General features: G+C 40.5%; 1 protein-coding gene across 3 annotated transcripts; it reads right to left on the bottom strand.

The window, feature by feature from the left end:
- Window positions 1-18,591: 18,591 nt before the first annotated feature.
- itfg2 (integrin alpha FG-GAP repeat containing 2) lies at window positions 18,592-94,389 on the bottom strand. 3 transcript variants are annotated; one of them, XM_059978136.1, is made up of 12 exons: window positions 94,205-94,389; window positions 90,807-90,902; window positions 88,173-88,214; window positions 85,142-85,316; window positions 76,855-76,985; window positions 76,117-76,265; window positions 70,028-70,122; window positions 56,575-56,628; window positions 45,667-45,758; window positions 43,118-43,235; window positions 38,350-38,520; window positions 18,592-20,260 (listed from the first exon to the last, which is right to left on the bottom strand). In XM_059978136.1, the coding sequence occupies exons 1-12, from the start codon at window positions 94,298-94,300 to the stop codon at window positions 20,127-20,129; spliced, it is 1,353 nt and encodes a 450-aa protein (XP_059834119.1). In that variant the 5' UTR covers window positions 94,301-94,389; the 3' UTR covers window positions 18,592-20,126. The 3 variants fall into 3 exon arrangements, with proteins under 3 accessions (XP_059834119.1, XP_059834121.1, XP_059834120.1); XM_059978138.1 differs by having other exon boundaries at window positions 94,189-94,324; XM_059978137.1 differs by lacking the exon at window positions 38,350-38,520.
- Between the last annotated feature and the right edge of the window lie 8,358 nt (window positions 94,390-102,747).

Here is a 102,747-nt window from a genome sequence, read left to right as displayed (position 1 = left end):
TATGGCAGTAAGCAATCAGTTGCATTTTCAGATTCTGTATGTATTCACTCATGCCAGATTAACAAGCATTGAGTTGTGCATCGCCTAAGGGAGGAAGCTGTTTACTCAATCACAGTGTATTTTGTGTACACAACATCTCTTTCACCCTTGGGTATTATCAGTCTAGGATGCACAGCTTCGATCCCTGTGAAGTTTTCCCGAGCTATTTGGATGCAGATGCATAAGTGTGAATTGTCACTGACATTTTTCACAACTAATAGATACAAATATTTTCTTACTCAATGTAAACCTGTATGGTTCTGTCTCTCAATCTCATTTGTAAGTAATTGCTTCTGAAGTTAGGTGTGCCAAGAGACTCATTTGTTCACTTGAAGATAAATTCACAATGTCAGTACATATAAAGGCTTTAAGGTGACTGGCTTTAAAACAGATCAGTTGAATAGAAAAAGATTAAAGGAAATTCAAAGTTCAACATAAATTGATTATGAAAATACAGAAATGTTATATTACCTTGAGATTCATTTTCTAGCAGACATTTACATGATAAAAAATAGAATTTTAAGAACAGCCATACATACAAAGACGAACAATAATGAGCAAGACAAGCTGCGCAAATACTAATTACTGAGAATGTGAGTTGTAAAGAGCCTTAGAAAGGGAGTCCGTAGATGATGAAAACAGTTCAGAGTAGTGGTGAGTGAAATTATCCAGGTCAGTTCAGGAGCCTGAAGGTTGTAGGCCCGTAACTGTTTCTGACCTAATGATTCTGTACTTCCACCAGCCAGGCCTCGCCCTCTTCACACTCCCAGAAGGATGCTGTTTTCCTGTGGCAGCACTCCATATGGAAATGCGCTCGATGGTGGGGAGGGCTTCACCTGTGATGGACTGAGCTGTATCTACCATTTTCTGAATTCTGCATCAAGCGATGATTAGAAACTGATTCACAGACTTGGCTAGAGTCCAGAGGGTAAACACCTTTCACTGGGGGCCTCTGGGATTGAATTCCAGGCAATGGCTGAAGCTGTCATTCCAGATTTTGCAAAGGTTGTAGACTATGTGTTATCAGTGGCAGCTAAATCCAATACAAGGTCGCAGGATAGCAAACTCATCAGAAAATCTGAGATATATAAATGTCAGGCATGAGTTTGCCTTATTCAAGATTAATAGTGCTTATGTAATTTGTGAGAGAGAAGACAAGATTATTGTGGAGGGACTTATGATTATAAAGTTTTGGGTTTGGTAAGATTCTATGCATAGGAATCCCTGACTGTGTGCAATGCATGAATTTCTTACTTACCTAACACGCTGTAGGATGCGTATTTTCTTCCATTTGGTTATAAATGACATCTGATGCTAGTGCAATTTCAGTAAACAGCCTTAATACTATGTAACTTATAATAGCAGAGCCTTGTGCAAACTGACTTCCCAACCTGGTCTGCCATTAGGTGGAAATGCTGGATTTTGTCCACAAAGAGAAAATGGAAATGACCCAAAACACCTTGATGCACCTCACGTTGTAATGGAAGAAGCATGAATACAGGCTACATTCTAGACCAGAAAGTGCACAGGTAGGACAAATGAGAAATGCCACAAGAAGTTGGGGTACCCTAAGAAACATTCTGTTTGGGATGGAGAAGAGTCTACACGTCAAATTGTTCCCAACTAAGAGCACTAGATCTATGCTGCTTCATTATTCTCTTTCTAATTCCTGCTGCTGCCGTCAGCCACTGTATTTGATAGCGATCTGCGTTCTGAGCTGATTAATGTATAGGCTCGTCAATGAGATAGTCCATCAAGGTAAACCACCATCTGAAGTATACGTCTATGTGTTAAACGGCTGCATTGACCCCATTGACCCCACACCCACCAACCCCATACACGCTTTGGGTTTTAATTTCAATATCTTAGTTGGAGTGGTGAACAGGAGGCATAACTCTGGAAACCATAGAGCAGAACTAATGGATAAGTGGCCACAAAGATCACCTCCAGAAATGATTTCCCCTGACTAGGGAGCAGTGTCACAAAAAAAATCCATGACTTCAAAAACGTCACATTTGATGGTCTGACACAGTGAACAGGTTCAATAGTTCTCCAGACATACACATACAAACATAAACACATCCTTGGAGGACATACAGTTAGGGTAAGTGGGGTGAGGGAGAGAGGGGAGGGGAGAAACATTTAGAAGATATGTGAAAGGGGACATTTTGCACCCAGACAGTGGTAAGTACCTGGAATGCATTGCCAGAGAGAATGGTTGAATATGGATGGATTGCTGGCAGCATTAAAGTATTAGATGAGCACTTGAATCATCTAGGGATAGAAGGCCATGAACCAAGTGCTGGGAGAAGGGTGCCCACTGATCGAATCGGGCAGAATGGATTGTTTCCATGCTGTACAATTCTATGACTCTTTTATGACACGGGCACACATACTCACACACAGCTCATTATGGCAGCCATGTTCCAAGTTCCCTTCTTAGTCTCTTCATTGTTTGGTGCTCCTTTTCATTCATAATATACATGAAACACATATGCTCACAACAATTCAACCACCATAACCATCTCTTCCTTACTTTGAATATGAGTAAGAAACTCATGCTGCAGGTGAATAAAACTTCAGTCAGACTGCACTTGGAGTATTGTGTGCAGTTTTGATTACCCCATTACATCAGTAGAAACTGTGGAGAGGGTGCAGAAGAGGTTTCCCGGGATGTTGCCTGGACTGGAGTGTATGAGCTACAATGAGTAGGTGTACAAACTTGGGATGTTCTCCCTACAGTACTGGAGGCTGAGTGGACACCTGAGACAGATTTTTTAAATTAAAGGATATATAGATTGGATAGATAATCAGAATCTTTTTCCCTAAGGTAGAAATGTCAAATACCAGAGCACATATATTTAAGGTTAAATAGAGAATTTGGTAGTCTAAGAGGCTTTTGAATAGAAATAGGTGTCAAGTCTACACAAGCAGGTGCCTCCCAGTTGCCACTCAGCCAATAAGAGTCACCTGTCACTCATTTCTAACTCATCACCTGCAGCCTATCTAACCCCAGATCTCATCTACAGTCCTTATTCACTCAGCGGGACTGAGCAAATACCTTGTTTGCCTGTTGTGTTTAGTATCTGTTCTCTCTTGTTCTCTGACCCTTCGTGGCTTGTTATTTTGCAGTCTATCACTACACTTATCTCTCATTGCTAAATTGTCTCTGCTGCTCTGCTTTTGGGTCAAGCCTTCTCTACATTTCCTGACAATAGGAAAATGAAGGGAAGGGTATGGAAGATACACAGGAGGATATTTAGTATAAATTGACATCACAACTGGCACAACAGAATGAACTGTCCAGTGCTGTATTGCTCTTTGTCCTAGAATATCATTATAGCACTTGAAACCAACTTGAGTCTCCCTAAGTAAACACGAGGAAATCTGCAGATGTTGGAAATTCAAACAACACACACAAAACGCTGGTAGAACACAGCAGGCTAGGCAGCATCTATAGGGAGAAGCGCTGTCGACATTTCAGGCCAAGACCCTTCGCCAGGATGAAGTGTCTTGGCCCGAAACGTCGACAGCGCTTCTCCCTATAGATGCTGCCTAGCCTGCTGTGTTCTATCAGCGTTTTGTGTGTGTTGTTGTTTGAGTCTCCCTGAATATAGTCTACCACAGATGGCTGGCACAACATAATAAACGGGGATTACTTTAGTTACAGAGCTCTTCATTCAGTAAGAAATGATGCTACTTCTGAGTATGAAACAAGTATCAAAAGCATCCAAGTGTTCAAAGAACTTTTACTCCCTCCTTCCATCACACAACAAACGTTCTGTCTATGCATTTCTACATGCCATTATCTGTTCTCTCAATAACATTAAGCACTCACAATCAGCATTTGTGTCATTGTCTGCCAATTCTTCATATGATACTGCCAAACCAATTTACCCTCTGTCGGGCAGTGGGAAGAAGTTTGTTTGTTCTGGCACCATCAAATTGCAACTTAAATACTAGGATCAGCAGGGTTAAAAGGATTAAGTTAAATTCATGCACTTAACAGAGGGACAACGTAGCACTAGCAACCCACAATTATGTTAGTGGCTTAGGAAGGCAAATATGCTAGCTTTCTGGAGGAAGAGTATTGTCCTGAGGAGTTGGATGAGGACTACAAGAGTGGAGCATATATGGGAAGATTGATGGGAATCCTTGACATATTGTCATTCAGTTGCTTGAATGTAACAGATGTCAAGTTGCAGGTGGAAATTCTTCTCCAGCCTCTCTCAGAAAGTTGTGTGGAGTATGAAGCACATTTTTTATCAGTCTTGATATGCTATATATGCAGTGTCAGTCAGCTTTCTGCTGTTAGTGAGCAGAGATGGAGGCGATTCAGCCTTTCGGGCTCAGTGGAATCTTAGACCACTCCAATCAGAACTCTCCTTGCTGTCACAGTCCTTGATGTTCCAACGTTGATTTGCAAAGTTGAGGATTAGTAATGTCAATATATTGCTGATTCCCAAGGTAGTTCTCTTGGTTCGTGCTCCATCATGTTAGGTAGTCCAATAGCTTAGTAACGCAGCTGCAGAGTCTGAAGTGATTTACTTGAAACAGTGACAGACATAAATGATTGCCTGCTTAGCTAGTCCAGAGAAAGGGTAAATTCAAATCTCATTACTTCTTTATAAGTATTTTTAATGCAAAATACTTCAATTGAATTGAATGATTCCTCTGAACACGACAGATCCTCATAAGTACTGCTGCAACAATATCTCTACAAGTCTCTTTCATTAAATCAGAAGCTCTTGGACTGACTGTTTGCTTTAGGCATAAAATTATTTTGTAGATAGAGAAGTAGCTACTTTCTCTCCATATCTTTGTCTCTGTTGCCCAACAATCTGACAAATATTCCATGCTTCAGTCAGCTCCTTTGATTCAGCTTGTTACAAATTCCACTGTTAACATATAATGTTAAAAGAAGTGGTCCCAACACCAACCCCTGCAAACATCTCTAGTCACCAGCAGCCAACCAGAAAAGGCCTCCTTTATTCCCACTCTTTGCCTCCTGCCAGTCAGTCTGTCTTCTACGCATGCTAGTATCTTTCCCGTAATACCATAGGCTTTTATCTTGTTTAGCAGCCTCATGTGCAGCGCCAGCACCTCATCAAAGGCCTTCTAAAAATCCAAGTAAACAACATTCACTGACTCCTTTGAAAATCCTGCTTGTTACTTTGTTAAAGAATTTGCCAGGCAAGATTTCCCCTAAAGGAAACCATTCTGATTTTGGCCTATTTTATCACTGCCTCCAAGTACCCTGAACCTTCATCCTTAGTAATAGTCTTGAACTTCCACCCAACACCAAGGTCAGGCTAACTGGCCTATAATTTCCTTTCTTCTGCTTCCCTCCTTTGGGAAAGAGTGTTGCAACACTTGCAGTTTTCCAGTCCTCCAGAATCATTCCAGAATCTAGTGATTCTTGTAAGATCATTACTTATATCTCCACAATCTCTTCAGCTACTGGAGAGTAGTCCACCTGGTCCGGGTGACTTATCTACCTTCAGACTTTACTACCTTCACTGGCATTTACCAATGCCTATCTTCTCCCCCACTTGTTATGGCTGTTCCTCTGCCTTCTCCTACTTCTTGAGCAATGGATGAGCCCTCCTTTTGGCAAGGCTGTGCTGGCTGATGAAGTAGGCTGCTCTCTCTGGAGGGTGTCCTAAGGCAATCAAACAATAATAGAAACTTGAAGATCCCAGTGGTATTCCCGCTAGCTCCTAATGGTAATCATTGTAATGCCCTTTGCATCTAAGGGCAAAGCACCAGCTGAAGAATGAACCACAGTAGGATGTTAGGGAAGGAACAGAAATTTCTGCTATGAGCAGAAAGGGGATAAAGTATGGGAGACATCAAGAATTGCTGGAATACATGAACTCTCTTAAAGCATGCTGTGAGAGAGAGACCGTGAGAAACTAGTCAATCGTACACCATGTTGTATACTCAGTGATGTAGAGTTCTATATTTGGAAGGAGACTTCTGATCCTTTGGGAAACCTGCAAAGCCCATAAATCTTATGGCCCTGCTTTTGACTAACTTGTTTATGTGTCTCAGTCTCTGCCTTTAAAACAATCAATGGCTCCACCTCCACAGCCCTCCTTCTCTCAACAGCTCAAAAATTTATGACCTGTTGAGAGACAAAATTCCCGGCATGGGCAATTTCTTATACTGAAACTATGTACTTTAGTTCCAGATAGCCCCACTGAGGAAAATATCCTTCTGCGGAATCTAATAAACATTTTGTAAAGATGCTCCCTATTGAAACCTGACGTAGATTGGGGGACCATTTTATCAAGCACCTTCACTCTGTCTGTCTCAAAAGGCAGGATCTCCCGCTGGCCATCCATTTCAATTTCACTTCCCATTCACACATTGACATGTCTGTCATGGCTTCTTCTGCTGTCACTCATGTTGGAGGAGCAATGCTTTCAGTAGCCTCCAACCTGATGCGATAAACATGGATTTCTCTACCTTCTTATCATCACTTCCCTCTGTTCCCCCATCCCTCCTCCTTTTACTCATTCCGGTGGCCCTCTTTCTCCTTCTTTCCCTCCTCCACCCTCATGATCTACCCTATTCTGTTATTATATCTGTACATAATAAAGAACTACACTTCCCAGTGTGCAGTGCAGGTGGTTCACCCGGAACCAGAAATGGCGGGGGTCAGCTCATCACACGTGCTCAGGCTGAAGCAAAAGCCGCTGTGTAAATCTATAACTAAAATAGTTCCAGCATTTTTACCCACACCGTTTGTCTTTACAAAGAACAAACATAACACCCATCGTTCTGGTTCCCTACCTCCTTCACTTTAATCCATGGTCCACTGGCAGCATCAGTGGAGAGAGTTAACTCAACTTTTCAGGCCAATAACCTTTGATCAGAACTGGAAAAAATTACAAATAAAATAGATCTTAAAACACAGAGGAAGGCAGAATGGCAGAGTGAAAATAGTCTGTGATGCAATAGGATAGGTAGAAGGGATGAAATGATAAAACAGTTGATAACTCAGCATGAAATAAAGGTGGCAAGGTATAAGTGAAAGACAAAGATAGCTTCTCTCTCTTGACTAGGATCTACATGTCTCTGAATGAATGTGGGAGCTGTCTCCTTCATGACAACCATAAACATAAACTCAGTGGCCTCTTTATTGAGTATACCTGTAAAACACTCTGGTTCCTTCGGCTGTGTAAGCCCAGGGAAAATGATCTCAGGCCCTGCCAAATGTGTCAGATTGAGGGCAAAACCCCTTGTTTGTGTGGATGCTGTGTGATTCGTCACCATTACAAATAAATACCATGAAAAAACAGGCAGTATACTGCACACAATTAAACGATTCAGCTTTATAATTCTTAGTTTGACTAAAGGGTCAGTAAAGAAAAAGCAAAAAAAAGAGAAAAGGGCCCATTTTAATGAAAGTCTAAAGTGCACAAGTTGGAGCTCACGGTTTCCCCTTCACTGATCCTCCTTCGATCTCCCCAGGCTTCGTCAGATTATGGCCCCGCTCCAGGTCAAGTCCTACAACCTCTTTTCTCCAGCGTCTTCTCCCTTCATCTCCCGCCGAACAAAAGACCCAGCTCACACTGGCGTCAGGCACACAACACGAAAAATCCCTTCATTGGGCGGCTCACATTCCAAAGCACCTGTTATCTCTAACCATAACCCAAACACTGCTTCTGCAGACAGACCATTACGTTAGCAGTGAAACCTTTCCCAGGGCATTACACCCATACACCTGCTTGTTAATGTAAATACCTCGTTAGCCAATCATGCAGCACAACTCAATGCATAAAAGCACCTAGACATGGTTAAAAGGTTCAGCTGTTGTTCAAATCAAATATCAGAATAGGAAGAAATATGATGAACATGACTTTGACTGTGGAATGATTGTTGGTGCCAGATGGGCTGGTTTGAATCACCCAGAAATTTTGCACATAACAGTCTCAGTTTACAGAAAATGGTGTGAAAAACAAAAAGCATCCAGTGATGGTGGTTCTGTGGGCAAAAATGCCTTGTTAATGAGAGGAATCAGAGGAGAATGACTAAACAGTTCAAGTTGACAGGAAGCCAACAGTAACACAAGTAACAATGCATACAATAGTGTTGTGCAGAAGACCCTTAAAGTGGATAGGCTACAGCAGTAGAAGACTATGAACAGACACTCATTTGCCATTCTATTAGGTAGAGAAGGTACCAAGTAAAGTGGTCATGAGTGTATATTAATACCATGTGGCTGTAATGACAAAACAGCTCTTCTGTTTGCTGCACAACAAAGTGTTGAGAGAGGCACTAAACTGAATGAGGTCCCATCAGGAATTGAGCAAATTGTGTTTTGCTACCTAATTCTGGATATAAACAGCTCTCCTGATTCAGGCCAATTTTGCTATTTTATTGCATCAGAACAAATCAAAACCTGATTTTGCATTAGCACCAAATGCCATGATTTTGCTTTACTCACACCAAAAATGGATGCAATGCAATTTCTAGGTCTGTGTAATACCTTTTTCTTCAATGACAGAAGCAAAATACTGAAGAAACTCATAACCAAAATACTGCAAATACTCTCAGTCAGGCAACATTTATGGAGATGGATATTAAATTAATGTTTCAGGTCAATGACCTTCCATCAGAATTGATGAAGTGCCATGAGGCATTCCAACAGCATTCTGCCAGTTCTTTGTGAGATGAAGGACAAGGACTAATTGAGTGCACAAAAACAAAGGCAGATATGCCTGGATCACAGTCAGATAGATGTAAGCCATATCAGCCTGTCTCAGAACAATGTTATAAACCATTGTAACTCCGTGTTTCAGTTGATTGTTATACAAAATGGATATACTGGTAGAGAAATACAACTGACTGCAATATGTAGTTTATTATGTTCTGGGTCTTCTTGCTGCTTTCCTTTTCCCAGCATAAACTGCTATCCTCATTTCACAAGATGGTGTAGCATGCAGCACACAATTAATAAATTCCCACATCTGCTGTAGAGTTACCCCCCCCCCCCCCCGCCCCCCAGGCTGATATGCCCAACTAAATCTCATCTTGAAAAGTTTATGCTATTTCCCACTGTTATTCAGGTACTTGTGTGGTACTCAGCTGCTGCGTGGAGCCATCTGTGCTTCTCGGAATGGAAACTCCACCTGCTCATGAAAAGGACTGGGTTCTTAATACTGATTTAACTCATAAGGGAGCAAAATAATCTCAGTGGCCACAATGTCACCTAAATTTAGGCTGGCGAAATTATTGCTTATTACAGTGCCCAGTTGATCAACTCTGATACAGTGATTGCAGCTTATTGAATAGATGTTAGACTCTTCCAAAGACATTTGAAAAGGGTCATGAGCAAAGGAGACAAGAGACAATGCAGCCTTGACCTTAAACAGTGATACAACTTCAGATAACTTGAGCCTGCAAATGTACCTTTGATCAGAGATGACCAGTGTGGACCCCATCTAGGAATGGATCCTTCCTAACCCAAAGGTCCTCAACTCCCCCTGAAATAGCCAACAGTGAAATGTTGGAAAAATGTACTCACCACTAGTGTAGGCACTTCCTGTGGGCATTGAAGGTATTTGAGTTTCTTCCAGGAGTTGCAAAACAGCCCAGTTAAGTACATGCAAGTCAGTGATGTCCCGTTAAACAGCAAGAAAAACAAACCAGTGAAATGTACTTTCAGTTCTATGAAGATTGTTCCATAACTGCCATAGGGTGGAACTCTAAACTCCAAGTTATCTTGGTATGGATAAAATGGGTCCTGTGTAACTGGTAATGGTGAAGGTCAGGTGAGCTAACATCAGTTTAAGATAGAACTTCGCAGTCCTATTTTACCATTTTAGCTGAAAACTATCAGATGCACATATACTTCAGGAAAAACATGAACTTTGCATAGTTAGCACCCAAAATCATTGTCAGTACGTAATCCAAATTCTACGCTGTGTCTGTGTCTGTGTCTTTGGGGTCCTGTAGGTCTGTGTCTTTATTAATGTTTTGCTCCACGCTTGAGTGCTCGGCGGGGGTGTCGTTGCTTTCTTGCTGGTGGGGGAGGGGGGTCATTCCTTTTGCTGATGTTTATGTGTGGGGGGGGAGCTGAGGGAGTGCTTTGGGATTCTAACATTTAACTCTCATTCATTGTTTGCGGGCACTCCTCTGTTTTTGTGGATGTTTGCAAAGAAAAAGAATTTCACTATGTATATTGTATACCAGGGAGCGGGGAGGCAGATAAATGGGTAACAGTCAGGAGAGGGAAGGGCAGGAGTCGGAGGGTAGAGAGCAGCCCTGTAGCTGTCCCCCTTGACAATAAGTACTCCTGCTTGAGTACTGTAGGGGGGGTGGGGATGGCCGGCCTGGGGGAAGCAACAGTGGCCATGTCTCTGGCACAGAATCTGGTCCTGTGCTTCAAAAGGGTAGGGAAAGGAAGAGGATGGCAGCAGTATTAGGGGACTCTATAGTGCCTGTGTCATGCAACAGTGAGTATAGGAATAGAGTGAGGTGGAGGAGAAATGCATGGCTGAAGGATCGGAGCAAAGGACAGGGATTCAGATTTCTGAATCTTTGGGATCTCTTTTGGGGCAGGAGTGACCAGTACAAAAAGGACAGGTTGCACTTGAATCCCAGGGGAGGTTTGCTGAGGTTACTGGGAGAGTTTAAACTAGGATTGCTGAGGGGTGGGAACCAAACTAAAGAGAAGGAGGAACAGCCAGTTGGCTCACAAATAGAGAAAGCTTGGAGACAGTGCAAGAGGGAGGATAGGCAGGTGATAGAGAAGGGACACGCTCAGACCAATGGTTTGAGGTGTGTCTATTTTAATGCAAGGAATATTGTGAACAAAACGGATGAGCCCATAGGATGTAGATCAGTACTTGGAGCTATGATGTTGTGGCCATTACAGAGACTTGGATGGCTCAGGGGCAGGAATGGCTGCTTAGAGTGTTGGGCTTTAAATGTTTCAGAAAGGACAGGGAGGGAGGCAAAAGAGGTGGGGCGTGGCACTGTTGATCAGAGATAGTGTCACAGCTTCAGAAAAGGAGGAAGTCATGGAGGGATTATCTACAGAGTCTCTGTGGGTGGAAGTTAGGAACAGGAAGAGGTCAATGACAATTGGGTGTTTTTAATAGACCACCCAGTAGTAACAGGGACATCAAGGAGCAGATAGGAAGACAGATTCTGTGAAGGTGTAATAATAACAGGATTGTAGTGGTGGGAGATTTTAATTTCCCAACTATCGATTGACATATCCCTAGAACAAGGGGTTTAGATGGGGTGGAGTTTGTTAAGTGTATTCAATAAAGTTTCTCAACACAATATGTAGATAAGCCTACAAGAGGAGAGACTGTACTTGATCTGCTATTGGGAAATAAACCTGGTCAGGTCTCATATCTCTCAGTGGGAGAGCATTTTGGAGATAGTGATCACAACTCTATCTCCTTTACCATAGCACTGGAGAGGGATAGGAACAGACAAGTTAGGAAGGTGTTTAATTGGAGTAAGAGGAAATATAAGGCTATCAGGCAGGAACATGAAAGCATAAATTGGAAACAGATGTTCCCAGGGAAATGTACGGAAGAAATATGGCAAATGTTCAGGGGATATTTGCCTGGAGTTCTGCACAGGTACTTTCCAATGAGACAGGGAAAGGACGGTAGGGTACAGGAACCGTGGTGTACAAAGGCTATTATAAGTCTAGTCAAAAAGAAAAGAAGAGCTTATGAAAGGTTCAAAAAGCTAGGTGATGATAGAGAGCTAGAAGATTATAAGGCTAGCAGGAAGGAGCTCAAGAAAGAAATTAGGAGAACCAGAAGGCGCCATGAGAAGGATGGATTAAGGAAAACCTCAAGGCATTCTGCAAGTATGTGAAGAGCAAGAGGATAAGACGTGAGACGATAGGACCAATCAAGTGTGACAGTGGAAAAATACGTATGGAACCGGAGGAGTCAGCAGTGGTACTTACTGAATACTTTGCTTCAGTATTCACTACAGAAAGGATCTTGGCAATTGTAGGGATAACTTACAGTGGATTGAAAAGCTTGAGCATGTAGATATTAAGGAAGAGGATGTGCTGGAGCTTTTGGAAAGCATCAAACTGGATAAGTCACCGGGACTGGATGAGATGTACCCCAGGCTACTGTGGGAGGCGAGGGAGGAGATTGCTGAGCCTCTGGTGATGACCTTTGCATCATCAATGGGGACAGGAGAGCTTCTGGAGAATCGGAGGGTAGCGCATGTTGTTCCACCATTCAAGAAAGGGAGTAGAGATAGCTCAGGAAATTATAGATCAGTGAGTCTTACTTCTGAGAGGCAGGATTTATGAACATTTGGAGAGGCATAATATGACTAGAAATAGTCAGCATGGCTTTGTGAAGGGCAGGTCATGCCTTACAAACTTGATTGAATTTTTTGAGGATGTGACTAAACACATTGATGAAGGAAGAGCAGTGGATGTAGTGTATATGGATTTCAGCAAGGCATTTGATAAGATACCCCATGCAAGGCTTATTGGGAAAGTAAGGAGGCATGGGATCCAAGGGGACATTGCTTTGTGGATCCAGAACTGGCTTACCCACAGAAGGCAAATAGTGGTTGTAGACGGGTCATATTCTGCATGGAGGTCAGTCACCAGTGGTGTGCCTTGGGGATCTGTTCTGGGACCCCTAATCTTCGTGATTTTTATAGATGATTTGGATGAGGAAGTGGAGGGATGGGTTAGTAAATTTGCTGATGACACAAAGGTTGGAGGTGTTGTGGATAGTGTGCAGGGCTGTCAGAGGTTACAGCTGGAAACTGATAGGTTGCAAAAATGGGCTGAGAAGTGGCAGATGGAGTTCAACCCAGATAAGTGTGAGGTGGTTCATTTTGGTAGGTCAAGTATGATGACAGAAGATAGTATTAATGGTAAGACTCTTGGCAGTGTGGAGGATCAGAGGGATCTTGGGGTCCGAGTCCACATGACACTCAAGACTGCTGTGCAGGTTGACTCTGTGGTTAAGAAAGAATACAGTGCATTGACCTTCATCAATTGTGGGATTGAGTTTAGGAGCCGAGAAATAATGTTGCAGCTATATAGGACCCTGGTCAGACCCCACTTGGAGTACTGTGCTCAGTTCTGGTCGCCTCACTACAGGAAGGACATGGAAGCCATAGAAAGGGTATAGAGGAGATTTACAAGTATGTTGCCTGAATTGTGGAGCATGCCTTGTGTGAATAGGTTGAGTGAAATCGGCCTTTTTTCCTTGGAGCGACGGAGGATGAGAGGTGACCTGATAGAGGTGTATAAGAGGCAATGATCGTGTGGATAGTCAGAGGCTTTTTCCCAGGGCTGAAATGGCTAGCACAAGAGGGCACAATTTTAAGGTGCTTGGAAGTAGGTACAGAGGGGATGTCAGGGTTATGTTTTTTTTTAATGCGGAGAGTGGTGAGTGTGTGGAATGGGCTGCCGGCAACAGTGGTGGAGGCGGATACAATAGGGTCTTTTAGGAGACTGCTGGACAGGTATATGGAGCTCAGAAAAATAGAGGCCTGGGTAATTTCTCAGGTAAGGACATGTTCGGCACAGCTTTGTGGGCGGAAGGGCCTATATTGTGCTGTAGGTTTTCTATGTTCCTACATTTCTCTGACGTTAAGTGTACCTATTGAAACCTTGTAATAGTAACTGCACTCACTTCTCGCACCTCACATCCTTCAACATCTGGCACATTGCTTGTGTCTTCCACAGTGAAGACTAATGCAAAATACTCATTTAGTCCATCACTTGGTCCATCTCGGACACTTCTGTCCCCTTTCTCAATCTCTCAGTCTCCATCTCTGGAGGCATACTGTCCACTGACATCTTCTATAAACCCACTGACTCTCATAACTACCTCGACTATACCACTTCTCACCCTGCCAAATGCAAGAATGCTATTCCTTATTTCCAGTTCTTCCGTCTCCACTGCATCTGCTCCCAGGACGAGGCTTTCCGTTCCAGGACATCTCATCCTCCCATCACCACAATAGTGACCGAGTTCCCCTTGTCCTCACCTACCACACCACCAGCTTCCGGATCCAGCACATTATCCTCCGCAACTTCCGAAACCTACAACAGGACCCCACCACTAAGCACATCTTTCCATCTCTACCCCTCTCCACTTTCTGCAAGGATCGTTCCCTCCACGACTCCCTGGTCCACACGTCCCTCCCTTCACCTGGCACTTATCCCTACCAGAGTAAGTGCTACACCTGTCCCTACACCTCCTCTCTTACCACCATTCAAGGCCTCAAACAGTCCTTCCAGGTGAGGCAACACTTCACTTGTGAGTCTGTTGGGATCATCTATTGCATCCGGTGCAGCCTCCTCTACATTGGCGAGACACGACGCAGATTGGAGGACAGCTTTGTTGAGCACCTCTGCTCCATCTGCCACAACAGACAGGATCTCCCGGTTGCCACCAACTTTAACTCTGCTTCACATGCCCATTCAGATATGTCCATACATGGCCTCCTCTACTACCATGATGAGGTCAAACTCAGGTTGGAGGAGCAACACCTCATCTACTGTCTGGGTACCCTCCAGCCCCTTGGTATGAACACTGAATTCTCCAACTTCTGGTAATTCCCTTCCCCTCCCTTCTTGAATCTCAGTTTCACTCTGCCTCCTCCTCCAGCTGAGTTTCACTTCCCTTATGGTTCCACTTCCTTCTACTACCCATAGTGTTTTCTCCTTACATTCCTTCTTCACCTTTCCTGCCTATCCTCTCCCTGCTTCCCATCCCCCACCCCTTGATCTTTACTCTTTCTGGTTTTTCACCTGGCACCTACCAACCTTCTTCTTCCCACCCTCCCCCCCCCAACCTTCTTTATAGGGCCCCTGCCCCCTCCCTCTTCAGTCCTGACGAAGGGTCTCGGCCCAAAACGTTGACTGCTCGTTTCAACGGACGCTGCCCGACCTGCTGAGTTCCTCCAGTGTGTTGTACATGTTACTCCTTTAGTTCATCTGCCATCTCCTTGGCCCCCATTATTATTTCTCCGGCATCATTTTCTAGCAGTCCTATATCCATTCTCATCTCTCTTTTATGTTTTACATACTTGAAAAAGCTTTTACTATACACTTTACCATCTACTATCCACAAAAGAGGTGGGGGAGATCTTAAATGAGTTTTTGTGCATCTGCATTTACTCAGGAGATGGATAGATTCTGCTATAGAAGTAAGGCAAAGCAGCATCAACTTCATGGATCCTATACAGATTATGGAGGTATTTGCTGTCCTGAGGCAAATCAGGGTGGATAAATCCCCAGGGCCTGGCAAAGTATTCCCTCGGACCCTGTGGGAGGCAAGTGCAGGTACTGCCAGGGCCCTAGCAGAGATAAGTAAATTATCTTTAGCGACAGGAGAGGTACCAGAGGATTGGAGGATAGCCAGTGTTGTTCCACTGTTTAAGAAAGGCTCTAAAAACAAACCAGGAGATTACAGACTAGTGAGCCTGACATCAGTAGTGGAAATGTTACTGGAACATATTCTAAGGGACCAGATACATAAGCATTTGGATGGACATAGACTGATTTTGGATAGTTAACATGGTTTTGTGCTTGGTACGTCATGTATAACCAACCTTATAGTGTCTTTGAAGGGAGTTACCAGGAAAATGGATGGAGGCAAGGCAGTGGATGTGCCTACATGAATTTTAACAAGGCATTTGACAAGGTTCCGCATGGAAGGTTGGTCAAGAAGGTTCAGTCACTAGGCATTCAATATGAAGTAGTAAATTGGATGAGACGTTGGCTTTCTGGGAGAAGCCAGAGTGGTGTTAAACGGTTGCCTCTGACTGGAGGCCTGTGACTAGTAGAGTGCCACAGGGATCAGTTCTGGGTTCTTTGTTGTCTATATCAATTACCTGGATGATAATGTGGTTAACGGCATCAGCAAATTTGCAGATGAACCAAGATTAGGTGTGTAGTGGACATGAGGAAGGCTTTCATGACTTGTAGTGGGATGTGGACTAGCTGGAAAAATTGCAGTTAGAATTTAATGCAGACAAGTGTGTGGTTTTGCACTTTGGTGGGACCAACCAGGGTCGGTCTTACGCAGTGAATGGGAGGGCACTGAGGTGTGAGGTAGAAAACAGATATTTGGGAATACAGGTCTATAATTTGTTGAAAGTGGCATCACAGGTAGATAGGGTTGTAAATAAAGCTTTTAGCATATTGACCATAAATTAAATTATTGAGTACTGGAGATGGGGTGTTATGTTAAAGTTGTATAAGACATTAGTGAGGACTAATTCCGTGCATTGTGTGCAGTTTTGGTCACCTACCTACAGGAAAGACGAAAAAAAGATTGAAAGAGTACAGAGAAAATTTGCAAGGATGTTGCCAGGTCAGAGGACCGGAGTTATAAGGAAAGAATGAATAGGTTAGGATTTTATTCCTTGGAATGTAGAAGATTAAGAGGAGATTTGATAGTTATACAAAATTATGAGGGGTATAAATAGGGTAAATGCTGAGGTTGGATGGGACCAGAACCAAAGGTTATTTGTTATGTGTGAAAGGTAAAAGGTTTAACGGAAACATGAGGGAAAACTTCAGTCAGAGGGTAGTGAGAGTGTGGAACAAGCTGCCAGCACAAGTGGTGCATGGGAGCTTGATTTCAACATCTAAGAGAAGTTTGGATAGGTACATGGATGGTAGGGGTATGAATGGCTATGGTCCTGGTGTTGGTTGATAGGAGTAAGAAGTTTAAATGGTTTATAGTGATCTAGATGAGCTGAGAGGCCTGTTTCTGTGTCGTACTTTTCTATGTCTATAACTTGTTTCACTTGTTACATCCATCCTTCTCCCATTCTCTCTGCAAACTCAAAACTAAATTGTTTTCTTTCTTTAATCTCTGTCATCTACATCTAATGTAATAGAAGGTAGAAATATGTGATGTTTGATACACATCTTCTGAAACAAATGCAAGTAATTCTTAGACACTACTGAGGTGTGCACATGAGTTGTTGAAGAGATAATGAATATCTGCAGGAAAGATATGGGAAGGTAATTAAGGTAATCACCTTAATCTCTTACTATCTTTCCTTTCAGTTAGTCCTGACGAAGGGTCTTGGCCCCAAACGTCGACAGCGCTTCTCCCTATATATGCTGCCTGGCCTGCTGTGTTCCACCAGCATTTGGTGTGTGTTGCTTGAATTTCCAGCATCTGCAGATTTCCTCGTGTTTCTTTTCTTTCTTTACTAGTTCTGACCAATGCTGCCTGTTCTCCTGCATAATTTCCATTTCAGCATTTTCTCTTTTTTAATCCATTTATATGTCTAATTTCCCTAGTTTTGCAGATTATCAAGTTAATTTATGCTATCTTGTCTGAAAAAATGTTAGGATTTCTATGCAGAGAATTTCTATGCAGAGGGTGAGGTTTGGTGATGAGATATTCTGTTTACTGTGCAAATGGTACAGGTCACAATCTGTACAAGAACCTAATCACCTTAAGAACCAGGATATTAAGAACATTACAAAAACTAACTCTGAATACTCCTGCTCCTTTTGGATCCACACTTCAACTTACTTTTGACAAGAAATCTTTTAGACTCTTTGAAACAGCAGTAGGCATACTTATCCTAAATTGTACTGGTATAACTTGCATCTGAGTCAGCTCAATTTTAGGGAGTGGTCCTCAATCATGGCCTTCTTCACTAATTCCATCTTGCTTTGTCTGTACACCTCAATAAGATGAGCACTGGCCCACAGACCTTCCCATATCTTTCCTGCAGATATTCATTATCTCTCTTCAACAACTCACGTGCACACCTCAGTAGAGTGTCTAAGAATTATTTGCATTTGTTTCAGAAGATGTGTATCAAACATCACATATTTGTACCTTCTATCACATTAGATGTAGATGATAAGAGATCTACTCAGTTCATTTACAAGAACAGAAGAATGTTCTGCCCTCCACACACTCATTCCTTCAATGAACAAAGTGTTATCCTCTTTACTGCTTTACCTAAATGTTCTTCGTGCATGGAATTATTTTTATGTTATCTCACTGAAAATGTTATTTCAATCATTTTAACAAAAGCTACTTTGTTCAATCATAATATATGCAAATTGTATTATTCTCCCTTTAGCCAAGTAAATTGTTTTTCTATTAAATTTCTATTCAATACTCTCCATTTGTTACAAAATAGCATTGATTTGCTTAATGTGACAATATCTGCGAGAAATCTTTACTGCACCCATTTGAACAAGCTACTTTCTTCTATTATCCTAATATATTTTATAATGTTTTCCCTTTGGTCAGATTATTTTGTTTTCTACTTAAGTTCTACTCAGTGCCCTTCTTTCAGGGCTAAAAGACATTGATTTGACTTATCTGTCAGCAGAGTTCAATCTTCTTACTCTAGATGAAAGCATTCCCATTTGAAGACCATTTTCATGATATTAATGTATCCATTATGTTTTGGTAAACAAAACTGTGTGCAAAGTCTTCAATGTGAAATTTTATCTGAGAATTGCACATTAAACATATTTTATTACAATCACATCTAACAATAGAATGAAACATTGTACTTGCTTTGTACATTGCTACTCCAGAAGATTTTGGCATTGTTGGATTAATGTAAAACTATCATTTTACTTGTAGCTTAACTTTCCTATGTTTGCTAAAAAAAATTATGTAATCACCTGTGTGTAAAATTGTTCAGTGAATTAATTGTAGTAAAGCTGATTCTGTAATTTTCTGGAAGTTTCACCAGTAAATCTGGCTATTTCATAGTTAACTTATCACTTAAATGTGGTTTATTTATCATAAACAAGAGAAAGTCTGCTGATGCTGGAAATCCAAAATAACACACACCAAATGCTGGAGGAACTCAGCAGGTCAGGCACAGAAATGAATAAACAGTCGATGTTTTGGGCCAAAATCCTTTGTCATGATTCATTTGATAGATGAGATAAATTTGTTTCATCTCCCTAGTGAGTTTGTTTTTAGTGTAAGACAAGCATGACTTCTTTGCTTTTGTCATTACCTTTGCTCTCCTCCTTCACTTTTGCTCACGGTAGAGTAAATTGGGTAGTATTTTTTTAATTGTTATGGACATCAAATAAAATGACTATAATTAAAATAATCATGCCTCATTCCAGTTTTTTGAAGAACCTCTGGATCAATATCATGGGTCCAATAGCATTTTACATGCTTTGACACAAACAAGACCTTTTGAGCTTCAGCTTGCTGTGTTTGCAAGTCAATTTAGCTCTCTAAGTTATTTACATCTCCCAATAAGTACATTGTTCAATAACTTCAATTACCTTGATATACTGTCTTCTCTTCTAATTCTTCCTTACTCAAGTAATTTTTGGTATGCCAAACTTCATACACAGTACAGACTGTCCTAAATTGGGATATGGTGAACTATAGCAAAATTTTTCTTCAGTTTTACAATTCTTCACAATGGAAGCAATATTTTTGTTTGGTATTTGTCCACAAGTGTAGATACAGATGACTAATAAAGGTAATCTCACGTAGAATTCTGGATAAAATTTTATTTTTCAACACTATGTTAAAACATTCTTTTATATTAGCTTTATCGTTGTATGTTGATTACATATGGGTGGCAGGGTGGAGATATGTCTCCATCAAAGGAGGTGTAAAGCGCTTCTTCCCTCTGCCAGCCTGCAGATGACCCACAGGCAATATTTAGCACCTGGTTAGCCCCCTCCCCCCCCCCAAAATCAGGGTCATGTGAAGCCATGGGAGCAGATGGTGGAACATCGTATGAGCAGCTGGTGCATAACACAAGTCCTAGTTATGTGACCACTGACGCCAGGCAAGACAATCTCTGAAGAGTATTAATAATCTTGTAAAGACACTGCCCAAACCAGTTCTGTACAAAAATTTGTCAAGAACTATTATGGTCATGGAAAGACCATGATCGCTTATATCATACAACACGAACAAACATATGAGAATGAGCATTGTTGACTTAATAAGTAGTCAAACACTTTCTCCTTTGTTCAGACAGTTTATAACTGTTTAACTGTAGGTTCATGATGTGGAAGCTATTTTGGTGACTCATAAACTTTGTTATTATTAAAAATCATTTAATTTATTTTTTCCTCGAACAGCTTACAGTTTAGTATACCGTTCCAACTCATCATTTTTTGTGCTGCTTATCCTCCTTAAGGCTACGTCGTCAAGCTGATCAGGAAAGTAGAGCGTCTGGTGTAGCATTGCCTGGACAGCACTGTTGTTACTTGCATCTGCAATGCAAGGAAACAAAATATGAAGGTGTCAGCCATGGTTTTAATCTCCATTTAACCCAAGTAAATTGTAAATCATTTACAAACTGGTCTGTAAAAAATAAAGTACAAAATTGCCATAAAACCTATCCCACTCTTGAGAATCTAAAAAATAGAATTTGGGAAATTAAACATTCAATCTGGTGGAAGTTGCTTGCTCAGTAAACTCTCTCACATCCAGTGATTTCAACATTTGCTTTTGGAAACTCAGACTTAGCATTATTCAGTTTGTTTTGCTTTCCTCAAACAGCTAGTACTTATTGTTTTAGTGTTGCTTTTAGACTGCTAATTCTTTTCCTGTTGGTTACGATCACAGGAAATTTACTGCTTGGTCCAGTATTTGTATTTCAAATTCTTTTCCAGTTAAAAAATCTAGGAGAGCTTTTATTTTTTTAAAAAAGTTGTTAGCCTTGAGTTTCCAAAAGTGTCTTTCCTCTCTCTGCTTAAACAGTCCTTACATGTAATCTTTATGACATGTGTTTGCAATACAACTTGCAGGTTTCATGGGTATGAAATACTAACAGCATGGAACATTTAAATATATAATACATTACACATTCTGCATCTGTGTACACTTTTACTTAGTCACTCATGATTAATTCCTGTGTCGTGCTATTTTCATTTATCTGTTAAATATATAAATTACAAGGATTTTCTAAGCTTGTCTGTCACGCATCAGGTGTTTTTTTGGCATTTCTTATGTACATGAATAGATGGAAGATTACGGGCAGTGTGCCAGTACTTTTTCCAATAAATCATATCACAGCTTGTGGGACTTTGCCATCATATGCTGTCTCAGAACATTTTTCCACAAATATCTTTATTTATTAAGTTTTTCTTGTACTGTCTCAGCTCTCATCTCTAAGACAGGTGACTTGTTCCATATCTGATATGCAATTGGGCTTGTTTTTCCTGGATTGAAAACCAGCTGACATTCCAGCCTGATCCACTCTTAGCCCATGAAGAAATAACAGGTCTCACCTAACATGGTAAATACTGTTGCCATGACTGAGAACTGGTTTTAAGCTTATTGTGCTTTCAAAGAGTTATTAAAGATAAAGAAGCAATCTTTTAGGGAACATTTTGTTCAGCTACATCCACTTCATCAAAATGATGAGGTGCTCCATTGCTTCCATCAACAATAAGGTTCCCTTTATTCGTTTCTGCCTGCAACATAATTCTCTGGTCTTTCAGTCTCAGAGAGAACAGTTCTTGGTTTTAGATGATCAGTTTTGCTCTCTATACTTCAGGAAGAATGTACTGTAACTTAACTTCAAAATCATGTTAAAAAAACTTCACAAGATTGATTTCTGGGATGCAAAGCTTGCCCTATGATAGAAGGTTAAGAAGGATCAATCTATACTTTCCAGAACTATTTACCCAGAAGGAACCATGGACAGTAACCCAGGACAAGAGTCCAGCTATTTTGGACTGAGATTATCAGGAGAATATTGTGAATTTTTGTAATTCTCTACTCCAGAGCATGATGGAAACTTGAGTCCAATACAAGTAAATTTATGGCTCAAGATCAACAAAGTTTTCATAATTCAGATTGATTGGGCAGATTGATTATAGAATGATCAGAAAATTTCAAAGTGCCATAAATCTTTCTTGGTTTCTGTTTGTTACTTTCTTAGTTATCTTTAAAGTGCTCTCTGAAGCTTTATTAAAAATTTCCTCCAAAACTGAGATACCCTCCTCTAACCGTCTCTATTTACTTTTTCCACTTAATCAGTTTCCAGGATCTGGGCATTGCTGGCAAGACTACCATATAATAACGTATCCCTAATGACCCTTGAGAAAATGGTGAGATACAGGCAGTCCCCGGGTTACGTATGAGTTCCGTTCCTGAGTCCGCCTTTAAGTTGGATTTGTATGTAAGTCGGAACAGGTACATCCAGGTATTATTTAGCGTCAGTTAGTCAAACATTTGTCTTAGTATATATTTTACCTTTCTATGCATATAACACTTAAGAAACATATGTATTTCAATAATTAAACCACTTCATTGCTTAGTAATAATTGTAGCTTTCATCGGGGCAGGGCCTTTCACATGCTCCATTGTTCACACTTCATCCTTTAGCTGTATCCTTTAAAATTGTTCTGATCGTTGACTAACTGTAGCCTAACGCTTTTCCAATGACTGATGGCATTTCACCTCTTTCTGCTCGCTTTATTATTTCCACTTAATTTTCAATCGCGATCATTTTCCATCAACGGAACAGAAAACTGCAGATTCAGCAGCAGCCGCGGGTCCTCTGCTGCTCCAGGTCCTAAAGTCCCCTGCACTGAGACAGGTTAAATAGGACAAGCAGGGGTAGTGCTGACTGGGAAAGTGGGGGGGGGGGGGGTCAGGGTGAATCTTGCTAAGAAATATTTAAGCCAAATATAAAGTTACACACTCAACACAGTGTTAATGGCATAAACTTAAAATGGTGGATGGCATCGTGATCCAACTTTAAATGGCTGACGGTGTCATAGTCTGACTTAAAATGGTGGACAGCGTTCTCCTCCCTCCGTTCATAATTACGAGTTGTTGGTAAGTTGGACGTTCGCAATTCAGGGACTGCCTGTACTTCTTTCCAACACTGCATTTATTCCAGTAAGGATGCCCTGGCTGTGAGGTTGGGAAGAACATTCTAGGATTTAGACCCAGCAACAATGAAGGACTGTTGATATTCTTCCAACTCAGGAAGCTGTACAGCTTGCTACACTATTCTTCTTGCTGGTAGAGATTTTTGACAGCTGTTTGGACAAACACAAGAGGCAAGAATTTCATGATACTCCTGACTGATGCCTTGTAAACAGTAGAAAAGCTATGAGGTACTAAGAAGTAAATCAACAGATACTCAAATTCTGGCCTGTTCTTGTGGGCACAGTAAGTATAGAACTCAGTTGAGTTCTGGTCAATTATGATTCCCAGAATGTTAATGGCAAGGGGCATGCAATAGTATATCGAGGGTAGATAGTTAAGAGCCTTTCTTTGAAGATGGTCATTGTCTGGCACTGTTCATCAGGCAAGATTTTCCCTTAAGGAAAGCTTGCTGACCTTGTCCTGTGTCACCAAGTACTCCATAATGTCATCCTTAACAATTTATTCCAACATCTTCCCAACCACTGAGGTCAGGCTAGCTGGTCTACAATTTCCTTTCTGCTGCCTTCCTCCTTTCTTAAAGAGTGCAGTGACATTTGCAATTTTCCAGTCCTCTGGAAACATGCCAGGATCTAATGATTCTTGAAAGATCATTACTAATACCTCCACAATCTCTACCGCTACCTCTTTCAGAACCCTGGAGTGCAGTTCATTTGATCCGGGTGATTTATGTACCATTAGGTCTTTCAGCTTTTTGAGCACCTCCTCCCTTGTAATAGTAACTGCACTCATTTCTCTTTCCTGACACCCTTCAACATCTAGCACACTGTTAGTGTCTCCCACAGTGAAGATAGATGCAAAATGCTCATTTAGTTCATCTGCCATCTCCTTGTCCCTCATTATTATTTCTCCGGCCTCATTTTCTAGCAGTCCTATATCTACTCTCATCTCCCTTTTATTTTTTTTACATACTTGAAAAAGCATTTACTATCCACTTTGATATTGTTTGCTAGCTTGCTTTCATATTTTATCTTTTCCCTCCTAATAATTCTTTTAGTTGCTCCCTGTAGGTTTTTAAAAGCTTCCCAATCCTGTCTTCCCACTAATTTTTGCGTTGTTGTATATGCCATCTCTTTTACTTTTAGTTTTGACTTCCCTTATCAGCCACAGTTGAATATTCCGCCATTTGAGTATTTCTTATTTTTGGAATAAATCTATCCTGCATCTTCCTAATTTTTCCCAGAAGCTCACGCCATCACCGCTCTGCTGTCATCCCTGCCAGCATCTCCTTCCAATTTATTTGGCCAGCTCCTCTCTCATACCGCTGTAATTTCCTTTACTCTACTGAAAAACTACTACATTAAATTTACTTTCTCCCTATCAAATTTGAAGTTGAACTCAATTATATTGTGATCACTGCCTCCACAGGTTCTTTTACCTTAAGCTCCCTAATCACCAGTACTAGCTGATCCCCTAGTAGGCTCAATAACAAACTGCTCTAAAAAGCTATCTCATAGGTATTCAACAAACTCTCTTAACTCAGTCCAGAATGATTCAACATCTTCCAATCCTATTTCACATCTTTCTACTGTTTTGATGCCATTCTTTTCCTGCAGAGCCACCCCACCCCCCTGTGCCTACCTTCTTATCCCTCCAACACAACATGTAACCTTGGACATTCAACTCTCAATCCTTCAGCCATGATTCACTGAAATGTGATATGTACCAAAATACAGTGAAAAGCTTCTCTTGCTTACTGTTCATATAAATCAAATCATTACATAATGCATTGAGACACAACATGATAAAACAGTAACAGTACAGAAGAAATTGTAAAAGCTACCAAAAGAGTACGGTGCAGCTAAATAATGAAGTGCAAAATGATAAAGTAGATAATGAAGCCAAGAGTCCATCTCATCTTACAAGAAGTCCATTCAAGAGTCTAATAGCAGTGGGATAGATGTTGTCCTTGAGCCTGGTGTATGTGTTTTCAGGCTTTTGTAACCTCTGCTGATGGGAGAAGGGAGAATGTCCAAGGTGGGAGTTTTTTTTTATTATTATGCTGGCTGCTTTACCGAGGCAGTTCATAGGGGGGAAGCTGATCCATGTGGTGTGCTGAACTTTGCTTAACTCTCTTTTTCTTAAGGTCATGTGCAGATCATTTGCATTCCAAGACATTGCGCATCCAGACAGAAAATGCTTTGGATTTCCAGCATCTACAGATTCTCTCACGTTTGTGATGCATCCAGACAGAATGCTTTCCATGGTACATCAATAAAAAGTGTTGATGGAGACATGCAAAATTTCTTCAGCCTCCTGTGGAAGTACAAGTGTTGGTGAGCTTTCCTGGCCATGACATCAATGTGGTTGGACCAGGACAGACTACTGGTGATATTCACACCTATAGGAGTGTTTTCCCCTTGAGGCACAATGACCTTATTTGGCCATAAATGGTTAAAATACTTACCTCATCTGTTCTTTGTGCCATATTTGAACTCAGGTCTGAGCTGAGTACTCCATACAAAGCCCACATTGAACTCTAAAGGGAGCAGGTTATTGGTATGTGCTGACACTGTGCACATTACATTCCTGAGCTGAGAAATTAATGGGTGGTAAATGGCCCAAATGAATTTGTTTTCTTTTTCCACTGTGAATAGATCATACCTGTCAAATATTCATACTGTCAGTGTTGTGGCTGCATTGGAATAATTCGACTAGAGGTTAAGTGGAGATCTTCAGAATTATGTGTGGGATGTCACCTGATGCTATATCTAATGTTCTCAGAATGAAATTGGATGAAGACTGGTTTACATGATAGTGGGTACCTTGGGTAGAAGCTGAGATGGAGCAACAGAGAAGATGCTAGAGGAACTAACAAATCAGGTAGCATATGGGAAGAGAAACAGGCAGTTGACATTTTGAGTTGAGACTTCTAATCTAGTATGAAAGATAGTGGGAAGACAGCAGTATAAATAATTGAAGGGAAGGGGCAGAGCAAGAGTAACAAGTAATAGGCAGATCCAGGTGACAAGGGTCAATGGGCAGATGGAGAAGGGAAGAGAGAAAATAGCAATGGAGATTGGAAAGTGATAAGTAAAGGCTACAAAGGGCTGCAGATAATGGAATCTGATAAGAAAGGAAGGAGGAGCTTAGAATGAAATGAGGAAATTGAGTGGGCAGGTGGGACCAGTGGGGAAGTAGGAGTATGTAATGATGGGCAGATAGAGTGGGTGGAGGAGAAAGAAACAGGGTCTTGGATGGCTGGGGTGGGTGAAGAGGAATTGAGTAGATCAGGGAGTGAGAGAAAAAGGAGGACAGTCATGGTCCGTGGAGTCATGGTCCAAGGGTTGGTTTGAGGACATGTCTGAGAGCTAACATTTGGACTCTGCAAGATAAAGGTCTGTTTGTTACTCCAGGATTTGTCCTCAACAAAAGGTGATATGCAAGTTCACAGCAATAAGTTAGAGTGAACAGGGACTGGAGAATTCAAGGCTGCCAACATCAAGAAGATCAAGAGAGGATAAAAGAGCAGGGGAAAGTGGATCATGAATACTGGGAAAGAGATAAAGAACCCACAGTCTGTGCTGAAGACACCTTGGCTAAAGAAAATACCGCTGAGAAAAAATGCAATAAAAGAATTCATGATCATATTGGGCTCAGAATTCATGAAAGCTATAAGCATTGTAAGGTGAAATCAAAGTTTTAGAAAGGGGAGGATTGTTGACTTTTAGTCAAGACCAAATCTTCCCATCTTTCTTTGTCTTTTTCTGTTGTTTCTTGTTACTCTGAGGGGAATATGGTTTGCCCCTGAAGGCTGTAAATTCAGCTTGTTTACTGAGCTTAGACCATAAGATATAGGAGCAGAATTAGGCCTTTTGGCCCATTGAGTCTGCTCTGCCATTTCATCATGGCTGATCCAATTTTCCTCTCAGCCCTAATCTCCTGCCTTCTCTCCGTATCTCTTCATGCCCTGACCAATCAAAAATCCTATCAAACTTTGCCTTAAAAATATATAAAGACTTGGCCTCCACAGCTGCCTGTGGCAAAGAATTCCACGGATTCACCAATTCCTCCTTATCTCTGTTCTAAAAGGATGCCCCTCTATTCTGAGGCTGTGACCTCTGGTTTGCTGGGGTCAGCTTGTTGGTTTGCTGCTTTGGAAAGTGAAGACTATGATGGCTTTTAGATTGATGATATTTTCTAAATCACTTTAATGTGGTTTTAACTTGACTGCTCTCTACACCTCCAGCAAGAAACATGGTTCACAGTATTTAATATAATAGAATGATGAAAACGTAGAAATGCAGTTCTCTTTGACCAGTTTTAAGGCATATGCTTCCTTCTCCCTCAAATGTTAACAGTTTAACTCAGTAGATTCTCAAGGGAAACAAACCATGAGTAGAGCTGGTTTTTCATTAGCAAGGGGTAAATGTCAGACAAAACTCTTGTTCCCACAGTTAATATTTTTAGATAATATAGCAATTTATCATGTTTTTACAACCTGAAAATTTAGAAATATCTCCAGAGAATGCAAAAAAAAAACTGCTTGGCCTTCACATAACCCATTGCCAAATATATCTGTTTTTAAAGGAACATAACGCCCTTGTATTTCTCTGAAAACTGTCCTGCCACTACTACAAAGATTCTTTCCATCTGAAAAAAACAATATTGACGCAATTTGGATTCTGATATCCCTATCAGAGTTTGTATGGGTGCTATTCATATCCACAAAGAGACAGCTGTAATTTTGAAGCTCTGCTTTAAGCTGCAGAGTGGAGTATAGTAGAGATTTTCAGATTATGGTTGGACAATATATTGCACTACCCCAACCAGCAGCAATGGAGGTTGCTGTATGATGATCCGCATTATTCTTGTGTGGTCCATAGGAACATTCTTTCCCTTGATGTCCCAGAAATAACTTGAAGCATAATCTTGCTGGGATTCTTAGACTCACTATCTCCAACACACTGTTACATTTATGCAAGGACATAACCATATAACCATATAACAATCACAGCACGGAAACAGGCCATCTTGGCCCTCCTAGTCCGTGCCGAACCCTTAATCTCACCTAGTCCCACCTACCCGCACTCAGCCCATAACCCTCCACTCCTTTCCTGTCCATATACCTATCCAATTTTACCTTAAATGACACAACTGAACTGGACTCTACTACTTCTACAGGAAGCTCATTCCACACAGCTATCACTCTTTGAGTAAAGAAATACCCCCTCGTGTTTCCCTTAAACTTCTGCCCCCTAACTCTCAAATCATGTCCTCTAGTTTGAATCTCCCCTACCCTCAATGGAAACAGCCTGTTCACGTCAACTCTATCTATCCCTCTCAAAATTTTAAATACCTCGATCAAATCCCCCCTCAACCTTCTACGCTCCAATGAATAGAGACCTAACTTGTTCAACCTTTCTCTGTAACTTAACATAGGGACACAAATAATTAACTCATACCAAAAAGATAAACAAATTCCTGGATGGTCAGGAATTTCTGACAGCTTAAAATAAATATTATGGTTTTGGTGGAAAATCTCCATATAAAAGTTCCATCCAGTGACACAATGTTGATTTGTATCACAGAGACAGTCACAAGACAAAGATTACGATAAGAGGGGACTGCTTGTAATTAACACCTGAATTAACTTTCTTCGTTTATTGCCCCGAATATACAAATGTGTAAAAGTACAGCTTGCAAGCAATCACAAACTTCAAGAACTCTGTGAAATGAACTATTCTCCTCATATTACCAGGTGAAAACTTATGAACTAAGTAAGTAAGTAATTGGTGTAAAGTTTGCTGCAACAGGCAGCTCATTCATTGCAGGGATTAATGTTCTAAAACCCTAAAAACCTGCACTGATAATCCAGAGAAATGATTGAATGAAACCACAGCACACAGAATTTAACTTCAGTTAACTCAACAAATAGTGATGACTTGCTAGCAGCAAACAAAACAATAAATGACTGTATTAATCTCACTTCTCGGATATGATCACTGCAATCAATAGCCTGAAACTTCCCTTTCAGAGTTGAACTGTTGAATTGCCTGAGCAACCTGGCATTTTTGCAGTGTGAACTGAAATCTCAAAAGGTGCAGGTCTGGTGGGTACAGGCTGAAGCAAGGATCCGGGGCCCGGGAGTGGGGTATGAGTCAAAGATCGGCCATTGCTGGAGCGGACTTGAAGGCAATTTGATGATGCAGAACCAAGGCGTGGTAGAGTCAAGGATGTGGGGTCCAGGCCTGGGACCGAGAATGAGGAATGACCCGCTGTTTTGCTGATTTAAGCACTGGGCCAGAATGGAAAGGTCAGGTACTCTCTGAATCAAAGCATCGGAGCCCAGCCCCAAGAGTGTTTCAAAGCAGCAGGGCCCAGGTCCAGGAGCAAGGAATGACCTGAGGTTTGGCCGATTTAAGAACCAGATTGGAAAGGTCAGGATGTTGAGCCAGAGGAGAGGGATGGGCTGGTGTTCAGCTCACTGCTCCATGAAGTTTACTCATTGCTGTGCTGAACTGAGGTTGTGACATGCAACTAGCAAGCTACTGGATCAGCTGCTGTGATGACTGGCTTCGTGGCTGTGGTCTCACTTCCATGAACTTCAGTTCCGAATGGTATTTGCCTACTTTTATTGTTTGCACAATTTGTTTTTATTCTGCACATTGTGTGTTTGACGGTCTTTTTTTAATGGGCTCTAGTGGGTTTCTTTCTTTTATGGCTGTCTGTAAGGAGACGAATCTCAAGGTTGTATATAGTATCCGCACTTTGATAAAACATGTACTTTGAACGCTGAACTTTAAATACTGAAATTTCAATGTCAATTAAGATGACCATGAAATTACTTGATTGTTGAAATAAATCTGATTCACAAATATTGTTGGGGTTCAAACTTTATTTTTTGCTTTAAATCGCTTTGTATGTTTTTTTAAGTAAAAAGAATGGAAGGAAATCTCCCACTCTTAAACAATCTGTCCTTGAGAACCACTTTAACTCATACATACTAAAAGCTTTTTAAAACAACTAAGGAATAACTGCAAGATCATCAGGAAACAATGATTTTTAACCTTGCATCCTGTACGCAAATTTTCAAAAATTAATCATTCTCCTACACTGCTCAGGTCAAAAATTTTTGTAATGTGTGTAAATTTGTGAAAGGCTGCAAGGTATGAACAACTCAAATCCTGATAAATGCATGTATTCACATTAATCAATGATACGCACCAGAAAAGAACAAAAGTAGGAATGACTGAGAAGTAGGGTGGAACAGAATGATTAAATTTAATATCAGACCAGACATATATCAAAAAAGTGGAAGAAAGTCAAACAGGATAAATTAAAAAAAGATAAAATATATTATTGAAATCTCCAATAATTCACTACTTGAAGGAACAGTCTTAATTGGTCCTTATTTTTGTCATAGAGGTACACCTAACAATTTTTACATTGTTAAAATTTCCACACTGCAATTAATTATAAGATTCAAATAGTCATGGAGCTTAATGGAGCCTTGAAAAGATTATTAATGAGTAAATGTAACTATTTCATAAAATAGTAAGCATGTAATAATTTTTTGGTGAAGTTAATATATAGTGGGATAATTAATCCAATAACACAGAGATTCACAATTGATAAGATCTCTCACCAATAGGACCACAGAGAAAAGCTTTAGAAAAATTGAGCCTGAAATCCAGTGTACGCATGGGTTTCCATCAAGTGCTCTGGTTTCCTCCTACAGTCCAAAGACGTACCTGTTAGTAGGTTAAGTGGTCATTATAAATGGTCCTGTGATTAGGCTGGGGTTAAACAGGTGGGTTGCTGGGCAGCGCGGCTCACTGAGCCGGAAAGGCCTGTTTCGTGCTGTTTTTCTAAATAAATAAATACTTTAATAGGGTTTCAGTAGCAAATATGGTACGAAGATTTGCAACATCATAAATGTGGAAGGAGATGATGTGATGGAAAAAGCAAGTATAAGGATACACATTGTATCAAAAGGACAGGCAGGAAGTCAGAGCGAGTGAGGTGGCTCTATTGGGGAAAAATTAATTCAAGTCCTTGGATAAAGGTGACATAGGATCAGAAGATGTAGGATCTTTGTGGGTAGAGTTAAGAACTTACAAGGGGAAAAAGTCCCTGATGGGAGTTATGTACAGGCCTCTGAACAGTAGCCAGGATATAGGATACAAATTACAATTGGAGATAGAAAAGGCACATAAAAAGGGCAATGTTTGCAATGATAATGGGGTTTTCAATATGCAGGTAGATTGGGAAAACCTGGTTGGTGCTGAATCCCAAGACAGAGAATTTTTGGAATGCCTATGAGATGGATTTTTAGAGCAGCCTATAGTAGAGCCCACTAAGGGAACAACAATCCTGGATTGGACATTTGTGTAATGATCCAGATTTGATTAGTAAGGCTAAGGTAAAGGAACCCTTGAAGGGAGTGATCATAATATGATAGAATTCAACTTGACATTGAGAAGAAGATAAAACTGAACGTATCAGTATTACAGTGAAGGAAAGGGAATCAGAAAGGTATAAGAAATTTGATTTGAAGGGAACACTAGCAGAGATGACAACAGAACGGCAATGGCTGGTATCTATAGGGGAAACACAGAAGACATAAGAAAGGTACATCCCAAAGATGAAGAAGTATTTTAAAGGAAGGATGAGGCAACCATGGCTGACATGGAAAGTCAAATACACCGTAAGGCAAAGGAGAGAACATTGCAAAAATCAGTGAGAAGGTAGAGAGGATTGTGAAACTTTTGAAAACCAAAAGGCAGCAACAAAGCCATAAAGAGAGAAAATATAAAACATGAATGTAAACTAGACAATAATATAAAAGAGGATACAAAAAGTTTTCTCAGATATATAAAGAGTAAATGAGAGATGAGACTGAATATTGAACCACTGGAAAATTACGCTGGTGAGGTAGTAATGGGGGACAAAGAAATGGTGGAAGATCTTAATAAGTATTTTGCATCAGTCTTCACTGTGAAAGACACTCGCAGTATGCCAGAGATTCGAGTCCATCAGAAGCAGAAGTGAGTGTCATTGCTATTACTAAGGAGGTGCTTGGGAAGATGAAAAGCCTTTTAAGGTAGATAGTCACAAGGAATTAAGACAGATTGGGAGAAAGGGCAAAGACATGACAGATGAAATATAATGTGGAGAAGTACACTTTGCAGAAGGAATAAAAGTGTGGGCTACTTTCTAAATAGGGAGAAAATTCAAAATCAGAGGTGCAGAGAGTCTTGGGAGTCCTTGTGTAGGATTCCCTAAAGATCAACTTGCAGGTTGAGTCGGTGATAAGGAAGGCAGATGCAATATTAGCATTCATTTCAAGGATGTAATGCTAGGGTTTTATAAGGCATTGATCAAACCGTACTTGGAGTATTATGAACAATTTTAGGCACCTTATCTAAGAAAACATCTGCTGGCATTGAAGAGGTTCCAGAGGATGTTCCCGTAATGATCCCAGGAATGAAAGAGTTAAAATATGAGAAGCATTTGTTGGCTCTGGGCCTGAACTCACTGAAGTTTGGAAGAATGAAGGAGATCTGATTACAACCTATCAAATATTGAAATGTCTGGATAAAGTAAATAAGGAGAAGATGTTTCCATAGTGGGGGAGTCTAGGACCAGAGGGTACAACTGCAGAATAGAGGGACGTACAATTAGAAGAGGTATGAGGAGGAATTTTAGCCAGAGGGTAGTGAATTTGTGGAATTTATTGCCACAGACAGCTGTGCAGGCCAAGTCATTTGGGAATATTGAAGACAGAGGCTGATATGTTCTTGATTAATCAGTGTGTCAAAGGTTAAGTGAAGCAGGCAGGAGAATGGAGTTGAGAGGGATAATAAATCTGCCACGATGGAACGGTAGAGCAGAATCAATGGAGAAAATGGCCTAATTATGTTCCTATGTTGTTTGGTCTTATGGTGCTTTGAAGCTGAACTTGTGATGGAATACAACCCCAGAAGCTGCACAGTTTGGTTCAGGTTGAAGAGGAGGATGGAACTATAAGCATGTGCATAGAGTTTGTGGCTAGCACTGGAAAGACACCATAAAAGTGTTCCCAAGTATGCACCTCAGATAAACAGAAGAAAAGGAGCACGAGTGTCAAATGTAACCCTATTTGCCAAGAAAATAGGCAGATAAAGCTGGGTTGTGGGGTGGTGTGGGGCGGATGGTGGAAGGGCACTGAGGGAAGATCCGTGATGCAACCTTATGCAAATGGGAAAGACTACAACATAATTGTAATCACATCAAGCAGAAGAAAGGTAAGTCACTTGAAGGAAGTTAATGTGACTGGCTGTGTGAAACAGCAAAGTCAAGAAGGAATTTGGACAATGGGCCAAGCATAGGATTCTTCACATGTAACTCTGTTTAAGGCCATTACAGTGCCCTGGTAGAGCAGAAAACTGCATGGTGAGACTCAAGAATAATGTTTTTGGAGAGATAAGCATGTACATTGTGATAGAAAATATACCAATTCAAACATCCAATCAGTAAATGAATAACAGCAACAGTAGTAAATATTAGCACTGGATGAAATATTAGAATGACATGGCATTTAAGTGAGGGTAAAGGGGTAAATATACAAATGCAGTAACAGAGAGGAGCAGAAGAGAGCAAACAGAATGATCTAGGGAAAAAATAGAATGAAGGAATAGGGGAGAATAGTATTCCGAAAGGAAAGAGAGAACAGAGGAAATTGAGAAGTGTGAGAAACAAAAAAAATCAAAAATGTAAAAGACCAAAGGCAAATGAATTAACATAGTTGAAGAATTATGATATTTGGAGCCAGATTTTTTGATGACCTGTGAGCTCTATGTCTAGCCTACCCCCAAACTGTTTATTCCAGTAAGGTACTGAGGTCCAGCCTCTAAGGGGAACCAGTTTCTACCTTACTGGTGAGGCTCTGCACAGAGCAGGGCTTTTCCGATCTTTATGGTCAAATCCATCCCTAAAAGGCTTTGACAACTGTGGAGGCCCCACTCCCAGACATGCCAAATGTAAAAACTTTGCTGGCCTGAGGAATATAGCAAATAATGTAGAGTATAATCTTGGATACTTCTAATTTATTACTACCGTTCTGATAAACCTTTGGCTTTAGCAGCCTTTTGAAAATCATGCAATTGCTAATTGTTGACCCAAAGACATAAGATGAGATTTTGGCTCGTACTCTCTATCTCCACCCCTACAATTTTATAGCTGTCTCTCATCTAATTTTGTTGCACAGCACTGGAAGAATGTTTGACACCAGGAAAATGTCTGCTGGAAAAATTTCAGCAGGAGGCAGTTTCCAATTAATAGGAGCCAGGAAAAGTGAAAGCCTCAAGAGTCACAGAAGTAATGAATCAGGAATCCTGTTTAAGGCACTAGGAAAGCCAGCCACACTTCAGATGTCTGCCCTTTCTGACCTTTTAAGAATCAGCATCAGAATCAGGTTTATTATTACAGGCATGTGTTGTGAAATTTGTTAACTTAGCAGTAGCAGTTCAATGCAATACACAATATAGAACAGAAAAAAAAACAAAATAAAATAATAATAAATAAGTAAATCAATTAGAGTATACATATATTGAATAGATTTTAAAAAGTGCAAACAATAGAAATAATATATATTAAAAAAGCGAGGTAGTATCCAAGGGTTCAATGTCCATATAGGAATTGAATGGCAGAGGAGAAGAAGCTGTTCCTGAATGGCTGAGTGTGTGCCTTCAGGCTTCTGTACCTACCTGGGTGCTGGAAGTCTTTAATAATGGACGCTGCCTTTCAGAGACACCCTTCCTTGAAGATGTCCTGGGTACTTTGTAGGCTAGTACCCAAGATGGAGCTGACTAAATTTACAATCCTCTGCAGCTTCTTTCAGTCCTGTACAGTAGCGCCCCCCCCCCCCATACCAGACAGTGATGCAGCCTGTAAGAATGCTCTCCACAGTACATCTATAGAAGTTTTTGAGTGTATTTGTTCATATACCAAATCTCTTCAGAATCCTAATGAAGTATAACTGCATTGATATGTTGGGACCAGGTTAGATCCTCAGAGATCTTGACACTCAGGAACTTGAAACTGCTCTCTCTCTCCACTTCTGATTGGTTTGTGATCCTTCATCTTGCCCTTCCTGAAGTCCACAATCAGCTCTTGCTAATGTTGAGTGCTAGGTTGTTGCTGCGACATCACTCCACTAGTTGGCACACCTCACTCCTATATACCTTCACGTCATCATCTGAGATTCTACCAACAATGGCTCTATTGTCAGCAAATTTATAGATGGCGTATGAGCTATGCCTAGCCAAACAGTCATGTGTATAGAGTAGAGCAATGGGCTAATCACATATCCCTGAGGTGCACCAGTGTTGATCGTCAGCGAGGAGGATATGTTATCACCAATCCACACAGATTGTGGTCATCCGATTAGGAAGTCGAGGATCCAATTGCAGAGGGAGGTACAGAGGCCCAGGTCCTGCAACTTCTCAATCAGGATTGTGGGAATGACGGTATTAAATGCTGAGCTATAGTCGATGAGCAGCATCCTGACATAGGTGCTTGTGTTGTCCAGGTGGTCTAAAGTTGTGTGGAAAGCCTTTGAGATTGCATCCGCTGTTGATCTATTGTGGCAATAGACAAATTGCAATGGATCCAGGTCTTTGCTGAGGCAGGAGTTCAGCCTGGTTATGACCAACCTCTCAAAGCATTTCATCACTGCCAGGCGATAGTCATTAAGGCAGTTCATATTATTCTTCTTCGGCATTGGTATAATTATTGCCTTTTTGAAGCAAGTGAGAACTTCTGCCTGTAGCAGTGAGAGGTTGAAAATGTCCTTGAATACTCCCATTAGTTGGTCGGCACAGGTTTTCAGGGCCTTACTAGGTACTCCATCGGGACCTTCTGCCTTGTGAGGCTTCACTCTCTTTAAAGACACGGCCTCTGAGACAGAGATCACAGGATCCTCAGGTGCAGCAGTGATCTTCGAAACTGTAGTTATATTCTCCTTTTCAAAGTGGTCATAGAAGTCATTGAGTTCATCTGGTAGTGAAGCATCACTGCCATTCATGCTATTAGGTTTTATTTTGTAGGAAGTAATGGCTTGCAGACCCTGCCAGAGTTGCTGTGCATCCAATGCTGCCTCCAACCTTGTTCAAAATTATCTCTTTGCCCTAGAAAGAGACCTCGCAAATCATACCTGGTTTTCTGGTACAGGCCTGGGTCACCAGACTTGAATGTCACAGATCCAGCCTTCAGCAGATGACATATCTCCTGGTTCATCCACAGATTTTGGTTTGGGAATCCACAGTAAGTCTTTGCAGACTCACACTCATCCACACAGGTTTCAATGAAGTTGGTAACAACTACAGCATATTCATCCAGGTTCAAAGATGAATCCCTGAATACAGTCCAGTTCATCAATTCAGAATAGTCCTGTAGGTGCTTCTGTGCTTCCCTTATCCACACCTTCCTGGTCCTCATTACTGGTGCTGCAGTCTTCAGTCTCTGCCTATACTCAGGGAGTAGAAGTACAGCCAGATGATCAGACTTCCCAAAGTGAGGGAGTGGAATAGTACAGTAGGCATTCTTGATGGTGGTGTTGCAATGGTCTAATGTGGTTGTATCCTCTAGTACTGCAAGTGATCTGTTGATGGTAATCGTTCAGTGATTTTTTTCAGACTGGCTTGGCTAAAATTTCCCAAAATGATGATGAAGGTGTAAGGGTGTGCATGCTGATCCCATTGCTCAGATCATCTGAAGCCTGACTGACATTGGCCTGAGATGGAATGTATACTGCTACCAAAATGATCCTGGAGAACGCCCGCAGTAGGTAAAAAGGACGGCATTTAACCGCTAGATATTCTAGGTCCGGTGAGCAGAATTGGGATAGCACTGATATATCTGTGCACCAAGAAGAGATGATCATGAGGCACACTCCTCCACCTCTGCTTTTGAGAGACTCTATCCTGATGGCCTATAGTAAACCAGTCGATCTGAATCGCTGCATCTGGTACAGCAGGGGTTTTTTTCCATTTACTTATCAGAACATGAAAATCTGTGGCTTGGCAGTGTTCATTCACAATCTCATTTTGAACTTGCTCTTCCTCCCAGGCACAGCCAGTCCTGACAGGCAGACAAGGGTTAAGCTGCTGGGGAAAAGCTAAGACTGGTACTTACAGTTAATGAGGAGGACTTTGGAGAAGAGGAGGTAGTGTTTGTAGTAGAGTAGATAATGGGCACAAATGGGGCAACAAAGCAGATGGATGCATTGGCATCGAGATGCCTGATTTAGGATAGTTTATGAAAGGTCTTCTACCCTAAATATTAAGGGTTTCTCTCACCATATATTTTGTCTGATGTAACAAGTATTTCATCACTTCTGTTTTACTGTAGATGTTAGGTTTTTGCCAGCTTGGCAGCAAAGTCCTGAGGATTCTACATTATTAAAGTCTTAGAATGTGGGGAACACTCCTTTAGTTTTAATTTTTACTGGTGGTAAGGTTTATATATTATTTAATGCATAATAATTTCTGAATCATTGTAAATCACATTTCTAAAGAGATAAAGGAATGGAAGGGTAAAATGGGCAAATTTTCATCCAGCCAGTCTCTTCAGTGTAGCCATAATTGGTATAGAGTCCTGCAGTATTGTGTGAGCCTTCCAGCCACTACGCGCTTCCTACCAACTGCACGTGCCTGCATTAGGACCATATCTTTCTTCGCTTTGCCTAGCCACTGTAAGTACATGACTAAATATCTCATAAACAGTAATTTTATCTGATTCTACCATCTCTCCTGGCAGATACACTCCAGGTAACAACCACTCTCTGTATATGAAAAAGTCTTACCCCCTAGGATCTCCTTTAAATCCCTTACCTCAAGACTCTGCCTTTTCATGACCAACAGGAGCATGGAGCTTTGAACATCGCTGGGATAAGGATATTAGTAATAAAATACCTAACTCTCAGTAACACAAACCTACAGCACAATACAGGCCCTTCATCCCATAATGCTGTGTTGAACATGTATTTACTTTAGAAGTTACCTAGGGTTACCCATAGCCCTCTATTTTTAACATTGACGTAGCTTCAGAAAATCTGTCTGAATAACTGTGATGCCTTTGGTCTCTTTGAGTTTTTCTTTCTGTGTATTTGCAGTAATTCTTTGCAAAGGATGCTAAATTATAGAAATTCTTTTTTTTTAAACTCCTATCAGTCATTATGGCAAACTGAGCCAGAGTATGCTGATGACACCCAGCACTACCTTGTGATTACCTCATTAAGCGAGAGAAGTCAAATACAAAATGGAAGGGAAAAAGGCAATTTCATATGCTTAATGATTCTGAATTAACCCTTAAATAATGTGGGCACAACCAATAATTCTTCATACTTAATTAACCAATAACTCTTCATATAGTTCTTCACACCAATGAGAAAAGCAGCCACTGAAGCACCTACCAATAGATATTGCTTGCATTAGTTTCCTGAACTCATCTGTCTCCAGCACCTTTAAAATGTTGGTAGATTCCATTCTCTCCAGCTCCACTTTCCAGTAAACATAGATTTTGTGGTTGAAGCTGACATAGACCAAACAAGGGTTATTCCGACCATTTTTGCACGCGTACATGCCTGGATGTGTCAAAATAAAGAACAGTAAGTAATGAAAGGTGAATACTGTGTTATATTTAAGAAACCTGTTTTGCAGAGCATAAACAGCCACACCCCCACCTCCATTGATAAAGAATCTATGTTAATTCAGTCACATCTTTCAGAGAATGTCATTTTGAGGCATTTTGAACAATGTTAACCCAAAACCAGTGAAAAGATGCTACTTTCCACAAGGAAGTCCCTGGCACTGAGCAAGTTCTGGATACATGGGATAAAATAATAACTGAGCACAATGGCAGACAGATGAAATGGCAATGAGTTGCAATGATATGACACTGGGCAATCCTAAAGTACTTCACAATCAGCTAGGTGTTTTTCATATGTGATTAAAACCAAAGGTTTATCCTAGCAAGTTTCTTCCTTTAAGGTAGGGAATCACAACCTTTGTTTATTTCATGGACCCTTACCATTTAGTGAGGAGTCCATGGACCCCAGGTTGGGAATCCCTGCTTTAAAGGGTGAGAAAAGAGTTTATTAAATAACTCCTGGAGAAAGAAATTAATGTAACACAACAACAAATGAATTGTCAGAGGCACTGTGTTTCAGATAAGGTGTCATCTCACTGTGGCCGTTTCTCAGGCAGATTCACTTGGACATATACAAAGGCCTATGACACTTTTACTGTTATAATTAAAGCTGTTGATATATTTAACTATGGGTTAACTACATATCCTGTTGAGTAGTTCCAGCATTTTCTGAATGTATGTGCAGAAAACCCTTGAAACAACTGGCCTACATTTTGAGATAAAGTCAAAGTCAAAGGAAATATATTATCAAAGTATATATATGTCACCATATACTACCTTGAGATTCATTTCCTTGCAGGCATTTACAGGAAAATAAAGAAATACAATAGAATTTATGAAAAACTATACATAAAGACTGACAAGCAACCAAAGTGCCATAAAAGACAAATAGTGTATTTACATATAAATATATAATACTGAGAACATGAATTGTCGAGCCCTTGAAAGTGAATCTGTAGGTTGTGGAATTAGTTCAGATTTAGTGAATGAAGTTACTCATGTTGATGCAGGATGGTTGAAGGATAATAATTGTAATAATAATAACGAAGATAGCAATGAAGATAACACAGCATGCCTTTATTGCTCCGTGAAGTTGGCTTAATCCTTCAGAATTTCTGCAAGTGTCTGATAATGATAGAATTTAGAAATTGCTGTCTATGATCCCAATTTCTACACCAGATCTGAGGAGCTATAAAGCATGTTTTCCACAATAGGACATTCAGTGGAGCAAAGCAGATTTTAAACGGTTTGTTCATTTGAATATTGTTAACTGTCAAAGATTCTTAAAAATCAATCTTTGCAATGGCTTATTTAAGTTCCTTTAATGTTTTTATTGAAAGCTTTTATAGTCAAAACAGTTCAGGCATATTTGAAAAATAATCAGTCAAAAGAATGATTTTTTTTTTGTTTTTGTGGGTAAGGCTTATTTTAATCACTCCACACGATGGCACCCTTAAGCATGTGTGATACAACACAAGTGAATGAAACACCACATAAACACCCTCCAGTAGTTTGTGTCAATTCTCACTAAGACACAGGTGGAGGTTAGTAAACAGATTTTAATCAAGGTCGGTGATGAATGCTGCCAGCTCATCATGATCACCAAGTCCAGGTCATTGCCTTGATCACAAAAGAAACTAATTTGAAGATTGCCGACTTTGCTTTTAATGTCAATGCTAGGAGATCAGAAATATTTCATTATATACTAAATTATTTACTTCATATTATTCAGAACTTACTTTAAATCAGGAGTTCTAGTGGATTTCCTGATAAACCATCAATTAAAGATGTCAATTAGATGAAACTAATAAGAAATTTATAGGCCTACTAGTTACTCCTATATTACAGAAGGGATAGGCTTGCCTTTTGAGGAAGCAAATTGATTGCAAGATACGAGAATTATACTATGCTCAGATTCATAAACCTAAAACTGACTGTATGCATACTGAAATTAAGCAAACATTAAGGAATGGTGGTGCTGTAATCTGATATTACTACAATTGGATAATCTATATTCAATATCACAAAATAATTACAAACTATTTTAAATAGAAAATTATCTCAAAAAGCAGCATAATTTTCATGCCTGTCTTCAGAAGAATGCAAAAAAAAACACCCCAGCTTCCAAATACTTCATCATTTAGCTTTGTCAAATAACATACATTGGGCTGGATTATACTGACCATTTACTAGAATCATTGTCTGTGGTCTAACCATGTGCACACTTACCTAGGTCAGATGTAGGTGTGCTGTCCCCCTGACTCCGTGCCCTGAAATCCAGTGGTCATTGGGCTCGAAACAGGGCAATGCAGTGGCCCTTGTTCAAAATGTTTTTTGAATGTTGGAAAAGCTACAGGCTGCACTTTGCCAATTGTGAAATTCCAAGTTATTTTAATAGTTTTTACTATATCTCCAACAGACATGAAAACATCTCAAAATTTAAGTAAATATTTCATAAAATTACTATTATTTTAAATGAAAAAATAAAATTAAACCAATTAAATTATTTCTAATTAAAATGCTCTATCAGAAGTAATTTAGAAAAATAATATCTTCTCCTCTGCTCCTAAATTTTTACATTACAATTGATTTTATAATCAACCATGTTGAACCTGGCACAGGAACCAACCAGCATTTCCCTGATGCAACAAAAAAAACTTAAAGAGATTCTATCTTTCCATTATGTCAGCCAAACCTTTAAGTTCTGATCAAAACTGACAGTAAAGGTCAGCAGAATCTGGCGCATCTAGCGTTACAATAATTGTAAATACAACTTCTGTTTGCGTAACATCTTTCATTTAGAAAATATCTACTAAATGCCTAGAAAAGCAAGCTCTTGACATTTTTAAAGAACTGAACATTCTTAATGGATTGGGAAAATTAAGTGCACGTCAGCCAAACATAACAAAAATAGTACAGGAATAATGCATGTCAAAAATGAGAAACATTCCCACCGAAAAGAGGTTAGGAGGGATGGAGGAACATGTTTAAAATAAGGTAAAGAAAACAGAGAATCTTGAAAACTAAAAGCAGAATTATGCTATTCAGCTCTAAAAGCTGATTAAAGCTGATCCTCAATCTCAGTACCATATCCTGCTCTCCACCCATACTCTTTGATGATTTGGGACTAGAAATCAGTGCATCTCCTCCTTAAAAAATTATATGCTAAGGAGAATGATTATGGATTTGTCCAGGATGTTAGCTAGATCATAGATGGGAAATACATTTATCATTATGGCATGGATAATTTGCAAGGCAGTAAAGGTCAGCAGGGTTTTGGCCCACCTAGCATTTTAATCATTGCAAAAACAGCTTCTGTTTGTACAACACTTTTGATGTGGAAATATCTACATGAACAAACAATGGGTAGCTCTTAAGTGTTAAGGGCACAAATATGGAATGGAAGGGGGTTGCAGAGAAAGAAAAGCATACTTGGAAAGTACAGGAATCCTGGAAATCTTGGAAGTAGGAATTCTCTAAGAGTAACAATGTTACTTCTATCTTCAAAATCTTGGCTCATCTGAAAACATGAACAAGACAGGCAAATTCATGATTTCAGGGTGTAGTGAAAGCGAGGAAGGCCATCAAAGCTTGCAGCCAGATCTGGACCAGCTGGAAAAATGGGTTGAAAAATGGCATATGGAATTTTAATGCAGACAAGTGTGAAGTGTTGCACTTTTGGGGGGGGGGGGTGCTGAAAATCTAAATCTTCTCAGTGAAATAACTATTTTAAACTATACTAGATTAATGATACTATAAAGCAGAATTAGGCTTTATACTTTGGCCCAGATAGTAACCCATTCACCTAGATTCACCTATCACTTGCCAACTCCTGCCCCCACCCTTCCACCTCATCTCTCTACACTAGCCATGTTCCCTCTATTCTTTCAGTCCAAATCAAAGGTCTCAACATGACAAATCAACTGTCCCTGCACTGATGCTGTGTGATCTACTGACACTCACTTTTTACCTCCATCCTTCCTAACAGTGCTGCTGAAGGATCTCAGCCTGAAACGTCGACTGTACTCTTTTCCATAGATGCTGCCTGACCTGCTGAGTTCCTCCAGCATTTTGTGTGTGTTGCTTGGATTTCCAGCATCTGCAGATTTTCCCTTGTTTGTAACAAAGCTGTTTTTTTAAATACATTTGTTCTGTTAAATTTTAAATACATTAATTCAGTTTGTCATCACATCAAACTCATTACTTTGCATTTGCCTGATGAAACTCCTAATACTCTAACAAAAAAAAACTACAGCAGTAAGGTAATACAAGAAATGTTTAGAGAAAGCTGAAATTGATGATATAAACAAAGGGCAAAGAAACTGCAGATTCTAGAAATCTGATAGAAAGGTAAAACATTTCCAACAAAATTGGGACAGCACCAAAAAAAATCTGTTCTATTCACAATACTAATTAGTTTCCTCAGTGCTTGCAGTAATTTCATTAAGGTATTAGTAAGTTCCCATATTAATTAACTTAAACTTCAGCTCAACCTTTCAGGAAAAGTACTCCAAAAAAAAATCAACACTTACCAGCACAAAATGCGCTAACATTCTCGTCAAACTGAAAGCGAACAACAGATCTATTCTGGTCAATGATATAGGTTTGGCCATCCCAAGCACAGGCCACCACTTCTTCTCGTCCATCACCCTAAATAAAGTGCAGACAACAATCATGCTTCCCTTAAAGCACACTACACATGGACAGCATAGTAGCGTAGTGGTTAGCATAACGCTATTGCAGTGCCAGTGACCCAGTACTGTAGTAAGGCGTTTGTACATTCTCCTGTGACCATATGGCTTTCCTCCCACATTCCAAACAAGTGTGCGTTAGTCAGTTAATTGGTTGCATGGGTACAATTAGCCTGTTTGGGCTAGAAGGGCCAGTTACTGTGTTGTATATTTAAAATAAATTAAATTAAAAGGATTTGTGCTTTCTATAATATCAGTCAGCCTGTTCATATACTATGGAAATATGGGCTTTGGGGAATTAAATCCGACCTGAATAGTTCAAACATGATGTGTCTGAACTGTTCACTTTAGTATTATTCAACACGGAAGAACATTGACTCATCAGCTGAAGGAGGGCAGTACGTAGTAATCAGCAGGAGGTTTCCCTTTTTATATTCGATCAGATGACATGAAACATCACAGGATTTGGAATCCATTACTAAAGGTTCCCAGGATTTTTTTCCTTTCACTTATATAATACACAGAACAAATAGCACCGTTCTCCCTCTATTGGGCTTGCCACAATGAGACAACATACAAGCCAGGGATTGCTTCATTGTTTAGCATGTTGTCGGAAAGGTATCATGGTGTGTGTATTAGGGCTAGGGATAGCTCTCCCGATTTTGATGCCAGTACCCAAATGTTTGTGAGGAGAAATTTACAAAGCTGCCGGGGCTAAAAGGAATTTTACACCAGTACAGACAGAATCACAAACAAAAATTTAAGAACCATTTGTGTGACCAGTTAAGTTGCCAAGGTATCATAGTGTATGTACTGAAAGCTGGTAAATAGAATTTGTACAGATAGATACTTGAAAGTTGACATAGACATAGTGGGCCAAAAGGTCTGTATTTGTTCCATATATCTCTATAGCTCTATTTGGTGACGAGGTCAGTACCAGCTATCAGTCCGCTTTTATTCTTTATTTAGTTTAACATGATGGTTATGGAGTTGCTTGTGTTTAACACTTAAACATCATCTGAAGTGGCTTAGCAAGTGGCATTGTATCCTTCAACTTTCCTACACTTCAATCCTGAATTCACTATAAATAAGGCCAGGCTGAGAATATTTCAAATGATCATTTTTCAACTTTGCCACCAAGAGTGCTAGTGCACAATCTGTAGTTTTTCTTAGGATAACTTATCATTGTGACAGACTAATAGTTGCAGCTGTAGCAAAATAAAAACAAAAGCTTTATGGTTTAATTGCTCATTTAATATCAATTATGCATGCAACGGCTGGATAGTGCAATCAAAACTATCAAAGCTGTTTCTATTTTTTAAGTAATTGTGAATTATAATTCCACCTGAATTTTTTTTTAATTTTGTACTTTGGCAATTAACTAAGTTTGCAAATTTTCTCCAAATTCAGCTCCGAGTTTCAGAGTTCAATTGTTTTCATCTACATTGTATCCCTAAAATGAAGTTAAAAAGTTAAAAATATCCTTCTATTTATAACCCAGACTCCCCCAAACTCTCTAAATTCTTATTGTTCTCTAAAAATATCTCCATTGTTATTTTCGTTACACACCTATCTCTTCAAATAATCAACCCTTTGGAGATTTATTGGTCTATAACAATGCAAGACTTCCCAGAATCAAATTGGAATGCTACTTTATTAAAGTGTGAAATCTATTTACAAAAACGGTGTTTCATTACAAGAAATTTTGATAGAGACATTGAATCATACAACACTACAGCACAGAAATGGGCACTTGTTCCAGTTCCCTCCTTCAAAAGTGGTCAATCAATAAAAATTTAGATAGACAAAGTTAACTGTTACATGAAATAAAAATTACAATACAAGTAACTTGTACTTAAAACAGCATTGTAGAAAATTACTCCTCCTCCTTTAAAGACACTTTACTCAAAAGATTCCTGAGAAAATATAGTTGGCATATTTTGCTAAAAATAAAAATAAAATAGGTAGGCCCTGACTGGACAAGCATGAGATGTGACAGGAGTGACTAATGTTATTTTTCCTGAGGAAGTTTATTGTAAAGTAAAACTGCATAAGTAATTTCACCTGGTTCAGGAGCAAACTTGAAAGAGTATTTTTTTTGCCAACATCAATTTTCTCAGCAGCATATTTCATACTCATGACAATCATACACTTGTTGTCCACTCCCTAGAGGCTTTGGTAGCTACTTATTGTCAGTAATTTCATGGGTCTCAGCCTTTACAATTTATGAAGGTGTTCTGATTCTCAAGGGAAAACTCAATTTCTATTAGGATCAAAAAATTTGAACAGAAAATAGCTTAGCATATGGTGATAGTAAAATTATAAAAATAAATGTAGCTGGTAAGTTGCATTATAGAGAAGGTTCTGTGAACCACAATGGTAACACTCACCGTCACATCTAACTTTTCCAAGGCAAAAAGCTGATGATCCACTTGAACAGACCACAAGAGTTTATCTGACCCATCCATCAGTTTTAGGGTTCCTGTTTAAACAAACAATAAATAGAATTATTCACTGATCACCATAACTCCAGTTAACAATGCATTAAACCTTTCGAAGGAAGCTTGTGTGTTGGTAAACTAATCAGGAAAAAAGGAGAAAAGGAAATATTGTCACAATCTTAAAAATAATTTTAATTGTACTTTTAAATTTCAACCTTGGAATTGGTTTATCATCGCTACATGTACTGAGACAAGCTGTTCACTGAATCTTGCAAGAAGTGACAATAAATCAATTTATACTCCAATTTTCCACTCTTCTTTGAGTTATAGCATCTTCAATTTCAGCACTCTGTATCATTAATGCTACTTGATGGAAGCTGAAAGCTTATTAAAATGAACAATCATCTCTTCCTTTCCTGTATCTACTTCCTTCATTAGATATCGTGCTAACACGATGATTCAAAAGCTATCATTACTGAATGAAATGCCAATCCATTACAAATTACGTATATTTGAACAATAACACTATTTACTTTGGATTCTTTGGAGAAGAGGCGGCACTGAATATGCAAGTCTACATCAACTCACCAGAAATTAAGCTCCTCCACTACAATCTGAAAGCATTTTGAACATCTTAAAATAAGGATATGAACTGTGATTATAGGAGAAACAAAATGCTTATCACCAGTAAAGGGGCTGCAAGCATTGTATATTTTGCCCCTACGTTTTTACAAGCTGTTTCTGAGCCTCAAGATTAGATATATGCAACAAGATCTTGCTTCTGTAGGAAACATGTACAATGCTGTGCATTTGTTCATACTTGTAATGCTGCAAAAATATCCTAGGGCACTGTGCCACAGCTGGGTGACACAGTGGCGCAACTGACAGAGCTATCCCCCTTTAGCTCCAGCAACCTGGGTTCAATTTCAACCTTCAGTGCCATCCGTGAGCAATTTGCACATTCTCTGTGGCTGAATAGGTATCCCACCTCTCAAAGGAATGCAAGTTTGTAGGTTAATTATCCAGAGCAGCGCACATTGTAAAACCAAGCAAATGTCTCTCTTCTGAAAGAAGTAAGGAGGCTCCTTATCTAAAGCCATTTGGCCTCAGGTATCATAGCTAGGACCCAATTGTCACTGTAATGGAAGTCCCATCTGTGTGAGAACACTAGGCTTATTGTCGATAACACTGCTTATCCAGCACCATCAAATGTTAATGTGAAAATGAAAAAAGAATAGGTATTTGGCTTTTCAATATAATGTAAAATGTTTGATTTAAACGTTTGCTTTGGAATGTTTACTTTTGAATTACTTTTATTTTCACATAGTGGACAAGCAAAAGCTTTGATAGTCACAAGCAAGTAAAATACAAGAACAGGGATGCTCTTACTGGTACCACAATCAAGTGAGTTGTTTTTGGCCACACCAAAAAAAAGGATACTTAAATTAAGTTTTTTTCTCCTCCAATTCTCCAACTGGTCACAAAGTAGTTGCTGGCAAGGGCAATGCCCTCATGATGCTGAGTTTGCATTGGATAAAGCATTGGTCTTGTTCCATTTAGCTCTTCTACACTAAATTAAGAAACAAAGGCATTGTTTCCGCACATTAATAGGCTGCTTCTTTACATTTTTAATGTTGTACTCCTTTACTCATATGCATGCTACATAGTTGTTTATAGTTTATCCAGTTTAGTCATGAGTCATATCTTGTCAATTGGTTCACTGTGGTGACTTAAACTCAGACAAGTTATTGGACTGATGTACAATGGAAGTATCATATTTGCAGTCAGGATACTGACTTGCAAAATAAATATTTTGTGACTAGACTATTCAGAAATCCTAAACATACAACTCACTTGGTGATGTTTGATGCATTTCCTTCCAACTCACAAGGTTTCTTTCTACTCACTAGGGCCTTTGTTTCTGTGCTTCCTTTAGCTCACAATGGCCATAAAACCAACACTCCCCTTGCACTCAGAGAGAATGAAATGCAGCCAGCTCTCTGGACTGATCGCAGGAACTAACTGCTTTATATGACAATCAATGGCAAACTGCATATTGCAAGTAGCTCCAGTTGCAGTTTGGAAGTGGCCAAATGCATTCAAATGCAGGGACAAAGATACCTTGACAGAAATGAGAAAGTGCTCACCACTCTGGTCTAACGGTGAGGTTGTGGGTTAAGACTGTGATACATTTCAGTGAGGACAGTCAGCACAGAGATCCCAAATACTTCTTCACTGAGATTTTATTAGAAAATTTGAATACCTTGGGTAGATTCAATCTCCTGCTAAGAGCTCTTCTTGTTTTACATGAAGGTAATATGAAGGTAGGTTGGTCAATAAAATAAAAGAGGATACCAAAAGGTTTTGTCAGATATAAAAGAGCAAAAGAGACCAAGAGTGGATACCAGGCTGCTGGAAAATGACGCTGGAGCGGTAATAATATGGGACAAAGAAATCACGAAAGAACTTAATAAGTATTTTGCATCAGTCTTCACCGTGAAAGACACCAGGGGCATGCCAGAAATTCAAGCGTGTTGGGGGCAGAATTGAGTGTATAATTGCTATTATTAAAGAGAAGGTGCTTGGGAAGCTGAAATGTCCGGAGTACATAAGTCACCTGGACCAGATGGACTACATCCCAGGATTCTCAAGGAAGCAGCTGAAGAGATTGCAGAGGCGTTAGTAGTGATTTTTCAAGAATCACTAGATGCTGGAATGGTTCGGGAAGACTTGAAAATTACAAACATCACTCCACCATTAAGAAGGGAGGGAGGCAATAGACAGGAAATTATAGGCTAGTTAGACTGACTTCAGCGGTTGGAAAGATGTTTGGAGTCCATTATTAAGGATGAGGTTTCAGGGTACTTGGAGGCACATGATAAAAAAGGTCAAAGTCAGGGTGGTTTCCTTAAGGGGAAATCTCGCTTTACAATTGGTTGGAAGTCTTTGAGAAAATAATAAGCAGGAGAGACAAAGAAGAGTTAGTGGATGTTGTTTACTCGGATTTTCAGAAGGTACCACACATGAGACTTTTAAACAACTTAAGTATTACAGGAAAGATACTAGGATGGATAGAAGATTTGCTGACTGGCTGGAGGCAAAGAGTGGAAATAAAGGGGACCTTTCCTGAAAGGCTGTCGGTGACAAGTAGTGTTCTGCAGGGAATTGGGACCACTTCTTCTCACATTATATGTTAATAATCTGGATGATGGAACTGATAGCTTTGTAGCCCAGTTTGTGAACAATACAAAGATAGTACATAGAACATAGAACAGTACTGTACAGGAACAGGCCATTCAACCCACAGTGCTGTGCTGAACCAGCTAAAAAGCAAATCAAAAACACCCAAACACTAATCACTCCTACCTATACAATGTTGATATCCCTCCATCTTCCTTGCGTTCATGTACCTATCTAAACATCTCTTAAAAGCATCTACCACCATACCAGGCAGCGCATTCCAGGCATCCACCACTCTTTGGGTAAAAAAACTTAACTCTCACATCCCCTTTGAACCTACACCCTCTCATCTTCAAATCGTGCCCTCTGGTAGGTGGTGTTGAGGGAGCAGGGAGTCTGCAGCAGGAATTGGACAGATTAGGAGAATAGGCAAAGCAGTGGTAGATGGAATATAGAGTTCAGAAGTGTATGGTCATGAACTTTGGTAGAAGGAATAAAGGCACAGACAATTTTCTAAATGAGAAAATTTAGAAATCAGAGGTGCAGAGGGACTTGGAAGTCCTGTAAGATTCTCTAAAGGTTAACTTTAAGGTTGAGTCAGTGGTAAAGAAGGCAAATGCAACGTTAGCATTCATTTCGAGAGGAGTGGAATATAAAAGCAAATATGTAATGCTGAGGCTTTATAAGGCATTGGTCAGATCTCACTTGGACCATTGTGAGCAGTTTTGGGCTCCTTATCTAAGAAAGGATGTGCTGGCATTGGAAAAAGTTCAAAGAATTATCCCCGGAATGATAGGGTTAACAAATGAGGCACATTTGATAGCTCTGGGCTTGTACTTCCTGGAGATTAGGAAAGTGAGTGGGTTTTCACTGAAATATTGAAAGGCCTTGATAGGGTGCATGTGGAGAATATGTTTCCTATAGGGGGTAAGTCAAGGACAAGAAGGCACAACTTCAGAATCGAGGGATGTCCATTTAGAACAGAGATGAGGAGGAATTTCTTTAGACAGAGGGCTGTGAATCCATAGATTCAATGCCACAGATAACTTGGAGGCAAAGTCATTGGGTATACTTAAAGCAGCGATTGATATTTCTTGATTAGCAAGGGTGTCAAAGGTTATGAGGAGAGGGAAGGAGAATGGAGTTGCAAGGGATAATAAATCAGCCATGATGGAATGGTGGAGCAGACTCGATGGGCCAAATGGCATAATTCTGCTCCTGTGTCTTAGGGTCTTACTTTAATTCCGTTTTCCCAAAACAAAACATCTGCACTTAATTTAATCTGACTTAATCATTAACTATAAAAATTTTCAAGATTCGTTTAGACTCTTAATTCGATTAGGCACTCAATGTTTGAGTATCACATATGCAGTTCTGAGGAAGGAACAGCAACAGGAAATATTTACTCTTTGTACACATTCTGCTTCTCTGTAAAATGTTCAGCATTTTCTGTTTTTATGTCAAGTCTGCTATCCCAGGATTAAGTTGTTTTATATCATTAAGAACCTATGAAATGGAAACTCATTAGGATTCTTAATGTAGGGCTCTAAACACTGGGTACATAACAAGAACGGAAATAAATACTTGGAATGCATATACTGGGTACTGTCATTGGGAGGTTGAAACATCACATTCAAGTTGCTTACAGAATGTCAATGTCTTTTTATTCTCATCCTAGTAACTTGAAAGATGTCTAATGCACAACAATTACTGGACATAATATGAGATTATTCCATTTATAGCATTACCCATGGCCCATATAATTATAACATGCACAAAAAAATTCTTTCTTCTATTTAAAAGAGATGTATATCACCAGTCTCTCTGTAATTTCTGTTCCACTGACTTCCGAATAGAAAAAGTGGTAATAGAACAAATTGAGACACTTAAATGGAACAATTTAATTGCAGACCACAATAACAATGTTCACAATGAAAAAGATTGCTGTGTGAATCCAGGAAATGTTCTGCAAAATAGGTCACTGAAGTAGAAGGAGAATGTCAAAATAAGCCTATAGCCTGTTGTGTTGTCCAAGAAAGAAGCTTCCTCCTGCTGCTCTAACAGACCTAATTAGCCACATAAGCATTCTCAGATGGCAAAAGAGTATTTTCTAAAAAAAAACTAATATCTAAGAAACTGCATACATTAAAGAAAATGGTTCCAGCATTTCAATCCACTGTCCTTGTTCTTGAACTAGAAGTAAGTATTTGAACTATTCTGCATTTAAATGCTTAAATAAAACTAAATTGGCATAATATTGCACTTTTTAAATTAAAGTTGCTTCTGGAGGATTGAGAAATGTAAAAATATCCAATTTAGAGTACTGTTTTCCTAAAAATAGTCTCTCAAAATAAATGGGAGAAAGAGTATTAATTCACTTGCAATCAAGAGCATCCTGACTCAGGCAGCTAATTTTGAAAGGACAATTATATTTGATAACTCTATTGGAGAACTGAAGGTTTAACTAACAGGGCTAATAAGAGGTAACTACTGGGTATGGTATTGCCGGCTCTATTTGATGTGTATGTTCTTGCCTCACTTCCTGTCCACACAACTCTGAAATGTAATTTTCTGTCCCTTCAGGCAGTATGCTCCTGCTCAACACATCAGATGCCCTAAATGCCCTGCTAGGTTTGTTTCTATCATGTGAAGTTTGCTGTTGGCTCCAGCATCACAAATATCCTAATGCTCATAGTCCTAACTACTTAATCACAATGCCTGAATGGGATTTTATCCAAAGAATCTAACAAGGATCCCACAGGGTCCTATTGGCTGTTGACTATTCAATTGAAAAGTATTTCACCTAATTATCTCAGGAAGGCTTAAATGATTTTCAAAGGAGCACAGGTGATGTTAACAGGTGAGTCTAATGTCATTTGAAACAGCTAATATCCTATTTTCAAATACTCTGTTACCACTAAACTACTAATGTCAAGCTGACTGGCCTACTATTCCAATTTTCTCATTTTCTGTTGGCTTGTTTATATTTGCCATCCTCCAATTTCACAGAACCATTTAAAAAAGGAATTCCAAGGATCAAAATCAATACATTCATTGTAGATATTCAGATGAAAGGGTTTACCAGCTTTCAATTTCATTATTTTTCTTCAGTATCCAGTTTACTCACCATACTAACCATTATGAAGACAGAGCTGCAATATCACTGTTCCCCTGGTAATTTGCTTTGTAGTTATCTCTTTGCATTTGCACATCTCGTACATTTTCAAAAGCATTTCCAATCTGATAATATCGCACAAATCTTAACTCGGAATATGTTCACACCTCAAAACCGGACTACTTCCAGTTTTAATGGAGTTGACAACCAGTGGGTTGATCATCCACTGAGGAAAACAGGGTGATTATCATGAAGCTCTTTGGAAGTTAGTTCACCACTAACCACTGGGTAGCCAACTTCTACAAAAGTACGAACTGAGTAACCAGAATTTTAGAGGTAACTGCCTAGGTTGTTCCACTACAATTACAGCACACTGGCATCTAATGTATAATGTAGATTACCCAAGCACATCTTTACAAGTTCCAGAATAAAACCCAATCTGGCTAATAACCATCCTCAAACATCAAAGTGATGAAAAATAATGTTGATAGTGCTATCTAGAAGCATTAAAATGTCTGGTTTAAGATTGATTGGGATTATTTAGCTCCAAAACCATTAAAATCCTGATCCAAACTGAACCATGGAATTGAATTCCAAAGATCAGGCAGGAATGATTAGTTTGGATGTAAAAGGTAACAATTACCTTAGTATGCCACCAATGGACGTGGCAGGAAAATACATGGCAATGGTTGCAGTCCTATCTTCCACAAAGGAAGGCAGCTGTGGTGTTGGAAGTCAACTATCCTGATCCCAGGGCAGTGCAGTGGTTCATCAGGGCACAAGCCTAAGAGCAACCATCATCTGCTTCATCAAGTGGCTCAGGTCCAGAAGTGCGACTGCCAACTGTGCAATATTCAATTCAGTCTCAACTCCTTAGAAAGTGGAGTGAAAATGTAAGTGTACAGATGCCTTAGGTGTGATTTCGGAGGAAGTACGAGGGGTGGGGGAGTTGCATTTTTGATTAAAAGGAACCTCAGGAAAGTGGTCAGAGGTGAACTTATTGCGGGATCATACAGTGGGGCATTATGGAGGGCGCTGAGAATCAGGAGGCAGATGATCACTTTGTTACTTTGTACTATAGGCCCCTAGATAGTCAATGGGAATTAGAGGAACTATAAGCACACAACGCCACAGGTGAGGCCTAGTCCTCACTACAACTAAGGCCCAAAAGCTCCCCTGTAAACCACCAATATCAGTGAATCGGATTTGCCCCATTCCACATTAATAATGTGCAACAGGGTCTTGCAATCACAAGAAAAGTGACTTAAGATGATCACTCGTTGTCAGATTGCACACCAACTCCTCCCAAGCCTCTTTGACACAGGCAGCAGCATGATCTGCATCAGCTCCTCCAGTTTTTTTGCCAACAAGCAACTCACTAATGGGTGAGACATGTAGTACTTAGTTCATAATGTCCAGCAGGGTCTTGCAATCATAAAAACTGTTTAAAAAGGACAATAACGCCTTTGGTTGACCCTGTAGAAGCCACTGCAATTGAATGCGCTACGATCTTACTGGAAGTAAATGTGTTCAGGCAATATATAGAAGTTCCTACTAAGGAGAGGGCAAAGTTCAACCTACTCTTGGCAAAGGCTGATTGGAGTAGGTTGTTCATGAGTAAAGGGACCTCAAAGAGTGGAAGATTTTTAAAAACAAGATAGCAAGAGCTCAAGATCTACATGTTTCTGTCAGAGTGAAGGGCAAAGCTATCAGGAGGAAGGAACCCCGGATAACAAGAGATATTGAGACTCTGGCTGGGAAAGAGGCGGTATGGATCAAATATAGGGAGCTAGGATCAAAGGACTCCCTAAAGATATATACAGGGGATACAGAAGTACAACTGAGAAGGAAATCAACAGGGCAAAAAGAGGGTATAAGGTAGCTTTACCAGAGAAGATTAAAGAGAATCCAAAGTCATGACTGCAGATGACATCAAAATTGGTAATATATTGGTCAGAGAAAAGGGTTACAATAGGATATTGATCAACTGGAAAAGTGGAGAAAGAAAAACCAGATGATATTGTAGACAGTGAAGAAGGCTAGCAAGAATTAATGTTTCATCAGCTGGGTAATTAGGCCAAGGGAAATAATAAAATTAGATTAATTCTGATGAATGTAAAATGTTTTGGAAAGTCAAATCAAGGACTTTCACAGTGAGCAGTAGGGCCTGGGGAGTGTTGTAGAACAGAGGGGCCTTGGAATTCAGGTACCTGATTCCCTAAAAGTGGAGTCACCAATAGATGAGGTGCAGAAGGTTGCTTTTGCAATGTGGGCCTTCATCAGTCAGATCATTGAGTATAAGTCATGTTGCAGTCGTACAAGATGTTCGTGATGCCACATCTGGTCACCCTGCTATCGAAAAGATGCTATTAAATGGGGAAATAATGCAGAAAAGCTTTACAAGGATGTTATCAGGAGTCAAGGGACTGAGTTGGATGAGAAGTTGGACTGAGGAGTGATGTTATATAGGTGTGTAAAACCATGAGGATCATACATAAAGTGAATGCATTCCGTCTTTTTCCCAGGTTTGGGGAATCAATGTTTAAGGTGAGAAGGGAAAGACTTAACAGGAACTTGAGGAGCAGATTTTTTTTTAAAAGCAGAGAATGGTACATATATGGAATGAACTGTCAGAGGAAGTGCTGAAGGCAGGTACAATAACAACGTTTAAAAGACAATTAGACAGTTATATGGAAAAGGAAAGGTTTAGAAACTTATGAGCCAAATACAGGCAAATGGGACTAATTTGGGCATCTTGTCAGCATGGACTAGTTGGGCAGAAGGGCCTGTTTCATTGTATTACCCCATGACTCTAAATCACCCATGCCTGTGTATGGTCATACATGGACATCACTGAGACTTGGACAGCTGACCATCACATTAGTGCCACTAAATTGTCAACAAGACAAATTAATCATGTACTCATTATTTTAAATGGCATTATTACTGCTGAGTCATTCATCATTAACACACTGGGATCACTTTTAAATAACAATTCAATTGGACCAACCAAATCAATGAGTATATATCCTGTAGAGTGATTCATTTCCTGACAATCAAAGTTTTTCCACATTAATTGAGAAGTATCTAAGAAGTGTGGTGAAATTCTTTCCACTTGTCAGGATGAGTACAGCTTGGATAGTACTCAAGCAGTTTCGGTACCATCGAGGACAAAGCAGCCTGTCGACTGGCATTACTTGTTCCACATTTAGTCCCTCAACAATACAGGCAGTGGCAGCCATGTGTGCATCTTCAAAATGCGTTGCATTTACTCACTTATGTTATCCTGACAGTGCTACCTATAACTGTGACCCATACTGCTAAGTAGAACAAGGCCAGAAGGCACATAGAAACATTTCCAACAGCACAGCTCCTGCAAGTCATATCATGACTTGAAAATATACTTCGTTTCTTCATTGTCACAGAATTGTATCATAGGACTACGTACAATATGTACACAGCACCATTATGTGAGTAGCTTCACTAGAAGGACTGTAGCAGTTCAAGAAAATCACTCACTACCAGCTCCTCAGCAGGTAATAATTGCTGACATTGTTAGCAACACCTAGATAAATTTTTAAAACTTCATTAATGATTTTGACAATGATCAGACCACATCCACAACCATCCTACGATTCGCCCCATGCCTCACATCAACGTCTAACCACTGTGGGAAAACCCAATTATCAGAAGCTTTCTGAACTTCCAATATTCATTTTCATGAAAACTCTACTTTCAGCCAAATACAGACCACATCAGAGTTATTCTCTCTGAAGTATTTAAAGTACCATGCAAAAGAATTAGGTTGGGGGGGGGGGGGGGTGAGGTAAGTGTGTGTGTGTGTGTGTGTGTGTATACATATACACAAACATATTTTATTAATATATATGCATGGTATTGCATATTGGTTAAGATAGGAATGTGAAAAGGGAATGGCCTTTTTCTCAGGAGGAGGTACAGAAGCCTGAAGGTACACAATCAGCAATTCAAGAACTGCTTCTTCTCCTTTGCCATCTGATTACTAAATGGACATTGAACCCATGAATACTACTGCATTTTTTAAATATATATTATTTCTATTTTTGCACAATTTTTAATCTACTCAATATATGTATACTGCAATCGATTGATTTATTATTTTTTTCTTCTATATTATGTACTGCATTGAACTGCTGCTGTTAAGTTAACAAATTTCACAACACATGCCAGTGATAATAAACCAGATTCTGATTGTGGGCAGGGAAACTTATTTATATAAATAAGAGTACTTAGCTTTGTACTAGCTCAGTAGTATTAGGTGTTATTTGGTAGCTGGAAAGACATAATATACAGTACTGTGCAAAAGTCTTGGGCACCCTAGCTATATGTGAGAGACTTGCTCAACTACAACAAACAAAAGGAGTAAAATTATTTCTCAAATTAGTTTCAATATTGTGTACATCAAAAAAATTCTAAATTTTGTGCATTTTCATCCATCACAACTCAAATGTAAATTTATTTATTCCACTCTGAATATTTTGTCATTAATGATTTATACATAGGCATAATATTATTATTTTTACCATCCAATGTGCACAGTGCAAATAAGCCAGACTTGGATGCATCATCACAAGAGCCTATGGAAAAAAAGCAAAAATAATGTTATTTTTATTTATTCAATTGAATATCCTTCAAAATATTATTCCCTTTACAACTCTTTGCCCTTACACAACAAACATACAAGCAGTCTCGGGCAATCCTGCTAATGCAAATATACATTAAATAATCTTCAGTTAGCCCTTTAGAAATAACCTGTTAATTTATTCGCAGTGCCTCCTCAAAGCAAGAAACCCAAGATTAGCAAATAAACAAATCTCAATCCAGCCGCTGGTGAAACACACACCAGTACAAAAGTCGTTGATCTCTGTGAAAAATGTTATGAAATGATTTCTTTGCAGAACATTTAAAAACTAAATTGAATTGACCTGTTTGAAGCTTGAGGACTAAACATATTTTCCTGTGCATTCATCTCCAGTTAGCAGCGCTAAAAGCATTATATAGTACAGCTGCATATTCTATTCCATTTTTATTTAATCAAACTTTCAAGGTGAAATGGAACACAGTGCCACTACCTGCTGTAGGCCACTTTGTGGTTCCTGATGGTTGGCAGTAGTCAGTAGCACATCATATTCAGCTTAAAGGCAACATAAATTTGTGGGATTGGTGTGATCATCAATATTGATTTGTTTGTAGCAGTGTTCCTCTTGTCATTGCTTTAGGGCCAGGATGAGGGAGATAACACAATGAATTATGCGATGCTCAGTTCAAGTCGCCAGTATTGCTCTCGAAGTGGGTGAATTAACAGGTGCTTGTAGCTGGATTGTAGATGTCACCATGTGGTTTTGTGCTTCTTTCTATAACAAGGTGTTGGTTAAGATTAGACTGTGCTGCAGCCATTTTGTTAGAAGTGGATTCCTTTGGAAATTGCTTTCCCTGTTGCCTGCATGCTGATCCATCTTACTCAGAGTCGTTCTTTACCAAATTCAATGAGACAAATGCTTACGGTCTAAGCTATGGGGTCAGAGTCCTATGGTCAAAATCACCCAATAGGATCAAACATGAAGAACTTGCCCACCAAATTGATGCTGAAATTTCACTATGAAAAAAGCATTCATCAAAAATGCTATTGAACAGAAGGGAACAGGTATGTCACTACCCATCCTGAGAGTTTCCAGTGCACCTGAATCTACTGTCACTTTCACAAACATAAGATCAGTCTTCTGGAAGATGAACCCATGGAAACTACTGGCCCTGGATGGTTTCTATGGCGATGTCTATAGATCAGCTGGTGGGGTGTTTTTAGCCCCTCTCTGTTTCATGCTGTCGCTCCTTCCTGTTTTAAGAAGACCAGTATTGTCTCAGTACCCAAGGAAATAAAAAGATAATGTATCTTAATGATAATCATCCAGTGGCTTTGACATTGACCAGCTGAAGTGCTTTGAGAGGCTGGTCATGTCACAGATCAATTGCAGTTTTTCAGACGTTTCAAGGATTCTTCATGCCATCTTGTCGATATTTATTGCTTATTTATTATTTGCACAGTTTGCTTTTGTTTTTGCACATTAGTAGTTGCAGTCTTTCATTGATTCTATTGTGTTCCTTGTATTTACAGTGATTGCCCGCAAGAAGTGAATCTCATGTTGAATCTCGTGGTGATGTATATGTACTTTGATAACAAGTTTCTCTCGAACCTCAACCCACTGCAATTTGCCCTCCTCTGAAACAAGTCAATAGTGGAATCCATCTCTCTGGCCCTAAACTCATCTCTGGAGCATCTGGACAGTAAAGACATCTGTCAGACTATTGTTTATTGACTACAGCTCTGCATTCAATACCATTATTCCAAGCAAACTCATCATCAAACTCTGGAACCTGGGAGTGAATATCTCCATCTGCAACTGGATTCTTGACTTCCTGATGAACAGACCCAAATCAGTAAAGATAGGCAGCAACAACTCCATCATGATTATCCTAAACACTGGTACTCCACAAGGTTGCATCCTCAGCCCCTACCCTATTCCCTGTACACTCATGACTACATGGCCAGATTCTGCTCTAACTCCTTCTACAAGTATGCAGACAATACCGCCATAGTGGGCCACATCTCAAGTAACAATGACTGAGAATACAGGAAGGAGAGCTCAGTGACATGAAGCCATGACAACAATGTTTCCCTCAATGTCAACAAACATAAGAGCTGGTCACTGACTTCAGAAAGGGGTGGGGGGTGAGGTGCAGATGGTCCTGTTTATATCAACTGTGTTAAGGTTGAGAGGGTTGGGAGCTTCAAATTCCTAGATATGAACATCACTAAAAGCACGTCTTGGTTCAACCACATCAACCACTTACTCAGGAGGCTTCAGGAAAATGTCCCCCATGACTCTTACCAATTTTTATCGATGCACCATAGAAAACCTTTTGTCTGGATACATAATGGTTTGGTATGGCAACAGCTCTGCGCATGACACAGGAAACTGCAGAGAGTTGTGGACACATCTCAGCACATCATGGGAATCAGCCTCCCCTCCATGGACTCTGTCTATACTTCTCACTGCCTCAGTAAAGTGTAATCAAAGACCCCACTCACCTCTTGGCATTCTCCCTTTTCTCCCATCAAGCAGAAGATACAAAAGCCTAAATGCATATATTACCAAACTCAAGGACTTCTATCCTGCTGTTATCCAATCCTTGAATGGATCTCTCAAACAATAAGATGGATATTTGGTTTCACAATACACCTTGTAATGACCTTATTGTTAACTGCACTGCACTTTTGTGATAACTTTTACACTTTATTCTGCGTTGTTATTGCTTTTTTTTTAAACTTTATTCTAGGTCAATGTTCTGTGCAATGATTTGATCTATACAAACAATATGAAAGACAAGTTTTTCACTGAAAATTGGTACATGTAACAATAACAAACCAAAAGCAACACTATTCAGTGTTAAATGCAATTGCAACTTGCTTTCCAAAATTGAGATAAGGGATAAGGTGTCCTCAAATTAAAATATTTAATTAATCAATAAATCAAAATACTTATTGTCCAGAAGTCTTAAATATTCACCCCATTTTCCTCAAATATCTCCTATCCATATACCTGTTTTAAAACCTTTTAAATGTTGTCCTTGAATCATTTCATCTGTCTACCCAGTTATGTCTTCTCTTGACAGAGCTGTGTCAAGCTTGCAAATGACAAGGCCTCCTTCATGCACCCAAATGAGTTCACCTGGGGCTAAACATGAAGAATGTTTACCTGGAAGAGGACACTAATGTTGGGTTATCTATCCTTCCAGTGAATTTGGTAATCTTGAAGGGTGGCATTGGTGGCATCTTTCCAGACCAATTTTTTTTAAAAGCTGCATCCTTTCCTCAAAAACTATGTTCAGTCTTTCTTGTTACAGTGTTGCACTTCACTTCCAAAAAACCTCTGGTGCAAAGACTGCTAATTATCAAAGTTCAAAGTAAAATTTATTATGAGAGTACATACATGTCCCCACATCACCCTGAGACTCTTTTGCAGCAGGCATACTTGGTAAAGGATCTGTATTGTGCAAATGCAGATAATAAACAAGTAGCAATAAAAAACGACTATGAAATAAATGAGTGTAGTTATCACCTTTTGTTCAAGAGCCTGATGGTTGAGGGGTAGTAACTGTTCTTGAACCTGGTGGTGTGAGTCCTGAGGCACCTGTACCTTTTACCTGATGGCAGCAGCGAGAAAAGAACATGGCCTGGGTGGTGAGGATCTTTGATGATGGGTGCTGCTTTTGTACCCCAACATTTCATGTAGATGTGCTCAGTGGTTGGGAGGTCTTTACCCATGATGTACTGGGCCAAATCCACTACCTTTTGCAGGATTTTCTGCTCAAAGGCATTGGTGTTCTCATACCAGGCCGTAATGCAGCCAGTCAACACACTTTCCACCGCACATCTATAGAACTTTGCCGTGGTTTTGGTGACATGATTAATCTCCACAGACTCCTGAGGAAGTATAGGCACTGTTGTACTTTCTTTGCAATTATATTCGTATGATAGGTCCAGTACAGGTCCGCTGAGATAAAGAGCATTGGTGCGGGCAGCGGAGTGGGAGCAAGGAGTGCTCGAGGTCGACAGACAACTGGAGATCAGAGGATCGGAGGATCAGCCATTGTAGGTAGGCCAAGACTGTTGGACCTACCTGGACAGTACCTGAGGAGGAAGGTAAAACTGCACAGGCGCGGGTGACATCAGCGGCAAGCGCGGAGTTTAAAAAGAGGCCCACTTTTAGGAGCGGGCAGCGGAGTGCGCGGGAGCAGAGTGCTGGGCTTTGGCTCGGCGGGCTTCGGTGCAAGGGGACTTCGGTGAGAGGAAATCAGTGAGCCTGAGTACGTGCTTGCTGAGGTAAAAAGGTAAGGTCAGTAGGTACTTTTTTCATTTATTCTGACTAATCTGGGATCAGGTAATGGGGGAGACAGTTAGAGCAGTGGTGTGCTCCGTATGCAGTATGTGGGAGGTCAGGGTCAACACAGTTGTCCCTGATGACCACACCTGCAAAAGGTGCATCCAGCTGCAGCTCCTATCAGACCGAGTTAGGGAATTGGAGCAGGAGCTGGATGAACTACGGATCATTCGGGAGGCAGAGACAGAGATAGATAAGAGTCATCGGGAGGTAGTCACACCAAAAAGACAGGAGGTAGGCAAATGGGTGACAGTCAAGAGAGGCAGGGGGAGCAGACAGAGAGAGCAGAGCACCCCTGTGGCCGTTCCCATCAACAATAAGTATACCGTTTTGGATACTGTTGGTTGGGATGACCTACCAGGAACAAGTTGCAGTGGTCCTATCTTTGGCACTGAGGTTGGACCCTCGACTAGGAAGGGGAGGAGGGAAGAGAAGAGAGTGGTAGTGATAGAGGATTCTATAGTCAGGGGGGCAGATAGGAGATTTTGTGGGGGAGATCGGGTGTCTCGGATGGTATGTTGCCTCCCTGGTGCCGAGGTCCAGGACATCTCAGATCGGGTGCAGGTTATTCTCGAGAGGGAGGGCAAGAACCCAGATGTTGTGGTCCAAGTAGGGACCAACAACGTGGGTAAGATGAGTGAGGGGGTCCTGCGTAGTGAGTTCAGGGAGTTAGGTGCGAAGCTGAAGGGCAGGACCTCCAGGGTAACAATCTCAGGATTGCTACCTGTGCCACGTGCAGGTGAGGCAAGGAACAGAAGGATTATACAGATTAATACGTGGCTGAGAGGATGGTGCAGGAGGGAGGGCTTCAGGTTTGTAGATAATTGGGCTTTGTTCCAGGGAAGGTGGGATCTGTTCCAACGGGACGGCTTACACCTGAACTGGAGCGGTACTAACATTCTTGCAGGAAAGTTTACTAGTGCTGCTCGGGGGGGTTTAAACTAAATTTGCAGGGGGCAGGGATCCAGAATGTGAGAAAGGATAGCGAGATGAAGAATAAAGGACAGGTGGGGACTACATGGTTCCAGAATATTAAGTGTGTAGTAGAGAAAGGTGAGGCGGAACAAGTGATAAGGAGGACACATGTACAGAGGGATGGTCTGACAGAACATGGAGTTAAATGTGCAGAAAGAATAAGTAAATTTAGGAAGGACAACAAAATTCAAGGGACATATAGCCCGATGGGAGTTCGGGGAGCTGGGTTAAGCACAATAGGCAGTGATTTAAACAGAGAGAGGAGAAATGGGCTAAAAATTCTATATCTGAATGCACGAAGTGTCAGAAATAAGGCGGATGAGCTTGAAGCTCAGGTGCAAATGGGTAACTATGATGTTGTTGGGATAATGGAAACATGGCTGCAGGGAGATAAGACCTGGGAAATGAATGTACAAGGGTATACGTGCTATTGTAGGGACAGAAATGTGGGCAGAGGGGGTGGGGTGGCCCTGTTGGTGAGGAATGAGATTCAGTCCTTTGCAAGGGGGGGGCATAGGATCAGGAGAAGTAGAGTCTGTGTGGATAGAAGTGAGGAACAGTAAGGGCAAAAAGACCCTAATGGGTGTTGTCTACAGGCCCCCAAACAGTAGCATGGATATTGGGTGCAAGTTGAATAGGGAGTTAACAATGGCATGTGGCAAAGGTTAATGTTGCAGTAGTTACGGGGGATTTCAACATGCAGGTGAACTGGGAGAATCAGGTTGGTGCTGGACCCCAGGATAGGGAGTTTGTAGAGTGCCTACAGGATGCATTCTTGGAACAGCTTGTACAAGAGCCGACCAGGGACAAGGCTATTCTGGATTTAGTGTTGTGTAATAAACAGGATTTGATAAGCGATCTTGAAGTAAAGGAGCCATTAGGAGGTAGTGACCATAATATGATAAGTTTTTATCTGCAATTTGAGAAGGATAAGGGCAGAACGGAGGTGTCAGTGTTGCAGTTGAACAAAGGAGACTATGGAGCCATGAGGGAGGAGCTGGCCAAAGTTAAATGGACGGATATCCTAGCAGAAAAGACAGTGGAACAGCAATGGCAGGTATTCTTGGGAATAATGCACAAGGTGTAAAATCAGTTCATCCCCCGGAGAAGGAAGGATTCAAAGAGGGGAAAGGGGCCACAATGGTTGACAAAGGAAGTCAGAGATTGCATAGCGTTAAAAAAAAAGAAGTATGACAGAGCTAAGGTGAGTGGGAAGACAGATGATTGGGAAATTTTTAAGGAACAACAGAACTTAACTAAAAAGGCAATACGGGGAGAAAAAATGAGGTACGAATGCAAGCTAGCCAGGAATATACAGGAGGATAGCAAAAGCTTTTTTAGGTATGTGAAGAGAAAGAAGATAGTTAAGAACAATGTTGGGCCCTTGAAGAATGAATTGGGTGAAATTGTTATGGGAAACAGAGAAATGGCAGAAGAATTTAATAAATACCTGAGATCTGTCTTCACTAGGGAAGACACAAGCAATCTCCCAGATGTATGGATGGGCCAAAGACATAGGGTAACAGAGGAAATGAAACAGATTGACATTGGGAAGGAAACGGTGATGAGTAGACTGATGGGACTGAAGGCTAACAAATCCCCAGGTCCAGATGGTCTGCATCCTAGGGTACTAAAGGAGGTGGCTCTGGAAATTGCGGATGCATTGGTAATCATTTTCCAATGTTCCTTAGATTCAGGATCAGTTCCTGAGGATTGGAGAATGGCTAATGTTATCCCACTTTTTAAGAAAGGAGGAAGGGAGAAAACAGAGAACTATCGTCCTGTCAGCCTAACATCAGTAGTGGGGAAGATGCTAAAGTCCATTATTAAAGATGAAATAGTGGCATATCTAGATAGCAGTGATAGGAATGGGCTGTGCCAGCATGGATTTACCAAGGGCAAATCATGCTTGACTAATCTATTGGAGTTTTTCAAGGATGTTACCAGGAAGTTAGACAAGGGAGATCCAGTGGATGTAGTGTACCTCGATTTTCAGAAGGCATTTGATAAGGTCCCTCATAGGAGATTGGTGGGTAAAATTAGAGCTCATGGCATTGGGGGGAAGATATTGACATGGATAGAAAACTGGTTGGCAGATAGAAAGCAAAGGGTAGCGGTGAACGGGTGTTTCTTGGAATGGCAGGTGGTGACTAGTGGGGTGCCACAGGGCTCGGTATTGGGACCAGAGCTGTTTACGATTTACATCAACGATTTAGATGAAGGCATTGAGAATAACATCAGCGAGTTTGCTGATGATACTAAGCTGGTTGGCAGTGTGACATGTGATGAGGATGTTTGGAGAATTCAGGGTGACTTGGATAGGCTGGGTGAGTGGGCAGATACTTGGCAGATGATGTTTAATGTGAATATGTGTGAGGTTATCCACTTTGGGAGTAAGATTATTATCTGACCAGTGTAGAGTTAGGTAAGGGAGAAATACAAAGAGATCTAGGAGTCTTTGTTCATCAGTTACTGAAGGTGAATGAGCAAGTGCAGCAGGCATTGAAGAAGGCTAATGGAATGTTGGCCTTTACTACAAAGGGAATTGAGTACAAGAGCAAGAAAATCCTTTTGCATTTGTACAGGACCCTGGTGAGACCACACCTGGAGTATTGTGTACAGTTTTGGTCTCCAGGGTTAAGGAGGGACATCCCGCTGTAGAGGAAGTGCAGCGTAGATTCACAAGGTTAATTGCTGGGATGTCCGGACTGTCTTACGCAAAAAGGTTAGAGAGACTGGGCATGTACACGCTGGAATTAAGGAGATTGAGAGGGGATCTGATTGCAACATATAAGATTATTAAAGGATTGGACAAGATAGAGGCAGGAAATATGTTCCAGATGCTGGGAGAGTCCAGTACCAGAGGGCATGGTTTAAGAATAAGGGGTAGGTCATTTAGGACAGAGTTAAGGAAAAACTTTTTCTCCCAGAGAGTTTTGGGGGTGTGGAATGCACTGCCTCAGAAGGCAGTGGAGGCCAATTCTCTGGATGCTTTCAAGAAGGAGCTAAGTAGATATCTTATGGATAGGGGAATCAAGGGATATGGGGACAAGGCAGGAACCGGGTATTGATAGTAGATGATCAGCCATGATCTCAAAATGGCGGTGCAGGCTCAAAGGGCCGAATGGTCTACTTCTGCACCTATTGTCTATTGTCTATAACAGTCTGCAGCATCAAGATCACCCAAAACTCAGTCATCAAGCTGCAGAGTGCAGAAGATGCTTGCAGTTGTGTATACTGCACTCAAACACTAAGCTCCAAATCATCATCCACTCATTCACTGAAGCAAAAGAGACAACAACATGCCTTATACTCAACAATCACTTGTTAAAGTTCCTCTACCAACCTGCGCCAGCAGCACCATACTACCTTTGGAAACCAAAATATATTAGCCTTTAAGGAACAGCCTGGTGTGAAAGCTGGAGACTCTATAACAGACTCTTGATCAGAGCAGTGGGAAATCTACCATTTCAATTTGAAATTTTACTGCCCATCAGTGGATCTTGGTAAAGAGCAATTTACATTAGATTCATATAAACTGAGACGTAATCAGTATATCTGAACTGAGGAGCAAACATCTGAAATCCAAACAAATTTCACACATGCCTCCCTCATCCTAACTCACCTAAAATAATATTCATCTAATTATCTGGAATATCAAGGTCTCCATTTTTAATTTTTTTACAGTTAAAATTGTAGTAATTAACTTCAGCAGAGTTGTTACTGAAACATGATATCAGAACAAGTACATGAAGTGTTCTTTATTTTCCTTATATTCTGTACAAGATTGTACAGGTAAATGTCACTTGGCCCAAATTAACTCACCCTTTGAGTAAGTTTGGTAACTCTAACTCTATCTTATACTGCTGGTTTTATATAACATTTCAGACTTTGAAGATCAATCCTTACATGAAAAAAGTATTTTCCCAGCATTAAATGTTTTAAAACTGTGCTTTTCTGAATGTATCTGTCTAGCTTCATTCAACTTTTTTTCTTTTTCCCCTTTCACAAGTCCCCATATAATTCTTTCAAAACTTTGATCAAATAGAAATATAACAAAAAGAGACATTAAACAGTTGTCCAGAAAAAGAAGTATCTAGTGCTTTCTCGGCTTATATGACAAATAAACTCTTCTCGGGCTTCCAGCCAGCTACAGGTATCGATTATAACCAAAGCTTCAATGACAAACTCTGCCACCTTCATCAGAGATGATACCTGGATATGTCTAGTCTGGTAGTATTTATACCCCCGTAGTCCATCCCTCCTGACTGGTTAGTCCTCATCCAATCAGTTTTCCGTTCTCCTATCTTATATACAATGAAGCAAGGCCTTCATCTTTGTTGAAAGTCTTTTCCTCTGGTTTCATTTCAATGGCTTCCTTTACCAGGTGTTCCCAAAATCCATAGGCGCAGCACAGTAGTTTTGTGCTGCTGAAGGTCAATCCTATGGCCATTGCAAATGCAGTTTTCTGATACTGCCGATTTCTCCAGGTACCCAAATGGATACACCTCCTGTGCTCCTTGTCTAGCTGATATATGCTGCTCCTCATTCACAGGGAATCCTGTAAATGTCAGCCGATCTGAGTCCCAGGTCACCTTTGACCCACATAAGCTGTGATTTGAGCTTCCTTACAGGTTCGTGAAAGATATTAATCCAGCATTTCTTCAGGATCCTAGCAATCTTTCTGAAACCATGGATAGGGATGACAGGCAGTAGCGACAGATTCCTCTTCATTGCTAGGTTTCCTGCTTTTTCTGTCAGCCCTTTCAAGGGTCTGATTAATTTCCTTCACCTTGTAGCCATTCTACAGGAACATTGTGCATAATCGTCTTATTTCTTCAGGGATTCTCTCCAGGGCTGAAATAGTCTTTCCATGGTTAATCAAAGTAGAAAGAACCGCTCTACATCGGGAGGTGTGACGGTAGCTGTTGTTGTTGAGGTATAAATCCCTGTGAGTGGGTTTCCGATACATATCTGGGGCTACTGTCTTGTTTCCGTCGTTCAGAATGTCCAGGAATAGGAGGCAACCATTCTTCTCCATCTGTACTGTAAATTGAATGCTTGGATGTATACTGTTCAGATGGTCGTGGAACTGTTGGGAGTGCCTGGAGTTGCTACCGCCTGTCTTCTCTATATTTCCATGACTTCTGGAAGGATTGCCAGGATCCAGAAGAAATACCATCAAAGATGACCTGGGACTCTGGTCTGCTGGCATTTACAGGATTGCCTGTGAATGTGAAGTAGCGTTTAACTGGCCACATGGGACGCACAATACAAACCCACATCACGGAGCGCAGGTGGTGCATCCATTTGGATTACCTAGAGAAATCAGTGGTAGCAGAACATTGCTTTCAAAATAGCCTTAGGATTGACTTTGACAGCACAAAACTACTGTGCTGCGCCAATGTCTTTTGGGACTGCCTGGTAAAGGAAGCCATTGAAATAAAACCAGAGGAAAAGAATTTTAACAAACATGAAGGTCCCACTCCAAGTAAGAATTGTGATTTGATTGTAAATAAGGTGGGAGAGCAAAAACCTGATTGGATGACGACTAACCAATCAAGCAAGATGGACTACAGGGGTTTAAATACCACTGGACTAGCCCGGCCCAGCCATCATCCCAGAGGAAGATGGCAAAGTTTGTCATCAAAACATCAAGTTATAATCAACACCTGCACCTGGCTGGAAGCCAAAGAAGAGTTTAACAATTGTTCAAATTTAGGTTTAAAATTAGTTGAAGGTACAAAGCCTAAAAGAAAAAATTTCTCCCAGTACACTATCCAACATTCATCTTTCAGCCAGAATCACTACGTCTGTTTAAGTGATCCACTATCTCATTACTGACAGGAGACCTTGCTAAGTGCAAAACTTTCTGGTATACTTAATTACTGTGCTTCTAATTAGCGGGTATATAATAGGAACTAACTATTTCAAAGCCATAAATACAGATAAAAAAATCACAATACTCTGTTCCAGAGGATTCTGGTTTATCAGACCCAGATATAAATAACTTTTCATACCAGATATTCTTATATTGTGCAACTCATTGACAGTGAAAGATGCTATGTCTTTCTTCTAATATGCTTGTATTTTTATATGCCAATTAATATTCAGTAATGCTTCTTAGGGAATAGCTCATATTAAGCTGAACATAAATACATATTAAGGCAGTCATGAAGACATAATATTTATGGCTGCTGTGCCAAAAAAGACATATACCTAATTGAACAGTTGAATAAATATACAAGATGAAAGTGAGCAATAACAAATAACTGTGAAAGTTTGTGAAATTTCTTAAGCAATTTTTCAATATTATTCTGATTGCAATGCATTTTTATGCCATAATTCAACATATATTCAGCCCTCCGTATCCGCAGGGGTTTGGTTCCGGGACCCCACCCCATGGATACCAAATTCTACGGATACTCAAGTCCCGTATATAAAATGGCGTAGTATTTGCATATAACCTACGCACATTCTCCCGTATACTTTATATCATCTCCAGATTACTTATGATACCTAGTATAATGTAAATGCTATATAAATAGTTGTTATACTGTATTGTTTAGGGAATAATGACAAGAAAATAAAAGGCTGTACACGTTCAGTATAGACGCAACCATCGTAGCTCTTCTGGGAACGCTGATGCTGCCTTGGCATCAGCCGATGCTGATTCTCCTGTTCTTGAAGCTATAGCGATTTACATAGTTAGCCAGCCATCCCTTACTAGCCTTAAACTCCTTCCTCTTGCTCACAACACGTAGCAAGCAAAGGAGATGCAAGGTAAACAATGCTCAAACAACAAAAAAGTTCTAATCATCTCTAGATTACAGTACTTTACGCTCCCTCCTTGCCTTTGAGGAATTGCTTTGATGACTTAATTGTTTTTTAGGAGCCATTTTTTCACAGAAGCAAAGGATGCACACAACACAAGTAGCGACCGAACGAGACACAAGGCGAACAATGCTCAAACAAAGAGAGCTGGAGAGAGAACTTCTGTTTTTTTTTCCGATCTCCATCTGCGGTTGGTTGAATCTGCAGATACGGAGGGCCAACTGTAGCTTCAGGTTACAAATCGGGACTTACTTAAAAATGGTAACATAACAGCAAGAAAATTTTATAAAGTTAACCTTATTGCCAGTAGTACTTCAACTTCTGAAAGTAACATAGAGACTGAAATATAAACATATTGTTTGTGGCCACTGCAAAATCCTCACTGCGTCCCTCATAACTAACAATGTTGCTTGAACTTGTCATTACTTTCTAGCCATTAACTAATACATCAGGAGGGTGAATTAAAATGATTGCTTGAATGTTCAAAAATTTCAGGATTGCTTAAATCATGATACACTGGCAGAATACATGGAATCAAACAACCATAGTAATGTCACAAGAAGAGAAAATCTGCAGATGCTGGAAATCTGGGCAACACACACAAAATGCTGGAGGAACTCAGCAGGCCAGGCAGCATCTATAGAAAAAAACAGTCAACATTTTGGGCTGAGACCCTTCAGCAGGACTGGAGAAAAAAAGCTGAGGAGTAGATTTGAAAGGCGGAAGGAGGCATTACTGGAAGTTTGTGAAATCAATGCTCATGCTATCAGGTTAGAGGCTACCCAAATGGAATATAAGGTGCTCCTCCAACCTATGTTATCGCGACAGTGGAGGAGGCCATGGATGGACATAGCGGAATGGGAAGTGGAATTAAAATGGATTGCCACTGGGATAATAATGTATTTTAAAACTGAGCTGGAGCACACAAAATGGCCCTATCCAAGAAAGCACATTGTATATACATACCATGTAGAGTTAATTACTGAAAAATGGTCTATCTTCAAATTTAAATATGCTATATATTGTACACAACATCCAGATCACATGTGACCATTTACCTGGCCAAGTGACTATTTATTAAGATTTAATACCCGTAAGACTGCTGAAGTGGATAACCATGTTTAATTTGTACATAACCATGTTTAGCAACTAGGCAAGAGTAATTAACCAGCAATGTCTTCTGTTAATTTGTTAACTGCTAAGAGTATGAAATGGCTCATAGACATACCTCTGTTTATGCTACCAATCAAATGAGTGGAAACATTCTTATTATGAATCCGGCCTGAAGTCTGGTGTAGAATCACATCCCGAATGAGGCCTTCACTGCAAGAGCAAAAAGGACACTCAGTGTACTCAAAAGGAAGAAATTTAATCAGGAAATGAAGTTGCTCTATGAAGAGCAGCACAGCCACAAGGAACACTCTTGATAGCTGTAGATGTAAATGTGTGAAATCCACTCTGTGGACCAAGCTGTGGTACCACAATCCGTTAATCAACTGCATAAAATTAATCAAAGTAAATGAGACTTTCAAGTGCAATATTCTACCAACCACATTACAAGCCACTACTGCATTCATTCAACTGCTATCAAACACCTACCACAAATTCCATCAATCAGGACCCAAAGATTGAAGTTTTCCTTCACAGAATTAGCCCTGTTGTGGGTATCATATCCACAGTTTGCAATTTAACTATTGCAACACATCATTAATTATAGCGTATTAACAGTCAGTGACTTTCCTTTCTCTTACAGCCAACACAGCAGCCAAGGACAGTGGAAAGGCTATTTCGGAGAAAGGCAAAACCATTCCTATATCCTGCTGTCTTCAAGTCAGATGAGGAGATTGAAGGTCAAAACATTGGTGCATTGGGAATTCTGTCATTAAATGGACATTTAACGTTGGAGAGCTGGGAGGAATTCAGAAACAACTTGGGATAGACAGGACTTTATGCAGAACTTGAAGACCAAACCTTCCACGACAGAAGTGGTGGCCAACACCATGAGCACAAATTTGAACTCAGTTATGATGCTGCGTGTAAAAGACAGGAGTAGCTAATGCTTGGTTGAGCTCCGATAATGACTCAATATGGCATCGAGAGCTCGGAATGCTGTCAAGCCTAATTATCTTCCTGCAATTCAGACTCAGAATGCTGTTAATATGTCTATGGATCACAGGATGCAATTTGACATGACCTAACACAGCAGCTCAGCAACATGTCACTCAATGGATTACTGACTCAGTACATAGGAAGGAGTTTTGACTCAGTAGAATTCCCTCTTTCACCAAGAGTGAAAAGGGGAAGCATAATATTGAGAACTTCCCCACATTTCCTCATTACTTCGACATTATGGTTCTTCATTGTTTTATTCCTACCCAGCAGTACGTGGGAATATTTTCAGCAAAAGGTTACAGCAATTCATCATCATCTATTCAAGAGCAATCAGGATGGTAATGCTGACCTTGTCAGCAATACTCATATTCTGTAAATTAATAATAAAATTAAATACAAAACATGACTGAAATAGGTGTTACCAAACTTATCATGCTTTTTCAATTTCTCATGAGCCCCAGTAATATTAGACTTCAAAGAGATCATGATATTAATGGTACTCCTCTGCCATATAGTGACAGAGAAATGCTACTGCAACTTAATAGATACCACTACTATACAAACTCACTATATAAGATAGAGCAGACTCCAATACCCAAAGATCACCTAAACTTACTTAAATACAGACACAGCCCAATAAAAAATTAACAAGAGCAGCAGGTTTTAAAATGATCAGTACAAAAAGAAGTGGGAAGAAACACTTGCAGTTTATGTATCACAGCATAGAAAAGACAACCATATTTTACATCAGATGTTAATACACTAGTGCTGTCAATTCTATTTGATTTTGTCTTCCTATGTTCCTGTATAAGCTACTAGTTATTCTCGATTTTCAAAGCAAGTGAAAAGGAAGAGTTTAATTTCATTTGTCTCCCTCACTTTCTCATGGCATTCCAAGTACTTACTACTTTTGAAGTACCTATTTATTTGTAAACAAACATTTTGTTCTGTGTACACTAAAACCCTGTAACACTGCATACAGGTGTAGGGCTCTCAGTAACATTAACTGTGGTGTTAACTGTTTAGGCTAATAAAATGGCTTCTCTGCATTGTTATAATGAAATGGCTTCTCTGTAATGTTACAATGCTGTAATGGGTTTCTGTATCTGGAATGTTTAGGTTATAACTGCAGATAAGGGAGGAACTAACCAATGAAGAATTGTTCTGCTATCTTGTATGTGTGAGCTGAGCGGGAGCCTGCCGTCTTTTTCGGGAGGCGAGCAAGGAGGACGGACGTGTGAGGAGCAGACAGAGGTTCCAGGGCGGCGGATACTGGTCGTCGACAGTTCGGACAGTGGCCAAAGGCTCGGAAAGTCGTTATGGATGGAACAGGAGACAAGAGCTCCAACGTATTAAAATACTATGTGCACAAATTGATAAACTTACTGATTTGGCGCCTTTCGGTTATCTGTTTCTACTAACCCATCACTAAGAAATAACTATAAAGTTGTAATTATTTACTTGCCTTTGGTGTATTGTCTGAGATTTGTGTTGCGAGCGTGTACTGGGGGGCATTACACTGTATTTACATGGAAGTATTGCACTGTTGGCGGGGCAACAGCAGTTCACCCTAGGCAAACGGGGGTAAATTGGGGGCACGGATGCTACACAGGTTTGCTAAAAGGCACCCCTTTTAGGTGTTAACTTACATACGGTCACACATACCCTGGATTGTATTGGAACTGCAAGTGTTCAGAAGACTGTGATGTCAATTCTGAGAAGGCAATCCAAGAACTTTATTAGGATCCAAGTATATCGCAAAGGTAGTTTAACATGCAGAACCATTATCAACAGTTTCCTGATTACCTTTTAAGTCAAAACAAGTCAAAACAGCTTTCAAGAAGGAGCTAGATAGATATCTGATGGATAGAGGAATCAAGGGATATGGGGACAAGGCAGGGACTGGGTATTGATAGTGAATGATCAGCCATGATCTCAGAATGGTGGTGCAGACTCGAGGGGCCGAATGGTCTACTTCTGCACCTATTGTCTATTGTCTATAACAACAAAAACAAAATTTACAAAAATCACTCCTTGTTGAAGCAGTGTCCACCAACCTAAATGGATAACATAAGCACGTCTCATGTCCCAATTAAAGCAGTATAGTGTCCCAAAAAAAACAAAGGGAATCCCAGCTATTTCTGTGATTTGTTTTTGTTCTTTAAGAGTTGTTCCAAATAACCAGCTGCCTCAATTCATTGTTAGCCTAATTAACTGGAATCCACAGTATTCCTTTTTATTCATTGAATTCAATTGTCTTTACAATTTGTTTTTATCTCCAATGCTATTTTGAACAACAATGTAAAGTTGCTAAGAAGATTAATTTAGAAGCATAAGACTATCTAGTCTGTGGAATGAAGATGAAATAAGATTATTTTCTGTCAAAATGTAAACAGCCTCATCACAATACCACACTTTAAAACTGTGAATGCCTTATAGGCTGCAGCAGAGACCTACTAGAACTCCAGATTTAGAATAGAAACACCAGGGATATTTTCCTTTATGTGAGGGGAGGGGAGGAAGAAATATAAACTGATAGGTGAAACTGAGAGAGGGAAGGGTGGAGTAAAGAGCTGGGAAGTTGAGTGGTGAAAGAGACACAGGGCTGGAGAAGGGGAAATTTAAGAGAGGTCAGAAGGCATGGAAGAAAAAAAAGAGGGAGGAGCATCAAAGGGAGGCGATGAGCAGGCAAGGAGATAAAGTGAGAGAGGGAACTATTCCCCAACCCCTTTTCCCTCCATTATGTATTAGGGTGGAGCTAACTCAAGGCTAGCTTGAGATTCTCAAGCTTTGAACATTAATTTGAGCCACATTCCAAAGAATTCTCAAGGCTGGTGTCTGAAATACAGTCTCTCAATGCCAGGCTTAGTGACTGAATTTGGAGGAGTATTTTACTGCTAATTTGCACTTGTCTACATAATGATCAGAAACCAAAAATTTTAGATTGAAGTACTGGTCCACAACATTTATATGAGGAAAAGAAGTTTTATCACTAGAGTACTTGCTCTAGTTTCCACCTGCTGCGAGATGTGGAGTAGGACTCAAAACTAACCCTTGTGACTTAGAGAGGGAGTGTCACTAATAAATCCAAAAATCATTTCAATAACACGACTGATGCACAAAATGCACAACTGTCTTTTAAGGAGAGCAACACAAAAAAAAAAATTGACAGATGAGTTTTTGTTTTGTGTGTAGCTCCACATATCCAGAGTCTACAGTTTATTGTGTCTCCATTTTAAGGACAGCAGCCTGGTATGGAAAATTGTAATTGAATATCTATTTCACCATTTTATAATTACACATCAGGTTTCCCTTCCAACATATTTCTCAACACCAAGACCATTCCTGCAGCTCACAAGAACAGATGTTGACCTTGAGGGACTTTGCATGGAAAGCCTTCACAGTAGTAACAACGCTAACAGATGGCCCAAGATCAGACCACACAGAGTTGCTTATTTAAGTAAAAAAATTTTGTTTCTCACAGAAGGGCATATCCTTGGGATATATGCTCACTGGCCACTTTTTTAGGTAGCAAATGAAATGGTCACTGAATGTATGTTTGTGGTCTTCTGCTGCTATAGCCCATCTACTTCAAGATTCAATGTGTTCTACACACCACTGTTGAAATGAGTGGTTACTTTAGTCAGTCGTCTTCCTTTCAGCTTGAAACAATTTAGCCATTCTCTGATCTCTCTGATCAGCAAAACATTTTTGCCCACAGAACCGCCACTCACTGGAATTGTTTTTTTTCTCTCTCTCTCTCTCCTCTCTCTCTCACACACACACACACACACACACACACACACAAAATCAGGCAGCACCTATGGCCAAAACCCAAAACGTCGAGTCACCTCTTCTGCCATAGATGCTACCTGGCCTGCTGAGTCCCTCCAGCATTTTGTGTGTCTTGCTTGGATTTCCAGCATCTGCACATTTTCTCTAGTTTTAGATCACATTTCTTCTCCATTCTGATGTTTGGTCTGAACAACTGAACCTCTCCACCATGTCTGCATGCTTTTATGCACTGACTTGCTGCTATATGATTGGCTGATTAAGATATTTGCATTAACGAGCACCTAATACAGTGGCCATTGAGTGTAACTTGCCACATTTACCTTCTAAGATCATGAACTTCAAATAAAATCAATTAGTTTCACGATGCGTAGCAACTTGCTGACTACTTTCTCAGGACAAGGCAAATTTCAGAAGCAATGATCATCCTATCAGACTTCTGCAATCCTCAAAGTCTTATTTATTAAAAAGAAATGAAGAAAAATAAGTAAAAATATGTGGAAAGCTCTTGAATAAGTAAGTAAATCAAATCAAAAAGCCTCAAAATAAATCAAAATAAACCTAGGCAAATAAATCCAACGTGAGGAAATCACTGCTCCCAGCTGTGACTTATCAAATTCATACAAAGAAGCAATCAAAATAGAAGGAAGCAAATCCCTACTTAACTTTCATGAACTTTAAGTGTGTCTTTTATAAATTCTCTGGTACTACTGACCTGTAAGAAATTATTTTAAAGTGTGCACCATGCACAATACCATAGCTTGAACATCAGAAAAGATCAGAAAATGTTAATTTTTCTCATGTTACCCTCCAAGATGACCACAACCTTGACATGGTTTGGAGGCTTGTGTGCCTCAAAGACCCGGAGAGCTATGCCGGCTGGAGTCAGGGCTTTATGCTTTGGCTCTGGGTGGGGTTACCCATGCCAAACGTATCAAAGAGTAGAGGCCAGACTAAGAATGGTCTACTGATTCTCCAGGTTCAGGGGTTCAGCTCAGGGCTAACAACCTTGGCCAGTAAAAGAAAACTGTTACAGAAACAGCAATGAGGAATCCTTCCACATCTGAGTGCGACGGTATTCCTGAGTCTCCACCCGGGACTTGCATGACTGCCAGTAACCGAGAGGAAGCTACTGACACAATGAAGGAAGCCGTGAACGCTGGTGAGATGGAGGACCTTCATTGCTGCCCTAAACATCAGCGGCATAACAGGCAAAAGAAAAAGAATGTTTGACAGATTTGTGATGTACTATGCTGCTGTGAAAAGTAAATTTTCATGGCATTTATATTCTGTTTATGGATTTAAGATTTGAACCTGGACTCTTCCAGTTAGAGGAATAGGTGAAAGGTATCAACTTGAACTGTACATCAAATTTATTATTTTACCAGCACATATATCTTTTTGCAATTTTACCTGTTAGATGCTCCAGATGGATTTCTTTTTGGTGCTTTCTCTTTATCCAATTTCCAGGTGCAAAGTAGAACAGCATATGCACATCCTGGTTGTGAGACCATCAGCTCCGGGGACCCATCAGGTCCTGGATTTACAGTAAGGCTGTCTACCTGTCACAACAGAATACAAATTATCTAGGTAATATAAAACCACTTTCCAATGTCCCCACTACACCACACTGGCATCTACAGCTAGGGAAAATAAATTGTAAGGAAATTTCACAGATCACCCAAGATTTTGAATCAGTGAACTAAAAAGTCTCAGCTGGCATGCATCTTTTTCATGGGTCCCTCTCTATACCTTTATTGTCCATCACTATTGTACTCAGAACTTCTGTTGGCTCTTCTGCATAATCCGTCTTCTCTTGTCTCTGCTTGAATATGCTTTCAATTCCCCAGGTGCCATACTCTGAGATTCATTCCCCTCCCCCCCCCCCATCCCACTCATGCACTCCTTCAGTGTATGGCCTACTGTGTGCAAATTGGCCATCTTATTGTTTCAAAAGAACACTTTAATTTGTCATAGTGTTTGAGGATGGCTAGGCTTCTGAAATTGCATGTATTTTTATCTTCCTTTAAACTAGCTTCCTTACTAAACCTCAAGTCACATCTCTTAACAGACACTTTAACATTTTTTCTTAAATTAGAGCTCTGTCAACACCCTTTAAATATTCTTTTGCACCTTATGACAAGTCCATACCTGTCCTTCCAGTAGCCATTTTTTCAGCAGTACCAAGTGTCCAGAACTATCAATCAAAGAGTCCTCCCAACGAAATGCTCTCACTACACGGTCAGTGTAACCTACCACCATTTCACACTTTCCATCTCCATCTGCAGGAAGAAACAATTAATTTAATTTGGTTTTGAGAATCTCTAACTGCCAATCTGTAAATGCTGCCATTTGAAATTCACTGCACTGTATGATGGCACTGATAAAGTGGCAACTGTTTGCATGCAATCATCAAACATTCCCATTTCAGACTACAACATCTGAAATCCAGAGTCACAGTCATGGGTATTACAGTAAGCAGCATCGTTTTAACACGTTTTAAAAAACTCTATCAATACACAAAATCAGTGGAGCACAGACAGCACACTCAGATCGCTAGTGCCGTTCCCCTTCAAGAAAATAGAAGTGGGGATAGTGCACTAGGCAACATGTGCAATTGAAATGCAGTAGAGCTAATAGGACTTGATGTTTCAATCCTTATGATAAAGTCGGCCCTCTTGATGTTGGCAGTAGGCTTGGAGTGGTGACGAGGAGGGTAGCTACGTCATAAGGGTCATCAGGTGGGCACCCTCCTTCTTTGATGTTTTGTTGATAAGCTCATGACGTCTCCAGAGGGCTCAACGGTACTATCTGGCATCCCAGATACACCCCACTCAGTTCCATACCCTTCATCTTGCAGCCCAGTTGTTGTCTTTCCTTTTAATCCAAATCCAGTTGCTGCTTTCTTCTGCTGCATTTGACAAGGACTTGATTGCTTGCTGGAGGGAGACACCCCTCACCCTCATCTTCTTCAATAGACTGGTCGTAGATGTAGCAATGAATCCCCTGCATCCCACTTCTACAGGGAAAATCTTGGTCTTCCAGCCGTTCTGAGCAGCTTCAGTTGCCAGTTCAGAGTACTTGGTCTTTTTCCTCTGATAAGCTTCTTCCAACACCATCTTCCCATGGTACTGTCAATTCCACAACATATGCCAGCTTGGCTGTTGTGGACCACAGGACTATGTCTGGCCAGAGCGTTGTAGCCGCAACATTTGGGGGAAACACAAGCTTCCTTCCATCCTTCCTTCCTGCGCACGGACTGTTTGAACTGCTTCCGTCTGGTAGGCGCTTCAGATCCCTTCAGACTAAGACTAATAGGCACTGGAGAAGTTTTTTCCCTACTGCGGTCACTTTGCTGAACAGTTAACTGCCAGTTAACTGTCGGCTAACTATTACTTGGATTGCACTACTTGTATGTATAATCTATATTTTCATTTATATTTATCATTATTATTGTTATGAGCAGAGAGACAACATTTGCCGGAAGTAAATTCCTTGTATGTGTACAGGTACTTGGTGATTAAAGTCTGATTCTGATTCTGATTCTTTTCCAAGTCCACGCCCATTTTCCAATCCCGAGCAACATGCAGAATGCTTATACCCTTTGATGTTACTTGGTGCTCTGGAGGCTGGCCTCCTGGTACAAATCGTGTAATGTGGATATTTCCTGCCGATGTTTGTGAGAGAGCATTTACAGTGGTTTGCCTCTGTTCCAAGATTGATGCCAGCAGTCTGAGAACTTGGTTATGCCGCCAAGTATACCGCCCCTGGCTGAGGCTCATGGTGCATCCTGTTAAAATGTGCTTTAGTGATCCAGGTGTTTGACAAGGAGAGCAAGTGGGGTCTTCTCCCTACCACTGGTTCAGGTTTTGAGGTGTTGGTAAGAGGTCATAAGTGGCTCTGATGACAAAACTTAGCCGAGATCCCTCCATTTCCCAGATGTCACATCAACTGAGTTTCCTCTTTTCCAGGCTCCCCCAATTAGTCCATTGGCCCTGCTTGGCCACTGAAATGGCTCTGGTGTGTCGTTCTGCCTCCTCCTGTCTCCTCACCTCCTCCACCACCAGCCATCTCTTCTGTACTGATGTTGCTTTGTGCCATTGAGGAGCCTTTGGGACAAGCCCGAGACCGGCTCTCCCATGTTGGACTTGGCCAACCACAACCCTGAAGTGAAGAGCAGACCTAGCACTCTGAACAGCTTCAGATGGGGTCCACTTCCTCCCTGTTGCCACACGGGGGGCCGCTGTTCGAATAACAGTATCTTCAGATTCAGTGAGGGTAATGATCAACCTTGCTTTGGCGCATTTGAATTCGTCCACAAGACTTGTAATTGGTAATTCCAATTTGCTGTTCTCGCACAGTCCAGCAGGACTTAAGCATCGTGGAAGTCCAAGCCACTGTTTCACATGTGTGCTGATCACTCTTTCGAGCTTTTCCACCTTGTTGATGGGGATTTCATACACTGTTAAAGGCCACATGAGTCTTGGGAGTATGCCGAACTGGAAGCACCACAGCTTGAGTTTTCCTGGCAGCCAGGTCTTGTTGATGTGAGCTATGTACATGATGGTATCCTTTTTGAGTTGTTCAAACTGCTCGGTGTCCTTGAGCTTAGTGTCATACCATCGACCCAAGCTCTTCACTGGCACTTCTGAAACAGTTGGGACAGGTGTTCCACCAATATGAAATCTATGATCTGTGAGTTACCTTTGACAATGGAGATGCTTCTGCACTTCCTGGGCTTGATCTTCATCCTCGCCCATGTGATGTTTTGATGAAGCTTTTGCAGAAGCCTCTTGGTGCAGGAGACAGTTGTCATCAGTATTGTTATATCGTCCATTTTAGGCACCCCACTCCTAACTAACCTGCTTGCAGATGTACAGCCATTGGAAAATAAAATTGAATACCTCAGAGCAATACTGCTGTGCCAGAGGGACATCACGGACTGCCATGTACTTTACAGAAACATGGCTCATGGATGCAGTGCTGCAGCCTGATTGCTTCACCATTCGCCGTAAAGACAGGTCAGCTCAGTCTTTTAAAAGTCAAGGAGGTGGGTATGCTTTATGATTAATCAATGGTGGTGCACAGTCGTGGTAGTTCTGTCTCAGTCCTGCTCACACAATCTGGAACATTTAGCAGTCAAACATTGTCCTTTTTATCTATCAAGGGAGTTTTCTGCCATCATCCTGGTAGTGGTATATATTCCACCCCAGGCTAATGTCAAGCTGGTACTGGAGGAGCAGTCACAACACAGCGCACCCTGATGCCTTCCCTATCATTGAAAGGGATTTCAACCAGTCCAGTTTGAAGTAGTCTTGGAACAGCTACCACCAACATATCACCTGTAAAACCAGAGGAGCTAACACACTTGACTACTGTTAGATCACCATCAAGGTCGCTCGCTAAGCTATCCCACACCCACACTTTGTGAAGTCCAATCATCTGGCTGTACTTACAGGAGTGATTTGAGTTGGTGGACTGAATAATATTCAGGGAGTCATCTTTCAATCTGAATGAATATGCCACAATTGTCATCAACTTCTTCAAGACCTGTGAGGATGAGTGTGTCTTCAAGAACATAGCAGACATACCCAAACAAAAAACCAGGAGATTCGTCTTCTGCTGAGGACTAGATCTGTGGCATTCAAGACCAGTGATCTAGAACCGTACAAAAAAATCCAGGTACGCCCTCCAGAAGGCTATTTTAAGGGCGAGAAAAACAATTTCAATTGAGGTTAGAGTTGGAATCAGATGTACATCAGAGTTTGCAGGCCATTACTTCCAACAAATATCATGAATGGCTGCGAGGCTTTACTCTGAGATAAGCTGAACACTTCTCATATGCACTTCAAAAAGGAAAATAAAATGACACCTATGCAAATCTCTCCAGCATCTGGTGACACTGTGATCTGTCTCAAAGACAGTGTTAGATCATCTTTCAAGAAGAGGGAGCAACTTCGCAAGGCGTCCAGCAATGCTGCAGTGAGAGGTTCCCACCTGCTTCAAAAGGGCAACAATTGTACCAGTGCCCGAGAAGAGCAGGGTGAGCTGCCTCAACGACCATCGCCCAGTGGCACTCAAATCTCCTGTGATGAAGTGCTTTGAGAAGTTGGTCATAGCTGGAATCAACAGTTGCCTAAGCAAGGATCTGTAACCACTGCAATTTATCTATCACCAAAGTGGATCTACAGCCAATACACTCCCTACCTCTCCACTTGGCCTTGAATTATCTGGACAATAGTAATACCTTCATCAAGCTGCTGTTTAATAACTACGGCTCAAGCTTTCAACCCAATCATGACCTCATCTCCAATCAACAAACTCTGAAACCTAGGCTTCTGCGCCTCCCTCTGCAACTAGGACCTTTGCTTCCTCAACAGGAGACCACAGTCTATACACATCAGCAATAATACCTCCTCCTCTCTGACAATCAACACTGGTCCGCCTTAAGAATGCCTGCTTAGCCCACTGCTGTACTCTCTCCATACACACAACAGTGTGGGAAGGCATGGCTCAAATGTCATCTATAAATTGCCAACAGCACAACTATTGTTGGCAAACTTTCAGATGGTGATGAGGAGGCATACAGAAGCAAGACAGATCAGCAGGTTGCATGCTGTCTTAGCAACAATCTCGCACTCAACGTCAGTAAGTCCAAGGAATTGCTTGTGGACTTCAGGAAGAGGAAGTCAAGGGAACACATACCAGTCCTCATCGAGGGATCAGCTGTGAAAAGGGTAAGCAGTTTCAAGTTCCTAGATGTCAACATCTCTTAAGATCTTTCGGGGTCCAACATATTGATGCAATTACAAAGAAGGCACAACAGCGACTATATTTCACTAGGGGTTTGAGGAGACTTGGTATGTCACTAAAGACACTCACAATTTCTACAAATGCCCCATGGCGAGTACTTGACTGGTTGCATCACCAACTGGTATGGAGGGGCCACTACACAAGATTAGAAAAAGCTGCAGAAAGTTATAAACTCAGCTAACTCCATCGTTGGCACTAACCTCCCTGCCATCGAAGACATTTTCAAAAGGCGATACCTCAAAAAAGTGCCATCCATGATCAAGGGTATGGGGGTTATTCTCATTGCTACCATCAAATAAGAGGTATAGGAGCCTAAAGACACACACTCAATGGCTCGGGAACAGCTTCTTCCCCTCGGCCATCAGATTTCTGAATGGACAATGAATCCATGAACCCTAGCTCACTATTTTTTTCTTGTTTTCTCTCTGCTTATATTATTTAATATTTTATACATACTTTTTATAATTTATAGTGTTTTATTATGTATTGCAATGTACTACAATTACATTAGTAAGTTCCAAACTAGTGACTACAAGGACAGGCTTACAATCACTCTATCCATCCTCCTGTGGCACAATTATTTCTGACCACAAGCAGAACAAAACCAAACTGCTGAAGGAACTCAGCAGATCAACCAGCAACAGAGGAGGCAGTAGATCACAATACTATATCAGGACAGAGTACAGAGAGAAGATAGATAGAGCAAAGAGTTGAGAGGGAAGGTGAGACAGATGCTGGTAGATAATAAAGTATGGTTGGTTGGGGATGATGGACAGATCAACAAAGGAAAAGGAGACGGAGAACTAATTTAGAGACAAAGAGTGGTGGGTGATAGATGGAAACAGATCAAACTAGAAACATCAAAACTGATCATTTACTGTTTGCCAGACCCAAAATTGCTAGGGTTAATTTGACACTATAAAGTAGATGTAACCATCCTCCACTAACCGCAGTTGGTTGGCGCAATAATCCTCTTTCTTTATGACCATATCTGCCATTCATTAAAGGCCTGCTCAGATATAAAGTTGAAGCTTGGACTCTTTTTAGAATTTTTCTACTGATCCAACCTTTGTTTGTCTCTCCATCTCCTCACCACCACCACCCTTCACACATGCTGCTTTTCTCTCCCTCTCTCTCTCTTCCACCCAGCTGGAGTCTAATAGCTAGATTCTACCACACAACAAAACGTGACAGAGAAATCACCTTGCATTTAAATCAAGAGACTTTACTGCTGTTTTGTCACAAGTCTTAACAGTGCAAATGAAATGTACCCAAGAAAAATGTGCAGTACCACATTTGCAAATATTGTTATTCAGTGCACAGTTTGTTTTTCTTTTGCATATTATTATTTGTCCATCTCTATTGTGTGCTGTATTTCATTGATTCTGTTATGTTTCTTTGCATTTACTATGATTGTCTGCAAGAAAATGGATCTCGGGGTCATATAGAAACATAGAAAATAGGTCCAGGAGTAGGCCATTCAGCCCTTCGAGCCTGCACCGCCATTCAGTATGATCATGGCTGATCATCCAACTCAGAACCCTGTACCTGCTTTCTCTCCATACCCCCTGATCCCTTTAGCCACAAGGGCCACATCTAACTTCCTCTTAAATATAGCCAATGAACCAGCCTCAACTGTTTCCTGTGGCAGAGAATTCCACAGATTCACCACTCTCTGTGAGAAGAAGTTTTTCCTCATTTCAGTCCTAAAAGGCTTCCCCTTTATCCTTAAACTGTGACCCCTCATCTGACTATATTATACAGTAAAGCACCCAACTAAATACAGAGTAAGAATCCAGCATACCCAGTGTATGACACAATGGTAGCATGCCAATATCTGAAGATGACTACCTATAAATTGGCCCTTAACAACCTCTGCTATAAGAACAACTCTATTCTACCATTTTCTCCATATGTCTGATATGGTGATATACAAGTCCATCTCCCACCCCCTTCCTCACCACATTCTACAGAGGATGTATCGAGAGTATCCTGAGCAGCTGCATTACTGCCTGGTTTGGAAATAGCACCATCTCAGATCATAAGACTCTGCAGCGGATAGTGAGGTCAGCTGAAGGGATCATCGGGGTCTCTCTTCCCTCCTTTACAGACAGTTACACCACACGCCACATCCACAAAGCTAACAGCATTGTGAAGGATCCCACGCACCCCTCATACAAACTCTTCTTCCTCCTGCCATCTGGCAAAAGGTACCGAAGCACTTGGGCTCTCATGACCAGATTGCGTAAGTTTCCTCCCCCAAGCCATTAGACTCCTCAATTCCCAGATTCTCGTCTGACACCAACTTACACACACACACACACACACACACACACACACAATATTTGCTCATTTCTTTCTCAATTCCTGCTAAAACATTGTTTACATTTACATCATTTATTACTACATTGTAATTTGCCCTTTACTGTGCCTATTGTCTTGTTTATTAATTATTGTACTGTTAGCACTGTTTTGTACACTTTATGTCATCCTGTGTAGGTCTGAAGTCTAATGTAGTTTTGTGTTGTTTCATGTAGTCTAGTGTAGTCTTGTGTGGTTTCATGTAGCACCATGGTCCTGGAGGAACGTTGTTTCATTTTTACTGTATACTATACCAATAGTTATGGTTGAAATGACAATAAGAGCGACTTGACTTTGATAATAAATTTACTTTGAACTTTCAATCATGTCAGTGGTGCTGCGGCCCATCCTTACTGACTGCAGTCTGTTGAAGTCAAGGATCCAGTTGCAAAGGGATGTGTTGATTCCCAAGTCAAGAAGTTTGAAAAATGCAGAGTGTGAATGTTCTAAAGATGGTACTTTGTCCTGGGGCTAGTATTCTGTACCCTATACGGAAATGACCTTCTCAATACTTGTAGTGTACAAATTCCTTACTAACATATTGTTACAATTCTTACTATTTGCATGTAAAAACAGACATGCCAGACTCCCTTTTTCTGCCAAATGATATAAAAATTTACTCATGATTTGTTTTAGTCTATTTCTTTAGGGAATCATTCGTTACTGATTACCAGGCAGTTTCCACTTTATCCAAGAAGAATCATAGCCACTTATTAACATTATTTACAAAATCAAATCGGTAATCACTTATTTTCTTGTTACACTGGCATTGATATAATAATTTTCTTAATGAAATTTCCCATCTTCCAGTAGTAATGTCATACCAATAATATGTAATTAGTATTTTGTACAATGCTTTTCAAAGTTTTTCGATTTCAGCTGTGTTTTTGCCTCTAGATAAGTACATGAATGATACCACTAAAAATACATTAAATGTATGATTGTTTGGCATCTTTCTTCATTAGACTCACAAAGACTAGTGTACCACAGAAATCTGAAGAATCTATGATCCAAAGAAAGTCAATACAAAAGTAAAATATGAAAATAAGCATAGGTTCGGGGCAGACACCATTTTGTCCTAGCGATAATTTGAGACATACAGTTTTTAAAATTATAGCAGATATGAAACTTTTATGTCTATTTTATGTTATAAATATTCTCATCTACTCACTGTTCTTTTCATTCAAGCACAATTTACATCAAATTTAAGCTCCTTCATCTCACTGAATTCATTTCAGTACAAAAATGAATTTCTTCAACTCACCGATATCACTAATGAGCATCACTTTGGTGTTAGCAGGGATGTGCTGTGCATAAAATGCTTTCTGTTCATCACTAAATAGGCAGTCATGGTGGCTAGAAGTGTCTGACTTGGTTGATATGCCGCTGAGGTCAAAAATATGGAACCAACCCTCCGCACCCACAGCTACAACAAAATTCTGGAAGAGAAAAATATAAGCACTTATAAACACAATGGTTAATTATCCTGTTAATAGATGTGCTCTAACTGGTTTTATAAATTAACAATACAGTCATTTTTGTTTCCTACTATTTGTCAAATTTTTTTATGAAAAGAAAATGTTAGTAAAATCAAAATCTCTCTTGCTAGTTAAGTTGCCCTTTAAGGCACATTCCCTCAATTAATTTCCCTGACAATCCCTGTGAAGCTTCTTCTGGCTACTCAAGGAGAGCTTAACAATGAAAATATTTTTCAAAAATATATTACTGATCACATAATTATAACATCTCATTCTGGAAATATGGAAGATAGTAATGCAATATTAATACGCAGCAGCCTCTCCGGACTCTGGATTGGGGATTGCCAAACGTTACGTGGATTTTCTGATGTAGTCTGTTTTGTCATGTGCTTTTGTGATATCATTCTGGAAGAACGTTGTCTCATTTTTTAACTGCATTGCATTTGTGGTTTCTAAATGACAATAAACTGAATCTGTATCTGAATCTGAAAGGATTTGGTAGAATCTACTCCTAAACCCAAAATGCATCTGCGATTACTATGCAATATACAATCTCTCTCTGCTACTTGTATTTAATATAATTATAAAATATCTTTTAAGTTGAAGTGACCAGATTCTTTATGAGCAAGTGAATAAAGATTACAATAGCAAGACCAAAATACAGATAAATCAGCTCTTAATCTACAAACCCCATTTCCAGAAAAGTTGAGATATTTTCCAAAATGCAATAAAAACAAAAATCTGTGATATGTTAATTCACGTGAACCTTTATTTACTGAAAAAGTACAAAGAAAAGATTTTCAATAGCTTTACTGACCAACTTAATCATATTTTGTAAATATACACAAATTTAGAATTTGATGGCTGTAACACACTCAATAAACGTTGGGACAGAGTTAAAATAAGATTGAAAAGTGCACAGAATATTCAAGTAACACTGGTTTGGAAGACTCCACATTAAGCAGGCTAATTGGTAGCAGGTGAGGTATCATGACTGGGTATAAAAGTAGCGTCCATTAAAGGCTCAGTCTTTGCAAGCAAGGATGGGTCGTGGCTCACCCCTTTGTGCCAAAATTCGTGACAGAATTGTTAGTCAGTTCAAAAGGAACATTTCCCTACGCAAGATTGCAGAGAATTTAGGTCTTTCAACATCTACAGTACATAATATTGTGAAAAGATTCAGAGAATTCAGAGACATCTCAGTGCGTAAAGGGCAAGGTCGGAAACCACTGTTGAATGCGCTTGATCTTCGAGCCCTCAGGCGGCACTGCCTAAGAAACCGTCATGTTACTGTGACAATTATAGCCACCTGGGCTCGGGAGTACTTCGGAAAACCATTGTCACTTAACACAGTCTGTCGCTGCATCCAGAAATGCAACTTGAAACTGTATTACGCAAGGAGGAAGCCATACATCAACTCTATGCAGAAACGCCGGTGAGTTCTCTGGGCCTGAGCTCATCTCAGATGGACCGAAAGACTGTGGAACCGTGTGCTGTGGTCAGATGAGTCCACATTTCAGCTAGTTCTCGGAAAAAATGAGCGTCGAGTTCTCCATGCCAAAGATGAAAATGACCATCCTGATTGTTATCAGTGAAAGGTGCAAAAGCCAGCATCTGTGATGGTATGGGGGTGCATCAGTGCCCACGGCATGGGTGAGTTGCATGTATGTGAAGGTACCATTGATTCTGAGGCATATATTAGGATTTTAGAGAGACTTATGTTGCCATCAAGGCAACATCTCTTCCCGGGACGTCCATGCTTATTTCAGCAGGACAATGCCAGACCACATTCTGCATGGGCTACAACAGTGTGGCTTTGTAGACACAGTGTGTGTGCTTGACTGGCCTGCTGCCAGTCCAGATCTATCTCCTATTGAAAATGTATAGCGCATCATGAAGAGGAGAATCAGACAACGGAGACCATGGACTGTTGAGCAGCTGAAGTCTTATATCAAGCAAGAATGGACAAAATTTCCAATTGCAAATCTACTACAATTAGTATCCTCAGTTCCAAAACGATTAAAAAGTGTTATTAAAAGGAAAGGTGATGTAACACAATGGTAAACATACCTCTGTCCCAACTTTTGTTGAGTGTGTGCAGCCATCAAATTCTAAATTTGTGTATATTTACAAAATACAATTAAGTTGGTCAGTAAAACTATTGAAAATCTTTTCTTTGTACTTTTGTCAGTTCAATAAAGGTTCACGTGAATTAACATATCACAGATTTTTGTTTTTATTGCATTTTGGAAAATATCTCAACTTTTCTGGAAATGGGGTTTGTACAAAATAGAGAAGCTAGCTTGAGAGGGTGATTGGCCTGATCCTGCTTCTAATTTCTATGTTCACAAATTAAACTAGTTGAAAGTAAACTATTTCCTGATTTGTTTAATTTTCTTATACCCACTCATTGTTCATTGATGGTAAATGGTAAAGAAATTTATTAATATTGACTCATTTTCCAAATGAATGTAAATTTAAGTAGAAAATCTAGCATTTCATTTTTAGTACAATGTAATATATGATCAATTGTAGTCTTAATTTTTTGATATTTGTTCTATGAAAATCACCTTGGAGAGAAATGATGTTCTGTTGAAAATACATCCACTTTAATTATTAATTCTGTTTCACCAAAGATGATACATTAAATGATATAATTTCAGTATTTCCATTTATCTCAAGTTCATGAATTCTCAATTTGCCCATAGAAAAAAAAATCCTCAGACAGCTTAATTTCTGAAATCACCATGGATCTGAAAATTACAACTTTCTCAAATAAATTTTTCTTCAGTTTAGAAGTTCAAGCAAGTGAGATACCTTTCCTTTGTTGCAGATGTCTCCTACACCAACACAAGTTACCTAGAAAGAAACACAAGTTAACTTATTACATGAAGCTACACTACTACCAATTCAGAATTTTACTTACTCAGCATTTCAAAAATTTATTACATCTACACTGCCAAATGTAGAATGTCTGAAATGGCAGCTCTAGTAACTTAGCAAAAACTTTTCTTCATTGCCTGAAAATTTTTTAAAATGCAAATCTCATCTGATAAGTACTAAAGAAAACCAAAAGCACATAATCTAGTACGTCTGCCCCAGCTGCCACAAGCTGGACTTCCCGGTGGTCAAATATTTTCCGGTCAAGATAGCGACAGTGAACAATGATTGCTCGGGCGACATCTTCCAGATAATCAAATATTTCAGCTTTTCTATTTATTCTTTTTATCTTAATTTTGTTTTGGAAACTGTTGGAGCCTGTGACTTAGTCTGTAGTTTGATCAAATGAGCTAGAGCTCTGCTGTCCCCGAGAAAACTCCAGGAGAGAAATGCGAGCATGAGCTACCACAAGCTGAAGCTCAGAGACGAGATGATGGGCCATAATTGGCTACATTTCTCATGGATTGAAGTGTTGAAGTACACTGAAACCTTGAGGCAAGTGTGGAGGAGAGTAAGTGGGACCGCTGGCTCAATTCGCTGTCCTCAGAAAGGCTGCTGGAACGATTTGCTTCGCTGCCACTGGGTTCCGATGGTCTCGGAGATGTTATCAAAATTGTGAAATTTATGGATTGGATTGTAGTTCATATTGTTCTTGTTCAGTTCTATGTTTTTTTGTGTTCTCGCTTATTCTTTCTTGCTACGGATTGATTGGCTAAGGCTTTCTAGCATCTGCAGACTTTCCCATGATTGTGATTTAGCACAGATTTGTGTTTTTTTATTGCTATTTCAAACAAGTTTGGGTATTTAATATACATTTGATAAAGAAAGGTTTGAACTTGAAATCAAAATATTTGTTAACTCTAAATCTAAAATCTAAAATATTAAAAACAAAGCATTCTATAGATAAAAGTAATTCTGGATGGCTCTCTAGTTAAATACATTCATTTTGTATCAGAAAGACGATTCTTCTAACAGAGCTCTAATTGCATTTGAAAGACGTAATTATAATAATGATTACATCCTAAAATTTCTGTGGAAAAGAAAAATAAGGGGGAAACTAACAGTTAAAAAAAAAATTGCCTTCACAAAAATCACCAACACCGTCTTAACCAGTTAAGTGCACAATTTTGTGCCTAATACTACCAAAAATAAAATACAGAATTTTTGGTGCAAGTACATGAATCCCACCTCTGTTCCTCTCCAACTAATATTGTCACAATGTCTCTCTGCAAAATACTCAACCACAATGATCTGAAAGCTAGATGTTAATAATACCAAAGACTCAAAATGAATGCCATTTTTCCTGCAAATATTAGCCATACAACTCTCAGCCATACAAACTTTAAGTAGATTGACCCATGACGGGATCCTAGTTAGTACACCCAAAGTAATTTCAACAGGTTCTCCATCAAAGTTAAATGGCCAAGAAAGCCAAATGAAATCGCGTATTTTTTAATCCCATTTTCATCTTTCCAATTTTTAAATAAACAAAATATCTAATAAAAGAGATTGCCCTCAATAAATAAGTCACCACAGTGGTATCTGTAAGATGAATGCCCTTGAAAGATATTCTCTGGTTGAGTGGTGCCAAGATCACAATCTCTTACTTAATGTTAGCAAGACAAAGGAGATGATTATTGACTTCGGGAGGAGGAAACCATTCATGAGCCAGTCCTCATCAGGAGAATCAAAGGTGGAGAGAGTCAGCAACTTTAAATTCCTCCGTATTATCATTTCAGAGGATCTGTCCTGGGTCCAGCACATAAGTGCCATTATGAAGAAAGCACTGTAGCGCCTCTACTTTATTACAAGTTTGCAAACATTCAACATGACATCTAAAACTTTGACAAACTTCTATAGATGTGTGGTCGATATTATATTGACTGGTTGCATCACAGCCTGGTATGGAAATATCAATGCTCTTGCAAGGAGAAGCCTACAAAATGTGCTGGATATAGCGCGATCCATCATGAGTAAAGCCCACCCCACTATTGAGCACATCTGCATGGAGCACTGCTGCAGGAAAGCAGCATCCATCAAGAGGGACCTCCACCACCCAGGTCATGCTCTCTTCTCGCTGCTGCCATCAGAAAGAAGGTACAAGAGCCCCAGGACTCACACCATCATGTTCATGAACAGTTACTACCCATTAACCATCAGACTCTTAAAACTTAACTCGTTCCATCACTGAACCGTTCCCACTTCTAAGGACTCATTGTCAAGGACACTTCATCTCGTATCCTTGATATTTATTTCTTATTCATCTATTATTATTTTTCCTCTTTCTTTTCGTATTTGCACAGTTTTCAGTTTTTTTGAACATTGATTGTTGTCAGTCCTATTGAGTGTGATCTTTCATTGGGGGGTAGTGTTAGAGAGTCAGAAAAATACTTGGATTGACTCTTCCCCATTTCAAAGTCCTACTTTCCTTGATTTGTATTAGCAATTCAGTGAGAAAGAAACTACCTTCAGTAATACAGGGAAAAATGAATATCAAATGTTAATACATACCATTCCAATGCAAGATCTAGTAATCCATGGCTTGCAGTCATCATTCTTGTATACATATAGTTTTCCACTGGTATCCCCAACTACAAGTTCATTCAACTGTAGCAGAATAAGAGGAAAATAAAGGAAATCAATCCAAGTTTTATGAGAAATTATTATTACTCAGAGGCTTAGACTTGACTTTTATATCGAGAGAGGCCGATTGATTAAGCTGGTGAGTTTACCTAAAGGCAACTTCAATATTGACAGTTCTAATTTTGAACTCTGCATTTGTTGTGGGTCTTAATTCAGAAAATTTCTGTAATAAGATGGGTTTTGGCTTGCTGTTGGTACACTTCCTCTACGTACAAGGGCTTTAACCTTTCAATGGTACAAAACTGAACAGAGATGAATCTAATTTGGAATTTATATATTGTTCCTTTAAATAGGGAGGGTATAATTTAGAATCAGTGATAAAGTGCAAATGCGTGTGAATGGTTAGCTTGCCGGTAGTAGAAAGCTTGGTGCCAGTGCTTTCCAAAAATTTCCTTAATATAACCACACTTACATATTTTGCAACCAGTACTGGAACAAAAGCCTGGTCAGGGAGTAGAATGGATTCAACTTTATTCACAGTTGATTGGAGAGGTTTCAGGTTTCACTATTTCAGGATGTATATTGTATGCATTTCTCTGACATTAAATGTATCTTTGAGGTACTGGAGGAAGAACGCATATCATTCAAGAGGATAAGGTGAAAGAAGTTAGCAAAGAATGGAATTAGTGGCTTTAAATTCACCATGAGTAGGAACTCCACTGGACAGATTAAAACTGTGAGAAAATGGGACCTACATTTGGAAGGCTGTAATTTGTTCAATTATATTGATGAGTAAAAAGGAAAACTACCAGTCACTGGCAGGGTTACTGCAAAAGCCCAATGTATCATAGGCACCTATTTTCCCTATTGGAGGGAGTTCCAGGCTGTCACTGTTACACTGAGAAAGTACCGGTGCAGAAACAAAAATTGCAGGGCTCTGGGAAAGAATAGGATAGATAGGATTGCTGGAGAGTATTTTCAAAGAACCAGCAGAAATATAAATACCTAAGGGCCAGGGCTCTGTGCACTGCACTGCCACATTTCTGATCAATCTGGAGCAATTATAGTCCCTATAAGTAAGAGTCCAATTTTTGTGCATTTGCTTTAAATATTATTGGTCCTGTCCTGTTGCTGGTATTGTTTCTGTAAAATAGTGCGAAATGGTAAGGCCAACCAACCTCTACTGTAAATAGGACACCTGCTTGTTGCTAATAAAGCTCCTATAAATCAAAATGGTCACCAAACTCCCACTACTACCATTTCCTTTATGAGGACTTAATCAGACCATGGCACAGTTCCTGTAAATGCCACAGGAACAGTTTCTGCAAACACGAGGAAATCTTGAAATCCAATGGGATCCCACTACCAAGCACATCTTTCCCTCCCCCCCTTTCTGCTTTTTGCAGGGATCGCTCCCTACGCGACTCCCTTGTCCACTCGTTCCCCCCCCCATCCCTTCCCACCGATCTCCCTCCTGGCACTTATCCTTGTAAGCGGAACAAGTGCCACACGTACCCTTACACTTCCTCCCTCACCACCACTCGGCCACAGACAGTCCTTCCAGGTGAGGCAACACTTCACCTGTGAGTCGGCTGCTGTGGTATACTATGTTCAGTGCTCCTGGTGTGGCCTTTTATATACTGGTGAGACCCGACGCAGACTGGGAGACCATTTTGCTGAACACCTACGCTCGATCCGCCAGAGAAAGCAGGATCTCCCAGTGGCCGCACATTTTAATTCCACGTCCCATTCCCATTCTGATATGTCTATCCATGGCCTCCTCTACTGTCAAAATGAATCCAAACTCAGGTTGGAGGAACAACACCTTATATACCGGCTGGGTAGCCTCCAACCTGATGGCATGAACATTTAACTTCCGTTAATGCCCCTCCTCCCCTTCTTACCCCATCCCTGACATATTTAGTTGTTTGCCTGTTCTCCATCTCCCACTGGTGCTCCCCTCCCCCTTTCTTTCTCCTGAGGCCTCCCGTCCCATGATCCTTTCCCTTCTCCAGCTCTGTATCACTTTCGCCAATCACCTTTCTAGCTCTTAGCTTCATCCCACCCCCTCCGGTCTTCTCCTATCATTTCGCATTTCCCCCTCCCCCCACTACTTTCAAATCTCTTACTATCTTTCCTTTTGGTTAGTCCTGACAAAGGGTCTTGGCCCGAAAAGTCAACAGTGCTTCTCCCATTGATGCTGCCTGGCTTGCTGTGTTCCACCAGCATTTTGTATGTGTAGTTTCTGCAAGCATCAACTTATCCTATTAATACATCTTGCATGGCACTAGTATATTTCTGTAGCTATTAACAGGTCCTTACCTGAGACTGATACTAATCTTGTAAATATTAACAGGTGTGGAATGGCACTGGTTCAAGTTATGTTACTAACTCCAAGGCCTGGAATGACATGGATATTGCTCCAATAAAGAACTCATGTTCTTCAACACTCATACCTGACCTACCACTGGTGTAGTTCTTGTAAATACAAAGGGCACTACCTTACATTGATACTGTTCTTGTAAATATTAAGAAACCTAGTCCAACTCTGGTAAAGTTCTGTAAAAATGACCTGGGTCTGGTACTGTTCATGTAAATATTAAGCAATGTCCCATTACATTAGTACAGTTTTTGTAAATATTGAGTCAGAGCCTAACAGTAGGACTGCTCCTGTAAATATTAAATCGTCTGAACTGACAGAAACAAATCCAGTAAATACTAGTGTTGGGATTTGACACTTTTACAGCTCCCCCCAATGTTAAAGGGTACAGTCAGGAACTAATAGCACATTTATAAATTTTTGGGGACCAGCAGAACATTGGGACTGTTACTGCTAAAAGTGTCATACAAAATTTATATTGCTCCTGCAAATATTAACTTGTTATTTTTGACACAGCTTTACTTCTTGTAAAGATTAAGGTGCTGTGTTCAGGCATTGATACAGCTAGTATCAAGGATGCTGTTCTGACATTCATACAACTTCTGTAAGTACAGTAGAAGTAATCCTAGCCCAACACTGGCCATTTCCAAGTACTAAGCGGTATACTCAGCATCAGTATCGTTGCTGTAAGCATCAGAAAACACTGGCCTGACAGTGGTATATTTTCTGTAACCTTTAAGGGATCCGGCCTCACGTAGGTATAGACCCTTCAGGGGCTCCCAACCTGGGGTCCAGCGACCCCTCAGTTAATGGTAGGGTGCCACAGCATAAAAAAGTTGTGAACCCCTGTCTGGGGTTTAAATATTATGGGGAAGGAGCGGTCTGATATATTGGTCCATTTCGCTGGTTGTAACGAGTATCCAGGTCTACCTCGCAAATGATTTACCCCGTCGTTGTCTGTGTCTCCCAGGCAGATTGCCTGTGTGAACAGGTTTCCAGTGAAGTCCAGCGCCACTCTCTCGACGTAACTGACGGATCTCATTGCTTGGCATTAAGCCTGCAGCGGTACTCGAACAGATTCTGCTCGCCGTAACCGTATTAACAGCAACTTCCGGCCACCGCCATGGCTGTGGCGCGACAGCGCCGGTTTTTACAGCACTATGAATTACGGCAAGCATCAGGGCCAATGGGAAGTTTGACGAGGTTTTCTTTCTTTTGTGATTTATTTTTTATTGAAGTTCATCATCAAACAAACATAGGATGTATTTCAGATACTGTACATACATATCATATATTCATATTTGCCACAAATCTCCACATAATATTTACCTGAGGTATACATTTACAGAAAAGAGAGGAAAGAAAGAACAAGCAAAAGGAGAAAACTGTACAGGTAGGGAGTGATCTTTTTTTATACAACACCACCAGCAGTATATTCACTAAATATTTATCTCTTTTCAACCATTCTTGAGGTATATAAAGTATGCAGCAAAACTGGTTTGAGGAATAGGCCAGAGTGCAGGTAATTTACATTTTAGTACGCCTAGTTTTGGAGAGAGTTAAGTTAATATGGGTGGAAAGCACATGCGTGGCCAATGCCTTAAACTGGATGTCGGGAAAATTGTTGAATAATTGGCATGTAGCTGGAAGAGTTTTTTTGAGAGAATGAATAACAGATTTTTGAAAAGACAGGTGACCCTTGTAGCTGGAGTTAGTAGCTGTTTTTTATATGTGCCATGGGCCCCTTCCATTAACCAAGAGGTCCGTAGACCTCAGGAGATACAGGATGCAATTGTAGAAGAAATTATTTGTTTACCGAAAATGGCTCAACGCAAATAACCTCATTTGTTTGGCAGTTAGAACATAGAAAAGTACAGCTACAGTTGGGCTGCAATGTTCCACTGAAGACCCCAGGAGAATAATAAGCTCAAACTGTTTCTTATAACCATGATTGAATGAATGAAATTATATTAATTAAGTGAAAAGAAGAATGGGGAAATATAGTACAAAACCTACCATATTTCTGAAATCTGACCATTAAACTTTTTACCCAACGCTGCAGGATATCCAAAATCTAGACACAAACTCTCAAACAATACGTGACCTATCAATTCCACGCCAGTTTTCAGAGTAATCCCAACCTTTCTTTGTCCTCTTCCCCCCCCCCCCCCCCGAGACACATACACACACATTCCACTTATTTTCTTGATTTTCTTTGAAATTCTATTACAATCAGTTGAGAATCAAGATCAGGTTTAATATCACTGGCATATGTCGTGAAATTTCTTTGCTGCAGCAGTACAATACAATACATAATAATAGAGAAAAGCTGAATTATGGTAAGAATATATAAATAGTTATATAAGTAGTGCAAAAATAAAAATACAAACAGAGGAGTGAGGTAGTGTTCATGGGTTCATTGTCCATCAGAACTCGGATGGCAGAGGGGAAGAAGCGTTTCTGAATCATTGAGTATGTGCCTTCAGGTTCCTGTACCTCCTTCCTGATGTTAACATTAAGAACAGGGCACGTCCTGGGTGATGGATAGATGCCACCTTTTTGAGGCATCAATCCTTGAAGATACCTGGATACCACAGATTAGTAGCCATGATGGAGCTGACTTGGTTTACAACTGTTTGCAGCTTTTTTTTATCCTGTGCAGTAGCCCCCAACCCCCACCCGATACCAGACGGTGATGCAACCAGTTAGAATGCTCTCCATGGTACATCTATAGAAGCTTACATGAGTTTTTAATGACATACCAAATCTCCTCAAAGTCCTAATGAGATGTAGCTGCATTGATATGTTGGGCACAGGATAGATCCTCAGAGATGTTGTCGCCCAGGAACTTGAAATTACTCACTCTTTCCACTTCTGATCTCTCTAAGAAGACTAGTGTGTGTTCCCTCATCTTATGCTTTCCGACATTCAGTTCTTTGGCCTTACTGACATTGAGTGCAAGGTTGTTGCTGTGACACCACTCAACTGCCTGATATATCTCACTCCTCTATCCACCTTCAAGACAGAGATCACAGGGTCACTGGTTGCTGCAGTGATTCTCATAGCTGTAATTTTATTCTCCCTTTCAAAATGAGCATAAAAGGCATTGTGCTCATCTGGGAGTGAAGCGCCACTGCCATTCATATTATGTTTCACTTTGTAGGAGGAATGGCTTGCAAACACTGCCAAAGTTGGCGTGCATCCGATCCCACCTCCAAACTCATTTGCACAGTAATTGTTCCTTTGCTCTTGAGATAGCCCTCCACAAGTCAAATCTGGTGTCTTGTACAGTCCTGGGTGGCTAGACTTGAATGGTACAGATTTGCCCTCAGCAGACATTAAACCTCCTGGTTCATCCACGGCTTTTGATTCAGGTATGTTCTCATAGGTGCACGCTCACCCACACAGGTTTCAATGAAGTCAGTGACAGCTGTGGTGTACTCACTCAGAGCCAAAGATGAATCCGTCAGTACAGTCCAGTCAGCCGATTCAAAACATCCTGTTGGCACTCCTGCTCCTCTCTTGTCCATAACTTCATGGTCTTCAGTCTCTGCCTGTACTCAGAAGTACAGCCAGGAGACCAAACTTACTCAAGTGTGGGCATGGAATAGCTGAGTAAGTGCTTTTGATTGAGTGTAACAGTGATCCAATATGTTGTTCCTCTGGTTCTACAAGTGGTTTTAATAATTATTGAGAGTGTTTTTCAAACTGGCCTACTTAAAATCCCCAAAATGATGACAAAGGCATTAGGGTGTGTTGCTTCATGCCCGTTTATTACGTCGCTCAGTTTGTCTAGAGACTGTTGTGTACTCTGCTTCACAGAGACATAGCTCACCCCAGCACTCCAGCTTGAGTGCTTCACCACCACAGCATAAAGTAGATGGTGGCATCAGATGAAGGCAGAGGTGGTGGTGTTTTCTTGGTGATTGTGGTGCACATGTGTGACAATTTAGTTCAATCCCACTCCCCTGAGCTGGAACAAGTGTCACACATTCTATCTACCGAGGGAGTTCTCCACCATCAATGGAAGTTACATTCCACCCCTGGTAGATATCAAGCTGGCACTGGAGGAGTTGAGCACCATGATCAGCACTCATGAGAAAGCGCTCCCTGATGCCTTCCCTGTCATTGTGAGAGACTTCAACCAGGCTAGCTTGAAGAAGTCTGTCAAACTACCATCAATATGTCACCTGTGAAAGCAGAGGAGCCAACATTCTTGGTCACTGTTACACCACCATCAAGAATGCTTACCTTGCCATCCCACACCACCCACACTGGCGAGTCCAATCGTTTGGCTGACTCCTTAAGTTTGTTGTAGCCAGGGGTGGTAGTGGGGATAAGCTCCCACAAGCTATTAAATGCTCCAAACGGTGTGCGCCTCAAATAGCCTCTGACGACCAAGGCCAGCTCCAGCCCTTCAGTTACGGCTTAGCTACTAAGCCCTGGGCAAATGTTTCTACTGACAAGAGAAGTAGCAAAGGCAGGTTACTGGTGCCATAAAGCTGGTCACTTTGGGAAGATAGGGCTCATCAGCTGTGGTTGGCAGTTCATCTTGGAGAAGGAATCTCTGATCTCAAACCTCAGCTGCCTTAGGAAAACTCTGGTGTTGAAGACCCTAATGCAGTCCTACGTTGAGTTCAGTGCTGACTGGCAACTCCTGTGATGCTGCTGGTGCTAAACTGTATCAGTCTCTGCCATTCTTTTGGATTCATCAGCTGCATGGAGAGTGGGAGCTTGCTACATAGGCAACAGCTTGCTCTCCATATCGTACTGTCCTGGCTTGCCTGTTACATAAATAGCTGGGATGCAGTATCCATGGTTAACCCCAACCAACGGAGAACCTCAAATCGTTTGGCTGTACTTTTACACTGGCATATTGACAGAGATTGAGAACCATAGCATCAATGCTAAGGATGGCAAAGGTATGTTCAAGGTAGATAACTAGCCTTTACAAAACTGCTTTGAATCAGTGGACCGGACCATATTTGGGGATTCATGTTCAGATTTTAATGAATATGCCATGCCAATCACCAACGTCATCAAGGCCTGTGTGGATGAGTGTGTGTCTTCGAGAACATACTGAATAAACCCAAACCAGAAGCCCTGGATAAAACAAGAGACATACAACCTCTGACAATTAGATCTATGGCATTCAACACAGGCAATCTCGAACTCTACAAGAAGACCAGGTATGACCTATGGAAGGCCAACTTGAGAACAAAAAGGCAATTTCCTATTAAGTTAGAAACATAAATGGTTGCACGACAACTGTGGTATGGTTTGCATGCAGTTACTTCCTATAGGGCAGAACGTAACAGCATGAATGACAGTGATGAGTCAATGCTTTTTATCCATGCTTTGAAAGGGAGATTACACTGATTCACACTGCATCAGTGTGAATCCCCACAACTTCTGGAGACCCTGTGATCTCTGCTTTGGATGCTAATGTCAGATCATCCTTTAAGAGAGTGAACTCTCATAACATGTCAGACCCTGAAGGTATACCTGAAAGGGTATTGAAAATCTATGTAGCTCAACTTGCTAGAATGCTCAAGTATATCTTCAACCTCTTACTAATGCAGTCAGAGGTTCACACCTGTTTCAAAAGGACAGATAGGTTCAATAGGTTTAAAATCACTGGCATACATTGTGAAATTTGTTGTTTTGCTGCAGCAGTACATTGTAATACATAATAATAAAAAGAATCCTGTAATTTTCAACAAGAAGTATATATAAAAAGTAAATTGAATACTGCAGAAATGGAAGAAACAAAAATACAGAGGTAGTGTTCATAGGTTCATAATCCATTCAGAAATCTGATAGCAGAGGAGAAGAAACTGTTCCTGAAATGTTGAAAGTGTGCCTCAAGGCTCCTGTACCTGATCCTTGATGGTGGCAATGAGAAGAGGGCATGCCCTGGGTGATAGAGGTCCTTAATGATGGATGCTGCCTTTTTAAGTGATCACCTTTTGAAGGTGTCCTGGATGCTGGGGAGTCTAGTGCCCCATGATGGAGTTGGCAGCTTTTTCCAATCCTGTGCAGTGGCTCCTCCATACCACATGGTGATGCAACCATTTAGAATGCAGTCCATGGTACAGCTGTAGAAATTCGTGAGTGTCTTTGGTGATATACCAAACTCCTACTGAAGTATAACCTATGTCATGCCTTCTTTGTAATTGCTTCAATATGTTAGGCCCAGGATAGATCATCGGAGATGTTGACATACAAGGACTTGTACCTGCTAACTCTTTCCGCTGTTAATCTCTCAATGAAGAATGATGTGTGATGTCTTGACTTCCCCTTCCTGAAGTCCTCTATCAATTCCTTGGTCTTACTGATGTTGAATGCAAGATTGACTCTGCAATACCACTCAATCAGCTGATCTCTGTCACTCCTGTATCCCTCATCATCATCTGAAATTCAGAATAGTTGTGTTTGAGCTGTGCCTAGCCACACAATCATGTGTGTTGAGAGAATAGAGCAGTGGGCTAAGCACGCATCCTTAATCAATCATACTGGTGCCCACAAGAACTGATGAGTTGCCTCAATGACTGTCACCTGCTTCTTGCTTCTAACACTTGCTTCTACTGCAATGATGTGCTTTGAGAGTTTGGTCATGGCTAGAATTAACTCCAGGCTGAGCAATGACCTGGACCTGCTGCAATTTTGCCTCTTGCCACTACAGGTCTATAGCAAAAGCAATCTCACTGGATCTCCATTCGATTTTGGAGCACCTAGATATTAACAGCTCACTGACGATATCTCCTTGTACAGTGACGAAGTGTTTGTAAATGGATTGCCAATGGTGGAGAACTACCTAGATAACAGCAAGACATTCATCTGGCTGCTGCTTATTGCTTATAGGTTGGCATTCAATACTATAATCCCCTCATTAATAATCAAACAAGCTTCAAAACCTGGGCCTTTGTACCTCCCTCTACAACTGGATCCTTGACTTCCTTATGGAGAATCAATATAGATACACCACAACGATGTGAGCTTTGCCCACTACTGTACTCTCTGCACTCAACACTGTGTAGCTAGGTATAGTTCCAATACCATTGCCACCTTAGATTCTGTCAACAACAGTGGTGTCATCAGTAAATTTATTAATGGTGTTGGATTTGCTGATGATGCCACTGTTGTTGACAGAGTTTTAGGTGGCAATGAGGAGGCATACAAGACTGAGATAGATCGGCTGTTTGACTGGTGTAACAATTCTTGGGAGGAATTTTTGGCTCAAGTAAAGGACAGATCGTTCTTCTCCAGGTTTTCCTTGGGTCAGCACTGCTCCAGTGCCTACGCCTGAGAGTACACTTTGTCCACCTGTGTTAGAACTTCTCATGTCTCACCTGGTAGTCAAGGTATCTGGTTTCCTTTTATCACCCACACAAACTTTTGTAGATTGAGGGTGAGACTGGCAGCATGAATATTCCCCAAGATCCTGCACAGATAGTCTAGGTGGTCTGACCATGTCTGGTTGCAGGCAATGATGTCATCTAGGTAGGCTGAACTGCAGTCCTTGTGGCCTTGGAGTATCTGGTCCATCAGTCACTGGATTGTTGCTGAAGCACCATGAAGACCAAGGGGTATTACAGTGAACTACAACAGACCTAGGGGCATGTGAAAAGCAGTGTGGGGTTTTGACTGGTCATTCAGAGGAACCTGCTAGTAGCCTTTACAGAGGTCCAGTGAGGTAATGTAGTTTGCCCATCCAGTCCTTTCTAGTAGATCATAAATTTGGGGCATAGGATAAGCATCAAAGAAAGAAATGGCATTCAACCTCAGAAATCAATGCATTACCTCAGGGTGCCATCCTTTTTGGGGATGATAACATAGGACTGCTCCATTCATTATTTGAAGGCTCAATGATTTCCAACTCCAGTATGTTCTGAATCTCATCCTTCAGTAGCCCCCACAAGTCACTCTGGCACTCTATAGCAGTGTTTGTGTCCTGAACCCTAGTCAGGTCTAATCCTGATGGAATATTTCAGGACCATTGTCAGCCCTGGTCTCTGCCGGAACAACTGTGGAAAGTCAGCAAACAACTGTCTGCAGTTCCACTGGTAGACAGTCATCGAAATGGGAGAGATCAATCTTCGCAGGACCCTTCCAACCTTCCATGACCTCTTCTGAATCTGGTGGTCCAGGAGAGATGTGCTGTTGGCAGGAACCCTTCTCTCCTTCCAAGCCTTGAAGAAATTAATGTGAAAGGTCTGACATTCCTTCCTCTTCTCTAGGTGCAGAACCTCATAAGTAGTTGGGCTCACTTTTCTCACTATGGTAAACAGGCCTTGCCACTTAGCAAGGAGCTTACTAGAGGATGCAGGTAGGAGCAGCAGGACTTTCTGCCCTGATTCAAATTCTTGCTGGTGGGCCTGCTGGTCATACCATGTTTTCTGGGCCTTTTGGGCATCCTGGAGAGTAAGGCAGGTCTCCTCTTGGTACTGCTCCAGACTGTCCCTCATTTGCAGGATGGAATGGACAACTCCCTGCCCTTCAGAAGCACTATCTAGCCTCAATCAGCGCTAATACAGCAAGTCCAAGGGTCCTGTACCAGCCAACCATACAAAAGTTCAAAGGGTGAGAGAACCCAGTGGATGCTTGAGAAACTTCCCTATATGCAAAAAGAAGAAATGGTAGCCAATTGTACCTATCTTTCCCCATGTCAAGTACAAATTTCCTTAACATTTGCTTCAGTGTTTGATTGAACTTCCCAACCAGGCCAAATATTGCCTGGTGGTATGGAGTGGTCTTCAAGGCTGTGATCTCCAGCTCCTTATGCAGACAAGCCATCAGTCGTGAAATAAAGTTTGTTTTCTGGTGGATAAGGATCTACTCGGGAATACCCACTCCTCCTCTGGCCATTGGCATATCCTGGCATCCTCTCAAACCTGAAGAGATAATTCCCAAAATGGTCACCTTGTTGATAAGAAAACATCCTATGACCCTTCCACAGGCTTTCCTTTGTAACAGCACTATCTTTCCTCTGCTGGGTAGACAAAAAGTCTCCTAACAGATTTTCCAGGGAGGGGTTGGAGAAGGTGCCACTTGAAGGCCCTTCTGCTTCTGGCTGGTCCTTCCTCCTCTGAGTTTCTCCTCTGCTTCCCGGCATCTGCTTCATTTTTAGCCTCATGGGATTTCCTGACAGGGGACTGCAATCCCACTCTCCCGAGTTGAATGCATCCCTTTGTGACTGGCCATCCACCACTGCCACAGTATGTTAGATATGTGGGTTATGACTAAAGGGAAAATGGCTGAAGTTGGTTAGCACTTTAGTGCAAGGGTGTTTATTAGGTGCGTCAAAAATCAAACTTATAAAAATTAGCAAAAATAGTGAAAAGACTTCCAATATTTACAAAAAGATACCTCCCAACAAAGATACCTCCCTCATAATAGCTCCGTTCTTATTCTTGTCCAGTGTGACTGGCAGCCCCCTATCTCTCTCTCTCAAACTGAGGGCGATGAACTCCTTTTTATTCAGTACTA

The sequence above is a fragment of the Hypanus sabinus genome, chromosome 8 (assembly GCF_030144855.1).
Source record: "Hypanus sabinus isolate sHypSab1 chromosome 8, sHypSab1.hap1, whole genome shotgun sequence".
Lineage (NCBI taxonomy): Eukaryota > Metazoa > Chordata > Chondrichthyes > Myliobatiformes > Dasyatidae > Hypanus > Hypanus sabinus.
This window is presented reverse-complemented; position numbering and strand designations above follow the sequence as displayed.

Excerpts from the sequence above, each read along its gene's own strand:
- itfg2 (XM_059978136.1), bottom strand. The coding sequence starts at position 94,300 with ATGAGATCCGTCAGTTACGTCGAGAGAGTGGCGCTGGACTTCACTGGA. Across the intron at positions 45,759-56,574 it reads TGCACTGTGCACATTGGATG|GAACCCTAAAACTGATGGAT; the intron begins GTAAAAATAATA and ends TTGTTTAAACAG. Across the intron at positions 20,261-38,349 it reads AATGCAAGCAATATCTATTG|ATGCAAGTAACAACAGTGCT; the intron begins GTAGGTGCTTCA and ends CTTGCATTGCAG.